This window comes from Fundulus heteroclitus, chromosome 4, assembly GCF_011125445.2.
Source record: "Fundulus heteroclitus isolate FHET01 chromosome 4, MU-UCD_Fhet_4.1, whole genome shotgun sequence".
NCBI lineage: Eukaryota > Metazoa > Chordata > Actinopteri > Cyprinodontiformes > Fundulidae > Fundulus > Fundulus heteroclitus.
Genome location: NC_046364.1, coordinates 28,983,893 through 29,094,211, shown reverse-complemented (window position 1 = coordinate 29,094,211; position 110,319 = coordinate 28,983,893). Strand labels below are relative to the sequence as shown.

The 110,319-nt window shown below is 40.8% G+C and overlaps 2 protein-coding genes across 13 annotated transcripts; one reads left to right on the top strand and one right to left on the bottom strand.

Annotated features, from left to right (window-relative positions):
* The first annotated feature begins 3,051 nt into the window (after positions 1–3,051).
* gldn (gliomedin) lies at positions 3,052–8,713 on the top strand. Its single transcript, XM_012851161.3, has 10 exons — positions 3,052–3,770; positions 4,144–4,195; positions 4,284–4,301; positions 4,448–4,546; positions 6,959–7,060; positions 7,153–7,269; positions 7,450–7,533; positions 7,605–7,730; positions 7,817–7,967; positions 8,058–8,713. The coding sequence occupies exons 1-10, from the start codon at positions 3,249–3,251 to the stop codon at positions 8,521–8,523; spliced, it is 1,737 nt and encodes a 578-aa protein (XP_012706615.2). The 5' UTR covers positions 3,052–3,248; the 3' UTR covers positions 8,524–8,713.
* A 1,025-nt stretch (positions 8,714–9,738) lies between these two features.
* dmxl2 (Dmx-like 2) lies at positions 9,739–64,736 on the bottom strand. 12 transcript variants are annotated; one of them, XM_036136324.1, is made up of 55 exons: positions 64,310–64,736; positions 53,950–54,075; positions 53,615–53,686; positions 53,419–53,497; positions 53,075–53,219; positions 50,261–50,327; positions 49,971–50,143; positions 48,810–48,990; positions 48,542–48,722; positions 48,220–48,438; positions 47,848–48,119; positions 46,482–46,751; positions 46,097–46,326; positions 45,319–45,521; positions 42,807–42,928; positions 42,298–42,387; positions 42,090–42,198; positions 41,870–41,989; positions 41,555–41,782; positions 40,147–40,424; positions 39,570–39,742; positions 38,824–39,475; positions 38,410–38,739; positions 38,181–38,300; positions 37,794–37,929; positions 35,364–35,474; positions 32,950–33,119; positions 32,598–32,695; positions 32,333–32,498; positions 29,985–30,548; positions 29,465–29,848; positions 27,473–27,655; positions 27,078–27,368; positions 26,806–26,997; positions 26,354–26,430; positions 26,112–26,242; positions 24,943–25,188; positions 24,079–24,156; positions 21,835–21,861; positions 21,292–21,482; positions 21,030–21,163; positions 20,861–20,946; positions 20,529–20,730; positions 19,649–19,766; positions 18,014–18,073; positions 15,899–15,985; positions 15,567–15,688; positions 15,324–15,462; positions 12,915–12,975; positions 12,675–12,802; positions 12,506–12,583; positions 12,324–12,415; positions 12,178–12,230; positions 11,867–12,084; positions 9,739–11,672 (listed from the first exon to the last, which is right to left on the bottom strand). In XM_036136324.1, exons 1-55 carry the CDS (start codon positions 64,394–64,396, stop codon positions 11,463–11,465), a joined length of 9,360 nt encoding a protein of 3,119 aa, XP_035992217.1. In that variant the 5' UTR covers positions 64,397–64,736; the 3' UTR covers positions 9,739–11,462. The 12 variants fall into 12 exon arrangements, with proteins under 12 accessions (XP_035992217.1, XP_035992218.1, XP_035992214.1 ...); XM_036136325.1 differs by lacking the exons at positions 21,835–21,861; positions 24,079–24,156 and adding an exon at positions 24,472–24,654 and having other exon boundaries at positions 29,985–30,187; positions 30,287–30,548; positions 64,310–64,735; XM_036136321.1 differs by lacking the exons at positions 21,835–21,861; positions 24,079–24,156 and adding an exon at positions 24,472–24,654.
* Between the last annotated feature and the right edge of the window lie 45,583 nt (positions 64,737–110,319).

Genomic DNA, 110,319 nt, shown 5'->3' with positions numbered 1-110,319 from the left:
GTTAAACGTACCTTTATCTCGGTTAGATCTCAACATTACCTTGTTAACGTTTCTCTCCACGGTACATTTCCCCCACAGGTTCTGAAATGGTAAAAGAACCTGGCCCTCCGACCCACACCACAATACTACCACCACATCTTGTAGATAGATGAAGGTCTTGATGCTGTGATGCAGAAATCCAAACTGTTTAGGGATTTTTATCTTGCCTGATTATCCTCCCCAAGAGTTTCTATGACCCTTGCAATCAAATCTGTTCTTGGCATGACTTTTAAGTCACCTTTAAATCTAGAGGTGAATCCTAACTCTTACTGGATGGACATCCATTCTATAAATGAAGCACTTTTTCAATTGTGATGTCTTTATTAAATAAAAACAGGCTATATTTGTGAAATGCTAATACTTTTTGGTGTCATCATGAGCATTGAAGCTGCCGTTTGTCCATTTTCTACCCATTTCACCCTTGCAGGATTGTTGGTCCAAGATGCAGGGTCCATTCAGGACAGGTTCCTCGTTCGTCATGGGGGCAAACAGGACAACCAAGTATAACTCTTCAAACTGAAGACATCAACTATGTGAAATTTATAAGTAACAAGAAATTGCTGGAACATTTTAGGACTCAATCTTCGCAGGTGTCTGGCAAGACAGTCACAAGTTTTATTTTATTGCTTGAGCTCTTTAATGCTTCATTTTGGATTGGCTTTATGTTCCTATGAACTTGCAAAAAGCTGTAAGAATTACATACTTATAGTTTTACTATCTGTGCTTTCTTCTAACATCCTGTTTTGAGCGCTGGCGGGATGTCATTTAAGACAAAGTGCACAGTGTTAGGCTTCGTCTCTCCCGTTGCTCCGTTAAATCACTCTGCATGAAAGGCTCTGTCAGTTCACTCACCGCCCACACTCGAGTTCAAGAATGCGCACGGTTCAAACGGCCGACTGTGCGCTTCGGGCCTGCCACATTAACTGAGCCCTGTGTGATGGCTTAGACCAAGATTGTTCTGCATGATTAGGCAGCGGCAGCCCCTCTGTAAACGTCTCTCAGGGTTCAGAGTTGTGGTCAACCACAACTTTGTCTTCACTCCATGTGAGCAAACCAAAGATTAACAGATAGCTGAGAAGTTAAAGAGGAGTTGCACAAAGTCCAGATAAAATGTTAACCTTCACATGTCATGTTTTCTGAATCATGACATAATAAAAGTAAAACTTCCTAAAACGTTCAGAATCACCTGCTGGATATATACTTGGTCACATTTAATGAAAACTATGAAACGTGTGCTTCTTTTCCTTTCAACAGAAGCACAGGAGGAACACGGCAAGCAAGCGTGAGTAGACATCCGTTTCAACCATCCACCCAATGCTGTAGGACGTGAGAAGCCTTGAAAAATGTATCTCACTATTTGAGTTTATGAGGGCTTTGCTGGGTTGGTAGGAAGATATGATAACAGGGAAAAGATTACCTCCGCCTCAAGCTGCTTTCTCATAAAAACGCTGGAGATAGGAGAGAGAGAGAGCGGTTTTAAGGTTCACTCTCTGCATTTTGCAATGATCTTCACTTATATACAGCAGCACTAAGTTTTGAATCTCTGAGGCATCTTTATCCTCAGAGCCTCACAGGATTAAATCTAAAGTAAAAAGGTATCGGACCGTTTATTATGTTTTTATAGGTTCAGTTTGTTTCTTTTTTTTTCTTCAAGAAGTAGTTTTTTTAAACTTTATGATTATTTTTGTTTAAACTTCTCTGAACTGAACCACAGGCTTTAATAAACCCGTACCTCGGAATCACCGAGGATGAACTTTCCTTGAATATATGCCAGGTTTTTTTTGCTGTATCCTTCATGAGCTTATTAAGTCTGTCTGCTGGATGTTGAAGGGATGCGGATGCTCTCCTTGCTCTGCAGGAAAAGTCATTCAAACTGGGGGGTATTGAGAACATCTGCGTTTGCTTCCTACATTTAGAAGGCCGCCTTTCCCCAGTTGTAACAGCATCCTTAGGTTAAGTCCTCTGCCGGGTCCAGCAGTGCACGTTACCCTTTGGCGTCCATTTACCAAATGGTTGCATCCCTCTGCTTTTTATCAGCGGAGCTTGGGGCAGTGAATGGCAAACAACAAAAGGAGCAGCCTCCATGTTTGTAAGACTTTATCTGTGTGCATGTCTACACATCTGGAGGAGCGATTCAAGCTGCCCAACAACTGGCCGTCTGTGACCCACAGCCTCAGGCGTGAGCACACACTACATCTAACACTAACAGGGAGAAGTCGCTCTCCTCCGACCTCCCTCCATGTGAAATCTGTGCGTCTGCATCCATAAAAGTTGCAGAAAGCGGAAAACAGTGTCAAAATACACTTTAAACTGTCATCTTAAGCATTGCCAAAGAGACAAATTAAGCGATCCGGTTTTGAACGACTCCAAAAAACAGCAACACTAGAGAGCTTCCAGTTTCTGGTGGCTTTTATTCATTTATTTCCCTGCTGTACTGTCAGTTTTCAGGTGAAACGTCCTCCGCTGCGGCCCGAATCAAAGGAGGATAAATGGGTCAGGCTTGCCGTTGGTGAATGAACGCTGCGGAGATGTGACAGGGCCGAGAGCTGGAGGGGAGGTTCAGGGAGGACAAAGGAGTTTGGAAACCGAGGGAGATGAACCAACTCAGAGGAGCCGCGGTGACATTAATGTTCTCTGATGCTGTCTGCTTTCCCTGAATTGAAAAAAAAAAAAATGGGATCATCATGTAACGTCACAGAACTCTGTCCAATGCATTGAATGTATGTATGCACGTGTTTTGTGAGTGACTGGTTTTGTGTGTGTGTGCGCATCACACCAATGTGCACATGTGTGATTGTGCGTGCGTGATGGTCAGTCTGCCCACGGCTGTGCAGCAGAAAGGCTTCTGATGAATATAAATCAGGTGGCTGAACAGGCGGAGGTTTCTTCCCAGACAAGCTCAGAAGATTGTGTAATGCCCACTCCTACATCACTGGTTTGGACGTGCACGCACGCCCATACACACACACACACACACACACACACACACACAACCCCTTCTGCACTGGAAGAACCACACAACCAACACTGTATTTACCAGTCAGTCGTCAGATTAGGCCACCAGGGTGGAGGGCGCATGTTGGAGCACACTGGGATCATTTGGAGCCTTTAAATGGCTTTCTTTTGAAAGCGTTTGACTACAGCCATTTGATTTTTGGTGCCAATATTTTGGACTTTCACTCCTAATCTAGAACCATTTTCTTCCGTGGATGTTGAGGCAGGTTGGGGACCCTCAGAAGCGAGGCAGCGAGGTCGTAACAATGTGGATCCCAACACCCAGCATGACCGTGGCACAGCGGACGGTGCTGTACGGGACGTGCGTGGTGGCGCTGGTGAACTCCGTGGGCCTCCTTGTGCTCATGGTCCAGCAGAATCAGCAGCGCGCGTGGCTGGAGCAGACAGAAGCGAGGCTGACAGAGGTGGAGCAGAGCTCCGTGGTGGAGTTCCTCCAGGAGGTGCCCAGAGGAGCAGCGGGGCTGCGAGCGGGCCCGGGGGACCCCTCACAGCATCAGCTGTACTCCAGGAACAAGAGGAGCGAGGAGCTGGACAAGGGTCTGCAGCGTGAGCGTAGCCGGGAAGACGGAAAGGGGCTCCAACTGAACGAGGCCAGCCAGGAGGTCGGAGACGAGAAAGACGGGCTGAAGCATGACCTGAAGCATAAGCACCGGCACAGTCAGCATTACAAAACCCAGGATGACATGATGATGATGATGACTTACTCCATGGTACCGGTGAGATGACTGCATTGTTGATAACTGCTGTAATGATGGGTTATTCATAATCTCATTAAGATCCTCGAATAAATGATCTGTTTGGATCTAGATGCACTTTCCAAATCTAATTTAATCAAATCTGCAATCACTAGCTGCATGCTCCTTGAGTAGATCTCAGATTATCCCAGATTACCACAGTGGATCTAACTCTCAAATGCTTAAATGTGGTGTGAACAAACAACAACACTCCTGCAGTGTTATTCCCATGAATCTGCACAGGCATTCATAGATGTTCCCCTGCATCTTCACCTAAACGTTATTTAAAATCTTACTTGAGTCCCTTCACATTTTAGCATATTCATACATTTAGATGTCATTTCTTCCTCTTCAGATCAAACTGCTGGTTGACATTTGCAACAGCACCAAGGGAGTCTGCCTGGCTGGTAGGCCTTCATTAACCCGCTCCATATTCATATGTAAAAGACATAGCTGACACTTTACTCACCGACAACCTTACACTTTGCTTTGCAGGACCGCCAGGACCACCAGGTGAGTGAAAGCGCACATCTAAAGCCCAATCTAAAATGCCACCGATTTATCTCTCTCATTTGTGGATGAGCCGCCTGTCTTTGTTTGATGTTTTCTTCACTCGACCCATGGTCGTTTTTTTCTTTCCCCTGCGCGTGCTACTGTAGGTTTGCCCGGTGCAGATGGGTTGCCAGGCCACAATGGGACTGATGGCGTTCCAGGACTGAATGGACTGCCTGGAGCTGATGGGAAAAGGGGCAAAAAGGGTACGGAAAGAGGGAGGCTCTACTTTGTTTTTTATTTATTTTTTTATCAAAGCTCCAGGCAGTTATGGCCACTTTAGTGAAGAATTACTGGCATAACGTGACAATCAAAGGTCCAAGTATAACCGCAGGTTAGAAACCCATTAAACCAGCAAACACGCACTCCTTGAGAATTCAATTACAGATGGGATAGATAAACACGAGGAGGATGCACAGGCTGAGGGAGGTTTAGCTATTTTTATTTTCTTATTTTGGCAAAAAACATCTTGAAATGTAATTAATCATTCTTCATTACACCGGCATTACATTTTGTTACACACGTCTGGGTTTAGCCATTACACTTTTTGAACATACTTTTTTTTCTCCATTCAGTTTAGCATGGGCTGCTTTTCGAACTGGATAACCTTCAACGCCCCAAATAGACGTTAACTGAAGAAGTTGTTGCGTTTCCCGTCTCTGTCTGACAGTGACGAGGAACTGTGTTGCTTCCTCATTTGGAGTATATAACTGTTTTCACTGAAAGGCGCAGTGTATAAATATGAAAGTGTAATTATTGAGGAATAAGTAAATAAACAGATAAATAAAATGTTGCTGCGATGTACTGGTGACCTGTCCAGGGTGTACATTGACAGCTAGAGAAAGGCACCAACACCCCTCACGACCCCAGCAGGGATAAGCGTGATGGAAAATGGATGAACGGATAAAATGTTGTTGTATTTTCATGTTCTTTCTGTGCTCTTTGTCCGATCTAAAAAAATAAAATAAAATAAAAAAATCAGTGGGACTGCCATTTGAAATCAAAATTCCAGCATGAAAAATTCAGTATTCCCCTAACTCCTTATACAGCATGGCTGCTGCATGTATAAAACATAAAGATGGCTGCGCGTCATTGCGCTGGGCTCATTGTGTCCCTCTGTGTCCAGACTCATACACACATCTCTCTCTCCGTCTCTCTAGCTGCTTTGAGGGTGACAGTGTCCTGTAGCTCTGGGGTGTGGGGGGCACGCAGAGGGGAGAGAGTTTACGGCGGTGCGATTTTTAAAAGGTCCTGTAGGGGGAGCACCACTCAAAAATACTTAGTGGGGCTTTAAAGGTTAATTTTGCAAGTTTTAAAGTTAAATATTGTGTATTACCTTTACCAGATATTGCCCGTACAATTCCCCGACGTGTAAAATTAGTTATCGTCTATTTACCGCAATTGCCTCTAAAGGCTAGAAATTCAGTTCACGAGAGAGCGGCCGTATCCTATCGTTCACCTAGCTACTTTGTTGAGGCTCCGCCCTAATTGATACGTTAGCGAGAGAACATGGGATAACTTCCATATTTATAACTTTCTGACCTCAGAAGACATTACACCTCTAAACAATAAACCTGTACGGTTGCAGTAGCAGATGCTGTTCCTCTTCTCCCATGCACGTGCACAACACTGGTGTCATTTCAACTTGTCGCCACAGGGGGCAGGCGTCTGCAAAAATCCCAGAACTTGCGCCATGCTCCTTTAAATTGCTGGCACGCTAGATGCTATCTATCCCTCATTAGTGAACATGTTACTTTTGTGTTTGAATCTTTAATTTATTTTTCTGTTTTTGGCCTGGGATGCAAACAGCAGTTAGCCTGTACCATGAATATGTTTAAGCCACATTGTAACATGGATATACAGCTAGTCTCAGACATTAGAAGATGGAAGGTGTCCCACAAAATCGTTGTGCTCCGTGACCAGGCTAACTATATTTAGCAACAGATGGTGATAATTCATTTCTTTGCATTTTGAACATTCAAATACTGTACATAGATTTTGGCTAATAAAGCTGGTACAGTGCGATTAAAACTACTTGAAATGCATTCAAGTAGTTTCTTACAGCAGCTATTACCCGGGTGGGGACAAACCTCAGATTATCCAAGTTGGAGTTAAACTTGGACGGATACTGCAACAGATTTTCTGACTTGTCTTCATTCGAGTGACAGCACCAGCACATTTGGTCGGCTCCATCTGCCGTACATCATGGCTCTTTGTATCACTGGTTTCTGGGACACTTTTCACTAGATTTAACAATTCTGTCAATATTTTTGAACACAATATTAAGCTGTTTGAACCCTTATATAAAAAAATTCAGTTGACCTTTTCATGTTTAATATGTCATATATTTCAATGCAGCATTGTCTAACTCAGCGGAGGTGGAAACAACTCATTCTGTTTCACTTTTCCTGCACATATTACTCATTACTGTGGATTTCGGTGTCGGTTGAAAACTCTCCCACTTCCTCTTTTCTTCTCCACAATAGAATTGCATCATCAATGCAACAAAGTCCGTTGGTTTGTGAAGTATTTCACCAACAGTTCAATTTGTACCGTCATACTGAAAAGAGTTTTTTTTTGTTTTTGTTTTTGCTATTTTATGTGATGCTCCCCCATAGGACCTCCGGGTGAGAAAGGAGAACCTGGGGAAAAAGGAGAGCGAGGAGAGCCTGGTCCACCTGGAGAGGCATATGAAGCGTCCAATGACGTCATTATTGAGGGTAGGGACAGAGTAACACCAAATACAATACTTTTAGGAGAAACACATTGTTACATTGCGAAAGCTTAGAAATTGTCATATTTTGTTGCTCAGGCCCACCTGGCCCTCCTGGCCCTCCAGGACCCCCTGGACCTGTGGGACCTCAAGGACCTCCTGGGCCTCCCAGGACGAGGCACCACAGAGCAAACCTGCAAACTGCTCATACTCTGGGTAGGCCAGATACTTCAGCCCCGTGGCTGACCAAACAACCATTGCATGTTTAAATTGGACATGTTTAAAGTTAGATGTGTTCAAGCCCTTCAGTGAGACTTTTTTTTTGTAGAAACAGGAGGATTATATAAGAACATGAGGAGTAAATTAAATTGTGTACTGTCACACTGTGTCTGACAGGGCTGTTGCACGCAGTCCCAAACGATGAAACGTTGACGGTAAAGGAGGCTGTGAAGCTACACGAGAACCCGGCTAAGAAGAACGGTGAGCGTGTTTTACCCAGCGCCAATCGACGGTGTGCGGCTTACATCTAATCATGTTCTGGTTTCCCTCAGAGTGCCTCATCAAGTCTCTGATAAATCCCAGAAACGTGGCAAAGATGGAGAGCACATTTGGCACCTGGATGAAAGACACCGCTCACCTGGACGACGAGAGAATATGGGTGGCGGAGCACTTCTTGGGTGAGTGGGTTTGGCTCTCTTCATCTCTGCTAAGAGGGTCTTACTGAGACTGCGGGACACGGACGTTGTGCTCGACCTTTTTCCAGGTCGGAAGCTGAAGGAGTACCAAAGCATCGCCGCTTTCCAGAATAACACCAGCGAGACGGTGGATGTTAAAAAGCTTTACCAAGGCTGCGGCCACATCGTCCACAACGGCTCTTTCTACTATCACATTGCTGGTACCTCCGCTATCGCCAGGTAAGCAGCGCTCATGTTTTTAATGTTTATATCGGCTCCCCTTCAGTCGGGTTAGATTCGCTACCTTCTGCTGTTTTTGCTCCGTCCCAGATTTGACTTGGGAACCAGGAGGCTTCACAGCCTTTCCATCGACAACGCCTTGTACAACAACCTGACATATCTGCTGACAAACTCCAAGACCTACTTCAAACTGGCGGCAGACGAGAACGGCTTGTGGTTGATATTTGCCTCCAGAGTGGATGAGAGCATCATGGTGGCCCAGATGGACCAGAAGACCTTCTCCGTCACGTCCTACATAAACACCACGTACCCCCGCACCAAGGCCGGCAACGCTTTCATCGCCTGTGGCGTCTTGTATGTCACCGACACCAAGGACGCTAGAGTCACCTTTGCTTTCGACTTGCTGAAGGGAAAGGCAGTCAATATGACGTTTGACTTAAGGTCTCCCGGGGACGTTTTGGCTATGCTCTCCTACAGCCCGAAGGACAGGCACCTGTACGTGTGGGACCAGAGCTATGTCAGGCTCTACGTGGTCCATTACATCTCTGATGAGTGATAACCACGCAGACACAACTATTACATCATGCTCTCGTAGCAAATCCCAGGTTGACAAGCCAGGCGCTACATTTAGAAAAAAAAAAAAAAAAAAAGTTTACAGCACGTACATACGCTAGTCTTTGTTGTCTTGTGGAACGTTCGGTCTAAATGGGACTGAGCAGATTTTAAATGTGAGTTTTTCTACAGGACACTGACTTTAGGTCATGCCGTTTCTGCGTTTATTTCTACCTTGTATGAATCGAAAGTGGGTTTTCAGTGTTACTAACAGAGTGACTTCCTATAGTTTTGTATTTTCTCATAGTGCACACGTTAACTACTCAATAGCATATATCCTAATGTTGCAACTTTTAACTTATTTTGTACAATTGGGGCAATGAAAGCATTGAAATCTGTTTAAACACATCAATATATTTCCCAGTTTAAAGAAAAAAAAATGTAAAAAAAAAAAAAATGCCCACTGTTACAAACTGAACCTATAGTTTAACTTCTGTATCTGTTGTTTGGTGAGTGCATGACCATCCCTTCGTTAGAAGGCCGTAAAAGCTCAGTTATTCATGTTCCTGGCAGATTTAGGTTTAAAGGAGGGGTCTTTAAGTCCTCGAGGTCCGGCTTCTCTGCTTCAACAAACCTGAGTCAAATAATCTGGTCATTAGCAGAGCTCTGGAGAACATGACAGTACACTGAGGAGCTAATTCAGCCATTTAGTTCAGATGTGTTGGACCAGGTACACAAAAGTTGCAGGACACTGGACCTTAAGGACTGGCGCTGAAGACCCCTGGTTTAAAGTAATCCTTTAATTTTACCAAAATGTTTCTTCTCCAACATGTGAAGAACTAGAAGTACCGTTAAGATTTGAGCCCCGAGTCCTGACTTCAATCTGATCGAGAACCTGTGGATGGGGGCGAAAGATTAAGGCCTTCAACAGCAAAGATAAATCATCAAAATATGCCTCTTTTAATAAAATTAAAATGAACTTTCTTTCCCCCAAACAGGTAACTCCTGTCATTTTGTCTTTCCTCCTTTCAGAAACAAATCAAAATAATTTTGAGTCAAAATCTGCCAGGCGTGTGAATTATTTTGAACCTGTCTGCACGTTTCCCTGTTTTTACACGAGTTTGCGGTGAAGCTGCATGAGAACTGATCGCATACGATGCTTGATAGAAAACTTCAAAAAAAAAAAAAAAAAAGATAAAGAAAAATACAAAACGAAAAACCTGATGAAATAAAAATCATTTATTCACTTTACAAAGGTAAAACTTTACCTTGACCCGTCTCTCACATACACCCTCAGGCTGAAGGGCCCTGGCAAACATCGAACGATGATATTAGCTTTCTTTGCATGCACACCCAAACACTCACGCACACACGCACACACACACACACAGCCCCACACAGCGAACACCATTGGTAAAACTCCTAAAACACGTACAGCACATGTAGTGGGCAGAAAGAGGGAGGAACACTAATCTCTTTAATAAATACCATACATACACTTAACAAAAGTCACAACTAATCCAAATGGTATGATACAAACCAAAAAATAAAGAATCATGTTTGTACAAGCTGTTGTAGTACTTCATATATATATATATATTTATATTTATATAATTTATATAGTAAAACTATCTTAAACGCTTTACTACTAGGGCAAATAAAGCCAGACATTCATTTGTATACAACAGTTTCTTCTTTGATAACCTATATATTTGAAATAAACGTTTAGTGTCTTCCAGAATTTGAGTGCAAATATCTATTTCCCCAGGGATGAAATAAAACCGGCCAGCGAGGTAAACACACGTACAAACAGTAGACTGTTGCATGTCTTCCAACCAGATACGGTAAAAAGCTCTTACATTCCTAAAAGAAAAAAAGGCAATAAGTTAAACAGCGTTTCAAAAGGAATGGTAAACCGAACACAAACGTATAAATACTTTAAATATTAAAATCAACTCAAAACAAAAACAAAACACAAAAATTGATATTTTGAGCAGAAAACCCCCCCAAAAAAACCCAGAAGTGAACCTTAGTGTTTCTGCTCTGGGCGGGTCGGGTGTTTACCGTTAGACAACAACAGATGAAACATTGAAGTTACAGTCACGGGGGTGGGGTGGGGTGTGGGGGGGGGTGAAACATCGTCTTCGGAGGAGGAATGTTCTAGCAGCGAGGCTGTCGCACTAACAGGCATCTGACAGGCAGGCGGGTGGGCGGGTAGGCAGACACAGCAGAGAGAGAGCGCACACTTCCATCAGGTTGAACTCAAACCAGGAGAGGCCACAGTGAGCGATGGGCAGCCAGAGATCAGTGGATAGGAGGGGGGGGGGGGGGGGGGGGGGGGGGGTGAAAAGCTGGGGCGGCAAAACCATTGAAACAAAAAGCAGATTCCAACAACTCGAAACACACTGGAAAAAACCACTGACTTAATAACGAACCACAGTGCTGGTTACAGTAGATGCTAAAAGATTTCATCAGTGGGCACAAAATGACGACGGTTACACACTTTTTTTAAAACTTTTTTTTTTTTTTTTTGCTTGAGCACTTTTACAGAGCACTATCAACAGACCTGTGATTGCACCGCGGAACGAGAACAGGACATGCATAGCTTCCCTATGGACACACTCTATGAGAAGAGATTCATCAATAAAATTACAACAAATCTAGCTTTAAAATCAAGTATGATACCGTTTGCTTGTTAGGTTTGTTTTTCAGCCTTTGGGACAAAGAAAAGGAAACGTTTGCAGCTCTTGTTTTGCCTTTCTGAATAAAATCTACGTTTAGCAGCAAACCCATGAACACTTGCACACTCAAAAGGGTGCCAGAAGCGTGGCGTTCTGTTGACGAAACTCTGTCCAGACTTATTCCCTGAAGGCTGATAGACAGGCCTTCGTCTTTTCTTCCGCTCGTCGTTTTTTTTTCCCTCTCACACGTGGAAGCAGGCATTCACAGGATGTCGACAATGCTGCTGGCGATGTTGTAGCGGTCGGGGAGAACCCTCATCTTCAGGGTGCCGTCCGCTCCGCAGGTGAAGATGCGGTTCCCCGGACGCGTCTCCACCTTCATGACGCCGGCGCCGATGTTGCGGAAGATGGACTGCTTGGCGTGTTCGTTGCTGAAAGAGTGCATGAGCCCGTGGCCCGCTAACTTCCAGACCTGGAGAGACGAGGGAGAAAGGGACAAATATTTATTTTCCAAATACTAATACTACTAACAAACTTGGAAACGAATTTCCGAACCAGTGTACCTTCCACATGAGATAAATCCTAAATGCGTCATCAAAGCACGACTGAAAAAAGCCTAAAGCGGGTCTAGCCCAGGCAGGGTGAGAGCATTTGAAATCCTAATACCTTTATGTTGCCCTCTGCAGAGCCGGTGACGAAGAAGTCCTCGAAGGGGTCCAGGGCGAGGGCCTTGATGGCCGAGTCGTGGGCCTGGAAGGTGTGCAGCAGCTGCCTCTGGCGGATGTCAAACACGCACACGAAGCCTTTCCTGCCCCCGGTGATGAGCAGCTGCTGTTTCTGAGCGTACTCCAGCACGGTGGCCCCGTTCTCATGGCAGGGGAACGCTGCAGGAGAACGGGAGGGAAGAGAAGACGAAGAGCGCGTCACAAAGAAGCCCCTTTATTGTAGGTTGTTGAGTAGCACCGCCGGCTTCTTACCGTGGACTATAGTGTTGCCGGGCGAAATCAGAGTGTCCCACAAGCAAACATTTCTGCGAGTATTGACAAAAAAAAAAAGATTAACTGGGCTTAAAAAGAAATATATATATATTTTTTTAATTTAGTTTCTTGGAGCAGACGCTGACCTGTTATCATTGGACTGTCCAGCTGTTGCGATCAGGCTGGAGGATGTGATGAAGGCAAAATCCCCGCAGGTCTTAGAGTGACACTGCCAACTCTGACAATAACGAAAAAAAACAACTAATTAAGATCAACTATTCCAGGAATTACTTTGAAATGGCTGTTTTGTCTTTAGGGTGGACCTCACCAGGTAAGGTTTGGGGTTGGAGGATGTCTGGTTGACCTGCCAGAGACTGAGGAAACCCTCGCCATCAGCAACTCCGCACTGCGACAACAACAACCCCAGAGACATCAGAACGACCCAGCACGCAAAGAAAAACCCAACCAGTGTCCACTCTCCCTCCGCGTGTGCGTACCTTGTTGCCTTGGGAGTTGAAGTAGAGGCGGGTGATGCGAGCGTTGCCCGCTTGTCTGAAGCAGATGAGCTGCTGCGGTCGATTCCACTCAAACATTCGCACGCTGCCGTCCTGAGCCCCCGTCATGTCTGGGCCGCACAGAGACACGCAGAAACCGGTCAGGAAGGAATGGAAACGGACGCAGAATACGCATCGTAGCAAATGAACGCCCGTTAAGGCCAACAACATGGAGTCACTTACAATACTGATATATTGGGTGTGATGTCATTCTCTTCACGTTATTTAGATTTCGTTTCATAATCTGCAAAAAAAAAAAAAAGGTTAACAGCATACATGATGTGCAGAGCATTAGTTAATGTTGCTTCTAAAGCATTCGACATGAAACGAGAAAATACAGACGTAGAGTTTATCTACTTTTACAGCACTTCAAACTCGTTAACATCATCTGTAATAATTAAGACTTTAAAACTGCAATTACAGTAGCGACTCATATTATTCCATTATGTCTGCAAAGAACAAATTACACAACAACAGTTGAAAAAGTTCAAGAAAAATGATTATGAAAACAATTTTGTACCAATTTAAATCTAAATCCCATTTTCTACGATTATTTCCGACTGAAAATAAAAGATAAATCTTCATAAGAGATCCGGTTTGCGAGCCTGGTTTGTCAGCTGATGGCACCGAAGAAAGGTTACATCATCTGGATCAGGTGTGTCTGAGGAAGGACGGCCCAAATACCCGCAGTGTCTCACTGCATCTTAGGAACATGGCCAAGTCAAGAGAATCATCCAAGAAGTTCAGAGAAGAGGTCATTGCCTTGTAAAAACAAGCACAAGGATACAAAAAGATAGCAGAGGCTCTGAATGTCCCCAGAGATGCAGCTGGAGGCGTAGTTCACAAGTTGAAAGTTAAAGAAACAGCGGTTCACCACCTGGACATCGTTCAAAAGAGGAAGTGGGAGCTGAAACCAGATTCCTGAGGAGGCAGGTGGAAAAAAAAAAAAAAAAAAAGACTTGGTGGCTGCAGCCGCTGAGGTTTCTGTTTCCACACTAACTAAACGCTGCAAAGCTCCATGAGCCAAAACTGCTGACCCAAAAGCTCGAGGAAAGTCTGCTCCAATTTGCTCACGACTAAATAACCAAGCCAATTCCACTCTGCTCTGTTGAGTGATTAACTAATAAGAGCATTATTCAGATCTATGGATCTGTGGTTAATCTGGACCAAGAAGTATAAAGCACATGCTCCAATGAGCACCATGCCTACAATAAAGCACGGGGGCGGCTCTGTGATGCTCTGGGACTGCTTTACATGGCGGGGAAAGTTAGATAAAATCAAGTATCAGGAAATCTTTGTCGCACACAAAACCACAACATGTTAAGGCACTGGAGGCCTTTGCCTATAAGGAGCAGGCTGCGAGTCCTCAGGAATGCTGCCAGAAGGTGCTGACTGGCTAGAAACGACAATTAGCAGCAGGTCCGAACAGCAAAAGGCTGCTCTACTGAGATGCTGGTTATAAAGAGCTTAAATAACTTTGAGGCTGTGGTTGTCATTATGTTTGCCATTTTGTGTTAAATGTGGAGAAAATGAGGGTTTGGCATTTTAAATTGTTCCTGTTTTAAAGCGAACAGCTGCTAGGTTTTCTAATGATTGTATCTCTCCAGATAGGGTTATTTTCAATTTATGTGCAGCTATAGAAGTTGTGGTCAGGGTAGCAGCATCCTAATTTCTACAAAAATCCTTTTAGTGTCTAACTGGGAAGCCTTAGGCCACCTCCCTGGTTTTCCCTTTCCTTTCACCCTTCTTTCTGTCCAGCTCCATAATATACGAGCTGACGCTGTGCCAGCACCAACACGTGTTTTATACCCCTTTTCCGCCAAACTTGTGCTTGCATGGATCAAATATTATATTTGTTCACATCTCCTGACAAGAACAGCTAAAGAAAAAAGAAAAAATAACGGCAAAAGACGGGGAACATTTTTCCCTTCGACTCAGACGGTAAAGTCTGAAACGTGTATAATGATCCCCCTTTTCTTTAGGTACAGAAAAGACCCCACAATGCACTAGACCACCGGAGCAAAAGGATTCAGACGCGTCGGAAACAAAGTGAAACCCCCTGCGGACGACGGCGGTGAGCCGCCCTCTCCGGTCTTCCTCGCTGTATCGCACCAAACATTTATCAGCATGGCTGGGACACCGAGGTCTCCGGCTGTAAGTGACTGTGACGCAAATCTGCACCTTGGGCCGACGGCTGCGAGAGCTATCTGTGTTTATAAGCAAAGCCTCTCTGCCATGCAGGCCTGGCCTCCTCTCTGTGTCAGCGTTCACAGTCTCAGCAGCAGGCAAGGTGTTTAGTCGGCACAGCTTCGTTTGGCTCAGCGTTGATAAGGCTCAAAAACATAAACTCTGTCTGCAGATGAGCGCAAGACTCGCTCTGACATTTTATTTGCCGTCTGCTGTTGGTAAATAGCGATCGCCTTTACTGCGTGTCGTGGACCACACCAAACTAAGCGGCTGCAGAAACAACCTGCACAACAATGGAGCCTGAAATAAAAGAGTCTTGTTTCCCCCTACTGGTTGTGACAGAGAACTGCAAGCTCAGCACTGCCTGCTGCTAATGTGCAAGCGGATCATTTTGCGGCTCCATACCACGCTGGCTCCCATGCTGGTCTGACCACTGCCGAGCCACGGCATGGACGCCGAGACCGGCATCGGAGGCGGTGCGAAGGACACGGTGCTCGCCTGGGCGATGTTTGTGTGAGAGGAACGATGGTCGATGTCGTCAGAGCTGCCAAGCAAAAACAGAAACACAACCCATCATGCAGATTTTGTCTTTTTTATGTTCCCGGAGGGGAAGGAAAACGTGAGTTCTTCATTTACAGTGACGCTGACCTTCGGGATTCCTTATCAAAGTCATCTCCGATCCAGGTGTAGGGCTGGACAGCCACTAGAGTGGAGACATCCACCTCCTGGACGTCATGGGTGGATGCCAACACGATCTCGTTGGGATTAGCCTGCGAAAAGGAGGAAGCAGTGAGGGGGGGGGGGGGGGGGGGTCAATGATTAGGAGAATACAAATTCAGTTCTTACTTCATTTCTTAGAAAATTGAAGAAAGGGATTTCGTGATTCACGCCTCGAGTACAGCCAAGTACTATTTATATCCTCCTGAAAAATTCAAGGTCACGGGCAACATAAACCCTGATTATGTGCAGATTCTACTCACCCAGTTGATGGCAAATGCCATAATTATGTCAGACTCCTTGTGAATGATTTTAGCCTTTCCTCCAGGGTAGCCCAGATCTGCCTCTACCTGAAAAACAAAACAAAACACCAAATCTGAGGAGACATTAGAGCCACATTAGCGCTAGTGAAAGGAAGTCAGAGAGGTTTGTTCCTCTAACAGAAGGTTAACTTGATTCCCCTTTAAAACGAGTAAAGCAGGAAAGTACTGTGATTTCCAAATCTTGTTTTGGGGCATTTGATCTTTGAGTCGCTTCAGATAGGATACCTGCACCAAGAAACGATGGGTCTAAAGTTACATCCAAATAAAGAAGAAAGGCAATCATATGAATATTACAGGTGCATCTCACTAAATCAGAACATTATTGGAAGGTTTATTTCTGTAATTCAAATAAAGGAGAAATACACATATATGTAGATTCAATACCGAGAGAGATTTATTCCAACCATTATTTCTGATCATTTTGATGATTCTGTGTTTAAGCTGATGGAATAAAAATTTGTTTTCTCAGAAAGTTAAAAGCATTACTTAAGACCAATACAAAATGTTACGGCCTACACCATCATGGGGGAAGTAGTATCCCGAACGTGGGCGACAATTGTTACTTTCCTTGTGTTAAGCCAGTCCTGAACCAGAGACAAGGTCAGAACAACTTAGCTGGTCTAAAGGAGAAAAAGGACTGGACTTTGGATTTCATTTGGGAACCAAGGTACCCAGACCTGAGGTTCACGGTGAAATTTCCCATCCGTGATGTTGTTCCACTTTGTTTTCTCAAGTCCAAAGTCATCGCAGCCATATACCGGAACATTTTAGAGCACTTCATGCTTCCCTCTGCTGATGCCGATTTAATTTTCCAGCAGGATGTGCTAGCTACCCGCCCACACTACTAAAAGTACCAATACCTTATTAAATTACTGTAGTATCACTGTGCTCGAATGACCTAAACCCCAAAGAAGACTCTACGGAGCCAAGAGGAAGATGAGATATCAGAACTAGGCAGATGAGCTAAGGCATTGCTTCTCAAATCCTGACAAAATGGATGAAAAATTTTGCTTTTATTGTTTTCTGTTTTAATGCATTAAAGCTGTCATTATGAAGACCACCCAGAATCCCTTTTAAAATGTATAGCATACATATGGGTTCATTTATAACACATAACAACGGTTTCTAACAGCTAGAACGTTTTAACATTACCACAGTTTTTTAACTATATAATATTAATGACAACATAAATGGCTTTTAGCCCGACTCGTACCTGCTGTCAACTTTTAACTAGCTATAAATCTCATATGGCAAAAATAATATAAAACCATTAATATTAAAGATAAACTTCAGTTACATCAAGTTTTGTACTTTTTTTTTTTTTTTTAGAAGTGTCTTCATAGTGTTCGTCACACTACTGACTGCAGGTACAGAGCAAACAACAGGGGGTGCTGTTGTCACATTTAGAAGGCCTGTATATTCTGGACCAAACAAGTCAAGGCTTTTGATTTTATTCCAATTTACTGAGATGCACCAGAGCGGCCACGTGGATTTAGTGTACAAATAGAAAGCTTTGACTGCAGATTCGAGTTTCTGCTGTAAAAAAACACCCTGCACAACTACAAAAGCCTCCCGCAGCCCTGACAGTGAGCATGCAAGTTAGTCGATCTACTGAATGTGCCATCGCTTGCTTGCTGTTCAGAATCAGTCCGGTTAGATAGGAAAAAAGGAGTGAGATATAAAAGGGAGACGTGTTATTTTTAGGATTTGGACGTGAGGTAATGTGAACAGATGTCCCAGTGAGAGGAAAGGATCAAACGTTAGACCTACGCTTCAGAGCCGGGAGCAGATTTTATGAAAGAGGAAAAAGAAGAAGAAGAAAAAAAAAACAAAACAGAGCAGTCACTGTCAGGCCAAGCTGGAGAGGAGAAAAACAGTAATTCACCCAATTTGGTGATGCCATAACCTGCAAACCAAAACCTTATGTAACTGGTGCAGTTACAAGTTTTTATTTTTTATTTTTTAATACTCCTATGCATTTCCTCCTTCAAGCTTGGCTTCGCAGTGATTCTCAGAGACAGGAAGGGCCCGGGCTGGTACGGTAAATGATACTACCTTATAGGGACTGCTAGCTCCGGCTATGCAGTTTATATGGTCCACATGGTTCTCTAAAGACTACACAACACACAGAGGCAATATAAACACAGAACAAACCAACACGGCACGACACAAAACACATGCACAAACAGAAAAAAAAACAACCCATGAAATTAAAATGAAGAGGAGTCACACAATCTTACTGTATTCTTGCTTAAAACGTGAAGCACTAAATGTGCCATTTATTAATCCTCCTCATTAGAAGAGATAAACTGTGAATCTGACAGTACATGTGTCGCTGTGGCTGAAAATCTAATAATAATAATAATTATCTTTACTTGTCACTGCAACTTTTTGCACATCCCAATGTAATGTGTCCTCTGGGTTTAACCCATCCTTTAGGGAGAGCGTTCTGGGGCTAAGGGCCTTGCTTGGGGACCCAGTGGGATTCGAACCCAGGGACTTGCAGCCTTTTCAGGCTCCCTGCTCTAACCACTCGGTCGCCGCTCTCCAGTGCCGCGCTTCATTTTTGCCAAAAAAGGCAGAGAAGCAAATCTAACCAGCCAGATCAGTTGCAATAAGACGAGACCGAAGCACATGAAACCTCTGGAACGTGTCTCGCAGCTATAGAAGCTTTTTATCCCCCCTCCCCCTCCCTGCATGGTCGTGATTACGTTGCAGAGATTTCAAACAACTCCAGACATCACAGAAGGCAGTGAGCTGTCTTGTGCTTGATTAAAGATGAGAAGTCAAAGCAAAGATAAAGACACTAACAAAAACAGAAACGGAGATAAAAACGCTCAGTGGGCAACTTTCTATGCTGACAGTTGTGTGATGGGTGGGTCAAAGTCAGGGGATGGATAAGCCTTGCAGTCTTGTAGATGGGCCAAATAATCCCTCTAAAGTTTTAGATATATATAAAAAAAAACATTAAAGTAAGAAGCTGTCAGTGCAATACAACATGAGCGCCTTGTTGATTGTTCTCCGTTCACACTGGAAGGAAACCGCTCATATATGTAGTAAAATCATAAGAGAAAACGAATGGCTGAATAAAAATCCTTTGACTAAAACAGGAAGAAAATAAACAAGTGACTCATTTAAATTTAAGCGCATTAGTTTTTCTTTTAAGCCAAAGTGTGGCTATTGTGATTCTGGGTCTGTTCGCCGTAATCTTCCTATATTTTTAAAGGAACAGCCCAGATTTTTCAAAGCGGGGTTTTACTGTGCGTCTATGATGAGTCAATGTCTTACCTGCATTAGACAACTTTCATTACATCTTGACTCTTTTAAAGACCTTCTAATGCAATGGTAAAAGCAGGTTAAAGGTTTAAAATATCTTTTCCACACAGCCAAAATGACATTTTCTAAATTACAAATGTTTTATAACGGCTGAGGTCTGCTTCTGCTTTAGTCCTGCTCTGATTTAAAATGAGCCGTTTGTTTCATTCAAGTGAGGACACTAAGAGTCATTTGCTGCAGGTAAGACACGACGCAAACTCTGAACAAATCACAAAAACATATATATGTATGGAATGTAAGTGATGTAATGGGTCTAACCAGATAAAGACCTGTCTAGTTAGTAGATGTGCTGTTTAAAATATTAAATCAGGGGAAACTGAGGCAGATTTCTCTTTATGCGTTTAGTTGACTGACCTCACTCTGCTTCCTTTTCTTGGTAAAGATGTAACGGATCAAAGCTTCCTGCAGAATGTCTTGTTTGACAAGGAAATGCCAAAGACGTCGAACTGGGAAGGACTGATGGTTCTTTGTCCTGGAAAAAAAAAAAAAAAAACATTGAAGCAGGAAAAAAAACTAAAACAGTGATATAGTTAATTTTTATTAAAACTAGATTCTAGCTGAAATTTGTAACATTTGCCCTGCACTGGTAACTCTGAACATTACTGCCATAGAAAGGGATGCCAGGGGAAATTATTCCAGGGTTATATAGCATTTACCCTTTTATTAATTGAATAACATTCCCTTTCCTGTACAGCAACATATGTGAATAATAAAGCGTTTGTAAGTTTCCATTCAGCTGGACTTGTTTTCTTATATTTTGTCATATTATAACAACACATTTCATTGTGTTTTTTTGGGGATTTTCAGTGACAGACCAAAAACACAAAGAAGTAAACAAAAATGTTACGGGAAATTCTAGATGGTTTCATTTGTTTTTGTTAAAAACTTAAAACTTAATAACTAAATATCCTTAGTAACTTAAAAACTAAATATCCATCCATCTTCTGACTAGCTTCTCTGCCTCTGCTGATAAAAAGAAGCCTCCTCACACCACGTTCCCCATGTTTCACTGTGAGGAGGGTGTTTCAGCGGGATTTTGCCTCCACACAGTAAATTGCATGTAGGCAAAAACCAGCAATTTCCTGTTTTAGGGCTACTGGCCCCAGCTTTTACGTGGTGGCATCAGAGTAAAGGCAACTGAATATAAATGCTCGTGTAATTTGAATTTAGAATTTCTTTTTTTTACTTTCTAAAGTGGTTAATATGAGCCTACGCTGTACGATTTGACACCAACCTGAACGGCGTGTTGTCTGGCTCCAGCATGGCCTTGTGCCGCAGTATGGCAGGGCCGGCTCCTGCGCTCAGGTCCGTGGGGAAGGTGTTGATGTAATTGGGAGGCGGACCTTCAAACTTGTTCATCCGCTCCAGTAAAAGTTGCTCCCAGGTCTCTAAGGTCTTCAACACAGCGTTGCTGAGAGGGGAAGTAACTGGTAGATCTGTGACCATAACAAACAAAGTGAAAGAGCGTGTGAGAATATATTCATAAGGATCCTGGTAGGTTGGACGTTTGGGTGCAGATTAGATTTAGGTAGGCGCTTTAGATCAATAGAGATACTGAGAGAGTACCTGTGAAGTCAAGGCCAGTGAGAGGGATAAAGTTCTTGACATTGTGATGAGCCAGTTTGACCATAACCAAACGGATCAGAGACCAGCTGTGAGACCCAAAGACAAACAGTGAGCCTTAAATCTGAACCACCGGCTCAGAAAGGAATCAAGAAGAGAGGATGGAGCCTACCTGTAGGAGTTGGAGTCAGAATGCTCCGTCATCTGTGTGTCAGAGAGGAAGGCATCGTCGTCATCTTCATCGTCCTCGGCGCCGCTTTCGTCTGAATCATACAAAGCGCTGCTCTCTGAGAGCGGGAGGAAAGGCTAAGAGGAGGGGGGGGGGCGAGTAACATAGGTGAGGATAAAAAAACAAAATGCCCTGAGCTGACAGAAAGGTTATATAACAGAGAAGCTGTGCGTCACACGAACTGCTAGTCAGTTAAATGTCTTACTTTAGCTACAAAGTAGTCCCACATGCTCAGCTCGGGGGGAATAAACTTCTCTCTGTAGGCGGGTCTCTCCGCAGGCACAGGGGGTGGGGTGGCCGGGGTCTCTTTCACCGGCCGCCCAGGGACCAGCATCCTCATGTTGAATCTGCGCCTGTAGCGATCCACGTCCTCGGCAGGGGGCTGAGGGGGTGTCGCTGGCAGACAGGAGAGACACTTATAATTAACCTTAAGCAAAGGCAAAGTGGCAGGAGACTGCGAGAAGAATGAGGATGAGCATAGGCTCGGCCTCATTTCCATCCCAGGAGCAGGTAAAAGCAGATCAGGAGAAGGAGCACTGCATCCACACTTTACTGGGGGACCTAAGCCACAGACCTGGATTTAAAACCGCAAACAATGACCATCATCATATCAGAGAAAACACCCGGAATGAGTTTTGTGTCTATGCCACCCAAATGCCAAGGCGTTTGGGAGAGGGCGATACGAAAACAGAACGCACAAACATTTAGATGGAGACACAGGGCAAGACACAGTGGGATATGCACAAACCTGCACCATCATCCTGGGCCAACATCTCTGGCAATGCACCAGACAAAACAAGACAACACACAAAACCAGAGTGGACAGTGCAGTTAGACACACAGATACCACACATTCTGTTGCATACATAAAAAATAAACAAAAAAAAAAAAGATTAACTAACATGAAGCGAAACTAAATACACAAAAAAGACATCAAACACAGATGGCAAATTGGCCGAGTAGTCATAAACTAAGGATCGTCTTGAGTCCACAGCACTCGAGCGAGGCAAACGTAATTTTTTATTTTTTTAATGTCGATAAGGAGCTCAACAAATAAATGGGATTTCTGCGTGGCCGTAGGTCTGCGGCATGGGGGTGAGATCGCAGCGACCCTCAAAAGGGCAGTTTTCAACCAGAGATGCCTTTCAACAGTCTGACATTTAAGATGGTCTGAGCTCTACTCTGTGAAAGCCTCGCCGAGAGCAACATCAGACGTGACAGTGATGTGGTATCTAAACGCCAGCTCCTATCTCCTCTCCGCACAAATACAACCGGGGAGCGCAATCCTCCTGACTCACGTTCATGAATGGGCATCATTGAATCATGTGTTTGAATTTGCATTCTAGCAGCAAAGGTAGTCCAAATGTGGATTGATTTCTACAAAAACACTTAATGGGATTGCATACATAAGGGGAAGTATAGTGTTTGTGTTCTGCCACACATATTAGCGCTTTTGCATATACAAATGTTCAACATATTGATCGTTTCCATCCAATTAGCTTGTGGCAAACTTTAAGTGGGACCTTTTGAGGCTTTCTTTCAACAATTATTTTCTTCATGTCGTCAGATTTGTTTGTTTGTCGACAGATTCACCAAACTAATCTCTGCAGCTCCTCCAGAGTAGCTTGGGGCTATTGGTCGTTTCTCAGATTTAGGCTCTTCTTGAACAGCCTGTCACAGTTCAGGTGGATGGTCATCTCTTGGCAAGGTTTGCAGTTGTGCTTTTTCCATTTTTAGATAAAGAGAAGAACCGAGCCTTGTACGACGGTCAAAGCTTAGAATATGTTTTTTTTTTATTGATCTACTTTAAACTTCTCCAAAACTCTCTCCCTGACCTGTCTGCTGTCATCTTTGATCTTAATGATGCTCTTTGTTCATAATATTATCAGACAAACCTTTTAGGCCCTCACAGAATATCCTTGTTTTAATCTGAGATTGAGTTATACACAAGTAGGCTTTCTTAATCAGGTGACTTCTCAAGATTTTATTCTGGAGTATCAAAGTAAAAGTGCCTAATTACACACTTAGGCTACACTTTTGACTGTTTTATATAAAAAAAAGGTCAATTATGTATTAGGGCTGGGCGATATGGCTTAAAAATAAAATCTTTTTTTTTTTTTTTAACCAAATCCAATTAATGAATTTTCTTTCCTTTTGTTTCATAAAAACAAATTGCTGAAGTTATTTTTTTAAAATCTACATTAATTTCAATAATCTCATCTGGGAGTTGACCTGAATTCAAAGTGCAATTTATTACAAGCTCTAAAACATGTTTATAAAACAAAATGGCAGGCCCTGCCATAGTAGATAAAGAAAATATAACAAAATGTTTGCTGCACATCTATTACACATCTATGAACAGGCTTCATTTTGCTTGTGTAACTTCACACCAACTTAAAAAATAAGCAAATTAATACATAAAAAAATAAAATAAAAAGTTTCCTCTTTGGAATATTTCCTCTTTGGAATATTTTGACAATATATTTTCCTAAACATATATTGAACATTTCAAGCTATTACCAAAACTATTTCTCCTTTGGGGACTGACATAGTGCAAAATTTCGTGGAACCCCCGGAGAGTCCACTGGCAAAAAATAATTAAATAAAAATCTGGATTTTCCTAAATTAAATCTTCAAGAGTTGCAAACTGAAAATATATTATAATAATATCATAATATTATTAACAACATCGATTTATTCCCCAAACATATTGTGTTTTCATTTTCCCTATACATTCAAATTAAGCACAACTTTGTGTTGGTCTACCACATTAAATCTCAAAACACATCAAAAGTGTGTAGTTGTAACGTGAAAAAATGTGAAAATGTTCAACCATGTGAATACCTCTGTAGGGCACTACACTACTGTACATACATAGAGAAATACGACTAGAAAAATGGTTGACGCACTATTTTTTTCCCTAAAATCTAGACCACACGCTGTTGGACATCTACGTAAACTGGTCTTTAACCGTCCGTCTTAAAAGTTGTACCTGGTTTAGCCTCAGACTCAGACTGAGCCTGAGGGGGCGGCTCAGCCTCGGCCACTGAACACTCCTTGCTAAGGCCAGCTAGTTAGTGACACAACAAAATGAGCATAAAAGACGTTACAACATGAACATGCGATGCCGCGTACGCACACAAATCCACGCACACACCCTCACACGGTTGCCGCTTATCATAACAATCAGCACACAAGTCTTCATAGCACTAATCAGCTCTGATGTTCTTGAAGGGCATTCAGCGGGAGCTTCACGAGAGAGAGAGAGAGAGAGAGAGAGAGGCAGGAGAGTCGATCAAGCATCGGCAGCAACGCACACCTGCACAGGTACCATGCACCGCAATCCTGCAAACCAGCACTGCAATCTACCAGCCTCGTTACTCACAGCCGGCCTTAGTTGCTGGGGCCACAGTGCCCAGCCCCTCTCCCCTTGAAACAGGAGGAGGGGGTCGTTTGAGGCGCTGGGTTTCAGTGGGGATGGGAGTGGGGTTTGGGGGGAGGCTGCTCTGCTCGGCTCTTCCTGTCTCTTGAGACTCCTCTGGACTGGCTGCCTCAAACGCAGCTGGCACTGGGACACAGGGCAGAGGGCACACTCACACAAGACACTACACACTAGCGGCAGCATTTCTGGAGCAATCGTCAGGACAGGGGCTAGGGGAACAGAGACGCACGGCGACAGACTGGGAAGGACGGAGCCGCTGGCTCAGACGCAGCAAGACGTGATCAGAGAAAGGTACGCTGGGACCTAAATACCCGTAGACGGGCGAGGGGAGGAAGACTTGACAGGGCGATGAAAACAGACAGCGAAGACCATGTGCGAAAATGCAAAAAAAAAAAAAAAAAAGGATGTTTTTACCTGGCGGGAGCTCGGGCCTCTTTGGCTTAATTATGACCTTAGCTCCTCCCCCAAAGACGGCAGCCCACATGCGGTTGTTGAGGGGATGTGCCGCCAGGCGGAAGAGCTCGTTGCTGTTGTGGGTGCCCAGGCCGTGGATGAGCAGCGAGAGGTAAACGGCCACGACCGCCTCGCACAGCAGGACGCTGAGGCGCGGCTGGTCCTCCTCCCTCGCAGACGTCAACAGAGAAATCAGGGACGACACACCTGCGGAGTAGGGGGACACGGCGCTTTCTGAAACTTGTCGCCACAGTCAAAGTAAAACACAGTGTCGGCACGACGGAGAGCTCAATCAGCAAACTTTTGCGTGATGCCGTGATTAGTCTCCGTCTTTCCATTTCTGTCCCAGAGGCCATGGAGCTCCTATTATAGAACACCATCTGCCTCGCTGCATAAACACAGACTGTCTGCCCCGCGCTGCCTCGTCCCTCTAACTCATCCGTTTGATGCTTTCATATGCGCCACTTCCCCATCCAACACCCCCAGTGAGGATCCAGGAACATTACCATCTTCAGTCATGTATAAATAGTGTATAATAGTGTATTTTTTTCTCATTTTCTTTTTGATCCACTGTATATAGGAAGGTACACTGTATATAACTGATGCACCTTTTCCTACTTTTGGCACCTTCTCCTGACTACTGACTGACTTATTGCACTGCAAAAACGGAACTAAAAATAAGTAAAATTTTCTTAAAATTAGTGTTTCTGTCCTTGATTTGGGCAGGTAAATAAGATGATCTGCCAATAGAATAAGATTTGTGCACTTAAAATAGGAACAACTCATCTCCATCATCTTATTTCAAGTGCAGGATGTCTAATTATCTTAATTTAGGGGTCAAAATACTCATTCCATTGGCAAATTATCATATTGACCTGCTCAGATCAAGGACAAAAACACTATGTTTAAGAACATTTTGCTTTATTTTTGCAGTGTGAGCTGATGTGACAAGTGAATTTCTCCAATGTGAGATCAATAAAGACTATCTTATCTTATCTTATAAAAGTACTTCTATATACAGATTGATAAAGAGCCGAGTGATATTTTTTGTTCCATTTAGAGTAAATGTTTGCAAAAAAAACAACAAAGAAAAAATATGCCAGTGGTTAGAAGAGAATGGGCCTGGTTACCTGGCCACTGTGCAGGCGCAGAGTTCGGAGTAACGTGTTCTTCGATGCTTTCTGTGCGAAGCCGCTTCCTTTCGCTTAGCAGCAGCCCCTGGTACACCATCCCTGTAAACTGGTTGGCTTCTGTTTGACTGCTAAGGAGCCAAAGACAACATTAAAAAAAAAAAAAAAAACGGGAAGGCATTGATTTTCACTAAGCGAGAGGTCAAATAAGGTCTCGCACAGAATGCCGGAGCTGTGGTTACCTGTAACTGTGACTGTCACACAGGGCTTGGTAGACGCAAGCAGACAGAGACGCGGCCAGCGTGTGAAGAGCGCTAACCTGAGGGTGGAAGAACATTTATATTTCCCATTAAGATGAACAAGGAACACTCTGTACTTTCAGAAGAAAATTTGTGGCAGAACTCTGGGTGGTTTTCAATCAGAAACGCACATTTAATGGCAGAAAGTTATCAGCTTTCTACCATTGAATGTGACTCTAAATGAAGAGAAAAAGCTCCCCTCCCCTTTTTGTGCTTCAACTAATAGATTCCACCTACACAATTAAAAATATCCCAAGTACAACACAGAGTTTCTGTAAAGATAGAAGATTTGCAACCAGAAGTGCCAAAAGAAAAAGCCTCATTGTTTCCCTCACCCACAGAACATGAAACAAAAGATGCAGACAGAAAGATAAGAGGCGTATTTGAGTCCTGACCCGATCGTCAATGATGTCGGGATGCGGCGGGGCCTCCATCATTGTGATGGTGTAGAGGATGTCGTGTATGTGGTTGCTGAGGTGGAGAACGGGGTTGGCTATGACTGTCTTGGTGGGGGCGATGCACGCTGACAGCAGCGGCAGAGTAGTAGGAAGAGGCAGAGGAGACTGCAATTGCTTCACCGTGGTCTCCTGCAGAGGAAACATAGAAAATGGATTCAGATTGTGCCAACCATTAAAAAAACACTAAGTGCGTATGAAAGCGTTTGTACCTGCTGGCTCTCTTGCAGAAGAAAGAGAAGCTCCATACGAACAGAGGTGACCCCTCCTCCCTTGGCGCCATGCAGGCTGCAGTAGGACAGGAACACCCTCAGCAGGGCCTGGTTCTTCCTCAGCCACGCCTTGCGCCTCTCAGAATGCTGCTGCTTGGCCTGAAGACGCCGCCGCTCCATCTGGTGACGCTCGTAAGCCCCGGCCTCCATATTCTCCAGTGCCTCGTCGGAAATGTCCACAGAAGCCGTGCGATCTCTCTCTACCTCTGGTCCTTCCTCTTTCCCCTCCACCTGTGTTTCCACCGAGGCAGACAACGAATGACCATACATGAGAAAAGCCTTCTGATCTCGCCGTCAAAACCACATTTTTTTAAATTTTTTTTTTTGGAGTTTACCTTGTAGTTACAGATCTTGTGCATCGCTGCGATCTCCTTCTCCAACCAGCTGTAGAGCTGAAAGCGGAGCTTCCCTCCGTCTACCTCGAAGCCAGTGGCCAGCGTTCGCAGCTCGGTCATCAGGATCTTCAGACAGGCGCGAAACTTCAGCTGCTCTGCGATCACGTCCACTTCTGACTCACCCTAGAAAACACGAGAAGGAGTTAAAGGAGAAGCTGTCCGATAAAATGTCAAATATCAATAATGATAATAATAAGAAGAAGAATCTTCTGGCGTCGTCTTCAGGTTGCTATAGAACAGGGGTGTCAAACATACGGCCCGCGGGCCGGATCCGCCGAACAATTTAGTCCGGCCCTGTGGCTAAATGCATTATCATTATAAAAAAAAAAAAAAAAAAATTATTTTTTTTCCCCAGTGTCCTGTCTGGCAATGTGGCAATAAGATGCCACAAAGAGCTCATCAGATTTGACTTTCACAAGTGGACAAGATAAAAGGAAGAGAATGATAAAACAATTATTGAAAAAAACATGTACTTCGTTTAATTGAAAATATGCAGTTCCTATGTTGTCCACGAGGGGGGCTGTGTTTTAATTAGCAGATTAAGCTTCAGGTGTGGAAAAATTCAAATCATTTCTTAATTTTTATCTGTTTGATGTATTTTGTCGTGCAGGACAGTGTTTTTAAGTTCCAAAAAATGTGAATAAATGTTTTTCAACATTGTACAATCACTGTGATCAGTTCTTATGCATAATGCACAAGTAAATGTTTAACTGAGTAAAAGTATTGTTGAAATTGCACATACTTTTCTTAAAAACGCTGAGGTTATTCATAATATATTGTGTAAAAGTGAAATTAACTTAATATAAAAATCAACAAGTCCACATTTATTAGTTCTATTTAATCTTGCAATGAGTTAACTCGTGTGGCCCTCTTGAGATCAGATTAAGCTGAATGCGGCCCCTCAACCAAAATGAGTTTGACACCCCTGCTATAGAAGCTCCACTGGTGGTGCTTGGGCTGCCTTTAGTTTTATAAAGAAGATGTTTTTGTTACGAATTGTTTGAGGTTCAGTGCCCAGACTAAATGCTATTAGCAGTCCAAAGTAATATCTCTACATTTTGAAATTTCAAACATGGCTGCAACATGTTTACAGAGGAGGTTGCGTAGTATTGGGATTGAAAGACTTTTTTTTTCAGAGACAAACTCTCAGGAAGTACGAAGAAAGTGGCTGCATCAGAAATGTTCAAATTAAAGCTCCCATCTCCTGTTGGTCAAGGACCTTTCATGAGGTCCACAGTAAGAACTCTATCGTGGTGAGGAAAGGAGCTCAGGACCCTTGTGCCGATTTCAGACAGCCTTTAACTCATATGTCATTAAACACACGGTGGACCAGATGTTTTCCTCCGTAGCATTGCTATTCGGGTCATGGGCGTGTATTTCTCCTCTAGGGATAGGGTGTTGGAGGGGGGGGAGGGGTATTCTCTGACTTCACAAGTGATGGTACGATAGAACAAGAGATGGATCGGGGTTTTATCTGCAGTAATCCCGCTGCTGCTCCGGTCTGTCTTGGTGACGAAAGAGCTGAGCCCAAAAGCAAGTCTCTAGATTTACTGGTCCGTCTACGTTCTGATCCCCAACTATGAGGTATGGATGATGACCGACAGAACGAGATCCTGAATACAAGCAGCGGATATGAGCTTACTCTAGAGGGTGGCGGCAGCCTTAGAGATGGGATGAGGAGCTGTGTCATCCACAGGGGGAGCTAAAAGTGGAGCCAACATTTTACAATCCTTAACATCTTCTTTCACATTTCAAACCTTTTTACATCCAAATTAAATCTATCTGGATAAAAGTACTGGCCAAATCAGACCCCATATTCCAATTATTTGCCCGCTGACCTTTTTATTTTTATTTATTTGTTTTAGATTTGACCTAAAAGAAACGCAAAAACATATTTCATGTTTGCTTTGAGCTGTTTTTGATGGACGATACCTGTGAGTCTTCTCTTTGCAGTTTGGGACCGTCAACCTTTGCGCCTTTGTCCTCAATCTCTGGCTTCTTCATGGTCAAACCATCTTCATCCTCGTCTTCCTCATCGTCCCTGTCATCCGTCCAGTCGAGCTTCAGTTCGTCTTCGTCCAGCTTGACGAGGGGCTGGCTCCAGTCCAGCTCGCCAACGGCGTCGTTCGCTCCCCAGGCCTGAGCCGGCGTTGTGAAGGAGCCCCAGTCCACAGCTCCTTGGGTGCCGTTTTCTAAAGGTTGGCTCGCATTTACATTTGCCTTCGAAGGAGCTTTGCTGAGGGGTAAGGAGCCAGATTTCCTGCTTACTTTGGGAATCTTGGAGAGCACTTCCAGAGCCAAAACTGGGCAGCCCACCTATAGGGAAAAAAAATAAACGTGGTAAATTCAGCAATTCAAAGACAAAAACAGCTTTTTGACCAGAAATAGCTGGCAACATTGACATATATTGAAGACCTGTACTGGGCAGGAACCATTTAGGCCCTGAGCTCACCTTGAAGTGTGCATTGGCAGTAGTGAAGAACAGCTTGCGCTCTATGAGGTTGATCTCATCTGCACTGCTCTTATCAGCGGTGAGACCCACGGATGCTGCAGTGCCCTCTGGGTTTGCATAGTGCCGACGGATGATCAAAGGATGTGTCCTCAGGTAGTTATAGAAGCTGAACACCACAGGGTTGCAGGATTTCACCATCACATCTGACGCACAAGAGGGAAAGCACCGGGGAGATGAAGAAAAGAAGGCAAAACGTAGAACGGAAACAATGATCAAGGCCAATAAGTTTATTTTCTGCTCACCCGGATTCTCCTCCTCTTTGGGGTTTCTCTCCAAGAGCGTGTCCAGGGCCTGGGTGTAATCTTTCATGATCCAGTAGGCTATGCTGCGAAGGAAAGGGTCCGGGTGCAGTCTGGAACAGTGATAGCCGCTCCCGTCCCTGTTACAGCCCAGGACCTTCTCGTAGAGGAGGCCTTGGCAGGTGGACGAATTCTCAAAGTCCGCTTCATACAGCCTCGCTACTATCATGGCTAACTGGAGATCCTCCATCTTTTCCATCAACACCTGCGTGTCACGAAAGAGTGACGTTAACTCTTCATTCTACGGCACGGCACAAACCAGCCAAACTGTATATTAAGGCTAATATTACAATGAAAATCTATAACCAATAGACCCAACAATTAATACGATGCTTTGCATGTCTGAAAGTCATAAATAGCTTAAGTTTGAAATTTTCCATTTGAAAATTCAATACCTGACATGAAATCAAATGATCCTTCTGATTTGGCAATGTGGTGAAGAGCCACCTGGACAAACTTCGATAGGTTAAAATCTCTAATATTTAGAAAACTCACTCTAGACTAGAGCCTTTAAATCATTGTATATAATTCAATTCAATTTATTTATATAGCGCCAATTCATGAAACATGTCATCTCGAGGCACTTTACAAAGTCAAAATCAGTCAGATTATACAGATTGGTCAAAAATGTCCTAAGGGATAATAAATGACACTGTCGTTTAAAAAAATAGCATCAAAAACAACAAAGCAGAATAAAATATACATTTCAACCAAAAACAAAAGAGAATGGCCCATTTTCACTTTTAAGTGAAAAACTACAATAATCAAAAACAACACATAGTCAAGTTGTGATTAGCAAACCAGGAATAGAGGTCAGCATCTGTATCTGGCACTTCATGCTTGCTCAGTATGAGGGATTGCTGCAAAGCCATGGACAATGCAGACGACTCTCCCTGTAGCTCTATGCTGCTTGTCAAGACTTGATGCAATCTACTGGGTTTCCTTAGAGAGGAAACTTTTGAACCAATCTGTATAATTTGATTGACTTTGTAAAGTGCCTTAAGATGACATGTGTTGTTAATTGGTACTATATAAATAAAATTGAATTGAATGTCTCACAATAAATAACTTTCAAAACTCCTTTATTAAGCTGGAATGCAGATTTTTAGTTTTTACATAATAGATGAGAAATAAAGTCTGGAAACTCAAACTTTAGTCCAAATTCTAATTTATTTTTCACCATTCTTATTGTGACTTGGAAAATGCTAAAAATAAATTCCAAACTTTAACACATTTTGTTAAAGTTTTAGACTGAAGAATCCTGTTATTTTGTTGCTGGTAAGATCCAACAAGCATGAAGTCAGTGTGCTTTAGACATAAACCTTTCAATCATGTGATCTAACTTTGTAGTCACCCTGGATTTCCTCAGCCTGACACCTTCTGTATTAACTGAATACTGAATTAGCCTCTAATGAATTGAATTTGACTTTAGTGTGACTCTACAGGTCTACCATGTACATAATAATGTGGATGGCCTTATATGACAGTCATGCTTGAATTTGAATTAAAAACTTTCATGTTCTCTTTGTTATGGATCTTTTAGAACAGATATAACTTAAAAAGAAATGTAAGTTTAATTGACAAAACATGATATAAATATGTAGGACTCTTTTTGCACTTTACCTGGAGTTACAAACACATAAAGCTCAAAGTTGGTTTTCTCTTATTTTCTATCAGTGTGTTTTGACTGTGTGGCTGGAAACCCTGGGCCAAAGTAAAATATACAAGATTGTTATGCATTTTATCAGTGTGAATTAGTAACTCAGAGGCTGCTAGGCTTCTCTCAGCAACATATATCACTATTATCCTTCATATAGAAGTTTAAACTTCACGGAACATTCCTTTCACCCCCCCCCCCATTTTTATTACCACTGTGAGGGAAATGAAAACAGAAACCGGGAGAAAACTCAAAAGTAATGAGTTGTGTCTAGGTATCGTGTGTGTGTGTGTGTGTGTGTGTGTGTGTGTGTGTGTGTGTGTTTTTCACACCTCTATGGCATCTTTAAGAGAGCCAGCTAACAGGAAAAAAGCAGCAGACTGTTCAAAGCGCTGCTTTCCCAGCAGGGAGAAGGCGTTTTTGAGAGCCGCCTTTCGCCAGCGGTCCTCGGTGAAGTTGTTTTTGAAGAACTGAGTCATCTTCTCCTCATGCTGAGACCTGGGAGATGAAAATTTAGACTGGTGCATATCTCAACGAGGTCTAAAAATACACTGAAAACAAAAGGGAAACAGCGCGTAGACTGGCACACCGTCCTACCTGAAGAGACCCCACAGAACAGCTTTTTTCTTCATGGCCAAGTAGAACAGAGCAGCGTCCAAAGGGTCGTTGTTCCTCTGGAACGCAGCTTTACCCAGCTGACGTGACACAAAACAACTCAATTACTTGCTTTACCAGTACACCGCAGCTTTAAATTGATATTTCACCAAAGCAAATATTCAGAAGTGATAGTAATCGATCTTCTAATTAATTTCTACTGTTTGCACCACGGCCTACAACTAAACCCTTACCCTTAAATAAACAATGCAGGGTATGAATTATATATTTTTGTTCAATACGAATGACATTTTATGTTATGTGCTGAATGTATTTAGACTGCATTTCTCTGTACCTTCTCCACCATCTTGCGCAGGGTGTTGATGTTTCGTATCCACCACCCCACCCCAACGGCTCTCAGCTCAGACCACTGAGGGTCGCCTCTCTGCATGGCAGGAATCATGTTCAGCAGCTCCTCCTCTGCCTCCGAGTGGAAGGCCCAAGCAAAGTGGCATGTGGAAAGGCCTGGCATGGAGACAGATCAAGGAACTGAGCAGAGAGGCAAGACTGGCTTCAACTGAATTTGGATAAAATTGGATTAAAGAAAACTGGAACATGAACCTCATCTGACTGCCTAAGGCGCCTTGAAATGACATTTGTTGTGAACTGATGCTAAAAATATCATTAAATAGTTCAATTAATTTAATTATTTACATACTCAAAGTGAAACTCATGCTATATTAGTGCATTACACAGAATGGATACAGCTTACAGCTAATCAAAACCTAAAATTAGGTGTCTGAGAACATTTTAATGTTATATAATGTTATAATACGCTGATATAAGCATATGCAAATGAAATTTCGTTCTGTACGCACTCTGTGCATACAAAATGACAAATAAAGTTGTGTCAGTCTGTCTAAGTCTAAATAAAGAGTATAAATAAAGACAGAAACAAGTTATGGCGGACAAAAAAAAATGGGACATGTCACTGACTTGACAGCAGAAGGCCATCGATACCCTCCACAAAGCAAAAAGAAGCAGGTTGTATATTATATACTATTATAATATCAATTAATATATTATATATTTGCTATATACAACCATATCAGAGGAAAGTCAAGTGGGAGGAAAAAACGAGGGATAGCTGATAACTTAGAGAGGATTGTGAATCAAAGTTCATTCAATGGTTTGGGGGAGATTTGCAATGCGTGGGCTGTGAGTCAGAGCTCAGGGTTTCCTCCGCCGTATTATAAGCATGACGGGTCGCCAGGTTTTACTCGCCCCCACCACCAGGCTAAGTGTGGTTTGTCTGTTTCAAATGCCTCGAAGTTTGAGAGCAACATAAAAGCTGGAGGAAACCCTGAGAGCTTCAAGAGCCGCCACCACACACAGACACACCCAAGACATGCGCTTCCACTGTATTTTCTGTATTTGTCTTAAACCCCTCCTCAACCATAGGCTCAGGGCTAGCTTACATGTGCTAAAGAGAAATATGACTGGGTTGTTCCTCAGAGGTTTTTACATTTGTACTTTTCGTTTTACAAATTGACGCCCCGGAGACAGGAGGACAACTGGAGAAGGACAGAGTCAAAGTTCATTTAGGTCCAGTGTGAAGTTTCCACGGCTGGTGACGACTTGAGGAGCCACAGCATGTGCTGGTGTTGGTCCACTGGGTTTAAGTCTATTCTAGAGCACTTTCATGCTTTTCTCTGAAAAGTACCAATGCCTTCTTTGACGACCATGATGCCACTGTGCTGGATTGGCTAGCAAACCTGTCTGACCTAAACCCCAAAGACAATCTATGGGATATTAATCAATGACAAACACGAGACACCAGAGCCAAATATGCAGACTAGCTGAAGGCGGCTATTATTCCTCAGCAGAGCCACAGATTGCCACCATGCCGCGCTCCACTGATGCAGTAATTTGTGCTCTTCAGTAGACCAACATTTCTGTATCACAATGCTTTTTATCAGAATGATGCAGCACTCTAATGACCTGTAAAACCGCTCTCTATGTATTCATCAGCTGTGAGCCATTATCTTCAAAAATAACCAACACACTTCAAATAAATCACTGTTTGTAACACATCTACAAAAAAAATCTGAGTTTCACTTTTGAACCAAAACAGGAAGAAATGAACTTTTGTTTGTATTCGGATTTATTGGGACGCATCTGTACATAAACAAACTGAACTGATTTAATGACGGTCAAAGTTGCAAAGCACTGATTCATTGCCAGCAGAAATGTGGAAATGTAGGTGAAGGCAGAAAAACCAGAACTGGATCGAGGGAACTGTGGATAAATTGTTGAGACTTCTTACTGTTAACTACAGAGTTTTAATATAGAGTAATTACGCTCATTCCTGCCTACAACAAATGTAAAACACATATTAAATTACACTGACCCATCTCCTCCTAATGTACAAAAATATGGCCATTACTGACTTATTTTCCACATAGGTGATATAGATTTTTTTCAAGTAGAAGCTGCAGCAGATTTGAGACAAGAAACATGAAGGCAATCTGATGATTACTTACTAATGTGAAATATGATTGAATGAGTAGCACATGTAAATTTGGCTTAAATGAGTAAATCTTAATTAACAGACACAGTTCACAGATATATACAGCAAATAACATTGTCAAATGCTTTTTTGTGTGTTCAAGATCAAGACTTTATCCACATTATTATTACAATGACTCTTATTTGATCCACCTGCCAGCCTTAACTGGTGACATAATAAACCATGTTTTTTCTTTTTACCTTGGTGAAGCAGCTGCATACGGTAAAGTGGAGGCAGCGACGTGAGCAGGCAGGTATGAAGACGCATGGCGAGCAGGTACCTCAGTCCACACTCATCCAGAGCCTCTCCACCTGAACAAACACAGGGTACCTGTCAGATTTGTTATTTAGGGTTCAATACAGCACCAAACAAAAATAGCTACCAAAGAAGGGAAGAAAAGAACCTCCTATAACATTTTGATTCATGCAATCCGGTCAGAAAATATAATATCTCTTGACCCTGAACCGTCTTCTGTGATTACTCTGCCCTGGAACAACCTGCTTATGTCTTGCTCTCAAAAGACTAAATAAATAAGATGGTAAATTAAAGAAGAAAAAAAAAGTCACCGATAACGAACAAGTACGGAGGAACAGTATAGACGCTTTTTTTTCTGTTTTTGTCATTAAAGATTTGATGGCTGGAGATTAAATACATGCTGGAACACACAATCAAGAAAAAAAAACAAAAAAAATGCATGTTTGTCTTCCATGTTCATAACCTTTAGACAACTTTTAAAGAGCATTATCTCCTACAAAGGTTAACGACTACAGGCATGGTAGATATGGAGGCAAGCCAACACAGCCGAGATCGATAAACTACAATGTTATCAGATCATGCACATGTTTGATCTCACATACAAACAAGACAATGTGTGATTTAAAAAGCTAGTCTGCTGCTGGCCGGTATCGTGTAGAAAAACAGGGGAGTTGGCGGATCCATGACCATTAAAGAGCCTGAATCAGTGAGGATCACACTAAACAAGAGGCTGATTTGACTTTAAACATGAAAACAGAAATGTTTGTGAGTAAACTACAGTGTATTAGTAAGTTTTTAATAATCTTCAACCTCGATGCTGTTAAGTTTTATGACTGTGGTCCAAGAACATTTCTAAGGCCCTATAGACTTATTCACTGCTAAGTGCTTACTGAGGAAAGAAGAATATCTTTCCTACTTTTAGTACTACAGTATATAGCAAAATGGCTAAACAGAGTACAGTTATTTTGTTTTATTCCTTTGAGCTTTCAACCTTCGCCTGTTACAGAACATGCTGGATTTGGAAATGTTGAAAGCTTTTAAAAAGACTTAGACTTAAGATACTTATAAGTCTTTATTCTCTAGGGCAGTGGCCCTCAAGCTGGGGTCCCCGGACCCCTGGGGGTCCACAAAACGCATGTTGCCGGGCCTGAGGAGTGCTGAGGATGTGTCGGGGTTGAGCTAAGTAACACAATGGACAAATATTTAACTCTGTCCACTAAGGTAAAAGCCAAACCAGCTAAAATTAGGAAGTATGACAACAGTTACATCCAGTTTGGCTTTAATGAGAATGAGGATCTAATCTCCACCAAATCTCTGATATTAGGTGGATTTATATACATTTTTAAGAACATACATAATTCCTAATGTATTTAACAGTGCTGTTTAACAATACTATCAGCATGAGGAATCTAAAGGGGTACATAGATTTTTTTTTCTATGTTTTTTCTATCTATCTATCTATCTATCTATCTATCTATCTATCTATCTATCTATCTATCTATCTCATGAAGTTAAAGACAGATCCAAACGTGAAATCTATTATAAGTTTCTTCTTTTTTTTATGACAACGTTTTATATCGACTGCACACTCTCTCTCTCTCTCTCTCTAACACACACAGTGTGACGTTGTCCCTGCTCCTGATATAAATAATTAATGACCGCTAATGAAGGGATGGCTAGAAAATGGATATTAAATTCTTATGAAAACCGTTCTGATAGATAAATTGTAATCAGCCAACATTTACATCAGCAGGTCGGATCTACACAAAACTGGAGATCAAATAGTGGCCATAGATATCTGTTCGGTGCATTTCTTTTAAATACCGAGAGTATCTAGTTTATAGATATGTATGAATCAGCAAACCTACAGTAATACAGATTTAGAATACCAGAGATGAGCTCAAGTTGCTGTGGATGGTCAAAATTCATTCAATGCTGTTGGTAAACTAATATTCTAAGCTCAATTTACTTACCACTAAATGTATGTTTAACCAGGTAGTTTTGTTTTTAATCTAACATGGCAGGCTGTGTTCCCAATAGAAACACTGCTCTCAGGTACTCAGCTGTCATTCACCTGTTGGATTACAACATCTACTGGATGTTAACGTCTCGTTTTAATATCCAGCGACACATTTAAGTCTATAAGGAAGACTATCCACCCTGAATTCTTAAGCAACACCATAAGAAGGGTCGACGCAGGGATGTAGCTAGCATTAGAGTTACCATCGGCTGTGATTTTCCCCTAGCTCACCTAGCAAACTGACGCAGCATCTAAAGTGGACTAAACAAGGCCGTTCTTGTCACACCAGCGTAAATGTGGAAGCGGAAAACGAGACACAGTCGTGGATGCAGGCAGACACAAAGCCTACAGTAACCTGTGTACTGTTGATCAGCGGAGCTCGCAACTTCAGCACTCGTGGTGGCGATCGTATCTGCCAAGGCCACCAAGAACATCTGCTCCAGCCGCGTCAGTCCCGGGAGGCTGGAGTGCATCAGGTGACTGGACAATACCTGGCAGCAACAAAAAAAAAAGAAGAACACGGCTAAAACAGAGCGCTCGTAAACAAATATTACGCTTCTGCTTTATGAGCAGAGGAGGAAACTGCTGTACAAGTTGACTTTCTCACCGACTTTCAGCCCCCACAGAAATCAAATTATGAGATCAACTAAATAAAGTAGGATCATCATTAACAGGACCAAATGGGCTTAAAACTTTTTACTACCATTATATTTGCTGTTTATTTAGCCATAAAGTACAATACCTGAGCATGCTCTGGTCCAAAGTAAGAGGGTCCATACTGAGAAAGGTTGATAACTCGAGATTTCCTCTCTGGTTTATCAGTAGCGAAGTTCACAAAGTCATCTGTAGTAACGGTTGACACCTGTTTGAGCAGACAGCACAGATTTTAAAGCATCCATAGACAAACTTGCAACTTTTACAATAATTCTACCCAAAAACACAGCAACTTCATTCCCATTAGCTCTTCTCACCTGGAAGAGGTCAGCATACTGGTCTTCTGTGGATTTTTGGGGTCCATCGCCGTCAACAGCCTTAGTGGCTTTAGCGCTTTCTTCCGCTCCCTTGAATGAGGGGTCCAGGTCGGCCAACATCAAGGCGTAGAGCGGCAGAGGAGGGATGGAGTTGATCTCCGTGTAATCCCTTCCTCCGTCCCGGCCTGCCACGATTGTGTCCTTCGCTGTGCTGCCCGTCACGCTGATCGTTCGCGAGAGATGCCTCCTGGATCCGCCTTCACCCGCCTCCACGTCCCGGACCACAGCGACCTCTCCGGCTATACACTTTACCAGATGTGCAAGAATGGCCTGGGCGAATACGGACGCACGGGTTTAGATTTTTTGAAAGCAGCCCTTTCTGAACACACATTCTCACGCAAGAGACGGACCCACCTTGGCCCGTCGAACCTTGCCCAGGTCCATGAGCTCCAGCAGCTGAGTTGGGTGGTACTGCGGCAGCGTGGGCGAGAGAGAATGGGCTGCCTCGAACAGTCCACCTTCCTGTAGTCCCGCAGGCGCACGGAGGGCTTCGTCCACTCCGGTGCTGCCTTCAAACACGCTCTTGGACCTGGCTCTCCCTTCAAAGACCGAGGGGGTAACTGTGGTCTGACCTCCAGCGATGTCTGCCGATGACAGGTTGCCCTCTTCTCCTTCGCCGGGCTTCTTGTCCTGGTGCCACTGGGCGTACACGTGCATTTCACAGTCCATACCCACCACCAGGATGCCGTCCCTCACCCAGGACAAGGAGACCGGCAGCGACGGGGTACCGTCCACGGACGACAGGAGGTCAATGGAGCGAAGCAGGATCCAGCGCGAACGGATCCCCTGTTTGATACTGCCCCCTAGAGGAAGGGTGATTACAGCTACCCCCTCCTTGCTGCTGGTCTGCTCATTGACCATGCCGGATATGCGGCCGTACATCAGGATGTTAGAGCCGACCCCTACTGTGAGGATGTGGGAGCCATCCTCCTTTGACAGCCAGTCCAGGTGGATGAAATGCTTAATATTGGGCGAGCTGTGGTCTCTGCTCATGTACAAATCGGACCTGAAGGGTAATAAACAATAAAACGCATGCTTAGGACAACATAGATAACCAAATTAAGAAAAAAATACAAACACACACGCGGTTCGACTCTGACCTGCTGTAGACAAAAAGGTTGGAGTCGACGCTGACTCGTGGATCCAGCGTTGAAGAGGGTCTGACGAAGTCGTCAAGGTGGACCGTTTGCTCTAAGACCCACTCAGAGCCACCGGTGGATTCACACTCATAGATGGAGACGTGCATCGAGAAGTCTTCGACAGGATTGCGCAGCTGAGGAAGAAAAAAAAAACAAAACACTTTGTTACATCCAAAAATGAACGTCCTGCAGATGCTGGCTCTTTAAACAAAGGAGATGTCATAGAGATGTGGGCTCATCACAACGACTCTTTAAGGCTGTATGAACCCATGCTCTGACTTTCTCCATGAAACACACTGAAAACTAAAATCTAAGTCAGATTTCCAATTTTTTACGACTTAGACTTGAAATGCATTGAATGACTTCCTCTATCCTAGTTCCTCCCACATCTCCATTCTCTTCTTTACATAATGTGCATTTATATGATAATATATGCAACTGTTTTCATCTATGAGCAGTTAAGCAGCAAAAGCAAACTGATTTGTATTTATAATATTCACTAAAGATGCTAATAAAAGACAGAATTTGAATATCCTACCAGCCCTTGCCGTGGTTGCTTAAAGGCCACGGCTAGCCTGCCGATGTAGGAGCAGGAAACGGCGACGGGCCGTCCCGACACGCACACGGCGCTGTTGTTGTCATCCTCCTCGTTCATGAGCGCCCACGGTTCCCAGCGGTACACCCGGCTGTCCACGTCGCCGCCATCCTCGCCCTCCACAGCGCAGCGCCAGAAGCGCACGTGAGAATCCGAGCAGGTGGTCACGATCAGGTACGGAGCCAGACACACGGGGTAGATGGAGGAGGAGCTCAGATGGCCTGGGAGAAGGAGCGGGGAGAGGGAGATCTAAGTTTTCAAAAAAAAGATTACAACCTTTCCCAAATCAACCAAATGTCTGGAACAGTGTTCCTACAGCATAAGGCAAGTTCAATTCAAGACTTTTTAAGACTTTTTAATGCCACTTGAAATAAAAAGTTAAGATCAAATTCACGATAAACTGGAAAAACCTGGTTGCGACAACTTCACCCAAATGTTTATTTTAACATAACTCATTACTTTCTGGCCCAGTAGACATGTTTAAAATTTTGAAAAAACATTTCATATTGGAAGAAAGCTAAAAAACACACAAATTACAGATATATTTTTAACAACTACTGAACTGAATTCACAAACTTTGTTTTGTTCCCTACTAAAATAAACTATAAATCAGTGCCAACTCTTTTTCGCAGCTATGGTCCGGCCGCAACGGTTTTTATTGGTTCTGCTATCGAGACGGAACCAATAATGGTTACATTGAGCCGTTCAGTAAATTCAAAAATATATAATTGTGTCAATTATTTTACTGTTTGGTAAGGATTACAAAAATAAAATCCTATTTATGACCTGGTAACAATTTTAAGACCTAAGAAAGACTGATTTAAGACATTTTAATGCCAATTAAGGCCTTAGTTTTAAGTTACAGAATTCAATGCCTTTTAAGACTTTTTAAGGATCCGCAGGAACCCTGTGGAAGCACGCTTTTCCAAATTATCCAAGAGAAACATAAAGTTTGAGGGTTACACTTTATTTGATATGTTATGTGTTATTTTATTTGTTATGACAACTTATGACAACTTAACTTAACCTTGTCTCTGTTAATGTCAAGTTGTCATAATAAAGACATTTTAAGCAATGTCAACTTTGCTTTAATAGTGTCATAATTTACCGAATGACAATTAATGACAACAGTCCTAAACATTCATAAGGAGTCATTTATGTTTATTACAGGTGTTATTGTCATGTTTATGACAGTGTAATGTCAGTCTTATGTACACCCCTTCAAATAAAGTGTTACCAGTTTGAGTTCAAATCTAGTTGATTTAACTTCAAGATTAAAAAAAAATGTCCAACAGGTTGGTGCCACCCAGGCAAGAATATTACGAAACGGATAAAAGTTCATTTGGTGGACCTGCAGACGGTGTTGCCCTGGTAACCTCCACCCCATGCGGTAAGTCCAGCCGCTTGCTGTACACCAGCTTGGAACTGAGGATAAGTTTGCTGGCTGATTGCAGGTTGGCTGAGGAAGCGGATCGTGGCAGGGGTCTGATTGGAGAGGTCTCCGGGGAAGAGTCCGCATTCACCATCTGATTGGGGACCATGAGCTGGCCCTGGAAGCTAAACTGTTGGCTGGGCTCATCTGGAGAAGGAGAAAAATCGACGTATGCTTCAGCGTCGGTTGTGATTTGCATGATCTGGCACAAAGCTGGGTGCGTCCTGAACTCACCAACGCAGGCCTGCACAGACTGGAGGTGCAGGTGCCACATCTGCAGGACGGAGTTCCCGTTTAGATCCTTTTCTATCACCACCAAGAAGAATTTCTCAGAAAACGGGGCAGGTTGGTAATCTGGATAGGTTAAAAAACAAACAAACAAAAATAATGTTTTTTTCATTCACTGACAGAAATAAAAAGAAGAAACCAGTTAAATGTGGCAATTATCCACTACCTTCTCCAGCTGAAAAAGCTGGTGTGTATGCCTCCGATTCTTCCTGAGGTTTGTAACCTAGAATGAAATCCTCTTGGAAGACATGCAGCAGCTGGGTGTTGGAGCCACACTGGATGCACAGAGACGTAGCATCAGACAGATGTACGAGACTTTAGGACTGAAAAGTCCAGCGCTGCTATGAGCTGGGTGTGAAAACAGCGCTGCTAACCTGGTTTGTAATGACGTCCAACTCAATGATACAGCCAGGTCTGGCAGTGGACTGCTGACTGACGATGTTGAACACCTCGCCCACCAGTTTCTGAACAAACATAGAGATGAACATTTGGTAATTACCTATGAACTCTTCTAATGTTTTTGCGAGGCAAGGATTAGCTGTAAAAGGTTTTGAAGGCTAAACGCTATGTGTAAATGATGCAGCCCTTTATAAAATAAACTATGAGTCATCTCAGAATAAAACAAGTTGCTTATTTTTTGTATCTTTCTAACTACAGATGCATGCTAGGGAGAGATCCAGATTTACTCCTTTCATGCTTAGACTAAATCTGATTCAATTCGAGTTCCTGGCTTTTAATATGACAAAGATGAGAAACACAAAAATCCAGATAGATTAGCTCCACAGAACAGAGATTTAAAAAGTATGATTTTACTTTTTTTTTTTTCATATCCAAGAGAGAAATAACATATTCTAAATGAGCAGTGATGGATGTGTTCACTCACAGATGTTTCAGGGTCAGACAGCTCATCCAGGAGCTTTCTGGCATCCACAACAGCTTGATAGAGGCGCAGGTTTTTACCATCCGATGCCACAAAGCAGGCACTGGCACTGTTACAGTAGGTTCCTGACGGGCAAAGCAGTTTGTAGTTTAAGTTATGTTAGATTCAGATTCATAAGGACACTTAAATATAGTCTATTGTTAAATGAAAAGCTTTGTTATTTCATGTAGAGAGAATTATATACTGAATAGATTCGAGCGCTGTGGTTAATAGCTTAACTTTCATACAAACATGTTTACAACTAGAAAGCAACAATAAGACGTGGCAAACGCAATTAACCTTTTAGAGAAAATTTGGCATGGAAAGTGGTTTATCTTCATAAATACCAGCCTCAAAGGGATGCACTTTAGTGGCTAGAAAAGGGGTCTTCAACCTGTGGCTCCGGAGCCACAGGGGGTTCTTTGGACCCTACACAGTGGCGTTTAATTACTTAGGCTTAAAAAGTTGAGGGAACCAACTAAAGCTTCTAAACATTTATATCATTAAAAAAATGCAGGATTTAGCAGTTTTCATGGTTTCTCAAGCATTGAATTTCAACAACAGAATGAAACTAAAAGTACCAGTAATAAATAAATAAATAAATAAATAAATGTCCATCCCATGGAAGAAAATCTTTTTATCCTCCATTTGCAAATATCTTACTTTTTTCTTTATTTTAAACCCTAAAAACAAAAATAAGTTGATGGCCTTTTAGAAATGAGAACAAATTTCCTCTACTAGAGTTTTAATAAAGATTTGAAGTTGTCTTTTTCCAAAATGTTGTGTAACATGTAACAATTCAACAATTCTATCTTAGAAAAAGTAAAACTTCAGTTTAAAATAAATGTTAAAAATCCTTATTCAAAACAAAGATATTTCTCCTCCCTGCCATTTCCAATATGACTTACTTTACAAAATTTACCCTTGACATTATGATGATTTGGTGACAAGGTTATCCTCATTCAACCAAAATAGCTCCGATCAGTCACTATATTATATTATATTATATTATATTATATTATATAATATATATATATATATATATATATATATATATATATATATATATATATATATATATATATATATATATATATATATATATATATATTTATATATATATATTTTTTTTTTTTTAATCGTATTGGTCCAATATGTGAAACAGGCCCCATATTAACAACCGATGTTTATTTCCTTTTTGAGAGCTACTTCATTGGTACTGTCACATAAAGGGCTACCTGTACTTACCTTTCAACTAGGAGAATCAGAGATCACCTTAACTTTAAGTAATATAAACATGTTTTTAATGCTTTTGTTATTTTTAAATCTATGTAAATATAAGGATTATTAAAAAGGAAGAGAATAAAATAACATTTTACATGCAGCTCACTGGAGGGTTGTGCTGTTTTTTTTAACAGGCTTGAGGGAACCACATATGGTCCTGGGGGGCTACCTGGTTCCTGCGGTCACCATGTTGGTGGTCTAGATTATCACCTATATGCAAAGACCCATTTAGGATAGCTTCCAGTCAGTACATCATTTTACATGATTTGACATCACCGAAACGTAAAAGTGTTGCAACAAATCCTGATTTTCCTAACTCCTTGCTCAGTCATCTGTTTCACAGTGCATCCAATTCTCTGTATCAACATTTAGGCCAGCTTTGTGTATCTACTCTATTCCAAGTCGTGCTGTTACTGAAGGAAGAAGACTCAAAGTTAGCAATTCTCAGTATAAGTGAAGCATTTAAAAGTGAAATCACACAAAAACAGAGATGTAAAAAGCCATTTCACAGGAAACTGTATTTTGTGAATGTACAGACGTGCCCGAGATTCATTCAGGCTTCTACAGAAAAAGAAAGTGAGACTTATAGCAGGTAACAGCGAGGTGGAATGGAGCACAGCACCGTCTTATGAGCTTTCAGTCTCTATTTATGGAACGATGCTCTGGATCTGGAAATGTTGGCAGCATATTGGAAATTTCTGATTCTAGCTTGAGATCTATGTTTCAAAGAACCTGTAAACATGTAAATTGATAATGCACATATTGTGACAAAAGTTAAAGAATGCTGACTCTTTACAAAAGGTATAATGGCTACTGACAGATCCACCAGCAAAGGTTTTGACTCTATGGTACTGGGGTAGGATCTAGTAAGTTTATACTTCATCCAACTTCATTCCAACCACATTATTGAGCTGCTATACTGTAAATAATGGGAAATATAATTTTTTTTAAGTTTTTATTTAATTTCTTTTGCATCTTTTACTCTTATGTTCCAATGATGTTCAAAATAAACTAAGAAACCAGACTTAAAAAATGCTAACCAGTCACCAACTTGTGATTGGCACAGTCTCTAAAATGAAGATAGCGTCCGACACGAATTGCATTCCGAACAATCCTTTATGACATCAATATTGGACACACCGAGAATGAAATATCTGCAGCACCTTCTGCAGCCCTGGTGAGGAGCACTTACCAAGCACAGTGCTGGGTACCAGTGTAGGCAGCCATGCAACATTGCTGAAGGCGGACGTGTGCAGCGAGTTGATACGGGCCAGTTCAGAGACCCCTCCAGTGCAGGACAGGGGTCCGATGTGGTCCACTCTCCACAAAATCAGCTCACTGTAAATGGCGTTTGGGTCGTGAAAAGTCCTTGTGGCTGCATTGCGAAGCTGCTTCCTGTCAGCGCAAATGTAGAACAGCATCTTTAATCTTATGTCAGGCAGACGGGATGTTTAACACTATATGATATTCATTGATAATGCGCTGCAGTAAACAAGATCTTGCATTTTAACAATGAGCTTCTACTTCAGTTTTCTTTACATTTGTCCTGAAATATAAAAAAAAATGTGTTTGTAGAGAAAGCAAACATATTATCAGGCTTTGGCTGGATACAGCTTTCAAACTACAGTCAAAAAATAATAATTCACCCAATTTATCCTGCAGATTGCTTCTCTGAGTGCAGGATGGATTCTTTTAGCCATTTTTTAGGCAACTTGAGTGTCAGTATTGATTAGCACCGCAGTATAGTGTAAGTGCTGGAAACAAAGCAGCAGTAAACAAAACCCTGTGCTTCTGATCCGGAGGACACAGAAGGGATAAAAAAAACGGCTCTCTCCTTATTTAAGAAGATACCGGACATACAGCAGAAAGGTTTTATACCCAGAGCCGTATCACAATGATTTACAGTCCGTTTTCCCCTTCCGGTCGGACAAATAAGGGATCCATTATTCACATTTGTTTTGCTTCTGTACCTGGGAAGTCCTTTTGGCGGAGGAAAGGACATCAGCTGCTCCCCTTCCAAACTGCCGGGGGCCGAGGGAGGGGTGAGCAAGGCGTTGTGGTGGGAGGAGGTGAGCAGCAGCGGCAGCACCGTGTGACACGCCTGGTCGTTCAGGTGGAAACGGTGTCCGCAGTACCGAATCTTGTGAGATACAGTCAGGACGTTGGAGAAGCCAGAGCGCTCAGCAAATGTCACCGCCCACTGTGGTCACGGAGGAAGACAGTAGTTTGTGAGAAAACGAATAAATTACACGCAGATCTGTACAGTAGGATTTTTATAACCTGGGAGGAAAATGTTTCTAAAGTGCCCGAGTATAAAACCAGTCAGAAACAAGACAGCGATTCCCAGCCTCGTACCTGGTTGAGAGATCCGTCGACGTGCTTCGAGATCATCATGACAGCGGGGCTAATGCCCGGGCGAAGTTTTGGTGAGGGGGACACGGCGGTGGAGCCCATGCCGGTGGATATCGAAGCCGAGCGCGACATTCGCTGGACCATTCTTCCCTGCTCGCCCGTCCCGGCGCTCTCCCCCTCGGTCAGAGTGCAGGCGTACATCAGGATGTTTTTACTCAGGGAGTTGGCGTCACCTGTAGGAAACGCTACTGGAATGCGCGAGGAGAACGAGACCTAGTGGAGATTGGAGGAGAAAAAAATAAATAAACATAGGGTGATACTCTGGGTCTTTTCTGCTCTGAGGACACAAAAGGGAAAAGTTAAACCACTAAGTTCTGAAGCTCATTTAACCAGAACTCCTATAAGCTGGTACTTAAAGGTGCAAGGCAGATCAAGCTCACTTTGGATATAGTTTGCCACCCATTAAATTAACTGGTCAGTTATTTTATTTGTGCTGTTATTTTGTTGTTAATTGCCATTTAAGATAAGGTACACCCCCAAAAACAAGTTTCATTCCACTAACCGCTCTGATGACATTACATGAGGCATAGGACAACTACTCTTGAGTATACCATTAACGCTTTATTGTTGTTTTTCTTTATTTTTATGTCCACATCGAGGACTAAGGCCTCCGTACTCGGGCTTCGCTGCTACCCATGCTCCACCGGCATGGCCGTTAGATGGAATAATTTAAAAAAGGAACATAAACAGCCTCGCAACAATTGAACTTGCGACTCAAACGCTTCAAAATCAATGTTTTAATTTGTTGCAAGTCACTCGTCTGCTAAACTACTCAGTAATACCAGCTGATCAGGTCTTGTGCCTCTGGTGATGCCATTGAAGAAGGACACTTAAAGTAGATTTATCCGTATTTATACTCATTGCACTTTTAAAATCTCTGACTTTTATGTGTTTAGAAATCCCACAGTAGATATCCATACTTTGTTACCCCACAGTATTTTTACTGTCACTGTGCATTTGTAAGTGGAAATGAAAATCCACCGCTGGACATTACCTTTAACCATTTTGGGCTTATTGGCTATTAAAAGCCTAGTTCTTATTTTGCAAGACCATCTTCTTCAAATTGATGTTGGTTAATTGTTAAAGCCTCCATAAGTGCTCTTTTGACCCTTTTCAAATATGAAAGAGTGACCTAAGAGGACCTGATTGGAGGCCAATCTGAATATTATCAATCAAAACACCAGGACAACGTTTACCTTACATATACCGTAGTTATAACTCAAACTCAATTGGATCGTGTCAGTTGCTTATATAAGTACATATTCAAGTACAGAGTTGCAAATCCAATATATTTAGTTTTCTGGCTTACCTGAACTTGTCTGAAAATTCCCTGGTTGAATTCATCCAAGTACTTCACATGCCAAACCAAGAAGGAACCGTCTGTGGGATGTATTGTGAACAACATGTCTGGGCTCTTGTTCCACTCTATGGCCAGGGTCTCCATCTTCCTTTCCAGCAGCATGGACGGTAAAGGCATGCTGGAGCTGGATCCAGGGGAGGACGCCTTGGTGCTTCCTTGTTCCCCTGAGTCGGCCTCTTCTCCGTGCTCCGAGGACGCTTTGTCAGACATCTCATCCAGGTCTAAGGAGACAAACAGAACATTCATTTTCACCACTTGATGCCTATTTTTTGTTTTGTATTGTTCAGAAAAATCATGCGAGGGCCTGAATGTGAGTCGTACCAAAATCGAACTTCATGGGGGAGCCCTCAGGATCAAGAGGTTCCTCGGTAGTCGGGTCCAGGTGCTGCTCAGAGAACTTACGGAGCTGCGTCATGAAAAGGTCCATCGACGAAGTGAAACTGAGGTCTTTGTTGTTCAGCCAGTGTACAACAAAGCCTCCGCCACCGGTGCCGTCTTCAGGGTTGAAAACTGAGGAGTCAGCCAGCGCTGACGGGATATCTAAGAGGGGAAATGGGTCCAAGCGAGAAAAACAGAGTGACAAAGGTGAAATTGTCGTTTGATTATTGGAGAGTGTCAAACGAAAACATTTTAAACAACCCACCTGTGTTTGGGTTAATACTGGCGGAGATGTGGAAGTGACACAGGGCGTTGGCATGGTGAGCAATGTGGCGATGGGTATGAGCGTCCTGTGTGCCCAGCTGAGAGGGCAGCAGCTCACTGTGTGCCACCAGAGCAGAGGACCGCCGTCGACCGCGCCGCAGCTGTTTCAGGTGGTGGATCGACTGAGCGAGCAGAATTTGGAAATTAAAACCATGAAAGAGTTTGAATGGCAGATGTTCGTTGAAGAAGAGTAGTTTGGGATGGAATACCTCTAAAGCATGCTGGATCTTGTCCTTATTTCCTGCCAGGCCTGGGAGGCTGGAGCTGAAGGTGTGAGTGTTCTCAGTGATCTGCCCACCGAGCAGACTATCTTCTGGTAATAGGGTTTCTGACCATAACCTACACACGCCGTCCTCGCAGGATGTGAGCAAAACATTGCACACGGTTCCCCTAAAATCAGAAAAATCAAACGTTAACAAATCGTTCATTATCCAAAATGTTTCTGAACTGAAATTGCATTTTAAAAACAAGAGACAGGTGCTTTTCAATTTTAGGGTTTTTAAGACATCTGGCCTCCAACTATGAGGTGCAGTTCAAAATCAGAAACAATTTGACTGATCGAGGCTTTAATTTTACACCAAACTAAGTTTTATTGTTATACAGTTTTATAATAATTAAATAAATATATGCACATATAAATTATTTAAAATACCATTTCTTAATATCTGCTAGCTTTTAAAAAAAAATGCTGGAAAAGAAGAAGAAATCCACTTCATTTCCGCCAACAGAAACAATAACATCTAATCTGCAACAACACAGTCTGATCAATCTCTTCAGAATCTCCTTTCTTTTGTCATTGCTATTTAAAGCCAGCTCTGAATTTTCAAAGGATTTGGATGCTGTCTGAAATACAATCCCCTGAGGCACACCTTTACTATATTTTTCAAATTTGATTTTAGTAGGCCATGACTGAAGCTCTGTATCGATGATATTCCCATCAGGTCATTACCATGTTCTAAAAATGCTAACTTCTAAAATATTTTCAGCTGCCTGATGAAGGTTTTCCAGTGGTCCCATACAATATCTCTGTGCACTATCATTAGGGTATCCTAAGGACTAAAGATTCATTTGGGATTGCTAATTCACGGTAAGCGGCAGCATGTTTTAATGTATGTCAATTCTGTAAACAGATTCATGCATCAAACACACACATGGTAATATATATCTCTAAAATTGCAAGTAAGAAAAAACAGGCATCGATCACAGCCAAAACCATTAACAGGTGTTTTACAAAGACTGTTTAAAAGCTGAAATAATGTGTAAGAACAATAAAAGGAATGTAGCTAATGCAAGCACTGGTCGCGTTAAAACATTAAAACAGAAGGTGTAAAAATACATTATTCTGACTATAATCCTGTGCCATTTCTTACTTGGGCATGTATTTGCTGGTCTTCCTCCAAGACATACCCGTAACCGAGCGAGGGTGGGCCAAGTAAACAAAGGAGAAGTGAACAGGTGGACACTTTTTATCGGACAGGTCCTGGACCACCACTGCTGAGCGCCAGCCAGTGGTGGGATACCACACCTTGAGTAAACAGTCATCCTGAGCAAACACAAACATCCACATACAGCATGAATATCAGTCAAAGCTCACACATATCATAGTTTTTTTTTTTCTTCTTATTGTTTGGCAATTCATCATTAGGGGATAATCTTGTACCTTCCCAACTGTTGCAAAGTATTCCCCATCAGGAGACCACTTGGCGATGTGAATAGACGCAGCGGTCCTGTAAAGAAAAACAGGGACGAACACGTTTGGCTATGTTCACTTTTCAAAGGGAAGTGCTGCACTTATGAAAACAAACAAAAAAGGTATTTTGCAAGCTCTGAGTGGGATTTTTTTTTCAAGAGTTATTGCTGGTTGACTGTGAGCATGCACTTCCCTGTGTCATCATATACCAATTAGTAACATGGCGTTTATGTTTACACAGCTTTAAGCCACGTCTGCTGACTCGGGAGCGGCTTACAGCTGGACATAAAACCATTTTATACAAGCGGAGAGCAGTGTGGAGACTACTTAACATTTTACAAGCAAAAATTATAAATCCCAAAGGTTCAAGGTGTAAACTGTACATTCAGAATTTTGTAGATTACTGGGATGGAAAAAAAATTATAATTTTTAAAATTTTAATTTTAATCTGCAAAAGCAAATACAGATAAACATAATAACATTTCCCTCAGTAAAAGTTTTTTTTAGAGATAAAAACATTTGTCATTCAAAGGGACATTTAAAAACTAAAGTTAAGGGGCATATACAAAAACATTTTAGAAGATGAAAGCAATATAATCCAGAAAGTATGAAACAAACAAAACTCAAACGGGGCCTTTCCACCATGCATTTTTTAAAGTGAATAAGTAATTTCAAAACTCCCATTTCTGCAACAAAAAGTCACACCCAACAAAACAGTAAGGCAATACTATATGAGGATAATGACGTAGCATCTGAGATTGCTCTATCTGGGAACTTCCCATTGTAATCACAGAAGAAATTATAATTTTTTGTCGCTTACTGGCAGGACAGAAAAAAGAAAGAGAGAGAGAGAGAAAGAGCAAGTCCTCTCTCTACAAAGATCATCTACAAAAGATGCGTGGATGATCACCAAAGAGTCTTTCTCATGGAAACAGTTTTCATTTTCGAAAACTTTTCTCTCAAGAAACTATCAAGGAAGCAGAAAACATGCTGTTGGACAACACAGAAATCAGGAAGACAGTGCTGGGTTCCACTCTGTAAACACAGCCGGTATAAAAATTCATTCATCCCTGTGTTTATCAACCTTATTAATGATTTAAGAAAGAGAGATGAGCTGGGATACAGGAGGCCTCTTAATGACCTGCTGATGAATAGTCTTCAATAGGAATGATTGTCACTCATTACAATGCGTCTGAAGATGATTGGACACTGATGTGACTACTGTTTTGTGACTTTTTATTAATTCACTTGTTTTGTTCTTTTTCCTTAAATGCTATTTATTAGACATTTTAATGTTTTATTTTGTGGACTGTTTGTTGTGATAGCAGCTTTCTTCTGTCCAGAAAGAATTTCTCCAATACAGAAATCTTCAATCATGTTTTTTTTGTTTGTTTTTTTTTCCCCAGGTAAGGAGAAATCCAAACTTGATGTGAGAAAAATCCAACAGCGTTAACGCTACGGCTAGGACTGATAGCTTGAGCAAGTAGTCAACAGCCAGAGTGATGGGATGTCAGCAGCTGTTGTTTGTGAGCAGTTTAGCAGGAAAGAAAAGGCTTTTTATTTTCAATAATTGCCAGTAGTAACGTTGTTTTGACGTCTGTGTGAGCCAAATGAAGTACAGAATATTACAAAGTTGATGGTGATGCTGTTTCCCAACAAAAGGAAAGTCCCACAAACTCTCCCTTCATTAAAAACAACGAAAAATACACCAACAGGCTTTGCTGAGACTTAGAATCACCTCAGCATTGGAGTTGACAATAAACTTTCATTTAAGTCATGTATTGAACATGCTATCAGGAAGTTGGATATCAAACTAGGGTTTTTCTTCAGAAATAGCTCTTTTATTGTCCACCCTGTGATGGGTCGGACCCTTAAAGTTTAGTAGAGTTTTCAGAAATGATTACTTTTAGTGATGTAAAAGGAAATTTTCATGTGGATGAATAACCAAAACGCATAACAATATTTTCATTTTCCCAGATATCTGGCTACTTGTGGGCTGGGCCTTATGCCTGGTTTATGCTTGACGCATCTGCGAGGTCCACGCGGCCTTGTTACGTCATTTTGGCTACCACACCTAGGACAATTCCTAACTACAAGGACAAAGCAGTGCAGAACAACAATATTTACCAAGCTCCTTCTGACAGAGGTTGGTAAATATAGACATCTTTATGATTTGGTCCATTAAGATCACCATGATCAATAAATTGTTAATTATTGGAGAGAAATCGCCGTCACTCTTGTACGAAGGGAAAGTGTTTTAAAAGGTCGGAAACAACTGTGTTTTCTACGTTTACATGTAGTGTGGTGTAGTACGCTTGGCAATGGAGCACAATGCTGCCCTCTAGAGTCCAGGAGAACAGAGCTAGTTTGGAGGAAAAGCCGCAAGCAGCACAAATGCTGCAGACGATGTGTCCGCACGTCTCACTTCCGTGTGGAACGCACATGCTTTAGGCAACCTTTGGTCTTGAGTGAGCATTCGCTGTTCAGTAATGCTCTGGCAACTTTTGGAAACCGTGTGCTCGCATTCTTACTTTCGAAAAATTATTTTACACATTATGGGATTGTTGACATGACAATGAATATAACCGTTATGAGCTACAAACCTAAACACAGCAGAAAAATTACAAAATTACATTATGCTCTGTGGTCTGGCTTAACCAATACTTTGTCAAAAGACCATTTGGGCATTGGCTTGATTTCCATTACTGGCTTTAGACAGCCGGCTTGTTCGATATTTGTTTGATGATTTTTGCTTACGTGGATGCAAAAAAGGTAAAAGCTTACTTGCACTGCCAGACACAGTTCCAGTCACTGAGGACAGGGTGGGGTTTGTCCTCCATCATCTGCCCATCCTCCTCTTCTATTAGGGCATCTGTCAGTGGAGGAGCCCAAAGCTGGAGTCGCTCGGTTGCTGCCAGGATACGGTTCCCTGAGGTCACGAAAGCACTTCATTACACACCCCATGTCCCGCAATGCCTTCCACAGCACACAGAGCAACATGCACAGGGTCATGTTTTCATACCACAGATGTCATTACAGACAAATCAAAAGGGACTGAGGATGAATGCTGTGTATATTGTGGGTCATTTTTACCCAGACAGGTTAAAACACAGAAAGCGTAGATATACCTTGTGGGTCCCAGGCCAGGTTGTAGGTGATGGCATCAAGAAAGAACTGTCCTGTCTTTTGCCACTGATAATTAAGTTGCTATTAGTCGGTAGGAGAGCGAGACACACCATGCAATGTTATTTGCACACAATTTTAATAGAAAATAATCCACTGATTGCAAGATTGAAATCACAAAATGCTGATTTCCATACTCACCTTGTGGCGTTTATTTGGATTGATAGAAAGCGGTTCGAAGATGCAGACTGTGTTTCCATAAGAAGCAGCGATCTAAAAATAAAGAGCCATGTTCATCATCACAGCATTACTCACCCCCATCAGTGCTTCTGCACAGTCATTCCCAGGAGAGAGAGGGGAAGATGGGGGAGTGAAGCAAGGGAGCAGGACAGCGGACGACGCTTAGTCCGTACAGGATGAAGACAAACAGGCCTAAATGTTCCTCATTCTGCTCAGCATCACTGATATTATCCTCTGGTTTCACAGAAGGACACAAACTGCGTGCGAATGGATCTGAGGGTGTAATCGACACTTACCCTGCCAAGCTGGTGGGAGCACTCCACACAGCCCACCTGTATGTTCCCATTCTGAGCTCCCGGGATGATCTGAACACAGTCAAAGTCACTAGCCAAGATAACTACATCGCATCCTGAGCCGTAGGCCTGAAAATGACATGGGCACACAGGAAGGAAGGTTAAACGCCTCTGAATAACACTCCTGCAGTCAACAGCCTAGTTTTACAAGAAGCTGATCTTGGATTCTAGTTCCTCACAACTGCGTCAACATTTTTAAAGCTTTCAATTTTCATGCAAGCCAATTAAAATTTTGGATACACAATGTTAATAGGAATAAACTGTCATGCATTTCTTTAAAATGTAAAGACAAATATGCCATCCAGTTGGAAAACAAAAAAAAAAAAAAAAACAGTAGCATCTCTGGCTGCAATAATCCACCAGTTTTCCATTAACAAAAAATGGGCCATCGTTATACTGTACAATGAATTTAAACTATTACTGAATATTTAAAGTCCTGTTACCAGGGTAAAGCAACAGCGGACCAGGGGGGGTTGAGGTGGGGCCATGACTGGCCGATATACACATCTTCAGGTAGGAATAATGGGCTACAGCTCAACTCTATTCTGCAAATTTAAGTAAAAAATAGCTCATATCACGGAGGTCAGAGAAATTAAAAAGGATATTAGGTGTTTTTTTTTTAACCATTATTAGAATTAAGGGTTGCTAAAGTTTAACATGAGCTAAAATGTCACACCTACATCCTAAAAACAGTCCTGGGAAGAAAACCCAGAACAGGACCTTTGCAGAAATCTATTTTCTAGAAAAATTCATGAGCACAAATAAACAGCAGGAGGGTCTGCATAATTACGTAACAGTTGGATACTAGGGATGGAGGGTATGGACTTAAGGCTTTAGCAAAATGTTTTCTGGTATTTATTGTGATGATGAGTACAGTGAGTGTAAAAAGGTTTTAAAAAGAGTCTTTCTGGCGACATGTCTGACTGTATACAGTGGACACCCATCTGTGTTCGGCTTCTTAAAGGTCAGAGGCACGTTCATCTTGCAGCAGCTTCATAATGCAGCCATCTTTGCTAACTTCTCCATCAACTTCATAGCTAAAGGCCTTATGAGTGCAAGCACTTGATTTTGCCTCTAAATGCTTCACAAAGCCCTAGACTGGTTGGCAATTGTACCTGCAGAGAAAAGTATGTACATAAAAAACACATTGCCAGGATATTTTAAATGCAATTACCAAAACATCGTACATAGTACAGACATTTCTTTTTACATCTGCAATTCTGATGTTAATGCCTAAAGAGACCCATGCAAAACAAGCCTGCATCCCCACCTATTCAGAGAAGGTATCCAACATCTTGCTAGACATGTCAAGAGAGGCCAACTCCTCAGGTGCTTAACTTTTATCCATTTTCTCGGTAAAACATGACGATTTCCAAAGCCTCTATCTTTTCTCCCTGCAGGGACACAATGTTTTTGCCCATTCCTAATTTTCCCAACATCTCTCAGGAGGCAGAAAACCTATGTTAGGGAGTGGAGAGCATGCTGGGAAGGTTCTAATTTGGTTTTACCGTCTTTAATTGTAAGTTAGAAATGTGCCACAACTTTGTCACCAAAATATTGGGAATTATTGGTATGCTAATGTTCCTTGTAGGGTTGACGTTAGATTAAAAAAAAATATAAACTAAATCGAATAGCCTTACAGAGGAGAATACTTATTTTCTAAAGCAAGATGAACAAAGAGGAACATTCAGGAATACAGAATTATAGTTACCACAGAATTTCATTGGATATAGTTGATGCAAATAAAAAATCTAACACAGCTCATTAATATTAGACACAACACTGCAGTTATGCAACATCCCCGATAACACCAGATACGTTGCAGAATCCAAAAATAACCACCTTGTGCAATAAATATAGCATCTGCTCACATCCCCAGCTCAGTGAAAGAGCAGCATTTGGTTTGGGAGCGCGGACTGGGAGGTAAATTGACCTAACAGTAGTTAGAGCCGTCACCTAGCATACAAAGGCAGAACGGCAGCGATGATAACGGCACCTGGTAGACAGGCAAGGCAGCAAGTGGACAGTCGGGATGACGACTTGTGTCTTTCATTATTCAGGAGAACAGGAGGAGAAGCTGAGAACCGCTGGGTCACGGAGCGGGACAACACCAGAGCCAGCGGGCGAAGTTAATACGGGAGCCGGCGGCTGGCTCATGTTTGGTCCTGAGGAAGATTTAGGTGTCAGAATGTAGACAGCTGCAGTGAGGGCTTTACTATTACTGCAGCGTTTGCACCTGCACATTACAGCAGGAATTAAAAGCAGTCACCGTCACGCGCCGTCTAGGACTGCTCTGCACCTTTTCTCTTCCTCACACACTCATTCTACCACGTCTGTCGGCAGCATAGCATACTTCTTGGACATGCTAAGCTTCAGTGTTTTCGCAGACCAAATGATATTCACGATTTTAGAGTTCCGGGAGGGACTCACAAGGCATGTAAAATTTGGCCTCATCAATGAGTACATGTTGCTTAAGGTTTGACTAAAAATACTTTGTTATTACACCATGATAACATGCAGAACCAGAATTTCTCTTTAAAGAAAAACATGGCCTAAAGGACTAGTTCAAATACTGCAACTCCAGTTAAAGGGTTTTATACGTATTTACCGAGGTCTGTGCCAAGCAATTCATTGCCAAGTGAGCCTTGATTTCCAACCAAAAGCCTAATTTCCATTTTAGTGCCTCATGTGACAGCTGGTTTCTGTGAGGAAGTAGCACAGGTGTTGATGGGAGGAGAGAGAGAGAGAGGATGAAAGGGGAAGATTCTCCAGTTTTGCTAAGTGCTGAAATACTTAAACAAGAAGCTATCAGAACACAGTTATATTCTTCTTTGAGAAAATATTAGGTTTTATTTAAAGATTTTCTGGAGGAAAAAAAAGCTATTCACAGTAAACAGCAGACTAATTGTCTCCTGTGGACACATGTAGGAACAACAATAACATATCTGAAAGCAGATATGTTCAGATCTTAACTAAAGTACTAGAAGATTTATAACAATGCAAAAGTTTTTACCATAGAGCTGCACATTCAATATATTGCAATCATGATCAAAACAGCCCACAACCCTAATTGGTATGTGTAACAAACCATTTCCCGCTCATGTGCCTAAACATTTACATTCTTCTTGTTGTTTCTTGGTTGTTAAGCATTTTTCTGAAAGTACATTTTCATATTGACGCTCAAATCAAATTCAATTCAATTATAATTGTCTTGATATTTTTTATCATACCCCTTCTAGACTTAATTCTGATTCTGAGTTTTGGCCCGTGTTATTCCTATTTAAAATGCACCCTAACACTCAGTGTCCTCCTGGTAACGTAATAAAGCAGAATACAGACAAGGCAGATAATACTGGGTTTGATGAAACCTCCAGAGAAAAATGGCTTATTTTCACACTCGAAAAGATGATTAAGAAGAGACCAAGACAACGGAGGATGCCTCTTGTAATGAGCAATTTGCACATGCGTTTAGAGATCATTAAACCGATAGTCAACTAAGCATTTTTCTTTCCCCAAGCGAAGACAACACAACATGTTTAAACATAGAAAATGTAATTCTAGACGGTGAACATCAAATTTAAAAAAACGTATACTTTCAGCAGTGTTATGTGAGGGACTTTGTTGACCTACTTTCAAATTCTTTCCGTATCACTCTTAAAAGCCAAGTCAGCAAGCTCTGGTCTTTTGAGAGATAGTAATGGTAAACTGTCACAGGGCAAACATGGAGCTGCTTTTTGAAGCGCATGTGGTTTCAACAAAAAGAGGCAAACATGCACTTTGGTGTGAAGAGATAACAGGAAGGAGCGTACAAAAACGCTTCTACCTTGATTGCAGTAAAAACAAGCCTCTTCCTCATACCTGATGTGCAGTTGTCACACAACCAAAGCCAGTATTAAATTAAAATGTGTGTTTGTCCTAGCTAGCAGGCTTTGAGGGAATATATTTTGGCACTAGAATTGATCAGTTGTGCCCTGCAGTAAACTGTGGTGATCCTGTCTGTTTGTAGTTTATCCTCTAACACGCACTTTGACCCTCTGGCTGCAGTTTTACCTGTGGGGCCTCGCTATTCTGGGTCCCATGACAGCAACAAAACAGACACTTATAACAAGATCTGGATTTAATCACTCTATTTTGTCAGATGGTTGTATAGTTTAATCAGTACAGACACTTAGACGGGCTGAACTGATGAAGTTGGCTCCATTTCTGTCCAGACTTTCCTTTTGAATATTAAAATTTACATGAGGGAATATACATCAGAGAAATGCCTAACATTTATAGCTATTCCAATATTATTATTTTTATTTCTTGTCACTTTTGACAAGTCTGCTATGTGATTTCAACTATGGTGGGTTCATCTGTCTTCCGGTAAATCAAGTAAGAAAAGGTTGAATTGCACCTTAAAACACACATATCTCACCAACACGCCAGGCCACACAGTTCAGTTTTACACACATGGTAACTGTATACACAGAGCCCTCCCGGCTGACTTGGCTTTCACCATCAGGCATAAAGTGTACTGCACCTGCTCCCAGACTCTCACTATTTAAGATTTCCCAGATCACAATAATCCTACAAACAGAACATACAACAGTGGCCTCTTTGTGCAGCCAACTAAAAGATTGCACACATGGACAATCTGCAAAATGGAACACTTGGGTGAAAGAAAAAAAATTATCCTCTGCCACATTCACTGCTAGACAAAGTGTGAAATACTGCAAGTTATTTATTTATTTTTTAAACACAGAAATAGATATTTTCTGCATCTTTGATTCATGTTGAGATTTGAGAAAGAGACAGTTCACCAATCTGAGTTTAGATATACAAAAGTCAACAAATTACTCTAAACACAATTCAATTTACAGTGTAGTAAAAAAAATAAATAGTCTTTGTCATTACAACTCTATACATTCCAGTGAAATGTGTCCTTTGCATTTCACCTGTCCCTTTGTGAGCAGTGGGCTGCCACTATGTGGCACCCAGGGAGCATTCTGGGGCTAAGGTAGGGATCTATAAGGCCAGTCCTTGGGATTTAAATCCCATCCAGGACACAAGCTGCCAGCTCTAACCACTAGTCCAACCATTTTACTTTAATCAGCTTGAGCTACGACGATCATCAGATTAAATCAAAACTAAAAAGTCCCATTTTTTACAATCTAGGAAGTCATCACCCAACAATTTGTACTTTAATGAGTCTTTTTTAAAGTTGACATAAAATCAGAGAAAGGTTAGGGACATGTGCTTTGATGCATACATTGAGCTAATCTTGTAATTATTTGAGTTTCTTTTACTAATCTATTAATTATCTCAAGGGCACTGCATCAAACCTTTTTCTCTTTCATGTGTTTAAAGGGGAAATATGCTTTAAAGTTCTTCCTTTTCAAATTTAAATCATTTGGTTGTGGTCTATATAAAGTGGAACTGCAATGCTTTGGTCTGAATTCCTCATTATTGTTGCCCCACAGCCCCTTTATTGTCCCTGTTCTGAGGTGCGCCTGAGATCAACTCGTTTTGGTGTCTTCTCTTTAAATCTTAAAGAGACGGTGTGTAACAAAATTGGCTTTTAATTAGCAAAAAAATCAAGTATTGCTTATATAAATACACATTCTGGCAAAGTCTAATGACATGACATCAAAAATTAAAGCGTCCTCATAACTTAGAATTAGTTGTTTATTATTACATAGGTGTCGGTCCGCCCACTGGTAGGCACCATGTTATTTGTGTACGAAGAGGGGCGGAGTGATATCAGCCGGTTCACTGTGTCCATAGTGCAGCAACGCAAGTGAGTCTCTTTACAAGTTTTTATACTCGCTTATTATTGAACCCAAAAAAAACCACAACTACTCACGGAATTTACAAGCAACTTTAGAAATAAAACAAGCAGGCTTGGCAACAGTGCCGAAAACCATTTAATATGATGACTGTAGCTATTAGCAGTAGCTAATACATGGAGGACATGTTGACATTGTTAGCACACCACTAGATGGTGCACAAGTGTGAGAATTTTACACACTGGGGCTTTAAGTAAGCACTTCACAAACTGGGTAGACTGGTTAGACTGGGTAGAGTGGCACACAGAGACTGGGTAGACTGGGTAGAGTGGCACACAGAGACTGGGTAGACTGGGTAGAGTGGCATGTAGAGCGTTACACTCTACCCAGTTTTGCCATCTTTTGGAGTATGCTAGAAGACAGTGTAAAAATGGCAGATTTGAGAATTTAGTTAGCTGGAAGTCCATGACCTTATTTAGCAGCTCTACAGAAATTACTGTGGCATAATTGAAAAAAAAACAAAACAAAAGAAAAAAAAACTAATAGAGAATAGAGAAAAGTGAACGGCTTGAAAAATATGACCCAAACAGAGCATAAAGATATCTACAAGAGACTAATTTAAACTTTTCTGCGTTCCTAGAGACCCCGTGTACACAACATGAGGACTAAAAAAAGAGGATTTTGCATAATGTGTTCCCTTATGGAAAATACAGATCAGAATCAGTCGACATCTAAATTTGCAGGTCAGACCATGAAGAAATCCGGACTCAGCTAGCAAAAAGCTAAATTACTATATCTATAAGTGTAAATCTTAGCGTACTTTCACACCAGGACAGTCAGGCGGGTACAAAAACTGTTTGTTTGGGGCATAATCACAAAAAGCTGCCCAATATGTGCAGCACTTTTTCAAATAGCATATATGTACTTCATCCCTTTGGTTCACTGGTCTGTTAGCATTCCCACTGTAAACTTACCACACCAGGGTTCACTTGCCAGCGAACTGACACACAGATCTCCAAACAGATCACAGTTAGCTTGGTTGGTCCACCTCAAAAATTCTGATTTGGATTCACCCTTGTCCAAACAAATGACATAATCCATGAAAAGCACAGTCTCGCCAGCTCAAAGCGGACCCAACAGCTCTGGTGTGATAGCGCCATTAGTCTACAATGAAACCATGCACTTGGGACATAGGGCGAGACAATAACTCAATAACAATAACAATATATATATATATATATATATATATATATATATATATATATATATATATATATATATATATATATATATATATATATATCAATCAATAGACGGTTCAGTAGAAAAAAAGGTCAATAAAAAGTTCAATAGAATAAGAGTTTTCCTCCCATTTGCATTCTAGCCTGTCATATAGGTTAATACTACAACCAACATCCAAGAAATAGTTTGGAGGGCTGTGCTTTTTTGACTCATTCATTTTCTTTTTTCAATCTACATAAACTCGTTTAGGGAAAAATGCCGCTGGCCGCTGTCTACATTTAAAGCTGTGTTTGGTACAATGACTCTACTAACAACAAGAACTGTAAAAGACCTTTAAATTCCATTATAGTCTTAACAAAAAGATAATTAATGACTGTTCTCTTGTCCATGTCCCTAAACGGACAAGCCACTCCTACTTGTTTTGAAAGAACTTCCTAAAAATGAACCAGCATTATATTAGCCTTTTTTCCCAGTTGCTAATATAAAAAGCCTTAGCTAGTCTGGAAGCAGGCTCTAAAAATAAAAATAAAACAACATCTAACAGGTCAGCCAAGGTTCACCTTACGGTTTACCTTAGAGAAATCCCTCATATTATCTAAGAGAACAGATTTGGACATGAAATACTGTGAATGCCTAGCCAAGGCTTGTCCCTTTCTGAACGATGTAAGCTACGCATTTGTGCGTTTTGTCAGGGTCAAGCCTAGGAGCCTCGGGGGGGTCGGTGTGAGAGTAAACGCATTGGACGTCATGTCTAGTGCTCTTCAATTACCCTCCCAAACACAGAAAGAATAACACCAGACATGGAAATCAGGGCCCTGTAGCAACCAGCACGGCTTTAGCTTTCCAACAAACCCTGTCCTCCGCTGCCGAGCAGATATGACCCGCAGGTGCAACATCCGCCCGTTTACATTTGAGCTGCCTTCATCTGGAGACCGGGTTGAAGGGCAAAGACCGACAGGCCCCCACCACACGTTCAACTACGGTCAGCCAGACATTTTTATACTATAGCTGAGCAGAGTGGGGAAAAATCAGAAATTACTTTTTAGTACTAATCTGCATAGTTATCAAACCAGACATGCAATCCATGGTAGATTCACTGATGCTCTGAGGAGGTCGATCTTATACAGTGCCATGTTCACACAGAGCTTCACGCCTAAAAAAAACATCAGAGATGTATCACAGTAATACATTTCAAACAGTTTTGAGAAGGTCTCTTCTAGAAAAACACAACTATCCTGAATGACTCGCGTTGAATTTATCATGTATGTTTTATAAATACACTATATTTCATATGTATTACCTAAAATGTAAGTAGGTATTTATTTTTTTATGTATATGCATTTAATCTATATAGTACGGTATGCATATCTTAACATAGACCCTTTTACACAAAGAAGATGAAAATGTTCCTTCTTGACAGCATCTTTTCTTTTGGTGTTGATCTATGACGTTTTATTTATTTTTATCTGTATTTTTTGCCTGTTAGTTGTTGATGTTGAATGTATGGGCCCCAGGAAGAGTAGATGCAGACAACTGCAGTCAATAGGATATACAAATAAAGGACAAAGATTAAGAAAGGGAGGAAAAGTGATATATATTTTTTTCTGTAATTGAAATAAAAAAATAAAATAAGATTAGATAAAAAAACAAACTAATAACTCCCTCAGTGGGTGTTTCAGAAACAGACCAAAGGCAGCCCTGGCAGGCATGAGACAGGTCTGGAGTGTTTTGTTTTTTTTTGTCAGCATGAGCGAATGCTGCTGTGCTACAAAGGAAAGAATTCCTAAAACAAAATCAGCACATTTAACTTGTGCAAAATATATTTTTTTCCTACTGCACAGGCTGCCTTCAACATCTCAAACAGTCCACCTGATGATTTAGCGAAACAGCGTTTTAGAATATGTTTACAGATGTTATTGGGTGGGTGTTCTTCTTACAAGACGGTGATGAGGGTCATTCAGGCATTTATACACACAGCTGACTCAGAAGTCCTGGGCTTTACCATTTGTTTTCCTTGTCGCAATGCTTTGGATAGGCAAGAATAAGCTTTGCTTCAGCCTATTGCTCTTTTGGTAAATTGTGTTTATTGTTGTTTCCTGTGTTTCATGTGGACAATTTACTAAAATAAAGTGATTGATTGATTGATTGATTTGCTTTGCTCAGACTGATCCATGTTAATGTAAAAGAACAAACAAAACAAAAAAAATATCTGATGGGCGTAAGGAGGCCTTGCATACCAGAGACTGTAAATTCTTGCCATGATCTCTCCCTGCACAAAATGGAATATTGATTTGGCTCTCTGTGCCTCAAGTAGATAGCGCAGAGAGTAATTCTGGGAAGCTGCCAGACCACAGACTGACGAATTGATTTCTGCGACCCAAAGGGGTCAACAAATCACAAACACTGGTTTGCTTTTTTTTTTTTTTTTTTTGGTTTAATCAGCGAGTTTATAAACAGGTTGATCCTGGACCGACGGCTGTCAGACACAGACACCAGCAGGACACGACACAAACAACCCACACGCTAGTCTATGTTCTTTCACAAACGCAGACAAAATGAACACATGGCGAACCAGCGACAGTAGCGCCGTCAGCCCTTTTTAGCGCATGTCTCCATATATGGCTCTCTACGTCACGGCAGGCGCAGCTGATGCGGGGATGACAGCGAGCTAATAATCCGCCAGGAGGATTTAACGCCAAATGCTAGCGATCCTTAGCCAGTCCCACGGCCAGATGCGAACATACACGGCGTCTAAACGCGACTGTGGCGTGAAACATTAAACACTGTCTCGGTAAAAATAAATAAATAAAAATCGCACCGCTCACATGCGTTTATCGGTTGGGAGCGCGCCCCGTAGTAAAATGTTTTCCCTAATAACCCTTAAAGCTGCGCAATAAAACAGGGATTCCCTTGCGGCGATTGTTCTACGTTACGGGATGCAGCTAAAGGTCACCTGGATGCCCGTGTCCCGGGCTGGTAAACGCGCAAAAACGTCGGACGTCTGCAGCATTTTTAGCTCGTCAAAGACTGACTGGATGTGGGAGTGGATCACGCAGGGGGTGGGCGATCAGGGGATAAGGATGCTGCTCCAAGCCTGGACTCTGCGAATAATGTCCGCTCGGCTAAGGCAACCCCCGGCTAGCTGGTGCTTTTAGCCCCCCCCCCCCCCCCTGCTCGCCAGTCCGTTTACCGCGAAGCTAGCGTCAGCTGGCGGACCGTCCCGGCTAGCTAGCGAGCGATTAGCTCCAAGCGCTGTCATTTTGTGCAAACAGCGATAAAACGCGCCGCCTTACCGTGAAGGGGATGTCATTCACGCTTCCCACAGAGTAGCAGCAATCTCCGGGGTTGACGGCTCCCGTCAGCACCTGGTGCAGATGCATTTTTTCCTGATATCTCAGCAGCAGATGGGGGTCCTTTTAATTATTTATGACGAGTCCACCCTTTCGGTTTCTCCATCTAGCATCGACTGGGAATTCCATCAGTAATAATGTTAACGTCGTCCTTGGCCCGACAGCGTCGCCTTTCCCCCCCCCCCCACAGACAGCAGCCCTGTCCCCTGGAGTTCCGCTCGTTTGCGCGCAAGTTCGCCGGCTGCCGACATCTGCTTTAAACCCAGAGAACGAGGCGCCCGGAGCCGCTGGCCGACAGCACCATCCTCACGATTTGATCGTGAGAGCCGAGGCAAGCAGCAGGATCTCTGCAGCGATCCTGACATGCGCGTTCCCGACGTTGCCAAGGCACGACTGAATGGCTGTAGAGCTGTGCCATCTAGATTGGGAAGCGCACACTTTCCAATAACGCTGGCTATTTACTTGCGTGAATCCGTCAACAATCGTAGGCCGTTTTATCTATGAGACAGCATAACTTTAAATACATTTCAATAAAGGCTTAAATTCCTCCTCTCCGCCTTTTGAACCGTTCTATAATTGTTGATCTATATTCACGTGGGCCACAGTTTTTAGAACTGGGGACGTTTATCATAACTGTGAAGCAGAAGGTAAAAACTTTGCAATGATAACAAAATAGCAAACAGTCAACACACTAATGATTAGAAGACATATTCAAATGAGCGAAAATGATGGCCTATACAGCTGTAATGTGTTCTCGTGGCTTCACTGTTGCTGTTCTCACTGTTTCTTCATGTAGTACTGAGAGTCATCCTGGTTTATTAATATACTGCAAGATCCCAAACTGTTAGGAATGGCATTTCAACTGAGCGTATTGGCAGATCATTTAAGAAAGAAATGTGCAGCGTTCGTGTCACATTCTCAGGTCCTAGTAATGGAGGTTGGGGCTTTTTTTTTACTTTACTGTTTATAATGAATAAAGTCAACCTGTTTGGCTTTTGGATCAATACAGAGACACCGTTTGGATTCAGTGGTCAGAATATTTACAGCCATGTTTGCCGATTATAGTTTTGATGTGGATGTTGGATTCAACTAAACTCTGTGTAATTTGATTTCAGTGTGAAGCACATTGTACCTTTTTGGAACAAATTCGGATTTTTTATTTTCAATTTATTTGAGCAAATATACAAGTTAGATTTACATTGAGATGTTAAGACATTTTAGTAGTGCTCAAAAGGAGTAGGTAGAAGTTCAAGAGCTTATAAGAACCTACCCCCAAATATTATATTTTACGTGACTGGATCTTTTTTGCCTGACACTGAAATTATTTTTCTTGTGAATTAGCACCATATAGCCGTCGCTGCTCCCAAAACATTTTACATTCCTGCTATCCTTTCCACAGGTTTCCATATTCTTGTAAATAGTCAGTTAAAGCATGCAAAAGCACACTCAAGAATGAAGGATGTTTAATGTCATTATGTGTTGCCATGATGAAATGTTTGATGAGACAGACACAACAAGACATAATCTTTCTAAACATTTTTTTTTCACCTCCACAAATCTGTTGATTGCACTGACCAACAGTTTTGGTCAGCTTTTCCAATAATCTCATTACACTTGTACATTTTGTAGAACATGAATCTATTAATCGCCACAATAGTATAGTTTTGAATGCAGCTGACACAAAGGGACAATGATGTGTACTTTGTATATTTTGTAGGGAATAGAAGGTTACTGAGCTAGACCTTTCATCTCCTCTTCTGCTCCCAGTGCTTATCTGCTTTACTGTTTCCAGATAAATAGTGGGAGGGATGTATAGGGGTGATACATAACCGACAGTCACAGCAGTGGCCTACTTATTTAAACCACACTGACATCATCAGGCAGGAGTTGCCTTCAAGCCCCAATGACACACAGGACAACCAGAGCAGGGAGCTGAATGGCAGAGGGCCATGGAGAACGTGGCATTTAGGCGTAAACAGTCTTGACCACAATGGAGCGTTAATATTATTATAAAGTGTTTCGTATCTCTACATTTATGATATAATGTCCACTATTTTCTGGCTCAGATCGGTTTACATTTTGATGAATGCAAAGAAATGGGTTTAAGAAAAAGCATCTGAAGAACTGATGAGTGCCTTTAACGTGCTGCCCCTTAGTTCTTTTGTTTTCATGTTTTCAGTGATCAATAAATGATACTTGATCCAACGTATACATCCAGAATGTCATAGGGGCCCTTGGAAGCAATATTACTCAGCAGAGGGAGAAAAAAAAATCCCTGTTTGGCATTATGCAACCTCCATCAAGTAAATAGAAATTCAGTGAATTCCTGCCAGACATCTGCCTCATTCATCTTTTTAGTCTCTGAATAATTTTAAAGGGCAGGCTGCTGTGAGCCAGTGTGACTAAGATTGGGATTCTGTCCCTCGAGGCTGAAGTTTTAAAATGCTTTTCCTCTTCACTGAAAAGGTGATGATCCTAATACATCTATTTTTAGACAGTTTGTGGCTCAAGCCAGTTTCATCAAACCAGAGGAAAATAGACGGACAGGTCCCTGCAATAAAGGTTATGTATAAAACAGACTAAGATGCCTGCCGTTGATCGTAAAGGAGAAGTTAATTAATCCTCTAGGTGGCAAAAGTGTTGGTTAGTTGGCCAGGAATGCTGAAATAACAACAAAACAATAAATGCAAATATAAATGTTGTAATTTTGGGAAACTTAAATAGTAAAGTGTTTGTGAAGAAGGTTCAGTCAGAAGAAACCAGAAACAATGTTAAGAGTTCTTGTTTATCTCGATATTCCAGAAAGACACTTTGTGTTCCTTCTAGCGTCACTTAGAAAGAAGGCCGTGATCTACAGAGACCAGAATTAATCGTGTGATAGATTTTCTCATTTCATGGATGGCTGCTTGCTGAAGAGAGTTCCAGTGTGACCCCTGGTGTGCAAAACATTCTGCTGCTAGTGGCCAAAATGTAATGGGCCCTCTACATGCTCCTACACGGATGTACCAGCAATGCTGATGTAATTTAAAGACTATCAGAACCTTTTACTATCTGCAAGCGGCAGTTCAAAAATAGCTGGAAAGATGTGTAAAATGCAAGATAATCCTCTTGTTTGGTAATTATTTGTATCCCTACTTATTTGAAATTTATACAAAATTGTTTTCTTGGCTCTCCCCAGATCAATGTTGTGAGCACAAAAACGCCAGATATGACCGTTCTCCCCCAAAATATTCTTGATGAACCTTCTAGATTCAGCCATCACACCGTCATCCTGGGGCGTCCCGAGTCTTGAAGATCTGAATGTTTTTCCAACCCTAAAGTGTTATCCTCCGAGAATCTTACCTGAATGGGGGTTAACACAGGCCACTCTATCTCATACAGTTTATGAATGAAGTTTGTTCATTTGGAAAATCAAAAGTATTAGAAAAAATCAGTAAAACAAGTCCGTCCGTCCGTCCGTTGTCTTCCTCTTCTCCGGGGCCGGGTCGCGGGGGCAGCAGCTTCAGTAGGGAGGCCCAGACGTCCCTCTCCCCAGCCACTTGGGCCAGCTCCTCAGGAGGAACCCCAAGGCGTTCCCAGGCCAGCCGGGAGACATAGTCCCTCCAGCGTGTCCTGGGTCTTCCCCTGGGCCTCCTCCCGGTGGGACGTGCCCGGAATACCTCACCAGGGAGGCGTCCAGGAGGCATCCTGACCAGATGCCCGAGCCACCTCAACTGGCTCCTCTGGACGTGGAGGAGCAGCGGCTCTACTCTGAGTCCTCCCCGGATGACTGAGCTCCTCACCCTATCTCTAAGGGAGAGCCCAGACACACTACGGTGAAAACTCATTTCAGCCGCTTGTATCCGGGATCTCGTTCTTTCGGTCACGACCCAAAGCTCGTGACCATAGATGAGGGTAGGAACGTAGATCGACCGGTAAATTGAGAGCTTCGCCTTTTGGCTCAGCTCTCTCTTCACCACAACGGATCGGTACAGCGCCCGCTTCACAGCAGACGCTGCACCAATCCGCTTGTCGATCTCCAGCTCCATTTTCCCCTCATTCGTGAACAAGACCCCAAGATACTTAAAACAAGTAATTATTAGTTAACTCATTAAGTTAAGTCATTATTAGTTAACTCTCAGTCTGTCCTTTTGTTTAGTAGAATGATGAAATGTTTTAAATTGTGCACTTAAAATAGCTTCAGGCAGGAAACCTTTCTGGGTCTCTCCCTGAGTCTAAAAAAGCAAAGTTCTGACCCACAGAAACAGAACCAAGGGAGCAGGGATATGTTTTATCTGGGGACGTTTTATCGGATAAATGTTTGGTTTACGTCTTACCCTTTGTTACTGCAGTCCGATGTTTTCTGTGACGTTCCTGTCCATTTGTGCTTTGTCTTCCACACCCCAGACTTTCTCACCATGCTTTAGTGATTTTTAAGATATTATTTCCCATTTGCATCCGATTTGAACAGCTTTCTACCCACCAGTTTAGCTGGAAATCAGGACTATGAGAACCGCACCTCCAGAGATCCAGCCCTGTTCATTGAGTGGCCTACGTAAGTTTTTAGGATTCTTCTGCTAAGGTGGTGTTCTGGTGTTTGGAAAATTAACACCCCAAAGTGGTTCTGTAATTTCAAGAACGTCTTTTGAGGGGATGGACTCCTGCACATTATTAAAGATTTAGCAAATTACGTGACATCTGTAAAGACAGAACCCTGAATCATTCTCCATTTAAAAAAGCTTGACAGGAAAAACATCTAACACACAATAACACATGATGAGTGTGCCTTTTAATAACCAAACAGTACACTAAATAATCATAAAAATATTATAGCCAGCTCAAACAAACATCAGTAGGCTAAACAGGTGGAGATCTTTTAAAATCATGAGTATATAACTTGCAGGAAAATTTGTATGAAATACAAATTTTTTTTAGCAGGTGCGACATCTAAATGTGTATATATATATATATATATATATATATATATATATATATATATATATATATATATATATATATATATATATATATATATATATATATACATATATATATATATACATTTATATATATACATTTATGCCCACTGGTCCTTTTCTGAAGGACCAGTGGGCAAAAAGCCACATAATGTTTTTGGCTGCACTATAATTTTAAGTAATTGTGGTTACAACATTGGAAATTCTATGAACCCTGACACTCCCTGTCTGTCTGATGCTACGAATCAGAGGAGAAGTTGGGCGGCTGCCGCAGTTGTGCCAAGCTAGCGCTAACCACTGCATGATGTCTAAGAGGAAGAGGAGTAGGAGGAGGGAGAGGTAAGGAGGGGGTTTGTGCACGCTAGGGATCAGGCCTTCGCAGAATTCTCCCAAAAGCTCAAATAAATGGCCATCAAATAAAGAAACACATTTGAGGGGAATTAATGGCAGTAGGGGTAATTTTTATTTTCAAATATTCATGGACAAAGGAAAAAATGTGGGGATCCAGTAGATAGGGAACTTTTTTCGTCCATGGCAAAATGCCGATTGTTTAAACACCACCGGGCGTCTATCTGTGCATGTGCCTGGGTTACAGTTTTGGAGGTGAGAGAAGGAGCCGGGGGAAATGGAGATCCTGGAGGTGGGTCGAGGATGGAGATGCGTGTGTTCCAGGAGGGATTCTACCAAAAATGGAGCAGATGGAGAGCTTGAGATCCAGATGGACAGGAACACAGTGTCTTGGAGAGTGGGCAGGGAGGAGGAGCCTGGAGATGAAGGAGATGTACTGGACGACTGTGTAGGGGGGGAATTTACAGGGGAGATCTGTCATGGAGACGTTTACAGGAAGGATTAGGGGTTGGTGTGGAGAACACGAGGAGTCAGCTGAGCAGAGGTAAGTATGTACATCATGTATGTAAAATAACCTTCTACAAAGGAAAACAGAATACTCAAGGAGATAGCGAGAGGAAATAACACACTTGACTCTACCAAGAAGGCTGACCATCAGCCAGAGCCTGGTCCTTTAACATGTCCCTCCATCGCCAGCACTGAGACAGAGTGATCGCAGACAGGTGTGCGATCTGCAGCAGACCGGCCACACTCCCCGGCAGAGATCCTCTCTGCAGCGAAGGATCACACACACACACACACACACACACACACACACACACACACACACACACACACACACACACACACACATATATATGTATATATATATATATATATATATATATATATATATATATATATATATATATATATATATATATATATATATATATATATATATAATGTATGCTAAGGCTGTGATTTGTATTGTTTTCAGGTACTGTTCCATGATGTAGTTGTTAATATTCCTCCTGTAACAGCATCATTCATTTTTTTAATTTCCAGTCAGAAATAGTTATAGTTTTCATCATCTTGCTCAATCTGTCTGTGTGAATTTCCCTGCTTGGCAGATACACGCTTGTCTGGTGGCTCCTTGGGTGCAGATGCTTCATTTCTGTGTCTTTGTAACACTGTTGCTTTTTCTGCATTGGGTGTAAACTCAACCCCCAGCCCTAAGCCTGAAGGACCGCAGTGCATACTTTGGTCAGGCCCTCAGTCCTGCACTTGTTCAGTTAAGTCAGCTCTAGTCTGATATAGATTAGCTTTAAGGGTCCCTGAGGTGCACAAGTAACCACACCATAATGAGGTATGAGTGCAGATGTGCTTTGAGATTTTAAAATTTTCTGGAAGAAAATGTGTAAAAAAGCTACAAGAAGAAAAACAATTAGAGATATCTTAGTTTCTGATGTGAAGTCTCAGGGACATTACAAACAAATTTAATTATTCCCTTCTTTTGTTTCTGTTTAATGAGGATTTGAATAGGATGTTAAGAATAGCCTTTTGTTTCATCCATTTGAAAAGCAAAAGGACTGCAGCTTTCAAAAAGTGGTGATACATTACTTGTAAGTCAACATTTCCTTTGCAAAAAACATTGCAGTTGTGCATTCAAATTAAAAGAAAGATTCAATATGTTATCCGATACACTGTTATTAAGCTTAATGAAGCTTGAAAAAAATCTATCCATCTACTGTGTACACCCATTTATTCTTGTAGGGTTGTGGGGGGAGCTGGTGCCCCTTCTCCAGTGTTCATCAGGCAAGAGGCGGAGTACACTCAGGACAGCTCACCAGTCCATCACAGCGCAACGCAGCGGTAAACAGGACGAATAACACACTCACAGGACAATTTACAGAGATCAGTCAACCTGTCATGTTTTTTGGACAGAGTTCCCTCAGAAAATCTTTAAAAGGAACTGTGAAAAATATGCTGGCAGATAAGAGGTTGTAAATAACAAAACTGTTATATAAAGATTCAACAGATTTGTATCAGTTCTCCCATGAATCCCAAATAGAGAAGAATAAGTAAGGGATTAACAGGCAGGCTTTAAACAGGACGCTCAAGATTTCCTCCCTCAGTGCCATTCATGCATAGATGTGCTGAACTCAGATCCGGAAGCCTGCAGTCATTTACAGCTTGTTTCTACTCCCACTGACCATTTCACAAGGCTAAATGTTATCAGCTGCACAAATGGAACCAAAAAACAGTGACGCGATGGGTGCTTAGATAAAAAGAATATCTGAATAATTTAACAAAGGCACCAACAATGATATAAATGTATAATGAGAACTCTGGTAACAGTTAAAATGCAGGACTGTAAGCACTAGAGGCTAAGAATACATAAAAAATAAAAAACTCGCTGACATGTGATGAAATTAATTTCTTTGTTCACAGACTATTACACAGAAATTACATTCCTATGGTTACTGTACATGATTGCTTATGTTGAAAACTTTTCACCCCCGTCAGAAAATAGTGTTTAGTTTTATGCAAGATATACTGAATGCTCTGCTCAGGCCAAGGTCAAGGATATATATAAACACCTAGATAAAACGTAAAGTTGTTGTGTTCTTCTCCTGACTGCTACCTTATCAAATTTTGATCCTTGCAGGATGTGTCTTATAGTAAGTGATACACATAAGCAAATGTCAAGAAAAGTCCTAAAAACACAGAATGCTAAATCTAAATCAGAGGGTGCTTCAACACAATACTTGTGTATTCGTGTGCACACTTAAGCAACTAGGATATTTTTAACGTTTTCCCTCTGACAGTTTTTTTTTTTAAATTGTTTTTAGATGAATAATACGTCATATTAATGGTGAAAGTGTTTTTAAAATTATGTATTTGGGTTTAATTTATTCAAATTACAAAAACCTGGCCTTGCAACAGGCGCGTGTCTACTGTTTAAATCCAATTAATGTCATCACTGTAGATTACAGTTATTAGCCGAGGTCTTGGAACAGACGGAGGATCATTAGCAGTTGATCATGGATTGGGTTCAGTTTCATTGTAAAGCCTCACAGTGTCAACATGAAAATGTTACAATAATCTGAACAATGAACCCTGAAGAAATGTAGAAAGAGAAATGTTTGGTCGTGTCGGAGAGATGCTTATGTGTTTTTGATCTTCTTAATGTCTTTGACTTAAGTTGCATTGACTTACATTTTGTAATTAAGACGTATTTTATCTTTTAGGAACAGCAGTTCTGTTTTGAGTCTTGAGTGTAATCACATCCCCTCGTCCCACAACCTAATTAATGCTGCTCTCCACATCATTTGCTTGTGCTGAGGAAGCTTGATTTGCCAGAGATTTCTGTGCCCGCAGAGATAGAGAAGATTAATGGCAGCTATTCCAGAGTATGGTTTCCGTGTCTGACACAGTCCCTTCATTTCCCTCTCCGTCTCCACAGTTGCTCTGCTCTCGTCTCCTCTCTCCTCTCGGAAGAAGGTCAGCCGCTCTTACTGTGGTTAAACTACTCCATCTGTCTCTGCTGCCTTCCTGTCTTGCCAGCCTTGGAGCAGCTGATGGATCTCACACAAGTGCAGTTGTTTCAGGGATGATTCACAGCCCTCGCCAATGCATGTGTGTTTGTGTGTCTTAGATTTTTATTTAGGTCAGATACTTTGGTCTGTAATGCAGTTTGTTGCACTTCTCTCTCTCTGTGTTATTGTATTAAAGTTCTCCGCCACCCACTGAGGATTACCTTCTTTTTTCATCCCCACATTATTGAGCTTTATTACGCCTCTCTGCCTTATCCATCTTTAGACCCTCTGTCGATCTATTTTTAGCAGGTTTTCATGTTACGTTGTGTGCAGAAACATGACTTAGGTGGACACACAGAGAGTCGTTCAATACAAAGCACAGTATTTAACAAATGACCAGATGGCGGGCATAAACAGATTTGTGAGGTCGCTGTAAAGTGTGAGGAGAAGATCAAGGGTTTGGCACGCACACGTTCACGCACACACACACACTTCCACACTGACCGTATTAATGCTTATTTCATCTCAAACATGTTGTTGTTTTCTATCAAGACTGAATATCAAATAAAGTAGATGACATGGTGCAAGCCATAATTGCACGTTTAACAGTTGCTTTTATAGCAGGTATGGATGGCAGTATAGCACAATACAGCAACAAACAAAAATGCAAAGTATTTTCATCACAAAAACATAAGGAAAAAAAACACATTGAAAAAAGTTCTTGGCAGAGGCATAATAAAGGAAAGGAAAGAAAATTTGGACCACAGACTGTATTAATATGTATAATATTAGCTAACAGTCAAAGGCAACTCTAAACAAATATGTCTTAAATGTGATTTAAAGGAACTCAGTGTTTCAGCATTTTTGCAGTTTTCTGGGAGTTTGTTCCAGATAAGAGGAGCATAATAACTAAATGTTGCTTCTCCATGTTTGGGTCTGATTCTGTGGAGCAGACCTGTGCTACAGGACCAGAATGGTCCAGTCTGGAAGGCTGCTTCAGTAACAACAACTCTTTAATGTGTTTCATGGCAAGCAATTCAGTGATTTCTAAACTAACAGAAGTATTTTAACGTCTATTCTCTGAGATACAGGGAGCCAGTGTAAGGACTTTAGAACTGGGGTGATGTGCTCTACTTTCTTAATCTTAGTGAGGACGCGGGCAGCAGCGTTCTGGATCAGCTGCAGCTGTCTGATCCACTTTTTACGAGGGACTGTTAACCGTTGCAGTAATCAATTCCACTAACGATAAATGCAAGGATACTGCTGAAACCTTAGTCCTCTGATTGTGGAAAAAGTTCTTCAAGTGGTAGAAGGGTGGCTTTTTAATTTTCTTTACTTGTCTCTGAGTTCTGAGCTCATCCCCACACCCAGATTCAGGTCTGATCAGTGGTTACTAGCTGAGGTAGCTGAAGATGAGCGCTGACTCCTAGTTGCTCCTCCTTTGGTCCCAAGGAAAAATTATACAATAAATTATTATTATTATTATTAGTAGTAGTATTATTAGTGTGTGTGTGTGTGTGTGTGTGTATGTGCGTGCGTGCGTGCGTGTGTGTGTGTTTAACCCTAAAAACCAGTAAAGTCACATGAGGAGCGACTTTAACATGTATTCAAAAAGAAGAATGCATCTGTTAACAAAACAACGTCATTGTTATTCAGTCTGCTCAGCAGGGTCAAAGGCCAGAGTAGCTGAAATCAAACTCATCTCACTGTTTGAAAAGGGGGGCTACCTGTCAGCAAGCCTGTGTTAATCACTGAGTGAAGCTCATGTGTGTATACTATCTTGCTGTGTATGTGTAGTCAAACTGAAAAAATAAAAGTGCCTTTTTATCACATCCTTACATTATGCTGTTGTTATTAACTATTGATATTATCTATAATTCATTGTATTATTGTTTCTTCTTTAATTTATATTTCCTTGCTGTTGTTCATGTTGTGTTCTAAGGAAGAAAATGAAGAATTAATAGTTTATATCCAAAGCTATTTTAGCTATAATCAATGAACAAAGACGAAAGCAAATGTTTGTTTTTTTTGACAGTTAAGAGGGATTAATGTTTTAAATTTAAATTTGATTAAGTCCTTTGTCTGCACTATAGGTCATTATGTATTTCCAGAAGATATGTTGTACTGTCTGCTAATTTGTTCTTGTTTGGCAAGATAAGATACTAGTTACTTTTAAGATCACGACTTAACAAAAGCATAATAATAATGTTACTTTTCCCTAAAGGCCATGTTGGTTTGGATAGCTTTTTTAAAATCATTATACTTATAATAAAAAATTGTTTTTTGTGTTTCCTCGGGTTATCCTTTTCTAATATTGAATATTGTTTAATGATCCGACAAATCATGTAAATCAAGTATGGGAAAAAAACAAAAACAGAAAAATACGTAATCTGTCTCATGCCCTATCAGAATAAATTACAAATATTTTCCTTTTGCCAGGGATATGATGAACATCCCTGGCAAATTTCTTTCAATATCTCTTCAACAGTATACCACTTGTCTCATTTTCAATTCGTCCTTTTCAGCTTCAAATTCTATGCTGTTTACATTTTTCTTTTTGAGTCAGTAAATGTGGGTCACATGGGGTCTAAAGTGCATGCCTTGCCTTGCAACTCCAGTATCACGACAAAAATGTAACAAGTGACCTTTGTCCAGGCTCTTGTTTTTTCTCCCCAGTTATTGGCTTACATAATGAAGTCTTTTAACAATTGATGAACTTCAGAGGAATTTACTTCATCTTAGAGATACATGCCTCATGCATGCTGTAGTTGTGTAAAGAAGAGGTCGGATGCAAATTCATTGGGTCACAGAGGACCTCTGCGTTTGTTTTGTGTGCCTGTCAGGCAGCAGGTGTTGATTCACTTTGCAATAGCTTTACCGTCCCCACTTCTCCAGCCTTTCATGACAAACGTTACACTAATTATTTAAGAATAAAAACTACATATTTTCATGAATTTACAAGAAAAGCCACAATGCACACAAATTATTATTATTATTTTCTTATTAACAGACATTTTTAAAAGCAATAAATTTATGATGCAGGAATCTGACATTTTAACACCCCAAATTAAAAATATATATATTTTTGTCATAGTTTTTTGTATTTTAGGATGTAGCTTAGCAGGGCTTACTTAGACAGTTTGTTAGAGGTTTAGATTGATATGAAAAAAGAAAAACAATCATATAAGCTAATTTGTCTAAAGCATTATTTTCTAGATAATTTGCTTTTCATTGAGTCATTTAAAATATGAAATTTCACAGGAAAGATGTTTTATTATAAATATGAAAAACAAATAAACCCCCCAGAAATGATGTTTTGTACAAAGCAGAACTACAATAAGACACGGGGGGAGGTGATGTGAAAACTGAAAATGTATCATTGCACAGCTGCATCTACAACGTTTCCATTGTGCAAATTCTTTAGTTTTTAAACCAAGTAACTATAAAGAAGAAAACACATTAATTTCAATTCTACTTGCTCAAACTACATTTGGGACTTCCTAGTAAGCTGTCCTCTGATGAATAAACATCTCTAATATGTAAATAAAACAGAATGTGTCTATGGTGCACAAGCAAGTGTGGATGGACTTAACAAATATGTTTGCTTAATTACAGTTGTACATTCATTTTGTCTTTGAAAGTCTGAAAGGAAATTTATAATTGACAGCAGATATTTACACACCCTATATGAAAACACAAATAACAGGTTTTCTTAACTATCTGACAATAAATAAGGCTGAAACATTGCCTATGTGGTGTCATTAAAATTATTTCTGCTTAAAAATGCCAGAAAAATGGAAGAGAGGCATTTTAAGGAGTTTTTTTTTTAGTACTTTTCTGCAAATGTATAAGTTTGCGTGCAATAAGATCACCCAGTTGACGATAGGTTAGTTCACAATGTTTGAGTTAAATGGACACTCACATCTAAAATGAGTCATAGTCTTAAGAAGAGACCTGTGAACTTTTATAGGTATGGTTCATCCTGGGCAACAATTTCAAGAAGCCTAACCGTGGTATGTTGGACTGTTCAATTTGATAAAAGTATAAACAGCATGAGACTCTACAGCCATTCTGGATCTGAGAGGTGAACAGGTTTTGATGGAAGCTCTCAGTATCAGCCCCAGAAACAAAGCAAAAGTCTTAGTACAGATGCTGGCTGAAGCTGGTAGGAGAGGGTGTGCGTTTATTGTTAAACAAATTATGCAACAGTGTGGGATGATAGGCCACTCAGAGACGAAGAAGCTGTTTCCCCAAAACCTACACAAAATTTTCTGATTGCAGTTTCCAACTGCACGCATAGACAAAGACCTTAATTTTGGAAACATGTTCTGTGGTCTAATAAAACCTAAATGGAAAGGATTAGTCGAATAGCATTTGTAAATCTGGAGTAAATTGGGAAATTTGGAGCCTCCAGTTAGATTTATTAGAAATACAGGTTTGGCAGCATCGTGTGGTGTGGGTGTTCTGCTTAAGGTAGAAACTAATGCGCTTTAGAAAATGGCTGACATAATGAGCAAAGAACCTTATGTGGAAATAATGACGTCTCCAGACATCAGCCAGAAATTCGAAGGTCCTAAATGAGCCTTTCAAATGAAAACTGATCCTAATCATAAGGGAAAATTAGTTACAAACTGGTTAATATTTTTGGAGTGACTGTCACAAAGTCTAGAAAATAAAATAAATTGTCAGCAACGCTGACATTTATGATTAAGTAGGCTGGCCCACTAACCTGTCTCCTCAGTTACACACGTTGAACCAAAACTTGTCTGAGAACCTTTTAGCATGCAATGTAACCTTAGACCTTGAAGAGAGTAACAAAAGAAAATCTATCTTATTATTGTAAGATTTAGCAAATGCAAATAAATTAAGTCATAGCAACTGACCTAAAAAAAGAAAAATACTGTTTAAGTCATTATCAGATAATGATGTGAAAATATGTCATTTTACACAGCGTAAGTAGTCTGCTTTGAAATGGTTATCTGATCAGCATCTGGAAATCTCCTGTAAATAATGAATGGCTTCACTGTTAAAAAAAGTTCACTTTCCAGCCTGTGCTGACAGCTGGCAATCCTTTTTAAACAAAGTCCTTTGCGGTGTTTTGAGAACTGACCAAAAGCTTTAAGCAGTGAAACATAACCCATAAGATTATGTAGTTCATAAGGGATTAAAGAGAAAAGGATAGTTTGGGTAAATAAAGTTTCATAAAATGTGTATTAAGGAGTATCTGTCAGAAGGTGGCACTGTTGACTAAAGCTTCCTCCCATCTAATCACTGGAACTTGTCAGATCTCGAAGGTTTTTGCTGCACAAGTAAATCACACAAAGACGAGAACTGTTTTCTTACATTGCCTGGCGTGTTTTAAGAAATAGCAGTAGAAGCTGTGGTACTGAAGAATATCTGTCCGAACATTTTCTCCCAATGTTGACACAGTACAAAACCTGCATATTTGCAGCCAAATTTGCACCTATTGTCTGCAGCCAGTGTGTTTGTGCATAAATTAATTTACTGGACCTGGGTGTGTTAGTGCATTCACTTGTGAGTATTTTCCTGGCATGCACACATGGAAAATACATACATGTACACGTGTGTCTGGCATAGGCAGATGGGTGAACCACAGGAAATCAGCGGCCTATAGTGCAGGAGGAAATTATTATCCCACATGGCTCCGCTGCTGCTGCTGCTTGACACCTCGGCCAAAGTGACCCCCACCCTTCTTTTTTTCCTGCCTCCGTGGATTCAACAACCTATGGAGAGACTATCAGCATAGCTGCAGAACTTGTCATGTTTTCTCGAGCATGCTTTCTGCAAACGCATGTTAAATCTTATTTGTTTGCTTTGATTTACAAATTAAGCTCAGGTGTGTCGACCAAAAAAAGACTGTTACTATGGATGTGGCTCACCAGTTTTATGAAGGTAGTAGGCTATGTAGCATTTTCTCCTGAGAAAGACTCAAAAAGGTGAGCAGTCAAGGAGGAGAGATAAAGCAAAGTGGAGATGGTGGAAGAATCTACCAATAGTGATAAGTTTTAATGAAATACGAAAAGTATTTCACAAAAATGTGAACTAATGACCCGTGGAGTTATTTGTATTCAAGCATTTACAGTACAGAACTGTAACTTATAAAATAGAAACAGGAAATCCCCTTCAGGTGGTACTTACCCAGATTGTTAGGTGTAAACAAGCATTGCAACAAATCCACTAAAACAACGATGTGTCTTTGTGATGCCACTTAGATTCCCACTGACATAAAGAACTGTCAAGACAAATAACAGAATTTGAACAAAGTTGTGTTTTTGCTGTTTTATTTTTACAGTCAATATGAAATGTTGTGAGAAATCCGCTCTCCAAACAACAGATCTGCAGGTTGGAACTGGTAGAAATTTAATGTTTCTTTTTTCCGAAAATGTTTTAATCAGTTTTGCATTTATTGCAGCTTCAGAAATTGAACAACCCTTTGGGATAATGTGGGTAAAATGCACAGAAACCATGAGGGTATTGTTTTTGTTGATTCTGTCTTTGCATTGTCTGCAATTAAGTGTGTTTTGTTTAAAATTGTGTTTCTTACTTGATTGCTTTTGTCTTCACCCGTTGAGCAAAACGTCCACTATTGGGACAATAAAGCATCTGTCATGTTCTGGCTCAGGAAGAACACAAACACAGATAAACTGGTAGATGAAAGATTTTAATAATAAAATCTATATAAAACAACTTACAAGGAACAGGGCAGGGAAACAAACCATGAGAAAGAAAGAAAATCAGGCAGATCAACGGAGCAACAGGGAGCACCATGTCAACGGAAGAAATCACAGATGAATAATAAGAACCGGGATCTTAAACACAGAGGGACATGTGGAGAAAGGTGAGGCAAAAACAGGTGAGAGCAGATGAAGAACAGCTGATACCAGTAAAGATGGAGGACCTGAGGGGAGAACAGGAAACTGAAAGAGAAACACGTGAAAGGAATCTAACAGAAATACTACAAAATGTACAAAGACCGAAATGTGAACTCAATCAACAAATGAACCAATGTGGCAGAAACTAAAAAATATAAACAGAAAGATGAGGAAACCCAAACATCATGAGAGTATCTTTTCTATTCTATATTTAAGTCTCAGATCTGTAACTAAATCCAGTATGTCACCTGCAAATGACTAAGTGACTGCTCTCCTCAGCTCATCTCTGACTGGCTACTTTATTACATCTCACTGTGGAACCACAGACGGTCTCCTGATGCTGGTCTGTTCCATTTTCTTCACTCTTAAATGAGAATATTCTGTGAGATTTCAGTGTGCCAACCCTGACCCGACACAATAACCTGCCTGTTGATATCCACAAATACCCACAAAGTAGCAAAACATTACTTATATTGTCCAGTTGCTCCACGTGAACCAGCCTGCGTTCAGTTCTGGTTCTTTCTGTGCAGCATCATTGGGTCTCAGTATTGTAATCAAATAACTTTATTATAATTTCATTGTAAAGGAACTGATAATGTTCTGAAGATTTTTGATTATCATAAAGATGATTATTATATAAATGTAAAAAAAATATATCTATCTGTTGATTGAAAACTGCACACCCACACTGCAAAAATGGATCTAAAAATAAGTAAAATATTCTTAAAGTTAGTCTATTTGTCCTTGATTTTAGCCAGTAAATAAGATTTTCTGCCAATGGAATGAGTATCTTTACCCCTAAAATAAGATAATTAGACATCCTGCACTTGAAATAAGATGATGGAGATGAATTGTTCCAATTTTAAGTAGAAAAATCTTATTCCATTGGCAAATAGTCTTATTTACCTGCTGAAATCAAGGAGAAATACACTGATTTCAAGAAGATTTTACTTATTTTTAGTCTTATTTTCGCAGTGCACTCCCATTTTTCAAATGTGCAAGAAAAACTATGAATTTCTAGAAGTACTTCGCAGTCACCGTCTGCTTGGTCCCTTCCAAGCTGTTGCTGGAATACTCCTCTGTTATGTCCAGTTCTATGTTAGGCCTTATATGCACTACTTTACAAGGTTTTTTGTTCACACAATGAACTCCAATGTGGCACGCATCAAATCAGAACCACAAAAACACAATCAAAAGGTCCCTCTGAGTTTGAAGCTGTTATCGGGCTTTAAAAAAAAACACACACTTTTCATGATAAAGATTAGATATTATAGGAGAGGGCTGCGGTAATGAATGGTGCTTTTCAACAGTGCTGTGATTTAAAAGAGGTCTGTTGTAAATGATCCTGTCTGTGTGTGTCTTTGTGCTCTGGCTGATCATTAATCTGAACTATCAGGTCTGATAAGCTGCTCCTAAAGAGGGAAAGCAGCTAAAAGATGACTTCCAGGACGACACGCGTGTATATAGAGAAAAGGAGTGTGTATAAACCTGTACTGTTTCAAAGGACCTTGAATTTGATGATGGTCATTTTGCTGCCCCTTGTAAAAATTTACAAGAACCTCATAATAGACTTCTTATCTGCTTCGGAGACAATGAAAGCAAGAAAGCACAGTGAGAAGTGGTCTGTGATGAGTGGAGGGAGCGCCGCCGACCTTCTACAGTACCTGTTCGCATAAGCTTCGTTGAGCACCACCATGGGGGGAAAGGAACAATATGTCCCATGTGCAGCAGGAGGTTAACTCCAAATAGCACTTCCCAGTTCAGTTCTTCATTAAAAAAAAAGAAATAAAACAAAGAGTTGCCAGTGTCGTTTTCAAAATTCTTAATCCAGCATATCACTCTTGGGAGAGCAGATCTTCATTTAGATTTTAGTAATAATTAGTAAAGATGTGTTTTGTGTTGCTTTTCTGAAATTTTTTGTATCAAAGACATTAATAAATTGATAAAAAGTGGCTTTAAAAAAATAAGGATGACATGCAGGATAAAGGTTAATAGTCAAACTCCCCGTTAGATTAGGCAGCAGCTCTGACTCAGACAACCCCTTATTATCACCTTCTTCAGTCTGTGTGACACTTACTGATTGGTGGATTGGACTGATAAGTTAAAAAACACCAATCTCCGTCGGATAATTTCCCCTGACAGCAGGGGGTTTAAAAAGAGGTCACTCAGCATGCATGAAGCTGTAGAGCGTGTGAGTTAGATAGGCTACCATTAAGCATTAAGACCGGATTTGTACTTTTTCACTCATCTTTGTGCAATGTCAGCGCTGCAGTTTTATTAACTGATGGTGGCTGTGTGAGAAGAGATAGTGGAGGAGGACGGATGCTTTCAAATGACTTAAATACATTTTATCTGCATGTTGCTGCATGTAAAACCACTCAGTTTGCTCCATAAAAGGTGGACTTATTCCTTTGTACTTCAAGCGGAGTATTTGTGATGCCTATAGGGGGCAGTAGAGACCAGGACAAATAATACTGGTTAAAAAAAAAAAAAAGTGTTGTTTTAGGTCTAACAAGATTTTTTCTCCCTCCCAAGATTACCTTAATTGTTTTGTTCTTCTCATATGTGAATTAACTCATATAAATAGTTGTGCAAATCGCCCAGGGAGGGTGAAATGGAAACATACGGGAGCAGACAGCTTGTGAGAAGGTGGACAGTGGTCCTTTTCAAGCTTTGCTTTTTATGTCCTTTGTGTCTCTGCTGACATACTCACATTGTTATGACTGTATTTTTTTTCTGCCAGTGACAAACAGTATGAGAAAATATCCCACTTGGTCCAAACTGCTCTACGCCCAGCCAAGTGTTACTGTCCTCTGTGTGTGCTCGTGCCAATGTGACTGTCTGAGTTTTTGATAATGTGTGACCGGATACTGATTGGCACGGTACCAGGAGTGACTGGCAGCTGTGTATTTCTGTGATGATAATTTGCAGTTTTGTGATTTTTGATTGTTTCATAATCCCCTCATAAACCAAATCTTCCCCCTGCCAGTCCTCGTTCCCCTTTCCCCCCATCCTTCCCTGTTGCTTCTTCCATCTTGCCTTTGTTTCCTCTGTCACAACACCTGTTTGCCTCTCGTGTCTTAGTGGGGAGCATCCTTTCACACCACCCACTCTAACCAGTATGATTGTGGTCGCACCTGGTCTATAAGAATGAGCAATGACTGAAGGGAAACTGTGGAGCGTGTAGTAGCTCAGGGCACACGGTAGCCATTATGGGGCGAAAGCACTGCCAGCGTGCTTGATGAGGGGGAACAACGGAGCCTCGCCCTGGGACACTCCATTAAACTCCCCCTCTTTGTCTTTCTGTCTTTGGCTAACAGGAGCACACAAAGAAACACATGCACAGAGGTCTGATCCATCTCCGGTGTGTTCATGTACATGGCCAAAAGCCATGTCCTTGCTCTTATCTTAAACCCTAACCTCATCACCTGGACAATTGTGTTATCACCAGCTTATTCCCTCGGCACCGGAATTGACTCTTTGTGCCTTATAATCACCTCTCAAACAAGAATCTTTGAAACCACAATGGGAATGAACAGCCATGAGCTATTTTAGAAGAATGCGGGTCATTTCGAACAGAGCTACCTATGATGGATTTTTTAAGCGCCTGTTTATTAGGGAAAATAACCATTTGCTGAAAATAAACAAATCAAACATGTTTGAACAAAGACAAACTAAAAACTATATGATCTTCTGGGGATATCTTGGAAGCCCATCTTCCATAACAATAGATATTGAAACAAGAATATATGTTTCCAAAATTTAAGCCAGGATTTGTTAACATGGCTTTTTCATTACACTCAAAATATTGGTTCTTTGTTAGCGGCATATGCAGTGTTTACCGCAATTTATATCAATGACAGATGTATTATTAAAGTATGTTTTAAGCCTTTTAAAAACACACTTTCAGCATGACCTGCTCGGTCTCTACGTGTTCTTTTTCTGGAATAATTACCAGGTTAATGGATTAATAAAAGCCTCCTCATCCCGGGTTGCCTTTGGAGTTGAAATGTAACAAAGTACTTTTTAATGAGGATGTGCTTGTGTTATTGCTTTATATTGGACTCATCTTTCATCATAAAAGTTTTATCGAAAAAAAAAAAAGATTTTGCAGAAGATTTCTCTGTCTTTTACTGAGTGAAATTATTGGATTCAACCTTCGAGTGCCCATGGATTTAGACCGTGCCTTGTGGAATAACCTGTACAAAATGAGAAAGTATTTTTAACACAGTTACTTGGAAAAAAGAATTGAAGGAAGGGGGTGTGGCTGAAACCCGGTGTGGATCAATGAGGTATTCCAATGCATCTTAAAGACACACGTTTGTTTTGAATAATTATTTTATAAAAGTATAGGATAAGAATTTGGGGAACTCTAATCACCAGTAACTAAGATCAAACACAATCATTTTGTGTATAACAAATATACACAAAATGTAGGTAAATTTATGCGGAGGCAGATACTATATACTTTATATTCATGTGAAAAGGGGACTTTAGAAAATTTCCATCACCCAGGTAAGATGGAGCTCACCTCTTCCTACCACATGTTTTGCTTCCACTCAACTTTCTATGAATATGCTTAGATACAGCCCTCTGGGACTGGGAGCAACCAGCATATTTAGCAATAACCTTTTCTGGCTTATCCTTTTTGTGGAGGGCGTCAATAACTGTCTTCTGCCAAGTCAGCAGTCTTCCCCGCGATTGTGTAGCCTACTGATCCAGATTTAGAAACCATTTAGAAGCTCAAGAAATCTTTGCAGGGGTTTTATTGTTAATTTGATAACTAGGGTGTGATACCAGGAGTTTCCAATATTTACCGTTTTCACAATATTGAAATTTTCTCACAATTCGTTTGTTTTGTTTTCATTATCTGCAAGCCAGAATCATCAAAATTCCAAGAAATAAACGCTTGAAATGTTTCACTAGATGTGTGATGAGTTACACTTTCTGAAAAAAGTGACAAAAAATATCAAACGTTTTCCTGATATTCACTTTTTTTTTAATTTTAGATGGCTCTTATATGGCAGCTTTAAATGAGACAAAACCTGGCATTGTGGAGCTCTGTGACTTGCTAGTTCTTGACAAAAGCAAGTCATTAATGTCACCTGTGGTCATTTGGACCATTTATCATTGCATTCTTTCACAGATTTGGTCTTTTGCATACCCAATTTTTCCAGATATTTTGTACCTGCCTCTGCGTTGCCTAATTAGAAGTCCTTTTCTGTAATCTATTCCTGTCTATCATAAGGAAACATGGCCATGTGGCTCCAGTAAATTATATCTGACAGCAGAAGGGAGCTGAGAGTTATTTTGGTTTGATCAGGCTCATAATCGCGCAAATTTCCTTCAAACCAGCTGGCCCAAAACGGGATCAGAATATATTTAACAGATATACAAAATCTTCAAAAAATATTACACAATTAACTAAAATCAAATGGGAAATTTAGGGATTTTATGATACAAAAATACTAACAACTAATGGTATATGTGCTATAAAATTAAGTGCAAATCGGCAAAATGACAAATTGACCTCCAGTCTTCATCAGCACCTATTAGCATGAGCATGCATAATAAGTACACATATTGTAGATTATATATCAATATTTCTTTTTACAAGATTAAGAAAGCCAAAAGGTTATTTAATACAGTTTCAGATATACTTGGCTTTTATGTAAGAAAAACAAACATGAACATGTGTATGAAATAAATAGAGGAAAATGATAAATCTTAACTTCCAATAGTAATATTAGCATATGAAGCAATAGTTATTTTCATGAGTTTCTTGCATATTTTTAAACATGTCCCCCATGGGGATGCCACTGAGCTCTGCCCAGCTGTTTGCCAGAGCTTTTGATGGTAAAAAAACAAAAATTTTTCTACCACCAATGTATACATAATTGGGGTTGTAAGCAAAAAAAATCTAAACATTTTAACATTATAAAACTTTGTTTACACCTGCTGCTATGACATTTGAGATTGCAGTTTGACATCGACAGGTTTGGTTTCTCTTTACAGGTTGTATCAGCTACAGAGTGTCTTTAGTCAGAGGCTTCTCCAGATCAGCTGTAACAGACCTGTACAGGAAATCCTTCCTGCCTGCAGCCATCACCATCTACAACAACTCGTTGAAGAAACTCCTGTAACATGAGTTACATGAGGATTTCATTTCCCTTTGGGATTAATAAAGTATTTTTGAATTGAATTGAAATTGAAACAAATGTGTTTTAGAGTGAAGACAATAGACTTCTATGCAAGTTATTGACCATTCGTAAACTCTCTGAAACCCACTTTGAAACTTGAGCAATCCCTGTAACAGCTGAAGGATGTTTTCAAACCATCTGTGGGAAAAGCCTTTGGCAGCAAACCGTTTTACTTTGTACCAGAGAACCACTGAATAAATATGGAATTCAAACAGGCCATTTGTAATTACGATTTTTTTATTTGGAAACCCAAATTCAGGCAGTCAATGAGAAGCCATTGTAAAAGCGTGAATGATTTTAATAATTGCAAGATGACAGTTTCTTCTTCCAGGTACTGGGGGAGTTGTAAATCCAGGAATTTTTCTGGCAGTGGGGAGAGCAGAGTTAGTGGAGGTCTGAGGATAGTATGAACATAATCTGAAGTTTGAATATTGTCTTACTTGTTCCTGGAGGAACAATCAGTGAGGTTTTGTTTCTTCAGGTTTGCATACTTCTGGCTGGGAGTGATGCTGGAGGCTGGGCATGCAAACTGGAAGATTATAGACTATATAAGAGGGGATAGGAGACAACATCAGAGAAAGGAAGCCTGGAATCCAGGTATGTGTTGTGAGTTATTCTTGGAGTTTTGAGCGCCCATAAAGGAAACCCAAGAAAAGGAGCAAGCTGCTGTAAACCAGGAATAAACATGGTAAACACTGGTACTAAGTTCAATCAAAACCGGTGGAGAACATCAGGTGAGGAATGGACATCTGCCTGATCCTTATGTACTGGCAGCCTGATACAGAGATGGAGATTAGTAATGAAGGCAACACTGCAGATAAGCCACATCCACCTAAAGAAAGCAAGGAGCAGCTGGACGAGCAGAGGAAAGGCACGGGAGCATGGGTGGCAAGCCAAACCAAAATACAACACTTTCAGCATGGTGTTATTGATCCTGCATAAAATCATTGCTAGAAGTGTTGTATGATGAAATATTAAATGATAAATCATAAAGACAGCGAACCTAGTTTCTGCAAAACACACTTCCCTCTTTGACTTAGATACAATTGAGAGTTGGGGCTGCTTCTCTTTTTTTAGGAGAAACCAAAATGCCAATATAAAGTTTTGTAGATCAGTTTTCTTTTCCCTACAAAAATAAAATACAGGCAATATGATTTGATGAAGTTGTGGAAGGAATTGTACAGTTTTTGCTCTCTTACATAGATTTGTAATACTTTCTTTCTTTTAATAAAAAATGCAATTAAAAACATTTTTTGAAACATTCTCAAAGCTTCAACTGGATGTAGTTGTTGGAGCACATGAGCTCCCACAATGTTTGTAAACAGAGCCAGATGAATTAGCGAGAGAACCCAGGCTAATTTCAATATTTATAACTTTCTTACCTCAGAAGACAGTACCTCTAAACAAAAGACGTGTGCAGTCGCAGTGCCAGATGTTTTCCCCTCTTCTCCCATGCACGTGCACAACACTGGTGTCATTTTAACTTGTCGCCAGAGAGGGCAGACTTCTGCAAAACTCCTAGAACTGACGCTATGCTCCTTTAAAAATCTCCCTGTGTTTCTTAACCATAGCTGGTGCACCATCAGTTGTCACATTAAAACATCTTTGTAATGTCCGTGCCTCACTCCTCAACACATCCTTAAAGCTTTTGCCAATATCCTCACCTCTCATTTCAGGCATCAGGGTTAAGCAGAATAGTTCCCCTGTGTAGCGTCACATCGCAGTATCTTTGTTAGGCACTGACAAGGCAGAGAATCCGATATTCGAGCCAGACATGGTGTGTTTAAGAACGTTTAATTATAAAACAAGCTGGGCAGGTGCTCTTTAACAACTCTGGACAGAACGTCTGTGGCGGCTTAGAACCGGATCCGTGGCATGATGACACACAGTTGGCCGCATATATATCATGAGCTGTGAACTTTTAAACCCTGCGATTTCGTCATACAGTTTGAGCTGTATGTGAGTACCACCATGGAAAATATCGCACAGTGTATGCCCGGCTTTACTTTCATTTACACATATACACCACTCCTGGCCACAAACAGCCAATCAGAGCCAGGAGGATTGTCTGGCTCCGATTGGTTGTTTGCAGTGTCAATCACTCTTGTGCGCGCACACACTGCTCACACCCCTCCCCCGCACAGCGCTACCATTCAAACTCAAGATTGCTGGTGGGAGAAATGACATGGAAACAACCTGCTTTACAGTAAAACTGTAGTGGAGCTGTGGAGGAAGGGATGTATTCCTGCAGAGAGCAAGGGGGAGGGGCCTGTAAGGTGTGCTTGTTCAAGTTTTCAGGCTAAGTACATGGTTTTCTCAGATCTCCCCACTGCAACTTTAATGGGTGGAGTTTTAGCTAAGATACCGCCATAAAGAACTGATGTGTCTGTGCTAGCTACTTTGGAATGGGCATCTGTGAGGCTGCATATCTATTTCTCCTACAGTTTCTACCATTAATGCCCTGTGGGCCATCAGCTAACCTCTTGTGTGCCACCTGTGACATGACCCACAGGGTTGCTGACCCCAGGCTTATGGGCTCGACACATGGGGAGTGACAAACGGCGGTGGCTAATGGCTTTGGTCCACCATCGCGGTGAAGACCCAACACACGGGATGTTTCAAATCGTGCTGTTGGATTGCTTGTATTGTTTTGGTTATGACACTGGAGGTGTTTTGATATTTTGAAAGCAGTCCATCACCGACAAGGATGAAGATTCAGAAGATATTTCAGGAATTGACTGAAATTTCGCTTTTATGTCCACTTTACAAAAGAAGAATACAACCAGGTTCATCCTATGTTACAGACAAGAAAACAGCATGGGCACCATTCACTTGGCTGGAGTAGGGCAAGCGATTGTCGCCTCATCGCACAAGTTCCATAGGAAATGAATGCAGACACAGCAACATAGCTTCCCATATGTCAAGTCCATTAGAAAAAAGCATGTGTATGTGTTAGAATAGCACAGTAAAAATTTCAGACCTAATTCCAATTTAGAACCTATGACAAAACTATTTATAAACTGGTGTTTACAAATGCTCTCCACCATCTCAGCCATTTTACAAAGAAGAAATTATAACCCTGACATAACTGGATAAACTAGAATACAGAGAGAATAGAACACAATAATCATGTATATACTTATACTGGAATATCTTTCTAACAACAATGAACACTAATAAAGTATTTAAATATGTACAAGACATTTCAAATAAAAAAAATTAACAACAAAAATTGTAAAAAACAATAACCTATACACAATCATCCAAAAACCATAAAAGTATTTGGTTAATGCTAAACCTGTCTTTTGTCCTGACATCTGAATAATTATGTTTTAAATTAATCTTTCTAGAGAAAATAGTCCCAGAAGTACTGATCTTAATCTACATTTTCTGTGATCAGCTTTAGTCATGGAGGCCTTCATGTGTTTTTCTTACAGAGCAAATGTTTCATCCTTGCAAACATAAAGGAGTAAAATGCTGTGTGTCACATTATGATGTTTTAGGGGTTTTGCATCTGCTCGCAGGGTTGACTTGCTTGGATGACAAGACCAGGGCATGTTGACAGTTATTTCAAATGTCCTATAGACAAATTTCCGTACAGTGGATTGACTAATTTTAAATCCTCTTAAATCCTCCTGAGCCTCAAAAGTTCAAGGGGCATGTATATTTTTGCATGTTCAAGTAGCTCCTTAAGAAGGTTTCAGTTAACATGAGTCAGCACAGAAGCTGGAGCGGGAAACACTTGTACACATTAAACATCTTATCAGTTTGTCCCCAATTAATATAGAAGCAACACAAGACTACAAACTGCTCAGGCTATAAAGGATTTAGGATTAATCAGATTCTCAGTTATGTTTAAGTGCATTGTGAATGCTCGGTGTGTAACATCTAAATTTCAATGTGTAAAACTGGCTTACATTGCACATAAAATACTTTTTACAAAAATGGCAAAACCCATTCGTATGTATTTTAAACATGACAAACTTAGAAATGCTTTATTTACTGTAAATCCTCGCAACATGACTGGATATTATTTGAAAGTAAATGATGCCAAAATACAGCTTCAAACCTGACAAAAGTATATCAGTTGTTCTCATACATCACACTAAGTCATGACAGCTTTAGTGGTTGTCATAAAAGGCTACTAGCTCAACCACATTAAACGGCTTCACTTGTGTAGGGATTTTATAGCTGCAGTGTGTGCATTTTTGTAAAAGAAAAAAAAAACAGGAATATGATACGACAGCTCGGGAAAGCAGAGTTTTCAACGAAGAGAAAAGAATATGATTTATTTCCTATCAGGAAAGCATCTAAAATGAAAATTACCCTGAATCATCTTCAGATACATCACAGTAAACTGAAAAACAGATGAGACTCAATTTCACAAACAAATTTACATTTCAGTATGCTGGACAGCTCACAAGCCTCCCAAGGTGACATCCGTGATTTGATATTCATGCCATCCTGCCACCCTAACAGTGTAGGAATGGCACGTCATGAAAATCAGCGGTGTCAAGTACCCCCAAAATCTAAATAAATCTGGTATTAATAATCATCTAGTGGTGGAAAACAATACAAAATAAGCTTGTTAGTTTGCTTTCGAAATGAGGTTTTGTGTGTGTTAACAGGGATGCTTCCTTTATTGTGTGTGATAAGAAGATACTGTATATGAAGGTTCTCGGTGAGCTGAGGGAAGACTTAATCATTTTGTTTTTGTAAGCCTCATCATTTTGTAATGAACTGGGTAGCAAACCTGCCACTATCCACCAATTAAATCCGTTTCTCTAACAAAAACGAAAGCACCAATTTGATTGCTGATTAAATTGGGTAATAATAATATGCCACAACATGTAAAAACCTTGTGCTAGACAGGTCACAAGTTAAATGATCCTCCCTTAAGACTGTGTGAACATTATGTAAAATAATTACACCCTCCCAAAAACATCAGATGCAATATCTGACCACAGCTCAGCAACAGAGCCATACAAAAGAGAATAGGTTCTGGTAATGTTCCCTACCGCTCCCTCCTGTGCTTACATTCCTTTTCACGTCTAAATAATTCTCTCTCATGGGTACACCTGATTGAAAATTGGAAGCTTGAACATATGAAATACTGACCCCAGGTGAAGAACAGGAAAACCATGGGTCCATTTGAAGCAGCACAAGCCAGCCATGTAAGCAGGGTTTCACGTTAAAAGGACGAGATTGAAACTGCTTATAATTCTGATAGCGGCTCTTTTCTTAATGAAGGCAACTGAATTTGGGCTTAGCACATCAAACCGATTGCTCGAGGTGAGACAGAGGAATTCAGTGCTGTGCATCTGTGTGCAGCATTTAAGGAGGATTGAAAGGCAAAGGAAGAGTTGGCTCTGTACCTACTGGCTTAAAATCTGTAATGAAGGCCTGTGCCCTTCATAGCATTTATTAATACTGGTATGTGCATTTGCATTATCTTTGACACTGTATCCGAGGGACAGAGAAAGCACAATAGAATTCAATCATAAAAAAAACGGCTTACACACTGTGGTTACATTTATATGCATGAAAGAACATTTAAACATCTTCTAACTTGTTATAATCACAGAATGGCCGAGGGGAACAGTACACTTCATAGGATTCCTATTGCCTTTAGGATGACCTACAGTTTCTGAAATAACTAAACACACATGTGGGTGTGATTGCTGTAAGCAATGCAAGCGCTAGATGAAAGCTGACCTCTTAGAATTACTTCTCTAAACATAAACGATAACAATGGTCCACGTTTCTATTTAAAAAAAAAAAGAAAAAGACGGCAGTCTGTGCATGAGTTCCCTCAAGTTCTTTTACATATATTTAATTTCAGGTCAAAATAATCAAATCATTTATGCAAATTTCAGATCCTTCCCTTCATATCCCACCCACACAGCACATGTGGCCTATAGCAATCAAATTCAAATATTCCATCTCTTTGCTTCATATTTTTGACACAGGTAACTCCATTTTCCAGCAATATAAGCAGAATTACGTTTTTTCCACCCTAGATGACGGTGGGGCTGAGACACTTATTTAAATACAGAGAAAGAGTCCTACGTAAAAAAAATAAAAAAAATAATAAAAAATTAGACAGACACAATTGTATTGACTTTTTAACACAGTTAAAAAAATCCTCAGCAGTACTCTCAGGATCCACTTCAGTGATAACAGCCGCATTTCAAATGATCCCCATCTTGATTATTTTTTTAATCCCCTAGAGTCATTGCTGCTGGTTTTTAATAAAAAAGAGTGATAAAATATTTTTGTCTATAACTTAAAGGTCATAGCTACAACCTTTTCATCAAAACAACTACTTAAAAAATAATAATACATCCACAGAACATCTAGAGTGGGGCAGGATAAAAGCGTTAATTTTACTGAAAAAAAAAAATATATATACTATATAAATAACTTCTAACAGTTTTAACAGGATCAAAGTACATAAACGTTTACTTCTGGTTACAATGCCAATGTCGACATGAAGGATCCTCCACCAATAGGACTAATAGCTTGATGTCACGTGAGAATAAGCACAATTGTTGCCAGATCGAAGTCGCTCCATGATAGCATTGAGAAATGGCTTCTTCTCGGCGTTACATTTGTCAGATTCAAGCGGGCCAAAATAGAAGCAAAACAAGGGTGAACATGGGTCCAGCTTTTGAGCATTAGTGCCGACTTAAGGAAGCAAAGGGGCTCAGAAGCCACAAGAAGGTTGCTGCTTTCCATCTAGATAGGTAGGTTAAATGCATGTTAATGCAACCAGACCTGGCAGCCGGCCGGCAAACAGTACAACTGAAGGTTGGAATAAGAGTGAGAGAGCGTGAGTCCACCACCTAGTGGCCAGGAGGAGTTAGACTTGTAGCTATCTCCTTTAAGGACATTACTGGCAATTGTTAGTCCAGGAGATTATCTTCCACATACTCTTACACTATTTGTTTTTTTTAAATAGACAGAAGCGTTTTATGAGTTTTAAAGAACAAAAAGAAAGCTTTCAAAAGCTGCATTTAGATGGTGTTTTTGCTGAAATATCTGTGTCAGCATGACACTGATGACAAAGACGGTCTCATCTATGGGTCATTTTGTTCTGCTTGTACATCAAGAGACTGGCACTTCAAATATGTAGCTTTCATTTGAAAAGGAGCAGAACACAGCTTAGCAAAGCACATGCAAAGAGTTTGAATACAAATACTCAGACTGATTAGTTTCTTTATCATATTTCCATTGACCCCTTGACTTGTAAAAAAAAAATCAAAACACCTGGTCCAAAATATAATCTGATGCAACCATAACTTAGCAAATCAGCTTCATAGAACCCAGCAATAATGTTAAAATTAATACAATTACACCAGATATGCTAAAATTCATAACAAAATATCTTATTATCACTTATTCATCTTGTTTGATATGTAATGTGGCCATTTAAATCATAATTTTTTCATTTAATCAAAACTCGACATAGTTCTATCTAAAAACGGGAGAGTTGTTTTTCTTTTCCATCATACATTTTTAAGCTCTTTAGAATCAGTCTAAAGTGCTTGAGGTAAATATAAACTTTTGTACTCTAAAACTTTGTTGGCCAGCATTTTATCTACCCCTTGATTCATAAGATTTTTATTTTTGCTATCAAAGTCTTAATGGCAGTTACCACATAGATTTATCTAGTATTGATAAAATGCATTTTTTCTGAATTCTCTCCCTGTGGTGTTCACATTTGGGAAATCCCTTAGTCTACACAAAAAAAAACAATCTCAATTGTCTTTTGCTCTTACATGCAAGCAAACATGTTAAAAGCAGCCTCCTCCCACCCCTTCTTAATGGAGTGTTAAATCGGTACCTTCATTTTACCCTAAAGGCAAACATTTCCATAACACTGATAACAGGTGCCATAATAACCAAAGTCAATTATTTATCTAAATTAATGTGTTGAAAAAAAATGGGGCTAATGAGGTTTTATTTTAGCTCAACTTATTTTTGTCATAATTAGGAAGTTTAAAAAAAAGACCAATTCTTAAAACAGAGAAGGTATTAGTGCCACACAGCAACAAATAAAGCAATGTCATTCTACATTTGACACGCTTCTAATGTTGCATTGAAAAACTTGAGTGTCTCAGAGTTAATCAAAATTTAATTTGGCAGCTTTCCTTGAGAATGTGCTACTCACAGAAGCCATCATGCCTTTATGGCGATCAAGCTACGCCTTTAGGCTTTTACACAGTGAGAACAGCCGACTCCGAGAATCAGATCTAAGTACTGTCATTAAGTTAATACTACAGTGCATGTCTAAGGTAACTGTTCCATTAACCTTTATAGTTCAGTGAGAGACAAAAATGGAAAAAAGGCAAGACCTGCTTGCAGCAACAACGAGATACCCTCTTCTACAGCCGCTGCAATAAGTGAACATTTAGCAAGATGCACCCAGTTATCCCAAGTTAAGCAGAGGCAGCACAAAAGACTGGAAAAAATAACAGAACCCGCAACCATATTTGATTCTTTAAAAGATACACGTTTCTCCCAGAGAGTATTTGACAACTACACAAAAATCTAAAATAAATTAATATAATACTATAATGAAGTCTTGGGAGTGAATATAACCCACTTTCTTACAAGACTGAACCCACAAGAGTAACATCTTTCTGTGCTTTAACGAGCCTCTGTCTGCTGCAAGATGCATTGAACAATGCAGAGATTTTCAGGAGCTTTTGGAGGCTAAATCATGTTGGAGGATACATTTTACATATTCTGTTACTTCTAACTTTTTGTTTAGTAATTACATTTTACGAATTTAGGGTGACCAGATCTCAAAAATTAAGCCCACCTCTAGGCATGTTGTGCATTGCAGTAGTCCGGTCAAAATCAGAATTCAAACTGCTGAAAGTACTTTAAATATAAAATGATTACATGCAATAAATGATAAGCTTTTTTTAAGTACGAGTAATTTTTATTTGAATATCCTTTAGTGGGGGCAGCCATCTTGGTGAAGAACAGTACTGCCACCTCCCAGTTTGTGACGTCAGGTTGCGGGATCGGCTGTCGAGCAAGTCCCAATGCCCCATCTGTCAATTGTTGTTGATCGGAACTACAACAGTTCCTATTGAATTAGCTTGTAGAGCGCAGTGCCTTACCGCAACATTACGTCACAGGATGTGATTATTGCCCAAATATGGGCAATAATGGCCGCCCCCATACACAGACAACAATTTATGCTTTTATTTTCTTATTGATTAACGCTAAATTCATTAAATCACCACAGATGTATTAGTTTTAGGTATAGCTAATGATCCGCTGATTTTTCCTTGTTGACCGGACTTCTCCTTTAAAAAATATTTCTTGTCCATCTTGAAAATAAAATTATCAAACGACGTGCATTACATATTAAACTTTCAGGATGTTATGGGTTTAATAAAATTTTTATTGCTTGTCTGTTCATACTTTCTAACTCAAAATGCATTGACTTTTGTTATAGTTTTATATACATTCACTAACATTGCTGTGGCAAAACCCTTTAAACTCTAACACTATTCAATTAGGGTAATCCACAGTATTTGTGTTAAACAGGGCTAAACTGTGGATGTTCCTTGTGTGACATTGTGTAAAAATAAAAAAAAAATCAAGTCTGGTTACTCCTATAGTACAATTTCCAGATGCCTCAAGGTACCATGTTTATCTGTCCAAACAATAATATGCAAGTAGGAACACGTTGGGAATGCCCAGCCACCATACTGTTCAGGAAGCAGATGGGTCCCAGAGATGATTGTGTGTTGGTGTTAAACCATCTCGACTGACAAGTACAGAGGTACAGAGGCAGCATTATGTTGCGAGGATGTTTTGCTTCAGGAGGACCTGTTGCACTTCACAAAAAAGATGTCATTGGGAGGAAAGAATATTACGTGGAAATATTCAAATTAAAAGATATAAGTTATAAACCTTGAGATATGAAGCACAGAGTTAAAGCTTGGGCGGAAACGGTTCTTCCAAATGAACAGGGGTGACGGTTGCGCAGCAGTTAGGTAGCTCGTCCTGTAACTAGTGGGTTGCCGGTTTGATCCCCCACTCTGACTGTCACAGTCATTGGGAAATGCAAAACATTTCACCTGCACTGCTTGCTGACGGTGGGCAGAGGGCTTAGTAGCTCTGATGTATGGGAGCCTTGCTTTTGTCAGTCTGCCCCAGGTATGGCTAACACAAATCCATGTTATCCAGTAAATCCAGTTTTTACTTCTTTTTATACAGCCTACATAAATTTCTGGTTTCAGACAATTGTTTTTGTTTATTCCTGGTTGTAGGAACAAAATTGGCTCTGGTTTGTGGTAGTTTCTGCTCAAGTACGAGTTCAAAGAAAGATATTGTACTCTGTCTAAATTTTAACCACTGGGTATATAGCTCTGCAACAAAAAGGGTGAAAGATTAAACTTAACTTTATCTTCTGTATAGAATGTGCAGTTAAAATGATGGACAATTGAACCATTTAGGATAAGTTTTTGTCTGCTCTTTTCAGCATGAATGCAAGTCATATTAGAGAAAATTAACTATATTGTAGTAGTAAACATAAATGTAGCCTGAGATACTTAGAGGCAAATTTTACAAAGAGGGACTTTTGGTTGTTGTAGTTCCAAACTACTAGTAAAGTTACAGTAATTAACCTTACCTATCCCTTCTTCCAGAGTTGACCAATTGTAAAAGTTTTAAGAACCTCTAGAGATACACAAATGTATTGTATTTTTCTTTTCTTGCATTAGGAGTCATGCTTTTTATCCACAATGGAGAAATGAATTAGTAATAAAAAAGACAACCTTTTCAGATTTGTCCAATGATCGTTATATGAAAGTGATCACCTCCTAAAGAATTCAACTGATCTGTAGCTCTTAACGCATTGCCTTGTTCTAAAAGAGGGAAAAGAAACACATTTCATTTTCCAAGAGGTGCAAAACATGATGCTCCCATCCGTTGTGCCTACACATGTGTGAAATTAAAGCCATCACGACCTTACATCTGACTGAGAATGCTATTTCTCTTGATAAAACATTTCGTTCTGCAAATGTATCAGCGAGGACACATTTTCCTGTTTGATGCCCTGCTAGTCACAAGGGTGCTATAATGGCAACAAGATGCATCTACAATGGGAGTGTGTGTATGCACATGTCCACGAGCGAGATTATGTGTGTATGAGTATCCATATTCATTAGGGGCATGGAGGAGAATCCAATAACAACTGTGTCAGTGGAGATTAAAGAGACTGACCTTTTGTGACTTGGAGTAGAGCAGTGGTGTTTGTATGCGTGTGTGTGTGTACTTGTAGCTGAGCGAGAACATTTTTTACCCATTTTACTAGTAAAGTGAGGACTTCGATGTAAAGCGAGGACCTTCTTTGGGGTTAGGCTAGGGATTAAGTTTAGGATTAAGGTGTCAATTAGGTTTAGGGTTAGGGTTAGGCCATAGAAAGGATTGAAAATGAATGGAAGTCAAGGCAAAGTCCTCACTTGGTATTTTAAACTAGGATTTTTTGCTCATTTTACTAGTAAAGTGAGGACTTTGATGTAAAGTGAAGACCAAACAAAGGTCTTCACTTTTTTCTGGGCTAGGTTTAGGATTAAGGTGTCAATTAGGTCTAGGTTTAGGAATAGGTAATTACCAGTAGGTTAGGGCTTGGGTCAGGGTTAGGCCATAGAAAGGCTTGAAGATAAATGGAAGTCTATGGAAGTCAAGGCACGGCCCTCACAAGGATGTGCGTGTTTGTTTGTGTGTGTGAGTGAGTGTGTGAGGTTGTTGTGTGGTGGCTGACAATGAAGCAAAGGAAGAAAGAAGAAGGAAGGGAGTAATAAGTGAAAAAGGGATGCAGGAATGTCACTGCGGGAGATAAACGTTGCCACAGATCCAGTATGATTTATCCTCCTTTACACCCTTTTAATTTTTTTTTATTTAGTTTGGTTTGCCAGGTGCAACACAAGCTGTTGTTTTGACATGTGAGAAAAATACCAGGAATCGACTGGAAGTTCTCACATTTATTTTCTGGTTGAATGTCAAGCTGGGGAAAAAGCACAACAAACTCCTAAAGACCTTAGCATCATCATGTACACGAGTTTGTCCTCTTTGTTAAACAATGTTGGATATTTAAATCTTAATCATTAAAACCACATTTTGTTGGAATTACAGCTGCAAATCTTTAGAGTTATTTCTTCATACATCAATAACTCAGAATCTGTAAGACTGGATGTCTGAGTTTCTGTGAACATCAGTTTTCCCATCTTGCCACATGTCCTTAAATGGACTTGGGTCTGGACTTTGACTGAGCCATTCCTACACATTAATATGCTTTAGTGAAACCATTCCATTGTAGCTCTGGCTTTTTGTTCTGTAGTGTGGCTATAGTTAAGAAACAAATCAATAAATCATTTTAATGCAATTTCAAGATAAACAACCTTTTGTATTCAAAAAACTGCAGTTACTGTAACATACAGCTTAAAGATAGCTTCATTAGCATTAAAGAAGGTACACACAGACTGCAGGACCCATTCATAGCACCAAAATGACAATTTGTACATTTAGTTCATCACACCTATAGATAGACCAACTCTACGTTTTATTCACAGCACCATCCTTAATCATTTCAACAGCCATGTGACCGTGTCATGTGAGGAAAATGTCCAAAAGCGTAACTACACTGGTTATATATTTCATGTTCGCCATTGTTATCCAAATGCTATCACTTGTCATCCTTCCCTTTCTGTTCACAGACATGCTCATTTTTTGTATAACATACTAGGACTGCTTCCCCCTTATATGACTGATTTATGACTAGCTCCCAAACCCGGTATGGACTGTTTTTTCATGTGATCACGTGTTTGTTCCTAGATTTAGAACAGAACTGGGTGTTGGGGCCCAGCCATGAGAGGAACAAAAAACACTGAGTTTTATAGCTGTAATCCCTGTGGCATTGTAAAGATACAAAACTCCAGCGCACAACAGCCATCTGTTACCCACAATCATACACTGGTTGCATTAAGGAGGAAACGCCTGTGAATGTCTTGATCTTGCTGAGCGAGTAAAAATTGCATCTTCGAAGAAACGAAAATGAATAGGGCCTGGGTAACCGCTGACTGTCTCCGGTTCAAAATAACATTAGTTTCCTAAACCTGCAGAGCTCCAGCAGACACAAATTTGAAAGAATTACTGATTTCCCAGAAGACACAGTGTCCCTGGCTGCTACCGCGACCTGCAGTCACACAACTCATTGACCAGTGGACATCCTCAGCTGTTCATCAGAACAAGAGTGATGTAAGAGCAATGTGAGGCTGTGTTTGTGAAAATAAGCATTTATGATAATAAGGACAAAAAGCATATTAAAACTAAATATACTATATTTCATTGTGTATCTATTTTGTATATGGTGGTTAACTACTTGAGTGTGTCATGATGGCAGTTTGACTGGAGCGAGCAACAAGTACCGACACATTGAACAGATTTAAAAGGATTTATTGAAACAATAATAAACAGAGAAGATTCTTCTGGTGTCCTGGTGGGGTTCAGATGAGACACTGAGGAGGAGAAGGTAATTGGTTAGGTGGGAAGAATTGAGGATGATGATGATGAAGAAGACAGATGGGTTAATAAAAGGAATAGAGGGTGATTACTTGCAGAAGGAGAATATGACAGGCCAGGGGAGGTGAGCAACTCACAGAGTCTAAGATAGGCAGGTGACTGTGTTTGGTGGATAGGTAAACCAGCTTTTCCTTTGTTCTCTCACAGGTGGAAGCAGATGGAGGGGGAAAATCGAGTGTGGACAGACAGATGAGTGAAAAGTAGGAACAGTTTGAGTGGAAATGAAAGGAAGATTTATTCAGGAGTTCAGAAAGTAAGGAAGCCAAAAACTGGAGCAATGGGACCTGGAACAAATAGTTTCCTGATAACAGGAAGGATAATGTTCTGGTTAGATTTTCACTTACTTAAGCAAATGATCTGATATTTCCCTCAGGGTTTCTGGTTCTCTTTAAGCTCCTCCTGATCTTCTTAATGAGATGCAGTTGCAGGATCATGCCTATCAGTCACACCCTACAAAGAGATGTGATACTAAGACACAACAAACCTGCATACAACTATTTGTAATGGGACATTTAATTATTCAAGTGGCGATCGATGAGAATTCACTTAATCAGCTTTGTTGTCTTGAAGAAAGAACATCACATCTGCATTGCAAACACCTCATCAGCTTTTTACACTACAAGCCGACTTTTTATGAGAAGTATTTATAAATAGCTTGTTTTTGCATTAAACAATACTGCATATTTTTCAGTGATGTTATCAAAGGTGTTGGTTGTTTGTAGCTGTGATACTTTTTTGGCTTGTTTTGCTGTTCTTTTTATATATCTCTGCACATGTCGAAGCAGACTCTGTGGATGTTATGTTGCTCTCTCCCTTCCCTCTGCTGTATTTTTGTCACCTTTTCTTCCTTTTAACGTTTATCCTCATCTTTCCTTTCTCTTTTAGCCTTCCATTTCTGTGACCAATGAACTTGAAATGATCCCAAGATAACATCCAATAAACTTTTTATATATCAAAAAGCAGTAATGCTCTGCTTGTGAAAGTAAATCTTTTGGGCTCTCTTCGGCATTAAGACAACAGTTTTTGGTGCTATACAGCCAGACAGGACATGTAAAAAACAAACAAACACACAAACAAACAAACAAACAAACAAACAAACAAACAAACACACACACGCACACACACACACACACACACACACACACACACACACACACACACACACACACACACACACACACACACACACACACACACACACACACACACACACACACACACACACATTTTCAATGGTAGTTGAGAGCTTCTCACAAATGTCAAGAGACATAGGATGATGAATTAAAATGATAATAAAAAAAGCGGGACATTCATTTTGCATCGGTTCTGCAGCTATTGTGTTTGTGGGTGATGAGAGAGAGCAACTGGAACCTGCATCAAAAATAGATTCAAATTGCATCTATCTTTTGAACTTGATTTGCAGTGTTGCTCCTGCATGTAATTCGCACAAACTGCTTTGTGAATCCAGGTCAGAAATAAACCAGAATGTGGGAGAAAATGGCTGAGGAAATTGCATTGCTTTGTGAATCCCTGCAAGTCCTTGTTGCTTTTTCCCCACAGAGAACTGCATTTACATCTTAAAAAACTGGATTATACCCAAACACAGAGAATGCTAAATGAAAACATACCTTTTTCTTTTCTGTATTTTATCTGTAATTTGGTACATTTTATTTTAGATTTTTTTCCCTTAGAAATATACATGTAAATAAAGTGCACATAAGCCTACTTTGTGTGCTTCATGAACACAGTCAGATATGATGAGAGCGAGTCTATTCCTGGAACAGTTAATGGAGTTTTTAGCTTGGATTACACACAGAAAATGTCAGAATGACATTTTTCCTCCATCAGAGGGAAGTACATTTGAGCACAGTGTCTTGGCCACAAATGGCACCCGGGTAATCAAGGAGTCTGAACATGTGTCTGGGGCAGTTAAAAGAGTGGAACAGGACTCATTATTTTGGGGTCGAGGAAAAAGTAGTGGACAGCCTTAAAGGAAGAAACAAAGAAAGAAAGGGACAAATGGGAAATTAGTTTTACCACAGAGAGAGATGTTGGTCTGCTAAAAAACTTTGCTTTAGCCAGCAATAAATCCTACATACTGCGGAGCACATACTTGCAGACACCCTGTGGGTCCCGTGTGATTTCTGCTTGTGCAAAATTATTAGTCCAGTCTGTGCCATGAATGCCCTTTGCTGCTTTGGTCAAGAATTATATGTATGCTTCATCATATTGCAGATTTGGGGTTACTCTCCCCTGACTTTTACTTGCTCTGGACTGTGCGTGTAAGGCAGCTGACGAGAATCAATGGACAGGCCCATGCAGGGTCCTACCTGTACATTTTCTGCCATTACCATACTTTGGAGGCTGAGGGGACATCAAGTCATTCTGTGTCCCCTGGCGTCCTCTGTCAGACGGCCTGAAATTCAGCACAGCACTAACCAATCAAGCCACACACAACAGTAAAAGAGAGGGACATCATGAAAGCTGGAAGGTGGTAAAAGAGGAAGGTTGGGGAGCTTCTGAGAGATGGAAAAGATGCGCTGCAGGGGTGATGGAGTGATACCAAGCTATAGTAATAGATAGCATCAGGTAGTTGATAGAAAGCTATCAGGGAGGCAGTGGGAGGACTGCCAGAAAGCTGAGTGACTGACAAAAGTCTGATAGCCTGCCACCGGCTAGTAGCAACTTTTAACTTGATCACACACTTTGCTGGTTTGGTAAACAGGTTTATGTTTTTTTTTTTGTCAAAGCACCGGTGTCCATCTTTGATCTCCAGTTTCAAATGACAAGCATCTTAAGCTTTAATTTGCTGTGGACATTACATTAAAATAAAGAAAAAGATGTAAAGGCAGGTTGTGGAAGTTTCTTTTAAACAGAGGCAGTTGTGTTGATGTAGACGCTACTGCTCGTAAGAAGGTACCGTCATAAAGGCATAATAGTTTAAATGACATGCCAGTTAAGGTGGCTGATTATATTACTAACCAATCTCACTGGTTATCAAAATCCAATCAGTCATAGTTTATCAATGAACCTTATCTGATTTGAAGATGAATTATTGTCTTTTCCATTGAGTTGAATGCAAATGCACTTATAAAAGAACAATTTGTTATAGTATTTACTGAAAAAAATTAATAAATACATATGAAATGCATTAAAAATCTAACATTATACTTGAGATTATAAGGATAAATCCAGTATCATGTCCAAATAAGAGCATGCAAACAATTAATAAGACCACAATTTTTTTGTTACCTTAAGACACCTAGCTGAATGACAATCACAACAAAACTGGAGCTTACAGCAACAAAAGCTGATTAAGAAAACTAAAAGCATCTGTTTAATATCTATATGGAAAGGAAGATTATTTTGATCGTCTAGTTTTATGATCCATCTGTAACTTTGTGAGACAAGAGTGAGCTAGAGGGAAAAGGAAAGAACCTTTGTTCTCCTTTCTTATCTGAGGCATCAACGCCATGGCTCCTTCAGTGGCTCCGTCTGCCTGTGGTTCACTCCTGCAAAGACGAGCTGGGCTTTTTTTTTGGTGTGCAGAGGTTATTCATTCTGGATTCTAAGCTAGGCAAAAGCGGTTTCTGAAGCCTTTAACACACATCCATCCAAGATGGGATGGGAAGTCTAAAAAAGTTTCACTCAAGACCAAGTTTGCAAAGATGCAGGGACCATAGAGCATATGGGAAATGAGTGGGTCCCATCAGAAGGTAATACATACATTGTTGTCAGGTGCACAGATCTGTGTGGTTGTGGTAGTGTCCTGTTTTCTCCTGCAGGGTGTGACAGACAGGCTGCAGCCACAGGTGATTCTCATCACCGACAATCAAAGGGAGCTTGAAAGGAAGCAGGAGTCAGTGGCAAAGCATTTGCTCACCTAAGCAGTACCTGATATAGAGCTTTGTCTCATTTCTTGTCTGGCCTGTTTGTTGCCCGTGACTCATCCATGTTGTCTCCTTGCAGAAAACCTATTCTGATCTGTTGGACTTTCATATAGTTCCTCTCTGTCCTTGCCTCCTGGGAAAAAGTCAAAGCAATCTGGTCTTCACGAGCCTTCCCTCCCTGGAACTCCTGCTAATCCTCGCTCCAACACAGACCGTTTTCCAGCCATCACCTGTCCGTCCACCTTCCCACGCTCTTCCTCTCTCCACCCAGAGACTCTACACCAGTGGTCCTATATGCTAGTTCTCAAGGGCTGATGTCCTGCAATATTTAGATGCATCTCTGCCTTAACACACCTGACTCCAATATGAGCTCATTAGCAGAGCTCTGCAGAGCTTGACTGCATACAAGTGAAGTAGTTCAGCCATTTGATTCAGATGTGTAGGCCAAGGGACACAACTAAAAGTTGCAGGTCACCGGCCCTCAAGGATTTGAGTTTGAGACTTCTGCTCTATGCAAACCACCACTCAGAGTTTTCATCCCCAACTCTCTGTGCTCCTGCTCACTCCCTCCCTGGACTCGGTTCCACTCTCACAACATAAGCCACACATTCAGCCTACCTGGTTGCTGTCGGCCTCCTTCTCTTTTCTGTTCACAGTCAGTGACCAGAGCCATCCCAGTTTCTCCTGCATTCTCCTCTCTAACTTTTCAATAAACCCGTTTAACCGCTACCTACGATGCGAAACAAACATCTATCACAGCTTCAAAGATGTGCCAAGTACTGGTGACACAACTGGGTCTGACTTGTTTGGAAACCTTGCATCTGACGTTCTGAGGACTACTTTTACATCGCGAGTTGCAGTTTCACACAAATCACATGAACCAGGACTGATCAACTGAAGGTACTTTTGGTCATTGGAATTGCATCATGTTATCCAGCCATTGAGCGCGAGCGAAGAAATTTTCTTTCTCTCTGACATAAAAAACACAGATGTGAACTTTAGGAAACTATCTGCCTTTTTAGCAAAACATATGTCTGTGTTTAAAATACTTTAGTTCGCAAAGAAACCCATAGCATATAACCATTTCACAGGATAACATTAGTTTAACACATATTGAAGATTTGATATTCAGTCTTGAAAGGAAATAAAGTGGTAGAAGTGAGACCAGTATAGCTGCAGGCAACTTCATATTAAACAAAATCATAACAGTTTAGAATGTCTAAAACATTGCACAATATTTTGAGAAAGATGTCTTGTTTTGGCAAACTCCAAGTTAATTTAGGCTTAATAATCTAACAGGCCATCTGAAGTGGGTGGGGGAGCAGAGAGTCTTGGTAAGTGAAAAGTCCAAATTTAGTTAATGCCACAGGGGAGAATGAGTTGATATACTAGCCAAACTAAAACATGAAATGGAACCGTTCTAATAAACTAAATTAATGCGAAAACTACTAGCTCATTCTTGTGAAGTGTGTAGCCACCTCATTTGATACCAGTTAAATGAAATAGAAACCTTAACAGTTTATATTTTGTAAACTTTGATGCTAACAGAAATTATGGCAAGTGATTATAGGAATGTACAAATTAATTAAAAGCTGAAGTTCAAAGAGTTCACTAATTTCATGAGCATAACGATTTTCATATATTATTAGCATTTTTCTGTAGTTTCATAATGCAAAATATGATTATACCACCATGTGTATTAATTAGTGCTGAAGTCAAATGCAGCCCTGAATACATTTATTTATTTTATGTCATACTATCTGCTGTGTAATAGGTCTCTTTGCCCCCAGCTATTACCTTATGTCAGGATGTTTCTTCTGCAAGATTTTCACTGCCTCCCCTCACTTACTGTGATTCATTGGTGTAATTTATTAAGGTTTGTGTTTGATTGACAAAATAGATGCCTCATCCAGTCACTTGGTATATTCTGTAATATATTTGAGAAAAATCCTGCCCTTTGGCAAGTCATTTTTAAGAAGAAGCAACCAGATGGTTTTGTGTAACGAACCATCTGGTGTGTCAGGTTAGTGAATACTGCCTCCACTGACACCACTGGCTTTGACTAAATGTTGGTATGTGATGACCTTGTCATGAATAGAAAATTAATGATTATCCCATGCTCTCAGTCTAAGCTTTTGTGTGGAGGCATACATTTGCCAGGTGAGGCGGACATTGAGGTAAATTCAGGCGGTAGACACACGTGAAGCAGAGACAGAAATGGGAAAATATGGGAAAGAGAATGAAGGGTTACTTTACGCCAGTCAACCATTGGGTGAAAAGGAGGACCCCGAACCCAGACCTGTAGTCATCCTTTATGTTGTTTCAGAAAAACTAAGACGTTTATTTTCTAAATATGATGTTCCAGTGGGTTTCAAACCACAAAACACATTACGGCAAAGACTGGCCTAAACAGAGCACCTTTGTGTAGGCTGTTAAGTGTTAAGAGGATTGTGACCAGATATGCATTGGGGAAACAAAGCAGAGCTGTATTATCAGGCCAGAAATCTGTGGTTTGCCTCATCTGGAGGCCAGCGGCCTAAAAAAGGGGCGCTAGGGCAGCCATTGTTGTGAAGAGAAACTGTCTGTCGTTAAAACGGGGTGGAGGCCTCCGGGTCCAGTTGCCCCCACCCCCCAATGTTGTTATTGCAAGTAAAGGCCCGTTTACACTACACTTTTTTAAGCGAGCCGAGTCCGAGCTCGGTAACCGAGATAACTCTTGTGTGTAAATGGTTAGCAGACTGAACTGGACCGCGCTAGACATAACCGGACTGCGCTAACTGCAGACCAGTTCCTGAGTAGGTCTCGGCCTGTTTTTTTTTTTTTTTATCCCGGTTATCTGATAACGAAGAGCGCATGAGCAGACCGCGTCATACCCTTACAGTCAGCTGACTGTCCGTGGTTTTTCCACCGTGTCTGGCTGCACGTCCCGATTCAAACTCCATTCAGACAAATTTCAGACATTCATAATAATACTAGCTTCCTTACCGTGCCACACGATTTCCAGAGATGATTCTGCTTAGCAGTGTGATGAACCTCAGTGTCTGTCGTTGTTTCCTGCGTCTGTAAATCCTTATTAGACGTTTGTTTGTCTTATCCACGTCCCAAAAGCCGACTCTATGTCTAACCATAACATCCTGAATGTTACGGGCGCCGCCATTTTGATTTGCTCGGTCCTGCCTTCAATCCCAGAGAGCAGCAGTACCGCAGATCGTCACTAGGACGCGAGGAGCAACCAAGGAACCGGAATAGTGTGGTGTGTGAACGGTCGTCTTGGCTTGGTTAACTGATCCAAGCTTAGACTGGTCTCGGCTCAGCTCGGTTAAAAAAGTGTAGTGTAAACGGGCCTTATGACAATAAGATGCCATCAGAGCACTAACAATCAGTTGTTAGGCTGATGGCCCTCTATTGTATGTGAACAACCAGTTTTGATTGTCACATTCAATCTTGTTGATCCACTATGCAAATGCAATTCTTATAAGACAGTTTACAATGCTACAAACCAAACAAGTCTTGGAGAAGAGACGAAACATTTCAGCAACAAAGAATCTATCCAGAGAACCTAACCAATTTATTTTTTGTTTGCTTTTCTTGATTCTAATTTACTCTCAGCTTTCAGTACATTTCTGATTATTGACGAGGTGGAACTTGTCCTCCGAGCTGCACTTGACTACAAGAGCCGGGAAGCACAAAACAGTAGGTTGAAAAGTCTGTGCAGCACAACTGCTTCTGTGGAGATCACCATTGTTGAAAGAGAGGCACAGACTACATGGGCGTGCATGCACAAACGCGCCAGTGTGTAACCTGTTATGAGTTTAGGGGTGTTACGACGGATGTACCACTGGAAAGGCTTCAATACCTACCCACTCTGGGAGCTGGTTTCAGATGTAGTCGGTTTTGCAGCCGCTTTGTTGTGACCGGACCCCCTAACCGACAAAGACGCTTGTCGTGTACACCCAAACCCAGCTTCATCTGGACCGGACCTGAGAGCAACTCATTTAGATGTGGTCTCTTTACATGCAAATGACTTCACACCCCAACTCCCTCCAGGTCGCAGAGTGTTTCACTCCAATCCATTCTGCCATTTTTTTAGTATGCTGGGGGACGATGTAGTGAACTGTGTGGCTTATTAACACACCCAACAACCGGACATTTTGACTTATCCACTTGCAGTTTTGGGATTCTTCAGCGTGGACTACAAAATCACAGTGTAAAATAAAAATGGGCTGACAAGAAGTCCATGACTTTGTAGCAGCTCCGCAGCAAATGCTGTGGCACAATTGCTAAAAAAAACTTGATAGAAAAAAACTGAATGGCTTGAAAAATATGACCCAAACCGAATATAAAGAAATCTATGCAGCACCTGTACAGCCTATGTTCAACTTTTCTGTAATCCTTGAGACTCCAAGTACACAACAAAAATGTATCTAAGGGCTATAAAAGTGTATTTAGCATAATATTGTTCTCTTTTAATGTTATCTTTGCTTTATCTTGTTGTTTTGTGTAATTCCTTTAGATGCTCTTTTTTTTCTGTTCTCCAGATATTGACCTGTCCCTTTATTGTTTTCATTGTGTTGAGTCAGTCCATTTTCCCTTCCAATAAATTTAGTCCTCCCGGTTCAGGAAAAAATATGCATTTTTATTAAACCCTTACATCTCCCTAAATATGCATCTATGGGACTTTTTTCTAATCAATACATGACACATTTGTCCCTTCAAATAGAGTCAGCTCTTCCTTTGATTTGGAGGTAAAAGTTTGTTCTCAGGATCTTTTTTTGGTTTAGTCCCCGACAGATTGCTGCTAATGACTGCTGCTGGTTCCACTTGCAGCCATCTAGGATGATTAGGACTGTGACCTTTACCAGAGCCACATAATTCAGAGCTTAGTGATTTTTATCTCTCTCTAGATTCAGACAAAGAGTGACAGAAAGGGGTATATCTGGGCCTATGAAACAGAAAGGGGAGGGGGGAATCACAGAGGCAAGGTGGAGAGTGGAGTGAGGAGAGAACCGAAAAGGAAGAAGGTAGTGTACCTACAGATGAGGGGAGAAAGATCACACTGAGCTACTCACCCCGAAGGCACTGACATTAGAGACATCATAGAGTGAGAGAGGAATGACAGAAAACGACGAAGGAAAAAAATGTGAAATAAAGAGTAGTGAAATGTAGCCCCTGATGTTCTTCAAAAACATCTGACATTTACCTGCATTTCAGGTTTTTAGTCTAGACAGCTAAGAGTCAGAGAAAGGCCACCGGTCCTCGCTCTGTGCAGCAGGAATGTCGCCTTTCTGGTGGGTTCACTGCATTTTCATTCAGAGCAGAAAACAGCCTTCACAATCACAAAGATCAATCATGGAGCAGAATGAAAAAATAAAGAAAAAACTCACAGGCCTTGTTTGTCAGACACAGAGCAATCGATGCCTCATCCTAACAATACTTGCCAATATAAATTGTGTGGCTTAGATCAGGCAGAGATCAAAAGTTATTTTTTTTTTCATAAAGGCACCTAACAATGTTAAGATATAATGATGGAAATCTTGCTTCATTAAGTATTGTGTTGAACTCTTTTTGTTAATATAACTTGACACCACCTGAGAAGAAAATGTCTCACTGATGGTGGCCTGCTAAAGAACGTTTGGAACCCTAAAACTGAAAATACTGTGCAGTCAAGGGAATCAACTTTAGAAAAGACTGTTGGTAATGTTATTTTGGAAAGAGGACTGACCTAGACTGAGCCAACCCAGAAGGTTTGGCACCATCAACTGATGAGGTAATATGTTTTTTAAGGTTGCAAGTGAAGTCTGTTTGCTCTATTCTCTCCTAAGGAATAGTAAACCTATACATGTTTATTTAATTTTCTACAGCTGGTACTGAAAGATATGCCTGATCTGAATATAGGTACATTGACTTTATGTCAGTCAACCTGCTGTAGGTGTGAATTACCAAGAATCGGTAAGGAGAGTTTTACAACATCTGCTCCAAATCTCTGTTTGAATCACTCATTAGCTGTGTGGTACTACAGTATGTGTTAGATAATAAGCTTTACAGGTACATTTGCAAGAAAACAACCACCAAAGAGACAGATTCTTCCAGCCAAGCTATTTGAATGTAAGTATCGGGAAAGAAACTCTATTGTGCATAGTGCCCCTGTTCTTACCTTTTCCCTGAATAAAGTTTTCTTTTGCTGATATAAATTGTTTGTTGTTACTTGTCTGCTTCTTTTTTTTTTTTTTAAACAATGCGAGCGTTGGAATCCGAAGTCAACTCCCTTGCTCGTACCTAAAAGCTTGCCAAATAAAGTTGATTCTGATACACTGTGAGCGCATAAAACTTGGGAATTTGGGAATACTTTGGGAAGAACAACAAAATTGAAGTGTTAATGTGGCATCTTTGTGCCAAACACCAAAGCCAACCTTTACAGTTTCAGGGAACTGCATATCTTGAGAAGTCAAGGCTGATTTGACAACATAAATAGGACCAACAGATTATTACCCAGGGGTCATAATGCTGTGCCTAGTTAGTGTATGTGTTGCTATGTCAT

What these genes read in the sequence shown, in the direction of transcription:
- dmxl2 (XM_036136321.1), bottom strand. Translation starts at nt 64,396, where the DNA reads ATGCATCTGCACCAGGTGCTGACGGGAGCCGTCAACCCCGGAGATTGC. An exon ending in CAGTATTAACCCAAACACAG is followed by an intron (nt 48,439 to 48,541) that starts GTGGGTTGTTTA and finishes TTCCCCTCTTAG; the next exon opens with ATATCCCGTCAGCGCTGGCT. An exon ending in GAGCTAGCAGTCCCTATAAG is followed by an intron (nt 15,986 to 18,013) that starts GTAGTATCATTT and finishes TTTGTTTTTCAG; the next exon opens with GTAGAGGCAGATCTGGGCTA.
- gldn (XM_012851161.3), top strand. Translation starts at nt 3,249, where the DNA reads ATGTTGAGGCAGGTTGGGGACCCTCAGAAGCGAGGCAGCGAGGTCGTA. An exon ending in GAACCCGGCTAAGAAGAACG is followed by an intron (nt 7,534 to 7,604) that starts GTGAGCGTGTTT and finishes GGTTTCCCTCAG; the next exon opens with AGTGCCTCATCAAGTCTCTG. An exon ending in GGTGGCGGAGCACTTCTTGG is followed by an intron (nt 7,731 to 7,816) that starts GTGAGTGGGTTT and finishes ACCTTTTTCCAG; the next exon opens with GTCGGAAGCTGAAGGAGTAC.